The sequence below is a fragment of the Macaca fascicularis genome, chromosome 12 (assembly GCF_037993035.2).
Source record: "Macaca fascicularis isolate 582-1 chromosome 12, T2T-MFA8v1.1".
In the NCBI taxonomy this organism is placed as follows: Eukaryota; Metazoa; Chordata; class Mammalia; order Primates; family Cercopithecidae; genus Macaca; species Macaca fascicularis.
In genome coordinates, this window is record NC_088386.1 from 8,880,635 (window position 1) to 9,024,813 (window position 144,179).

A 144,179-nucleotide genomic window follows, 5' to 3' on the forward strand; every position below is an offset into this window, starting at 1 on the left:
TAACAACATAGGAATTATCTTGATAAAACATAAAATCTTGCTTCTTAGGCCTGTTATCAAAAAGACCAAGGAAAACCACCTGCAGAGTGAAGTGTGATTGCTTCTTCTTATGGGAAGCCCATTTAGAGAACCTTAAAGTCAACCCTGATGAAAAGGGCACTTGAATTAATCCAATACAGCAGAAAAACTGTGTCCAGGATTACGGCTATAAACTATATTATAGAGGAAACACAAAACTACAAAACTAGTAATGCATGACTCCTAGTGACACCTTGAGAAGATTTCTTGTTACTTGGAAAAATCCAGACATATCAAGAAAAGCCAAGTATACAGAATCAAATTATTCTAAAGGAAAACAGAGCTTTTCTAGAGCTTTAAGATAAATATTTTATTGTCAGGCCATAGCAGTAAAGTTAAAAACAGAGACAGGATGTTACAGGAGCTGGCAATAAAATAAAGGTAAAGAAGAGAGTTTTCATCTCTGGCCTTCTCAAAGGGAGAAAAAAGGTGAAAGCAATGAGAAACAGCAAACGTTGAACTTCTGAGATATAAATCTGAGTTTTCAAAATGAAACAGGTGACACAATTAAAAAGTAAACCTCTTGTAATTTTATTAGGAGTAAATTCATACCTTAAGGAAATCTTGTTTTATCAGAGGAGAACCAATCTTTAGAAAAACTATTATTAATAATATTTTCAATTATAGTCAACTTAATCAATTACTAAATTTCTTTCATAAATTCTCTTTCATGAGTCTTATTACACCTTATACAGGCCATCTATGATAAGTCTGGACTTTCATTTTTGTCTTAAATTTTCCCTTTTTCTAAATAACTAGTCATTTTATTTTAGAACAGAAATGTATCACACAAGATATTTTTTCATATAAAAGCATTATCTTTCTTTTTATAACCCTCTTTATGAAAAATGTATTTTTATATTTAAAATTGTTTTTACAACTTTCTCCCCTGCTTACTGGCCTTTTAACCTTGTTTCATAATCTTTTCAAGTTCATAATTTGAATCATTCTTCAGATAACTTCTGAGTTAGACAAAATTATCTTTTTCTTAATAAAAACCCAACTTTATATCTTTTTAATTTTTTTCTCATGAGAAACACATCTTTTTTTGACACGTTTTACACGCAGAACTATAAATTTACTAGAAATCTTATTTCAGGTAACCTTAAGTTTTAGTGAAAACCTAGGAAGCAAGAAATCCTGAACTGTTTGTTAGATGTTAGTATTTTATAGTTGAAATGATTTCACAATGTTTAGAAACTTGTTTCCCTATGTCATAACCATTTCTTAACTGAAAATTACCCAGATATCTAACAAGCATTCAAAATAATTTTAAGATTTTAAACTAACAAAAAGTTTACCTTTAAGTACTTAGCCCATTCATGTTTACTCATTTATTTTTAACAGTTTATCTAGACTAGTTATGAAAACTGAGATATTTGACAAAGCTAGTCATCATTTAAAGTTATTTCTGTTTGACATTTTTATAGCCTGTGTTAGTTCACCTAAGTAAGAAACTTAAACTTATGAGTATTTTTGCTGATAACTTAGACCATTTAGCTGTTTTCATTGAACAAAAATCATTAAATTACTCCTATTTGTCAAAAAATTACACCAACAAATACTGTTCAGTTTTTGGATGGATTTATAGTCTTATAACCTTTGTGCTAAAATCTGATACCTTAAAATATCTAGAAGAGGCACATATAAAATAATCGGTAAGCCCAGACAAAAATATATGCTGACAATTCTGTAGACATTTCTACTTTTATTTTATCAATAGTTTTAAAGCCAGCTTTTTAATTAAAGATTTAAGTCACATGAACTTGAAAAATATTTGAATTTTATTTATGAGTGTTCTTTTAATTATAAGCCAATTTAGTACCATATGGACATGATACATAACACAATACATGTGCATACATATACATTTATCTAAATGTACATGCAGACACATACAAAGATGCTATAGGTTTTACTTTGAAATTCTGGTCATAAGATAGCAATACAAACTCAGTGGTTTATCAAAGATACAAAGCAGGCACAAAAGAAAATAAAGAGACAGAGAACTCTTAATTCTATATTTTCAGATAAACTCATTTGAGCTCTGAATTTTACTTCACTGTAATTTGTCCATCAGTTTCGAATTTGCATGAGACTGAGCCACGGTATACAACCAACTGGAATCCTAGAAATCTTGGCATGCCTTTGCACTTTCCCATGGTTTTTTCACAGGAGTTCTTGCCCTTAGTGGGTAAGTTACCCATTGCACTACCTAATAACGATCTCTCTTGTCTTCCCAGTTTTGCAAGATAGAGCCCAGTGGGCTGCTTGGAGAAACCAAATCAACATTTTTTATTCTGGTCTAAATAATGCATGCACAACACAATGTACACACTAGTCACTCTACTTAGTGCCCAAGGGTGACCTAGCAATGCTCACATTTGCCTCGGCTAGCTATTGGCATCTTTGACCTACTCAAGGTAAGGGGACTTCAAACCAGGAGTTCAGCAGGTGGTCTTGTGGCAAGGTGGAAAAGTGGATGGTAACCCTGAGTTAGGCCTGCTGAGCTTTCACTACCAATTCTTTCAGGGATCCCTTTCACAAACAAACATATATAATAAGACAAAGACAAACAAAAGGACTTTCAAACTCAAGTTCCAAATTTCAGAAATCAAGAGTATTTCTCCCAAGCAGTGACCTTTTTAATCCTTTTAATTTAAGAGAAATTCCATCAAACAAGGTCCTTCCTATTACTAAAGAGGGTCGTCAAAAACCCAGGAGAATCCACAAGACCTCCAAGGAGGCCACAAGACATCAGAAGAGACCCAAGACATCCGAGGGATTCACAAGACCTCAGGAGAGGACACAAGACATCCAAGGAGGCCAGGAAATAGGGAGAAGATAAAGGGGGTGCCAGTTGCACAAATAAAACTTACCAACAATGTTTTTCAAAACCAGAAACTGTTTCTATGCACAAGTGACTTATGTGCCAAAGGTTGGCACTGCCCCATTGACAGGCAAGGCAGCAGAGACAGTCTTTAGTTCACTGGAGCTAAGTGGCCATTGGACTTGTCCCTGGGTCCATCCCAATAATGAGAGAACACTGAGCCTTAGGCAAATGCCCACAAACTGCTCCTGACTAGGTTTGCCATAATTAGCTATAGGATCAACAAGTTCATATGTCTGCTATGCAGTAACAATTATCATTTTGGAAATGCCAATTTTTTGAAATATGATTATGGTACCATAGTTACAAGAATAACAGGCCACCTGATTTTAAAGCTCTAAAGTCAGTTTTCCCTAACTCTCTCCCAGATATGATATAGAAACAACAGGAAAAATGAAAGCAACAGTGGAAAGCCACTTTTTCATAAAACTAGAAAACACTAGGTATGTAATTCAGTGAAGAGCAAGATGAAAGTGCTGTCACGGCCACCCAGGTGGTCCAGAGTCTGTAGGAAGCACATCTTTGTAGAAGACAAAGTCAATGGACCATGTTCAGGAGCCACACTTAAAAAGCTCATTTTGAAAGAATGAGAATAAAAGTGAAAGCTTCCAGGGAACCTGTTTGGTACCAACAATAAGCACAGGAGGTGGGGGCATAGGAGGCAGCGTACACTCAACTTGGACTTAACAGCAAACTGCCATTGGGTAAGGTGCGGGGGGAGTGAGAACACAGTGTATGTGATGAGCCTACAGCCATATTACTCAGTTAACTAAGGACTCCCTTGCATAGAGACAATAAAAATCTGTTAGCCTGTAGCATCATCTGATTCAAAATGAAAAAAAAAATTATCACTGGATCCATAAAAATATATTGTAACTTACACACACACACTTCCCCCCAAAAATGATCCCATTGAATACATAAAAACTGTTTCCATTACCATAAAATAAAAGGAAAACATTAATAGAGTAATCTCCTAAAAAAAACAATGAGTCAAAGCCAACAAACAACATTTAAGGAGGGAAATGGTGAAGCAGAAGAAGGACTTGAAATATGAGTGGCAGAACCAAAAAAAAGTGAAATAAAAATAAGATCAATACAAAATGCAAGAATAAAGGTAACCTTGGAAACAATATGAGGGAGAATAAACATTACGGAAAAACAGAGGATGCCGTATGGAGCACAGGATTAAGAAAAGTAAGCAAAGATGGCTCATGCCTGTAGTCCTAGTACTTTCAAAGGCCAAGGTGAGAGGATCACTTGATCCCAGGAAGTTGGGGCTGCAGTGGACTATGATCACGCCCCTGAACTCCAGCCTGGGTGATAAAATGAGACCTTGTTTCTAAAAAAAAAAAGAAGAAGAAAATAAGTGGTCTGCTGCAGTGGCTCATGCCTGTAATCCCAGCATTTTGGGAGGCGGAGATGGGTGGATCACCTGAGGCCAGGAGTTCAAGACCAGCCTGCCCAACATAACAAAATCCCATCTCAACTAAAAACACAAAATATTAGCCGGGTGTGGTGGCACACACCTGTAATCCCAGTTGTTCGGGAGGCTGAGGCATGAGAATCACTTGAACTGGGGAGGCAGAAGTTGCAGTGAGCCAAAATTGAGCCACTGCACTCCAGCCTGGTTGACAGAGCAAGACTTTGCCAAAGAAAGAAAAAATTAATTAATTAATTAATAAAAGAAAATAAGCAAAATGAAAAATACGTTTAAAAAGACCTGAAGAGATAATATGATCTGACCTGAAAGTATAACTTGTTTTTGAAGGAAAATAGTTATTTTTGAAGAGGAGAAAAGAAACAAAGGAAATTAAGGTGTAATTCAATGTTTTTCTCAGATATATTAAAAAAAACTTGTTTTTAGATATCACTAAGCATATTGAGACCTGGAAAAAATGACACATAATGATTAACCCTGAAATATATCCTCATAAAGTTACTGAACATTAAATTAAATAAGGAATATTTTAATCTAACTTTTCAGCACTGCTAGAAAACACTAGAGCAATGCCTAAATTCCTTAGTGAGCAGAAGTGTCCCAAGAATTTTATATAAGGCATATAGTAGTTTAAGAATGAAAATGACAGACACATATTGTTTACAATTTCCAAGAACAGAGAAAATATTTTTAATTATGCCTTCTTAAGGAAACAATGATGGAATAAACTTGAACAAAAAAAAGAGAGAGAGATGGCTGGAGAAAGTATCATGAAGGGCTAGTGCTGAGGGTTGATGCCATTTAACTCAAGAATAAAAGCTAAAACAAATGCAGTGTTACGTCTTCAATATAAATGTGAAAATTATAAACTCTGATGTGTTAAAAATTTTATAACTAATGGGAGTATGATGGGAAAGAGAAGGTGTAAGCTTTTATGAGATTTCCCCATATTTTATAGCCAGGGGTCAAAAAATTTACTTTAAAGAGACAAAGTAATTGAGTACATAAGGGCATAAGCTGAAACATACAGAAAAAATACAATCATCTAAACTTCAGAGATGAAGAGTTTCAAAGGTAGAAGCAGGCAAAGTGGCAACATGTGTTTTTCTATTATCTCTGGCAAGTATACATTAGAAAATGTGTAAAGAAAGAGAAACAAATGTGATACATACAAACTCATTGTCATAAAGGTAATAATTAGCTCAGTATATGCAAACTTCCCTGGCAAAACCATCACAGAGAGCACAGTAAAAGATAAAGCAAAATAAATGCTCCAAAATCAGAAAGAATAGCTTTAATTAATATAATGGTATCACACTCAAAACTATCTGCAAACCAGAGACGAAAATGTGCTAATCAGTGACAATTAATAGTTTAAATAAAAAGGTTGGGTCACAAAATCAAAACTCAAATATTATTTTTAAAAATACAAGCAAAATGTTTAAGATGGAAAGGAACATGATAGAAAATCTTTTCATTTCTAAAGGGAAACAAAAAAAGAAAGAAAGGGCATTTCAGTATTAAAAAGTCAGATTTTTTTTTATTTGCATGTTGATATCCAGTTTCCCCAACACTGCATATTAGTGGCAGCCTTGTCAAAGATCAGTTGGCCATATATATGTGGGTTTATTTCTGTAACTTTCTGTTCTCTTCCATTGATCTAGATGTCTGTCCTAATGCCAGTATTATATTATTTTAATCACTGCAGCTTTGTAATATATTCTGAAATTAGGAAGTGTAATGTCTCCAGCTTTATTCGTTTTCCCAAAGATTGTTTTGGCTATTCTGGGACTTTTGTGGTTCCTTATAAATTTTAAAATTATGTTTCCTTTTGCTATAGAAAAAGCATTTGAGATTGGTGGAGATAGAATTGAATATCTAGACAATTTAGAGTAGTATGGGCATTTTAACAATATTAAGTCTTCCAATCCATTAATAGAAAATTGTTTCTCCATTTGTTTGTGTTTCCTCTAATCTCTTTCATCAGTGTTCTCTATTTTTTAGTATAGAGGTCTTTTACATCTTTGCTTTACTTTTAAGAATTTGACTCTATTTTATGCTTCTGTAAGTGGGATTGTTTTCCCAATTTATTTTTCAGATGGCTTGTTGTTAGTGTATAGTAATGTCACTAATTCTTAAATGTTTGCTGTGTATCCCAAAACTTAAATGAATTTATGTATTTATGTATTTTTGTCTATGTGTGGTGTTTTTAGTTTTCTGGTGATAGAATCATGACATCTGCAAACAGGTATAATTTTATTTCTTTATTTTCTATTTGGATTCCTTTTATTATTTTTTGGTAAATTGTATACTTTAAATATGTACAGTTCTTTGTATATTAATTATATCTCAATAAAGGTGTTTTGAAAATATTTCAGGACATAAAACGTTAAATGAGACAAAGAAAGGCAATATATAAAGCAAACAAGGATAATCCAAGTAGAATATTAAACTTAAAAAAAAATCGGTAACTACACTAACATAACCTAAGAAAGGAATGAGTAACATGGCAAGAAAACCAAGTAGAGATAGAACTATTTTAGTAGAGGGGGACTTCAATTCATCCTTCACAGTTTGTGAGTGATTTAGTATAGAATAAAACAAAACAAAAAAAAAACCTAATTAATAAAACACTTGAGATAGTTACAATTAAACTAATTATTAAGGCACATTTAACTATGTACATAGCAACCACTAAGACTGAAATCATAGAATATATATTCTTTTCATGCACGTCTGAAACATTTGCAAAAGTAAAACCTCTGTAAGCAAAAAAATAAAATTAAAAGCAGAAATAATATAGAAAGCATTATCTGACTTATCTGCTGTGAGACATAAATTAATAAAAAATTATTTATAATTTGAATATTAGACAAACTAACCAATCAATAAATGAAAACTCTTTCATAAACAACTTTTGATCAAAGAGAAAATTAAAACTAAAATTACAGAAAATGCAAAAATCAATTAGTATAAAATAGTATGTAACCAAATTCAGTGGTTCACTGAAAAATATTCAGAGAAACATGACTAGTCTTGTACTTAGTAAATAGAAAAGAATGCAAATAACTGGTTTCCATACCATCCCACCCAAAAAAAATCAGGAAAAGAAAAAACAAAATGTATAAATTATAATGAAGGAGATAATATTGATAAATTAAAAATAAAATAAAAAATACATAAAACTCTGGGAAAATAAACCATTACTTAATTTAACCAAAGTTAATGAAAAAAAAAAGCAAAGTGAAATAAAACAATACAAATTTATGGGAGGAAGGTAATGAAGATACAGATGAAAATATTGGATTCACGAGACATCACTTCATTCAGCTCCATAGAAATAAACTGAAAAGAATATAATATATGCTCATTGTGGAATATATAAACGATTAAAACTAACTCCAGATGAGGCAGGGAACCTAAAGAGGTAGAAACCTAAACTGTCAATTAAAGCTAGTAAAATAATTAAAACCATTAAGTGTGTCAAAAGCTTAACCAAACAATAAAATAAGACAAAAAACAATAAGCAGGCCAGAATGTTTCACAGGGGATTTTCACTAACTCTTTAAGGAAGATATTGATTTTCTAAATACTTAGGGAGTCAAATATTTTATGTGTGTGTGTGTGTGTGTGTATATATATATATATATCCAATTTATTTATACTCTTGCATGGTATTCTTTTTCTATTTAGGAAAAGATTCTAATAATTTCTGTGAAGTTAGTGAAATGTTCCTACTAAAACTCAACTGAAAAAAAACTAAGATCAATTTTTTGTTTCAATATTGATTTTTAAATTTTGTAAACGAAATAGTTGCAAACTCTGGCAGCTGATTAAATGTACCTACAAGACGAGCTAATTCCATGAAAGCAAACGAATTAACACTAGAAAATATGCCAGACCAATTCATTTGACTGATAGATCAAAAGTGAAAAAACCTCAGCATAATCTTTTGATAAAAATCAGCATCAGTTCTTGACAAAATGCCTTCATAATGCAGTATATTAATGGCTTACATTTATTGAGCCCTTACTATGTTCCAGGAACCATTTCAAATGTCTTGCATGTATTAACTCACCCATTTATGGCTGCGGTTTTACAGAGTAAACAGCGGGATACCTCTTGCATATGAACATAGAAATTCATCATTGTAAAGAGTTTCCTATGAGGTAGGCACTGTTCTAAGTGCTTTCTATACATTATGTCTCTTAATCTTCCCAACACCCCATGAGGTAGATATTATTGCCCCTTCTTTATCTACACATGCATGTGTGTGAATAAACACATTTAATATGTCAAACTTGAATGCTCCCCTCAGGCTTTACAAGGAGGAATTAAAATTATTCTCATTAGAAGCAGGAAGAAGACAAGAGTTTTCATTATCACCACTATTATTTCACCTGCTTCTGCAGTTGCAAGTAAATGCTATCACACAAGACAGAAATACAAAAATTAGAAAACAATGGCAAAATAATCATCATTTGCAGAGATATAATCTTAAACATGAAACACCTGCTAGATTCAATTCAGCAAATTTATTCAAATGATCAAAAAAACTCAAGACAGTTGCTATATATGAAACATACAGAAATTAATAACTTTCTTATTAAATGGTTAGAAGAAATAATGGAGAAAAGGCAACATTCACATCATGAGTATCAATGAGAAGAAAGTAGTGGGAAACATAAATTATCTACGAGGTCTGCATTGAAACAGGGTTGGTATTGAAACTGATATTGATGATCATAGACGCACAAAAACAAAGACATCATCAAATGCGAAGTCTTATTGTATTTAAAGAAGAAAACGATTTAAACGATCTCTGTTAACATACAAATTTTATGCTTCTTCATACATTTCCAATATGTTTCGAAGTAAAATTTGTTTTCAAAATGCTTACAAAATCCTTACTCAAACCCTACAAGAATGGCTTGAAAAATTCTGAAAAATAAGGGGAATGAGGGAAGATTAATCCTAGGTGATATTAAACACAATATAAACTTTCAAAATTGAAAAGAGTGCTGTTCTTGCATGAAGAGACAGATTAATGAGAGATGCTGACAAGAAATAAAAAATTGCTATCCATATCCAGGTAGCAAAGGGCAGCTCACTTATACCCTCTGTATCTTATTTTCTTTGTTTAGAGAATAAAGTTAACAATAGCAACCTCCAGGGCACTGTGAATAAGCATTGGAAGGAAATAAAAGAAATCTGTATGCAGAGAAAGCTTTTATTCCAGAAAGGACAAAATGCTGCCCTTTCAGTAATGTGAGTAGTCCAATGTAAGTAACCTGCCACGAAGTAGCTAACATCTCACTGTGGGGAATGGTGCCATACCAGGGACTTAGTGTAGGTCTCTGCCACTGGCAGGTTGGACACTTGGCAACAGCTGGAGTCAGGTTGGCCTTGGTAAGTAGAAGTGCCTGTAGCCAAACTCATGTGTAACCTTCATTTCTGCCACCATGGCCACTTTTTTCATGAGGTTTTTGGGTAAGGACGGGGGTGGATTGGTTTAATGCCAAGGAAAAGAGGCTGACTGGTATCCACAGAATGAGTCACTCTATCCATTTGATAATAAAAATACTCCTCTCCTGAGGTCACCCTTTGATGAGTATTCACACTGGACCCAAATATCTTCATGTTTTTGCCCATTCAGAGAGGTATATTCATATACTTCTTTTCCAAATTTCTCTATCACCTATTTTTCAATCATGTTCCCTCCAAATCCTCTACCATGCAGTCAAGCCATTGGTCATGACCATGCATCAATATATGATCACATGTCTGGCCATTTCTCCTTCCAAGTAAAATTCACAACCAGGTATATTGCTCCAAGTTCTACCTTCTCAGAGGATTTTCCTTCACCATTGCCCTTCAGGGATATTTCAGAAGAGGACTACAGTGTTATAGCTGTCCAATTCCAGATGGTGCCTGCATATTGTGCAGAACCATCTGTAAACAAGGCATGAGTTCTCACTTCCTCTGTCACCTAAGTTTAGGGAGCTCCCCCTGAAGCCATGGGTGCTGGCTAGGAGAGAGAAGGGGCAGCATAGCAGGATTAGAAACCATGGGTATTTGGTCCATTTCTTCATGTAAGTTGCGTGTGCTTTCAGGGCTTGCTTGAGTCCCGTCTGGTCTATACCACTTCAATGTGATGATGGAGTGCAGTTGTGCATGCCCAACTTTAAGGTTTGGTGGCTCAGAAAACATCCATTTCATGATGGGAAGCTCAGGTCACATGGGAACTTGGTTGCCCATAGTTAGCATCCAGTTTCAACTAAGCTCCAATTACAGGGTAAAGCTGTTTCTCAACAGGAGAGTGGTTATCTGCAGAGGATGGCAGAGCTTTGCTATAAAACTTACATATAGGGGCCTGTAAATGACACCAAATGGCATTCCTATATGCTACTGTTACTTCAAACACCACTGGATCTACTGCATCACATGACCCAAAGGCAAAGCAGCTTGCATGGCAACCTAAATCTATTGTGTAAACTTCTCTTCTTCTGGGACCCACTTAAAAGTACCAGATTTTCAGGTCACTCAGTTAAGACCCTAGAGCATCACACCCAGATGAGAAATATATTGCCTCCAAAATTCAAAGAGGCCCACTAGGCATTATTATCGGCCTCTTTGAATTTTGAAGTCATTATATTACTCATCTCGGGGGGATACTCTAGGGTCTTAACTGAGTGACACAACAACTTAACCTTCACCTTAGAAAGGATCTCTTAACATACTCCATACTATTAAAGTCCTAGAAATTTCACTGATTTGGAAAGGCCTCTGAATTTATTTACAACCCTCTAACATGTGAACATCTTACCAGTACAGGCATACTTTATCTTATTGTGCTGTACTTTAGTGCACTTTGAAAAATATTGTGCTTTTTACAAATATAAGAGTTGTGGCAACCTTGCATCAAGCAAGTCCATCAATGTCATTTCTCCAAAAGCATATGCTCACTTTGTGTCTTTGGTTCAGCACGTTTTAGAAATGAAATATTTTTTCATTAGGTATGTATGTTTTTTAGACATAATGCTTTTGCACACTTAATAGATGACAATAAAGGGTAAATATAATTTTTATATGCACTGGGAAACCTCAAAATTTATGTGACTCCTTTTATTGAAATATTTGCGGCTGGGCATGGTGGCTCACGCCTGAAATCCCAGCACTTTGGGAGGCTGAGGTGGGCGGATCACAAGGTCAGGAGATCGAGACCACGGTGAAACCCTGTCTCTACTAAAAATACAAAAAACTAGCTGGGCGAGGTGGCGGCGCCTGTAGTCCCAGCTACTCAGGAGGCTAAGGCAGGAGAATGGCATGATCCCGGGAGGCGGAGCTTGCAGTGAGCTGAGATCGCGCCACCACACTCCAGCCAGGGAGACAGAGTGAGACTGTCTCAAAAAAAAAAAAGTAAAATAAAAATAAAGAAATATTTGCTTTTTTGTGTTGGTCTAGAACTGAACCCACAATGTCACCAAGTACCAAGTAATGCCAGTATGTCTAGTGTAGCTGCTACTTCTTGGTCATGAGGTCCAGTCAGCCTAATGTCATCAATGTAATGAACCGGTGTGATGTATTCTGAAAGAGGAAGGTGACCAAGATCCCTGCTAACCCTACAATGACATAGAGCTGGAGAGTTGATCCCTGCTGTCCGTTACAGCAACGATGCCCACCTTTTGTTGGCTGAGTGCTGCCACTTGACCCCTGCCACTCCTAGATGCAATTACTCTCACTGCATTTAGGCTTCCCAAATCAGTGACATGAGTTACCACTGTTAGTTCCAATCAGCAGAGGAGAGCGATCACAGAGCTGTTCAAGGAGGCTAAGGCTCCCTCACTAATGTATTTCTCACAGTATTGATAAAGGCTATGTCTACTGGACCCTCTCAATGTGGGTGAGTATGTTGTAAGTGAAAAAAGTAACATTCCCATCTCCCTAAGCCTTCACTCTCTTCCTCTGCAGAACACCAAAGCAGGTCCAGCATTTCCAGTCATGTTTCTTCCAAGTACTAAACCATGCAGGCAAACCCTCGGTCATGGCCATGAATCGATATATAATACATGTCTGGCTATTTCTCCTCCCATGTGAAATGAACAATCGGGAATACAACATGATTCATTCACAGTGGACCACCTTTTGAGCTATAATTTAGTTTACCAGTTCAACTAACTGTTAGAGCCCCCTTCTAATTCTGCAAACTGCAACACTTAAACTAGAATGTCATTCTAGTTTATTCACGGTGGACCACCTTTTGGGCTATAATTTAGTTTACCAGTTCGACGAACTATTAGAGCCCCCTTCTAATTCTCCAAACTGCGACATTTAAATGAAAATCTCTAATTAGTGGACCCATGTCAATAAAAGTTTGTTTCATCCCAATTTATGTTTCTTATGCCGTTATTACATAAATGTTCATTCCCACATATATTCCTGATATTTCTGTCTATATATATTGAAAAAAATCAAGGTTTTTGTTTGTCTCTTTGTTGTTTGTTTGTTTGTTTTTGGAGTATAGCACACCTCCTCATGAGTCACATTCTGCACCTCACCTTTAGGGGCCTGCTGGAACTTTAGTATATTTATAGGTCTAGAATTTGCAAAGCAACTGCCTCAGGGGAAGCCATTGCAGTTTCCTTAGGCAAAGTCAGGTTGATCTACTCAGATGGGGGTGGAATAACAGCTTTTGATGGCAAGGAAGACTTACCAGAATTGAGGAAATCAATGTCCCCAGTCTCATCAGGGCCTTCTCTTATGTCTTCATTCCAACTCTCAGGATCCCATTCCTTGCCAATCAGTGTCCTAGTTTAACAATAAACACCCTGTGAGGTTGGAAATTCAACTTGTATTGTCATTCAGCCTCTCACAGGATGAGATTCTGGGCTTGATTTTTGAGCAATCTCAGATCTGCAGCTACAGAAGATAAAGATTTCCTGTAAGGAAGACACAGAAATGTTCAAGTCATTTACATAGTTCTTGAGTTGGGAATTTGAATCCCTGAGCTCTTCTCTTCCTTTCCCTAGCAAACTTAGGCGCAACTAGTCAATCTCATTACACTTGTCAGTTTGACAAAAAGGTTAGAAAGTATTATATATATGGTCACCCAGAACCTTGCCTCTCATAGCTATTTGATTAGGAGTAGTCAATGGTGATGCTTTGTCCATCTCTATTGTTGTATCACATTATAGACTATCAGTGCTCTCTTCACTACTGGAAATAGAGTCATTGGTGCCTTTAAATCTAATTAGTTTAGAGAGTCAATTCCAGAGACTCCAGAACCAATTCAAAACACTCATCCTTAAGATTATGTTCCTCTTAGTTATGTTATTTTTCATAATTAAGTGATCTTTTCTCATATATGTAATTCAAGCTAGTTTTATTTAGGTGGTAAATAAAATTTTTTTCTCATGTTTTTATTGCTTACTATTATGTTGTAAGATATTTTATATTGTTATACAGAAGTAATAACTATAATGTGTAAGGCTATGTAATATTCCATCTAGTGGATTTACCACAGTTTTTTTTATCTTCTCTTCAGCATTTAATATGTTTTCAATGTTCACTGTTATAAACTATGCCACGAATGTTGAATTAGAGCCTGAAATGCTTTTTATTTTCATTCCTATTATTCTTTGTACTACATTTACAACTTCTCAAATACATACACATATTTTGTTCTCTTCTGAGTGCAATTTATAATTTCAAATATAAAGCCAAAATTGAAGACATGCCTTGGACTTCACCCCAATATCATGTCTTCTCAATAGGACAGTCAAGATGCTTATTTCATCCAGAACTGGTATGGATCTATGCACATCAATTTTCTGTAAAAAAAACAGTTAAGTGACCTTTCTACGAATCTTTGCTTTCAGGAAAAAGAAAACATTTTACAGGCACTTGAGAACATTTTCGAATTTCATATAGCACTTCCTAGTCTTCAAATAAAAACTCTGAGCGCACCTGGTGCAGGTGAGTAGTCAGAGAGGAGCTGAGGCATGAATGTGCAATGGCTCATCTAAATATATCAGTAGGGTAACTTGGTAACGTGAACAGTAATTTGGTAAAAATCAGCTTTGTAAAGGCTCACCTATTCCATATATTATTTTATCTTCTGACTTACAGCTTGAAATGCTCACAAGTCTCTTAAAATAGACTTTTAAAAATCTCAAAGATTATCTTTTCCAGGAGTTAAGGGTGTAAGTTAGAATTCCCTAGAGACTGGTTTAAAAATGTGCATGTCAGATTCCACACCAACACTGTCCTTGATATTCTGTCATTACTTGGGGGTTAGAGGATTGGGGAATGCAGGTATAAAATGCTGAAAAAGCATTCCCTGGTGATTTTGAGTGCTGTGTGGCTGATTTGGCTTGCAGAAACATTCAGCTGAGACCACAGATCTTGACAAATTCTGAAATTGTACAAAAACAACTTATTGTTGCTTGTGATATTGTTGCTTGTGATTCTGAAATTGTACAAAAACAACTTTTGTTGCTTGTGCAGGTCACTTGACTCATTCGGATACTCTTTTCAAGCCACTCTTCTTAAAGGAATTATGTTCAACTCACTTGAAACTGAAAATACATAGCATCAGTTGATACACATTTCAGTAAAATGTTAATAAGAACTGCTTTCCTATATATTCAAAGATGGAAGTGAAGGTATTTAACATACTCAAACACACTATTGGAAAATAATGAGCATTGGGAATATTTACCTTAGGGATCAAATCCCAACATCACCACTTACCTGCTCTGGGAATTTATATAAATTACTTAAGTTTTATGTTTCTTTGCTTCTTTGGGGGGACTATTGGGGATAACAATACCTATCACATAGTGCTGTTAATGTAATTAAATAACATCATTTATAGAAATAATTTCTCATGTAGCAATAGCAGAAATGATAGTAGTCATAATAGTGGTAGTTGTAATCAGTAATTTCTAACTTCTCTTTTTATCTTCCCTTACTTTGGGAGTAGCGTTGGAGTAGGTGGAAAACATTTGTTCAGTGGTAATAACAGAAGACATAAAGAAAAAATTTATTTTGAAGGCAATGAAAAGAACATCCACGCTTCATATTTGAGCAAGCACATTCCTATAGTTCTTGAAAATTGCTACAGAAAACGGCCTTGAGGAGAGAGCACAATTCCAGGATATGGTGTAGTACAGACAGCTTGTGTACGAGCTTCTGGAACAATCTTACCATGGGACCTTGGACAAGTAATTTGTTGTATTTTGACCTGCTTTCCCAACTGTAAAGCAGTGAGACACAATCATCCCAAAGGTCACCTTTTCTCTACCATGATATGTGCATCTAAAATTATGGCGTCTCCACGCAAGGATTCTTGTTGTAACCACAGTTGATCTGACGATTTTTACTCTTGTGAGGCCCATCTAATTGGCAACTATTGGGTAAGTGCAGTAAAAACAGTAGGAAGAAGATAGTAAGGCAAGTTTCTCACAGGCAATGGTGATCACACAGCATTCCTCCCCACGGCTCAGGTCATACACACATCTGGATTACCCTGTGGTCCTCTGTGTTTATGTAGCCTGGAAAGGATGCAAATCAACAGGCTCACACAAAGAAAGACGAGGAGTCTTTGGATTCCGGTTGAACTCGAAGAAATTATAACTTTGTATCTTGGCGTAATTACTGTAGGAGAGAAGGAATGATAGACGAACTGTTCCTTGTCCCCCATCTGCCCCCTTTCTGAAAAGAATGTCTGTCGCGGGAGATTTGAGGTTCTTTTTCACCATCTCCTCCAACCCAGTGAACAACGTAAGAAAACCAGTCCCAGATATTTGTTTAGATCAGTGCTGTCCAATAAATTGCCACTGGCCCCATGTAACTTTTTCCATTTAAATTTGAATTAGGCAGTTATGCCCGTTAAGGAATTTAGCTAGAATTGGGATAATGATTGGACAAGTAAAGGAGAGTATCTTGGGAGTCTTGGCACCCTGTGCTACTTTCATTCACACCACGTAGGAGGATGGTGGTGACAGACTTTGGATGGAGCGAGGGCATGGCAACACACAGGAGTGAGTGCAAAGCATTTGACCTGGGGATCCCAGGACACCACTGTGCATGTTACCTACAGTAGCACTTTTTTTTTTTCCAAAATGTTTTATAGAACACAAAATTTTCTTTCTTCCTGGATTCAAATCTGGGTTGCATCCACCGTAGGTCAAAAATAATAAGAATAATGATCACCTTCTTCTACAGAGAGAAAGGAACTGTTTTATTTTTTGCTCATCATAAGCCTGATTGAATTCGTAACACATGGAGGAAGAACGTTAGATTCTTCAGGAAACGCTCATTCTCTCTTTCACACCAGCACTCATTTTGCCGCAGGTTAATACTTCCCTTGCATTTGCTGAGGATTGACACCTGAAAGAAATCACTGCTCACCTCAGGACTGGTCAAGGTCATGTTTAGCTTCAAGCTTCACAGTTTTATGTTCTATTGGACAAACCTTTAAAAGGAGAAGGAGAGAAAAGAGCAGTTTTAGTGGAATGTGACAATTTACAATCTTGAGGCCCTTAATAGAACACTAATATTTACTCCAAGAAGTGCCATTTGTTTACCGCTACCATTTCTGTTTTCAAAGGCTTTGGGGTCTGCTGGTACATGCCATGGTCATTTATTTTCACCTTATTCTCCTGAAGTATTTTCTAACACAATCTTACAATAGTACCCTACAACAGCTGCAACTCTTCAAAGTCTAATTGTATCAATGACTAACCATTACTAGGGAAGATCATCTTCACTGGTCATCATATTCATTTCTTACCACTCCTATAGCGACTGAGCCCAAACGTAGTCACTAAAACAACGTAAATTTATTATTTTACAACTCTGGAGGTCAGAAGTCCCAAAATCAGGGTATCAGTGGAGTTGCCTTCTTCCCGGAGGCTCTAGGGAAAAACCTGTTCCCTTGTCTTTTCAAGAGGCTGCTCGTATTAGCTTGCAAACCCTTCTTCCAATTTCAAAGCCAGCAGCATGACATCTGAAACGTCTATCTCTCTAATTCTCTGATCTTGGCCTCTGTCATCACCTATCCCTTTCTCAGGATCTGACTCTTCTGCTTTCCTCTTATAACGACTCTTGTAATTGCATTGGGCTCATCCACCTAATCTAGAATTTTCTCCCCACCTCAAGATCTTTAACTTAATCACATCTGCAAAACCTCTTTTGCCATGTCAGGTAAGATGCTCACAGGTTTTTAGTACTCAAACATGGACAACTGTGGAGGGGCTATTATTGAGCCTATCACAGCTACATTGACTCTGGAGCTCAGCCTTTCTTTCCTCGTTTTTACTGTTCTTCCTAAGTAAGGTAAGAGTAATCCTTACCAGCTCATAGGTGAGTAACGCACTTCAACTGAACCCAGAAAACAACGCTCACGCTCAATCAATTGTCTTTTAAACTTAGTTTGGCCACAGGTCTAGATGCTTGTGAATCTTCTTTTAGAATATTAAAGCTGTTAACAAAAGACGGTGAGATCTACAGAGGCAGAAAGGGGCTATATTTTCTGAAGGTGACCTATAGATTGGAGAGAGGTAGCCTTTGGGATAAAGTGAAGGTGCGCTCCCAAGGAAGGGTTGGAGAGTTAGAGTTTATAAAGGTAAAAAGCGAAAGGCTGGGGAAGGGACCGGGGGGAGTGAGGCACAGAGCCTTGAATGGACGACCTGTAAGTATAAAGCCACAGGTCTCTCTTTGTTGGCTGACTCTTGGCGGACGACTGTTGGTCCGTTTGGGAATTTCCAGCTGTAGCCTATTTCAGTTTGGCTTGATTGCAGGAAGGGATGTCTTGTGACATTTTTGCAACATTTTCTGAGCGCACAGAGTGCATGACAACCCCCTCATCCTGCTATGGCTACCTGGTTCTGCTTTACCTTGAGCATCTCAACCACAGAGAGTCCACTTTGTCTACAGGTTGGAGGGTAATTTGAAAAATCAAATATAGAGACTTGAGAATTAAGACTTAACTGAATAACATGAAAGAAAGCAATGGGAAAGGGTGGCACATTTTCATGTCCCAGAAATCATTCTCCATTGCTTTTAGAATGTGGCTACACCTCAATTTAGAACTTTTATTAAAATTCATCATTGGATTCACAACACATAAGAGGCATAATCACAGTTGGCCTGCCCTTTGAATTGCAAATGAGGCCATGTTTTCATGCATATAATGATCTGGATCCTTTTTTGAGCTTGTATGAGGGAAATTTCCTAAGTATCAGAAGAGGATAAGAGATCCACAGGATGAGAGAGAGGACAAACAAGGAGAAGTTCTGGGAACAGAGGATGGATTTTACAGCTTTGCCTAAGGCCATCCCTGAAGAACATTTTGTTGTGTGAGACCAAAGTGATTTAATGGGAGAGAGGAAGAAGACCTGAAAAAAGACAAGCTTTTGCCATACTCAAAGAAAAATACTCAGCCACTTCCAGTATTTGATGCTTGCACTACAAAACAATAAGTAAAAAATGCAAACAGAGAAGTTGGCTACATGGTCTGCTCCCCTCCTTCCTTCATCACTCACTCCAGAGACAGAGCTATGTTGAAACCTGGTTATCTAGATCTTCATAGGAACTCTCCAGGCTTTGATTCTGTGGGCCCATAGCTAGGCAGCTGGCATGAAACTATAGAGAAAAACACTAGAGACCTTGGTACAAGGACAGGCTCTGAAACTAAAATATGATGTCAGACAATGCAATTCACCTTTTGGAGGACAAATGATAGCGTGGAAATAACATGGGACTCAATATTTCTGTAGTTAATTCTGAACCTAGAAAATACCGCCTCTAGAAAATTGTTAAGGCCCTTTTAGTCTCTCTTCCTTTACTTATAAGAAAGAGAAGAAATTTTTATCTGAGCAATGTGAAAAGGGGCATTAAGATGTGACAGCAGTGAGGTCTCATTCCCCACCTTGAGCTAAGTCATCACCTTGTGAAGCCACTGGCTGGGTGGGCTCTGGATTACTTGATGACAAGTAGCCGTAAATTAACCTAACAATGCCATACGCCAGACACCATAACTCATACCCCATAGCTCTACAATGTATAGCCAATCACTAATCAATGCTATTTCTGTAAACCATTGAAGATTCCTGACAACTTTGCATCAGCACACTCCTTATTCCTTTTAATTTCTAAAAACCTGCTCATAGCAAAGGCTGAATGAAGCCATTTCTAAGTATTTCCCAGGTTTCAATCCTCAACCTTGGCCTACAATAATTTTTATATTAATTTTGCCTCTGTATCCTTATTTAGATTGATGCCGATAAAGAACAGATTTGATATGAGAAAGGAGTGAAATAATGCATGCAAATTCCTGATAAAAATGTTGAATCTTAGTTTCTTAACTGGACATGAAGCAGGCATTGTTAAATTCTCAGAAATTTCACGGTCATTTCTTCCCTCCTTCCATCACCTGTTAATGACTGTCCTGCCTATTAATAAGATAATGCCCGTGGAAGGTCTCAAGTTTAACAGGAATTTAATGGAGAAGAGCTAAACCTGCAGCTCATCTGCTTTAATCATGGTCAATGAGGCTCATTCCCTCCATGGCCTCTCAGATGTTGATATAATTCCAACTGACACTCTCTGATTTCCTCGCTGCTGAGGCCAGGCCCCCAAGGGCACTCTGAAGATGAATGAGTTATGGGGGCATTCCCAAGCTTACGCTCCAGCATCTCCCATCCTGGTGTAGGCTGCCTGTAATTACCTGGTTGCACACCGATTGGCTTCAAAGTTCAAATATACCTTATATTTCTCTGCCCTAATGGGAAATTTATGTAATCTGCTCTCTCTCCCAGATTTTATGTGCCTTCTCTGTGTTTCTCCAGACACACCTGTTGTGGCTTGTAACTTATCTATTCAGTGCCATTTTAAATGTAATTATGCATAATGGCTGAGACTAAATGTAAAATAAATATATATTTAGTGGTTCTTTGAATGCACAGTTAAACTGCCCTCATTAAGTCACATTACTCAGGGTCAGATTCTATTCAATGATAGAGAGGAGGGAACAATTTAAGCAAGGGAATTACTAAGCATTCTTGTCTAAAGACAGGAAACCATTGGGCTGCACCTGTGCTTGGAATTAGAGCCAGACCCTGCTCTGCTCCCATAACCCTTTCTCGACTAGGTAATCAGGAACCTACTGAACAATTTCCCAGAAACACAAGTGCCAAAGGCATCAGTTAAAAATGATTCTAGGCTGGGCATGTCGGCTTACGCCTGTGATCCCAGCACTTTGGGAGGCTGAGGTGGGCAGATCACCTGAGGTCAGGAGTTCGAGATCAACCTGGCCAACATGGTGAAACTCTGTCTCTACTAAAAATACAAAAATTAGCCGGGCGTGGCGGCACGCACCTGTAATCCCAGCTACTCAGGAAGCTGAGGCAGTAGAATTGCTTGAACGCGGGAGGCAGAGATTGCAGTGAGCCGGGATTGCACGACTGTACTCCAGGCTGGGTGATAGAGCGAGATTCCGTCCCAACAACAGCAAAAAAGATTTTAATGGATACACTCTGCCACAGTCTCTCTACCTTATATAACCTTTGGAAATTTTACCAAGAATTTCACCACCTCTCACTACACCTATGCTACCACTCCCATCAAAACCACCATGATCTCTTCTATGGATTGCTGAGTAACTTATTTCCTTCCATTTGGGATACCCCTATGCTCCCACCAACCACTCCCAGCCTAGCATTTGCCTAAAACCTTAATCATATCATGTCATGCTTCTGCTCCAAACCCTCCCAGAATTTCCCATCTTCAAGGAATAAAACCCTGAGTCTTCCAAATTACCAATGTTACCTCAATCTGTATAGGCCCTCACCTTCGGCTACCAGTCCCTCCCTTCCTGATGCTTCTTCATGATATTCATTCCTGCTTTCCTCGGCCTTCTGGCAGCTCCTCAACACATAGGGCCTGCTCCCACCAAGCCTGGGAATCTACTGACTCCCTCCCTCACCTGCTTCGTGACTTCCCCCAGACATCACCAAGGCCTTTTCTATCAGCCCTGCTTGGTAATGAACACCCCACTCGCAGCATTCTTTTTCCAACATTTTTATTATTTTTCTCAGAGATTTTAACATAAAATAATCTCTCTCTCTCTCTCTCTCTCTCATATATATATATATTTGTGTAAAAAGATATATATATATATATTTTTTTTTTTTTTAATTTATCCCATTCAAAAGAAAGCCCATGAGGACAGAAGTATTTGTTAATTGTGTTGCTGCTCTATCCCAAGCACATTGCCTGGAACAAAAAGACACTCATTACATATTTGTTAAAAGAATGGATCTATAGGCATTATGTTCAAATTTTTAGCAAGATTTTGTGCAAACACTTTTTCAAAATATATCTTATATGAAAGCTGAAGGTATAAAACAGGTAAAGAAGAGTCCTTCTGTTTAAAGAGTGATTAGCACCATAAAATTAGCTAACACTTACATAGAATGTATTCTACACCAGGACTTGTTCCAAAAACATTACATATATTTAAATAATTTCTCTCCACAACAACCTAGTGATATAGTTACTAGTATTTTCCCAACGGCACACATGTGGAAACTGAGGCACAGAGAGATTTGGACCCTTACCCAATGTCACACAGTTAATATGATGAGAGGCCTGGATTTTTTCTGCTCATCACCTCTCTTTGCTGGTCTTGCAAGTGCTGGGCCTCACAGGGTTATGTTTGCAACACTGGCAGAACCTCTGGAGTTCCCAGGAACCCATTTTAACAGCTACACATCTGTAGACTGGAGGTGAAGACAGTGATTGAAGCCTACAAGTGTCCACATGGTCTGGGCGGACCAGTCTTCTCACACTTGAACATCCATGGATTTGTGAATATTATTTCTTTTTTGGAATGTCTGTCTCATTCTCCTCTGCCTGGCAAATCATTAGTCATTTTCATGGTCAGTTTATTATAAAACTCTGCAGAGTTAATTTGCCCCTTAATAAATTGTATACATTTATTATTGTAGTTTTCACATTGATTTACTATTACTTGTTTGTAAACTTTAATTCTCCTACAAGACCATTAGCTCCTCGAGAGTAAAGACTGTTTTTGTTGCCTCTTCATGTAGAACAAAGCATCATGCAACAATCCTAGGATACTTTTAACAAATGCTTATTGATATGTAAAAAACTGATTTGCCAAAAGTCACAAACCTGGGGAAGGGAAAAGCTGGAGTTAGAACCTATTCTATTTTATTATGGGACAGTGACACTTAAAATGGTCTTGCTTCTCTCTACATCTTTCACGTTAGATACTCAACAAAGCAGTTGCAACTCATCTACTCTGAGTCTTATTTTTGAGTATCCATACATTCAATTAAATGATAGCAAATTTTAGGGTTTTGTGAAGATTAGGGGATGGTCTTGTTAGGGTATTTGGAAGGTGCTGAGCCACAATATATAAGTAGTTGCTATTAATGAGAACTTGTCCTCAACAGTTACTAGGAGATACTGACAGATATTCCGACTTACACATGCCCTGCCATCAAGAAGGTTTAAAATTAGAGGAGGAGATGGTTTTCTTCCACCCTCAGGAATAAAATATAAACTCCTTCACATGTTACCCAAGGCATTGAGCAACCTCGTCCCAAGCCAGCTCTCTGTCCTCAGCTCCTGCCTCGCCCCCTGTCCTCAGGGTTACATTTCAGTCTCACCGCCCTGCATGAGGCTGGGTCTGCTCCCCTCAGACAAGTGCTCCTCCTCTGCACCAGGCTCTTGCCTCTGTGCACAGTTCTCAGTGTAATTAGGCATATAATGAATACTTATGTTGAGCACGATAGTGCTATTTTCTAAAAGGAATAATGAATATATGAAATAAGTTGTTGAACAAAGAAAATCTACTGGGGCATGTGAAATTAAAATGTTGCCAGAAGGTCAAAACTAATTTTGGAAACATTGGTGGAACAGAGAGTTTTACAAAGAGAAAACTGAGAAAATAAAACCTGCATGAATTCAATGACTAAAAAGGGTAAAACATCTATCCAGGGGTCTTTTGCCTTTACCGGAATTCATTAACTTTTATTTTGGCTTCAACTCTTTGAAAAAGTTCTGCCTAGAGGAATTCCTTAATTTGAACTTAATGTGGCCTGTGGAGGCAAAGTGAGGTTTGGAGGGGCTTCGAGGCTGAGCAGATGCTGGTGAGAGTCCAAGACCACCCAGGGTTGTCCAAAATCGATGAACTGCTGGGGGCAGAGCAAGGAGGCTTTTTGATGTAGGACACTGTGGTAATGACTGCCCGCAAGCCAGAATCAATCTTTCCAGCAAAGACAGATGCTCTTAAAGAACACAGCACCCAGTGAGTTTAATACTTCTCTTCTCTGCCTTTGTCTCCTGGCAATTGACATCTCACCATTACAACTGCTTCCCAACTGCAGAATCAGGATTCAGGTTTCAGTTTTCCCCGTGTTATTTTGACCTCTTCCCACCATCATTTAATAGTCTCTGAAGTGATGGATATGTTAATTAGCTTGAGACGATCATTCCACTTTGTATACATACATCTTAGCATCATAGGTATAAGTGTACATAACATATACAATAAATTATAATGTATATATTTGTACCTCATAAATATATACAATTATAATTTATTAATAGCCAATTTAATTTTTTAAATTAACACATTATTTACATTAAAGAAGTAAAATTTCAATGTTTTTCCATGTACAAACACATGATCTTTAAATTAAATTTATCCAAAAAAGGGAAACAGAAGCAAAGTCTTTAAAACCCACCATACAAGCACACTATTTTATAGTACACTACATTTTGTTTACCATTTTATTATATATGCACAGTTCAGTGACCTATATACAAACTCTCATTTATTCTCTTTAATTTTTTATTTGTAGAAATTCTCATAACCTATGTTATAACAGGATTATATAGTATAACATAGTGGTTAGAGGTACCTTTTCTGAAACCAGGATGCTTAACTGAATAGTGGCTTCACTATCTCCCTGCAATATCGTCCTGGGCAAACAGAGATAATGATAATTCCCTGTTAGTAAGTGCTTCATAAACTCTCTCACAGTAATAATCAGTATTATTGTGATTATTTACAAAATATATTAACATATATTTGAGGATTCTGAGACAAGGAAAAGTCACGTTCCTGTTAAAGCCTTACATCCCCCCCAAAAAAATTATTATTACTAGAATTTGAATGGCAACGTGTTTCCCCTCATGACGTAGAAGGTGCTGGCAGACCTCAACATTCTGTGCATACCAACGCCAAGACTTCTACTGAAAACAACTTCAACTTCTAACCTAGGTTTTACTATGGCCTTCAGAATATGCATATTCTGTACCAGATGGGCCATAAATGCTCTAGGGGTTAATGCTCTTGAGAGCAACCTTCAACCAATGGCAGAGTTGGAGAACAAATAAATCCCCCAGCTTCCTGGTCCCTTGAATGGAAAAACTGTGAAGCATAGTTGTGTGCAGTCTACAAGACGTCTCCAGGAGGAGTGAGTCCCAGTTGTCCATTGAACAGTTTCTGATAAGTTTAGGCATATGTCCACCATATGTCCTGGCAATACTATTCCTAGTCATTTACTCAAGAGAAAAGAAGACTTATGTCCATATGAATGTTTATAGCAGCTGTGTTCATAATCACCAAGAATTGGAAACAACCTAACTGTCCTTCATTTAATGAATGACAACTGATGTGGTCGTGCATTCATACAAAGGAATATTGCTCAACAACTTAAAAATTAAAAAAGAAAACGTGATTCATGCGACAACATTGTTCAATATTAAATGCATTTTGTGAAGTGAAGCAGTCAGACTCAAAAGGCTACTGTATAATTCCATTTATATGTCTTTCTGGAAAAGGCAAGAATAGAGGGACAAAGAACAGATTAGTGGTCTCCAGGGAGTGGCGGATTGACTATCAGGAGCAAGAATGGGGGACATTTGGAGAAGTGATGAAAATATCCTGCATCTTGATTGTGGTTATGTGACTGTGTGTATGGAACTGTATGCTAAAAGCCTTAATTTTACCCTGTGTGTTATATGTCAATAAATATGACATATTTTTGGGAAAAAAAGAGAGCCTTTTGGGGGTTTTGCTTCATTTTTTGGGTTTTTTTTTTTTTTTAAACCATTGTTTAGTGGCATCTTTCCCTTGTTTGTCTCACTTCTTTGCCTCTCTTCCTGTGCTTGTTACTATTGCTTCTCAAATAAACAACTTGCACAAATTCTTGTCTCAGGGTCTTCTAGGGACACTCAATGTAAGATACACATAGTTGAGAGTGAACGTAATTTTTCCTTTTTTTTTTTTTATTTTTTCCATAAATTATTGGGGTATGGGTGGTATTTGGTTACATAAGTAAGTTCTTTAGTGGTGATTTGTGAGATTTTGGTGCACCCATCACACAAGCCGTATACACTGCACCATATTTGTAGTCTTTTATCCCTTGCCCCCCTCCCACTCTTGCCCCCAAATCCCCAAAGTCCATTATCATTCTTATGCCTTTGCGTCCTCATAGCATAGCTCCCATATATCAGTGAGAACATACAGTGTTTGCTTTTCCTTTCCTGAGTTACTTCACTTAGAATAATAGTCTCCAATCTCATCCAGGTCACTGCAACTGCAATGCTGTTAATTCATTCCTTTTTATGAGTGAGTAGTATGCCATGAGAGGTATATATATATGTATATATATGTGTGTGTATATATATGTGTGTATATATGTATATATGTGTGTATATATATCACAGTTTATATATATCACAGTTCATATATATCATATATACTTATATATGTAAGTATATATATGATATATGTATATCACAGTTTTCTTTATCCACTCGATTGGTGGGCATTTGGGTTGGATTCACAATTTTGCAACTATGAATTGTGCATGCATGTTCAAGTATCTTTTTCGCATAAAGACTTATTTTCCTCTGGGTAGATACCTAGTAGTGGGATTGCTGGATCAAATGGTTGTTCTACTTTTAATTCTTTAAGAAGTCTCCACACTGTTTTCCATAGTGTCTGTACTAGTTTACATTTCCACCAGCAGTGTAGAAGCATTCCCTGATCACTGCATCTATGCCAACATTTACTGTTGTTTGATTTATTGATTATGGTCATTCTTGCAGGAGTAAGGTGGTATCACATTGTGGTTTTCATTTTCATTTCCCTGATCATTGGTGACGTTGAGCATTTTTTCATATGTTTGTTGGCCACTTGTATATCTTCTTTTGAGAATTGTCTGTTCATGTCCTCAGCCCACTTTTTGATGGGATTGTTTTTTTTCTTACTAATTTGTTTGAGTTCATTGTAGATTCTGGATATTAGTCCTTTGTCAGATGTATAGATTATGAAGATTTTCTGCCACTCTGTGGGTTGTCTGTTTACTTTGCTGACTGTTTCTTTTGCTGTGCAAAAGCTCTTTAGTGTAATTAGGTCCCAGCTATTTATCTTTGTTTTTATTGCATTTGCTTTTGGGTTCTTGGTCATGAAATCCTTGCCTAAACCAATGTCTAAAGGGTTTGGTTTTTAATTTTTATAGTTTCAGGTCTTAGATTTAAGTCCTTAATCCATCTTGAGTTGCTTTTTGCATAAGGTGAGAGATGAGAATCCAGGTTGATTCTCCTACCTGTGGCTTGCCAATTATCCCAGCACCATTTGTTGAAAAGGGTATCCTTTCCCTACTTTACGTTTTTGTTTGCTTTGTCAAAATTCAGTTGGCTGTAAGTATTTGGGTTTATTTCTGGGTTCTCTATTCTGTTCCATTGGTCTATGTGCCTATTTTTATACCAGTACCATACTGTTTTGGTGACGATGGCCTTATAGTATTGTTTGAAATCAGGTAGTGTGATGCCTCCAGATTTGTGCTTTTTGCTTAATCTTGCTTTGACTATTTGGGCTCTTTTTTGGTTTCATATGAATTTTAGAATTGTTTGTTTTCATTCTGTGAAGAATGGTGGTGGTATTTTGATGGGCATTGCATTGAATTTGTAGATTGCTTTTGGCAGTATGGTCATTTTCAAAATACTGCTTCTACCAATCTATGAGCACAGGATGTGTTTCTATTTGTTTATGTCATCTACAATTTCTTTCAGCAGTGTTTTGTAGTTTTATGTGTGGAGGTCTTTAGGCTCTTTGGTTAGGTATACTCTTAAGTACTTTATTTTTGTTTTTGCAGGTATTATAAATGGGGTTGAGTTACTGATTTGACTTTCTGCTTGGTTGCTCTTGGTGTATAGAAGAGCTACTGATTTATGTACATTAATCTTATATCCAGAAACTTTGCTGAATTCTTTTATCAGTTCTAGGAGTGTTCTGGAGGAGTCTTTAGGATTTTCAAGGTAAACAATCATATCATCAGAAAACAGTGACAGCTTGACTTCTTGTTTACCAATTTTGACGCCCTTTGTTTCTTTCTCTTGTCTGATTGCTCTGGCTAGCAATTCCAGCACTATGTTTAAGAGGAGTGGTGACAGTAGGCATCCTTGTCTTGCTCTGGTTCTCAGAGGGAATGCTTTCAACTTTTCCACATTCGGTATTATGTTGGCTGTGGGTTTGTCATAGATGACTTTTTTTTTTTTTGAGACAGAGTCTCGCTCTGTTGTCCAGGCTGGAGTGCAGTGGCGCGATCTCGGCTCACTGCAAGCTCTGCCTCCTGGGTTCATGCCATTCTCCTGCCTCAACCTCCTGAGTAGTTGGGACTACAGGCACCCACTGCCACGCCCGGCTAATTTTTTGTATTTTTAGTAGAGGCAGGGTTTCACCATGTTCACCAGGATGGTCTCAATCTCCTGAACTTGTGATCCACCTACCTCGGCCTCCCAAAGTGCTGGGATTACAGGCATGAGCCACCATGCCTGGCCATAGATGGCTTTTATTACATTAAGATACGTCCCTGGTATGTCAGTTTTGCTAAGAGCTGTTTTATTTGTGTGTTTGTCTGTTTGTTTTGTTTTTTGACAAAGTCTAGCTTTTGTCACCCAGGCTGGAGTACAATGGTGCGATCTCAGCTCACTGCAACCTCCGCTTCCTGGGTTCAAATGATTCTCCTGTCTCAGCCTCCCGAGTAGCTGGGAGAGAGTTTTAATATTAAAAGGATGCTGGATTTTGTTGAATGCTTTTTCTGCGTCTATTGAGATGATCACGTGATTTTTGTATTTAATTCTGTTTATGTAGTGCATCACATTTATTGACTTGCATATGTTAAACCATCCCTACATCCCTGGTATAAAACCCACTTGATCATGGTGAATTATCTTTTTGACATGTTGCTGGGTTCAGTTAGCTAGCATTTTGTTAAGGATTTTAGCATATATGTTCATCAAGGATATTGGTCTGTTTTCTTTTTTGATTATGTCCTTTCCTGGTTTTGGTATTAGGGTGATCCTGGCTTCATAGAAAGAATTAGGGAGGGTTCCTTCTTTCTGTATTTTCGACAGTAGTGTCAAAATAATCGGTACCAATTCTTCTTTGAATACCTGCTAGAGTTTTGCTGTGAATCCATCTGGTCCTGGACTTTTTGTTGTTGGTGGTGGTATTTTTTAAATTACTATTTCAATCTTGCTGATTGTTATTGGTCTGTTAAGGATATCTAGTTCTTCCTGATTTAAGCTAGGAAGGTTGTATTTTTCCAGAAATTTATCCATCTCTTCTAGGTTTTCTAGTTTATGTGCATAAAGGGCTTCATAGCAGCCTTGAATGATATTCTGTATTTCAGCGGTGTTAGTTGTAATGTCTCCTCTTTGGTTTCTTATTGAGGTTATTTGTACTTTCTGCCTTCGTTTCTTGGTTAATCTTGCTAATGATCTATCAATTTTATTTATCTTTTCAAAGAACTAGCTTTTTGTTTCATTTAACTTTTGTATTTTTTATGTGTCTGTGTCCATTTCATTTACTTCTGCTCTGATCCTGGTTATTTCCTTTCTTCTGCTGGGTTTAGGTTTAATTTATTATTATTTCTCTAATTTCTTGAGGTGTGACCTTAGATTGTCTGTTTGTCCTCTTTCAGACTTTTTTTTTTTTTTAATCTTGTTGCCCAGGCTGGAGTACAATGGCACAATCTTAGCTCACCGCAACCTCCGCCTCCTGGGTTCAAGAGATTCTCCTGCCTCAGCCTCCCAAGTAGTTGGATTACAGGCATGTGCCACCAGGCCTGGCTAATTTTTTGTATATTTAGTAGAGATGCAGTTTCTCAATGTTGGTCAGGCTGGTCTTGAACTCCCAACCTCAGGTGATCCACCCACCTTGGCCTCCCAAAGTGCTGCGATTACAGGCATGAGCCACCGCGCCTGGCCCTCTTATGGACCTTTTGATTTAGGATTTTTAGGGTTATAAACTTCCCTCTTAGCACTGCCATTTCTGTATCCCAGAGGTTTCGATAGATTGTGTCATTATTGCCATTCAGTTTGAAGACTTTTTAAATTTCCATCTTGATTTTGTTTTTGACTCAGTGCTCAATCAGGAGAAGGTTGTTTAATTTCCATGTATTTGAGTGGTTTTGAAAGTTCCTTTTAGAGTTGATTCCCAATTTTATTCCATTGTAGTCCAAGAGAGTGCTTGATATAATTTCAATTTTCTTACATTTATTGAGGTTTGTTTTATGGCCTGTCATATGGTGCATCTAGATAATGTTCCATGTGCTATTGAATAGAATGTGTATTCTGTGGTTGTTGGATGAAATGTTCTGTACATGTCTGTTAAGTCCATTTGTTCCAAAGCATAGTTTAAATCCATTGTTTCTTTTTTGACTTCCTGTCTTGATGATTTGTCTAGTGTTGTCATTGGAGTATTGAAATCCTCCACTATTGGTGTCTATGTTGCTGTGTATCTCGCTTCTTAGGTCTATTAGTAATTGTTTTATAAATTTGAAAGCTCCAGTGTTGGGTGCATATATGTTTAGGATTGTGATATTTTCCTGTTGGACAAGGCCTTTTACCATTATATAATGTCCCTCTTTGTCTCTTTTAACTGCTCTTGCTTTAAAGTCTGATTTGTCTGATATAAGAATAGCTACCCCTGTTGGTTTTTGGTGTTCATTTGCATGAAATATCTTTTTCCACTCCTTTGCTTAGGTTTATGTGAGTCCTTATGTGTTAGGTGAGTCTCTCGAAGGCAGCAGATGATTGGTTGGTAAGTTATTTTCCACTCTGCCTTTATATATCTAACTGGAACATTTATGCCATATACATTCAATGTTAGTATTGAAATGCGAGGTACTATTGCATTCATCATGCTCTTTGTTGCCTGTGTATTTTGTTTTTGTTTTTATTTTTGCTTTTTAGCTAGTATTTTTGTAATAGATCCTGTGTGATTTATTCCTTAAAAATGTTCTGTTTTGATGTATTTCCAGGATTTGTTTCAAGATTTAGCGTTCCTTTTAGCAGTTATTGTAGTGGTGGCTTGGTAATGGTGAATTATCTCAGCATTTGTCTGAAAAAGACTGTATCTTTCCTTCATATGTGATGTATAGTTTCACTGGATACAAAATTCTTGGCTGAATAGTGTTTTGTTTGAGGAGGCTGAAGATACGGCTCCAATCCCTTCTAGCTTGCAGGGTTTCTGCTGAAAAATCTGCTGTTAATCTGATAGGTTTTCATTTATAGGTTACCTGGTGCTCCTGCCTCACAGCTCTTAAGATTCTTTCCTTAGTCTTAACTTTGGATAACATGATGACAGTGTACCTAGGCAATGATCTTTTTGCGACGAATTTCCAAGGTGTTCTTTGTGCTTCTTGTATTTGGATGTCTAGGTCTCTAGCAAGGCTGGGGAAATTTTCCTCAATTTTCCCCCAAATATGTTTTCCAAACTTTTAGAATTTCCTTCTTTCTCAGGAACACCACTTATTCTTCTTATTCTTAGGTTTGGTCATTTGACATAATCCCAGACTTCTTGGAGGCTTTGTTCATATTTTCTTCTTATTTTTTCTTTGTCTTTCTTGGATTGGGTTAATTTGAAGACCTTCTTTTTGAGCTATGAATTTCTTTCTTCTACTTGTTCAGTTCTATTTCTGAGATTTTCCAGAGCATTTCACATTTCTGAAAGTGTGTCTAAAGCATCCTGAATTTTTTATTGTTTTTTCTTTAAGCTATCTATTTCCTTGAATATTTCTCCCTTCACTTTTATATTATTTTTTTGATTTTCTTGCATTGAGCTTTGCCCTTCTCTGATGCCTCCCTGGTTAGCTTAATGACTAACCTCCTAAATTCTTTTTCAGGTTAATCAGGGATTTCTTCCTGGTTTGGATCCATTGCTGGTGAATTGGGGTGATTTGGGGGCGTGTTAAAGAGGTAATTTTCTCTTATTTTCAGGGTTGGTTTTCTAGTTCCTTCTCATTTGGGTAAGTTCTATCAGAGGGAAGGTCTAGGGCTGAAGGCTGTTGCTCAGTTTCTTTTGTCCCATAGGGTGTTTACTTGATATAGTACTCTCCCCCTTTTCCCATAAATGTCACTTCCTATGAGCTACATTGCAGTGTTTGTTGTCTCTTTTCTGGGTCTAGCCACCTAGTGAGTCTACCCAGGTCTAGGCTGGCACTGAGGGTTGTCTGCACAGAGTACTATGATGTGAACCGTCTATTGGTCTCTCAGCCATGGATACCAGTTCCTGTTCCAGTGGAGGTGGTGGGGAGTGCAACGGACTCCATGAGGATTCTTAGTCTTAACGCTTTATTTTTGTGATGGTTGGCCTCCTGCCAGGAGGTGCTTTCCAGAGAGCATCAGCTGTAGCATTATGTATAGGGACCAGTGGTCAGGTGGTGGGGCGGGGGAGTCCTAGAACTCCTAAGGTTATATGCCCTTTGTCTTCCGCTACCAGGGTGGATAGGGAGGGGCCATTAGTTGGGGGCGGGGCTAGGCATGTCTGAGCTCTAACTCCCCTTGTGTGGGTCTTTCGGTGGCTGTTGTGGGGGATAGGGGTGAGATGCCCAGGTTAATGGAGTTGTGTACATAGAGGATTATGGCTGCCTCTGCTGAGGCATGCGGGTTGTAGGGAAGTGGGGGAAAACTGGCAGTCACAGGCCTCACCCAGCTCCCATGCAAACCGAAGAGCAGTTCTCACGGAGCCTGTTTCTAGGCAGTGAGCGAGATGGGCTTGAAAACTTGCCAACTGTGGGGAAAAAAAGGGCTTGGTTTTTCCCCTGCGTGTGAAGTCTACACAACAGATCTGTGCTCTCCCATGAGTTCTGGCCAGGAGGCTTATCACCCTGTTCAAATTGTTACAAAGTTCACTTAGAGATTTCTTTCCTCCTGTGGAGTTTCAACACCTGCTCCTCTGGCCACCCTCCTGATGGATCCCTGTAGTGCCAGGCAGGAATGACTTGTTTGGGCACCCAGTGAGCTCCCAGGACCTTTCTGCTGCTTCCTCTAACCTTGTATTTTGCTCAGCTCTCTAAATGGACTCAGCTCCAGATAAGGTTGGAAACTTCCCCCACAAACAGACTTTCAGTTTCTCCAGTGGGGGTGTGTGTTCCAGAGAGGAGGGTCTCCCTTCACCACTTCTGGTGTTGGGGCACTGACAGTATTTGCGGTGTCTCTTGGGTCCTGCAGGAATAGTTCGCTTCCTTCAGAGAGTCTGTGGGTCCTCTCAGGAATGCTGGCTTGTTCTTGCGGTCAACTTGGAGCTAAAATTCACAATGTGAGCCTCGGCACACTGCTCTGTGCAGAGCTGTAATCTAGTCCTACTTCCCATCCACTTGATCAACAGAGCATTTTTGTCAATGACTGGCTGGACATCTTCTTCATTGTGTGGAAACGTTCTCATCTCTTTCTCCTCCACCTTCAATGGCTTCCAATGTCACTCAGAGTAAAAGCCCGGGACTCTCCTATTTTATTATATTCCTTGGAAACATGAATTATAATGACCACATAGTATTCAATTGAGGATAATATCACAATTTAATTTACTAATCCTTTGAGGTTGGGCATTATATTGTTTCCAAATCTCAGTGTTAAAAATATTTCCCGAATGAATATCTTTCTGTAAAAAGGTTCTACAAATCCTGTATGATTTCCAAAGTTAGATTCTTAAATAAGGAATTACTGATCAAAAAAAAAATAATAAGATCTTAAATTTGTCTTAAATGCATATTGTTAAACTTATTTCCAATAAATATCACTATTTATTGTTTACTATTACTGTTAGCAAAGTGTAATTCTCGCATTCTTCCTGTCATTGTTTTTCAATAACTCTTATTTTACTTAACCTGTGCTCATTTCAAAGAATAAATTCATGTCCCGCTACCAATTTTAATCTAGGAGGCAGAATAGAATGATGGTTAAGAGCCCTAATCTGGGAGCCAATTAGTACATTAGAGTGCTGTCTCTTAGTTTAGTTTGACATTTATTTAGTTTAACCCAAGACCCTTCTAGAAAAGTCTATTGGAAAATTGCCAGTCATATCTTCTCAGAAATCATCACTCCCTTTTCCATGCTCCCACAACAGAAAGTCTATGGTTCTAGGGATCATTTATAACACAGAGCCTACTACATAGGATAAAAATCATGATTATTTACATATAGCAGGTTGCTTCCATAATGAATGCCTAGAATAGAGTAAGAATTGAACATATTAATATATTTAAGAAAATGAGAATATTCAGATGAGTCACAGTCAGGAATAAAAATAATTATAGTGGTATTCCTAAAAACAAATAATTGGTTGATCACCTATTAGCTACCAAACATTTTACAGAAAAGTTATTCAGTCACAATAAGTCTATAAGTTAAGATCTGCCAGCTCAATCTAAGAGTGTAATGGATTGAATAGTGGTCCCCCAAAATACATGTTCACTCAGAACCTGAGAATGTGACCTTATTTGGAAATAGGGTCTTTGCAAATTTAATTAGTTAAATACCTTGAGATGAAATCACTCTAGATTTAGGGTGGCCCCTAAATTTAATAAATGGAGTCCTTATAAGAAGAGGAGTGGACACACAGGCACGGGAAAGAGGAACACGTTGAAAATGGAGACTGAGACTGGAGTGAGGCTGTCACAGCCGAGGAATGTCAGGAGCCACCCAAAGTTGAGAAGAGCAAGCAAAGATTCTCCCCTAGAGCCTTCGGAGGGAGTGTGACTCTGATGACACCTTGATTTTGGACCTCTAGCCTCAAAAACCATAAGACAATGCATTGCTTTTATTTTAAGCCACCAAGTTTGTGGCAACTTTTTATGGCAAGTCCAGAGAATAGATACAATTGGTAAGAAAACTGATGCTCTGAGGACTTTAATTCACTTTTCTGAGCTTCAGTTTTTATGCTGGTGTGTGTGGCAGTTTGTTTTTCTGGATTTCTAGCACAAACACATTTTGTGCAAACCTGCCCAGGCTATGGGACATGGACGGCCACAGTTTTTCAGCACATACAGAGAATGGGGTCACCACAAACTACCTGTGACTAAATATAGTCTAAATTTAGTCTAAATTAGTTTGATTTAGAGATGTTTCCTTAATTTTAGTGACAGTTCATGTGGCATCTTCCCAGGCCAAGGCTGAAAAATATGCTCCTTTTACAGGGGCACTGCTATGACAAACAATACAATTAGTTGGCCTTGAAACTTTTATTTTTATGGCCTAACAAAAGCAATACTGAATTCACCAGACAACCAGTCATCTATCCTCCTTGTGGATCCCACTGTATAAGAGAAGCACATGCTCTGGTTACATTAACACCTCTGACCTCTCCCCATCAGATATGTCCAATAAGCAAGAACTGTTTTCCACAGCCTCACTCACAAAATAACGGTGCATTCATTTTACTATCTTTGAGAAAGGTATTGCTAAACATGTATAGGGTTAATAATGTAATTAAATTTAAAATTTCCTTAGAATGATGTCTTTCATTTCACGTAATAGAATGACCCCTTTGATTATTTTTCCCCCTAGAGTGTGGCTATAGCAGGGAGACTGGAAAGAAATTTAAGGTGTGACCCACCCCTTTCCCATCATGAAGGAAATATTTGGTTTTGTACAATTTGAGTTTTCAAATGTCATTTTCTACAGAATTATCATGAAATATTTGACTCATGGTCCATTTATCGTACTTCGCTCTGAACATTAATCCTATCGTTTCAGTTTTCCAGAATTGTCCAGAACTTACTAATTTATCTTATTCTATTACTTCACCTCCCTCTCTTTCCTTTCATTAGACTATCAAGTAGTTAGGAGGGAAAGTCAATGAGATGTCTCAGGCGTGACTCAGCTATGGAAACAATCACAATCAGAGGACATTTGGAGATGAAGAAAAAAGAGAAGCAGACTTCAATACAATGAGAAATATACCAGTACATGTGTGACACTGAGGCAACATAATTATCTTAAGGCTAATTTACTGCAGGGAGACTTACCAGTTGGTAATAGGAAAACGAGGAAGATGGTGTGTCTTGATTTCTATTCTCTCAACATTATTTGAACCATGTCATACTGGAGAGTAGAGCCAGGAGGAGGAGTACAGCAGTTTTCTGAAGACAGTCGTTATACAGTATTTATTTTGAGAATAAAAACTGATTTTTCTAGAAAAACACAGAAGATATCCTGATGATACTGAGTGTCAGTTTCGGCTTATATTACACTTTTCTAGGAAGCTACTCAGGATGGCTCTGTGATCTTCCTCAGCAGCACAACACCCAGCTGAGGGATTCATCCTGAATTTTCACTGCAGCGGGCATTATGTTGTCATTAGAAATATCTTTAACATTTGCTACAAATGAAGCTTGTCAGTATCTTAATGTACTAAGTCATGAGTAGGTAGCCATTATTACACCCATTTTACTGATGAAGAAGCTAATGCTTAGAGGTGCGAAGTGACTTACTGAAGCTTATAAAGCTTGGAAGTAGGATAGTCAAGATTTGCAGCAGAACACTGGCTTCGACCTCATTATTTTAACAACTACATACAAAAGTCAGAAACACAAAGGTTAGAACTAAAGGAAAAGCAGACAGAAGAGTCAACTGAGATAGCAATGTTCTAACCAAGAAGGGAGATGTGTATCCTAAATGCTTTCAGAGACTAGGGCCAACCTACCTCCAGTGCTCAGAGCCCAGAGAGTCTGTCACAACTTGTTATCTTTTGGTTTTCTCATTTGTTTTTTTCCTACAAGTGGAAAAAGTACTGCTTAGACCTGAGCTGGGGGTTCAGTCTCCCCAGAGGCCTCAAGCAAATGTTGCATCTGCCCCTCCTGGTCCAGCTATTCCAACAACTTTCTTTCCTTGTCAATCTGCCCTTTTCATTTTCTCTCTCATTAAACCAAGCATAAATCAAGGTAGTTTTATGTAACCAATTTTTTTAAAAAAAGAATGAAATGCTCTTAGAAATTGGAACCAAGCGCACAAGTTGAGAGTGGTGACATGTTTACATCATGTCAGAAATGATCAAGACTGTTTTCCAAATAATCTCCTCTCAAAGTACATTCGAGAGAGTGTATTATTCACTAAAACTGTGGCTGCAGCTCATTTTTTAAAATAGGCCTGATTTCGGCACTGGCTATAACAGGAAAAACAAATCATTTTCCTATTTAGAGATATCAAGACAATTTTATCAAACCCATTTCACCTTTATATATGAATAGTAAAAGCTGTGTTAAATGGAAACTTTGAGGTGTTAACAATATGCATTGAACTGATTTTATTTTAATTGGTAGGTAAATATTGGCCTTGAGTCTACAACAGCCTAGCTGTCGGTCCTTAGGTAGTTTACTAAAACGTCCTCTAAAATTGCAGATCATATACGTATTACCTGGGTTTAACAACATCTACCATATTTCATTCAAACTCAGAATGAAATACTCCTAAATGTGGTGTAATGCAAAGAAGCTTAGATGGCTTTTGCTTGTGGATTTTAATCCCATCTCTGCCCTGTAGTTGTGAAGCCATGGGACATTAATTTTGTCCTATTTGATACTCAGTTTCTTGCTCTGTAACACTTAATTTGCTTTTTTTTTTTTGGACAGTCTCACTCTGTCGCCCAGGGTGGACTGCAGTGGCACAATCTCAGCTCACCACAACCTCCACCTCCTGGGTTTAAGAGATTCTTCTGCCTCAGTCTTCCAAGTAGCTGGGATTACAGGCATATGCTACCAGGCCTGGCTAATTTTTATATTTTTAGTAGAGATGGGGTTTCACCATGTTGGCCAGGCTGATCTCAAACAACTGACCTTGTGATCCACCCACCTCGGCCTCCCAAAGTGCTTGGATTACAGGCATGAATCACAGCGCCCAGCCCGCATGATTGTTTTAATGAATAAATAAGATGACACATGTGAAAGGAAATACCAAGAGAATAGGAAACAGTGAGGACACCTGGTTGTTATTAAGTGTTCTTTTCTTCCTTTCCATAGCATCTTATAGTCCTGTCTTTGAGTTTATTTAAAAAATAGGTTTCGAAAATATTTAGTACTTTAAAATAGTAATGTAAGTGCAAGGTTTGTAAGCGAAGAATGTGATAATGTATAGGTAAAGTGTCATAGGAGATCTTGTCCACCAGGGCAGTCTTTGGCTTGAGAGTTATGCTGTATTTGGAGGAAATATTATAAATATAATCAAAGATGCTCATTTTCTGGAAACAGGGCTCAAATTGACAAATTCACATATTGTCATGAAATTAAAAAAAAAAAACTTTCCAATTGGAAAGTGAAAAAGGATCATTTCTAATGAGTTCTTAAGACAAAAATATTATATTACATCAAACACAGTTGTCCCTGGAACAACACTGGAGTTGGACATTAACTTGCCACACCCTTAAATACCAATAATTTCAACAGTAAATTAACACATAAGTTTTATGTTATGTATATTACACACTGTTTTCTTAGAATAGTGTAAATAAAATGTTATTAAGAAAATCATAAGGAAGAGAAAATATATTTACTATTTATTAAGTGGAGGTGCACCATCATAAAAGTCATCATCCTCTTCACACTGAGTAAGTCGAGGGGAAGGAGAAAGAGGAGGGGTTGGTACTGCTGTCTCAAGGTGGCAGAGGTGGAAGAAAATCTTAGTGTAAGTTGACCTGCACCGTTCAAATCTATGTTATTCCAGGGTCTACTGTATTCACCCTTGACATGGCAACTTCAAAATGATAGTTACAGTCAAATGTCATATATCTCAAGACATTATTATATGCTTAAGCTTAATATTTGTGTCTTGAATTAGTAAGAGCTAAATGATAATAGCTTGGGTGCTTACTATGCACCAGATAATGTACTAAATGATTTATATTCATTAACTCATTTGATTCTCAAAATATTCTTATAAGTACTACTATTTTCCTAATTTGATATATGGTACTGAGTCACTGAGAGTCTAAGCAATGCTGTAAGATCAAACCAGCTAGTATATGAAGGATCAGTCTCCAATTCACATCCACTTGCTTTGGGTCCTTAAGAATTGCTTTGTGCTGCCTGCATATACTGCTTCTGCCTGAAAATTTATGAAATGCACTTCTCCTTAAAAAAATTCTCCATCTTCTACTTGAAAGCCTGAGCTTCAGTCAAGTTGTTTACTTGGCCCTGACTCGTTCCAAGGCCCCTTCAGTGAAGCACATTGCAGCCTCTGCCCCACCACTCTCCAGCCTCAATCTTCACTCATTACAGCTCATGTCATAATGGTAGCACCGTGTCTAGGGAGTCATCACAAACAGATTTTAATACTAGTTCCATAATCTATAGATATGTTATTTAATCCTATCGAAGTTCAGTTTCTTTATAATACGAAAACAAAATCTTACATCAAACAGTTTGCCTGTATCAAATGAGAAAATATATCTAAAATATACATCATAGCATGTAGCAAGACTGGCTTAAGGATTATAAAGCCTCTGACAGTTAATGCAAAATGGCATTTGAAGAGCTCTTTCTGAGCAGGGGACTCTTAAGTGATAGCTTTCCAGTGATAATATGCTGGAAAGTAGCTGTCCAACGTGCATGTCACCAGGGATGAGGGTGAGCTTTTCCACCCTCATGAGGATCCCAGGACTGCAAATGTCTGGGTGAGAGCCCAGTGATGAGAAAGATTGGGCGATTGCTAGAAATGGCAATAATAAGATAAAATTTCACTAATAAACAGATACAATTATAATTGCACATAATACGTATTGAAGATTGCCATGTTACTCATATTGTGCTAAAGCAATTTAACTGCTTTTCTAATTTAATTCTTGTAACAAATGTCTCTAAACTGCCCCAATTTTACTGAGGAGAAGCCTGACTCTGAGATGCCGGGTGAATCTCCCAAGATGACAAAGATAACAAAGCTAGCAAGTAGCTGACCAGTCTATGATTTCTGCCCTCATGGACTTGACTACCGTAGTGAGTACCTTAGGGGGATCTTAAGGTCCAAACTAGGAAGTTAAACTATTCCGTGAAATCTGAGGAGCAACCTCAGGACCAACAAAAAACAAAATCAAGGCTAAAAACCAAATAAATGTCGAAGAGAGCCAAGCTCTAAGTAACAACTGTGTCTTTGCATTGATCTAAAACTTCTGTAATGGTCAAATCCATGTTTATTTGCTCTGAGAAGTATCTGTAGAGATGAGCAGGTTAAGTAGAGCTCAGGGTCAGAGTGGTCCAGACACATAGTAATGAGCTGACCTTCTGAGTGTCTGCTGGAGGCATCAATCTACAAGGGGTGCTGAAATATCAATCAAATAAATAAGAAATATGGTGTGAGCTAATGTAGGTTTCTGCACACAACTCAAACAAATGGCAAATTATAAACTGTCTTGCCTCACGCTGAGTAGACATAGTAAATCTCTTATTTTGAATATTAGCATGAGACAGGAAGAAAATATTTGTCACTTGTTATAACCCACTGTCTTCAGAGGAGGGAGAATCCTGGCAACAAGATCATGTTTCCTTTAGTGAGCACGAAAAAAACCCAAAATCTTCATCCTCAAAAACAAAAACATTTGCCACTTCAGAAAACAGTTTTAAGGAATAGATGTGGAATGCAAAATAAAGAAGCTGGGGTAGAGTGAAATATCTTTATCAGAAAAATTGGGACACCTGTGGAGAGGAAGAAATTAAAAGAGGTGTCAGAAAAAAGTAGTCGAGAGCCGGGAAACCTGAGCACATGGAAGGAAAGAGAGAGAATGGGAACTTGGCGCCTGCAATGCTGAGAGGGATGCTTCATTGAAGGGAGGCTGCTGTTTCAAAGCTCAGTGCCAGGTCATGAGAACTCATCCTTTCTCCCGCATCTGCATTGTTCTCTAGTGCTCCTAGCTATACAAGTGCAGTTTTGTTTCGGGGAATCTTAAAAAAGCATAAAAGAAAACCTCCTATATATGAGTAATAAATACACGAACAGGGATTCATTTCAGATTCATTGAAGACCTGGTTTCTTTGTTTTCTATTTTGTAGAAGTTTGCCTTGAAGGGGAGGGAAGATTATGGCCCTGGCAAGGGCGTCCTAATGGTCTGTTGGGCCTCAGGTGGACACAACTTAGTTTACTTACTGCGGGTCTATCCAAAGGGTGTCACTGTCAGTGCTTTTGGGATACTAATTAAAAGACACCTATACATTGTGTTCAACTAAGACAGAATAGCATGGGCCTAATTAAAAGAGCACCGCCCAAGGCAGTGCTGCATTTCACCTCATAAAATGGAATCCCATCAGTTTATACAGGATTCTGTTGACTCTGGGTTTCCCTATAGGGTAATTAATTAATGAGGGAATTGAACAGTAGATATTGTGATGTGGAGTCTAAAGGGAGATGTGGCCAGGATATGCAGCAACATGACACTGCCCTGCTGAAATACCTGCTTGACTGCCCCACAGGAACCTGGTGGAATGCAAGCCCCAGGAAACAGGCTGTATTCTGCACTTTGAACGTTATTTTTCTCAGCACGAGGAAGACCAACAGCTCTTTGTGAAACAGGAAGCAAGATCTTGAAGAAGGTATGGAGCTATATTTAAAACCATAAAATGATTGTAAAGGAGCTCCAATTGGAAATCTATGTAGGAGGAAGTTACAGTATTTATGGCCCAATATGCCACCATCCAGAAAGCATCCATTATACAATGGTCATAAAGGAGAAAAACAGAGTACTACCAGCTCAGTGTGAATCAAGGAGCTACTGTTCCTGCTGATAATAATAATAGCTACTGTATTAGGATGTGGAATGAAACTTTTTTTAGCTGCCTTGTAATTGTCAATTAAGGCCTGTATTCAGAAGAGAGTCATCAACAAATGGGGTCAGATACAGGTCCCAGGGCACTGGATAACTTGTCATCCTGGAATATAGTATGGATGGCTGAGGAACGAAAGAGGGGAAATAGGTAATTTTTCAAACATCTTCTGTCTTTTAGGGAATAGAATACTCATAGTGCAAAATACTTTCCCTATGATCTTGCTCTATGATTCCTCTCCATCACCATCACACCCCTGAAGATAAGGAATGGTGGGAATGAGAGCTTTAAGCAAGTCAGGTGGATATTCCTGCAAGAAACAGAGCTTGGATTTTGGCTTACCAGGTCATATTCATTGCATTACAAAACTGCTGGGCTACACTCTTATTGCTTCCACAGGAGCACTGCATGGTGAGAGAGTTCCTGGGGAACTTGGTGCCTGTGCCCCATGGAATATAATTAAAGAGGTCTGCCTGTTTCTGCCACATGTTATCTGAATATGGCAGAATTCCAAGAGTAGCCCTAACCAGTAGGCAAAAATGCATCTCCCCACTCCACATCCCTAAAGCCCCCAGAAGGTATGGAGGGAAGAATACCTCAGTAGCCTCAGTGTCGGCAACTAAAAAGAGGTTGGAGGTATGGATTTTTGGTGGGGACAACCAATGAAGAAACACATTTCCCTCTAAAAGCGGGTCATCAGTAAGAGGCATGATCTGGAAATCTGGACACCTCTCCAAGAAAAGCATACATGCCACACAGAAACCAACATATCTGTAGATTGCCTCACACATCAGGGAACATCAGGAACAGGCCAGAAGCACTTCTGCATCACAGAAGCAGCCCGAGAGGCATATGAACATTACCATCTCATGATAGCTCTTCACTTGTCCCAACCTTGAAGCAGCAAGATACAAAAGTGGGAAGAAAAAGAAGTGAAAGAATAAGCCATGCACAAACTCCGTTCCAAGTCTCTGCACCCTCAGTTTCAGAAAATAAAGAAGGAGACAAAGATTTTAAAATTGATATGGGATTGAATTTATAAACTACTTGGACTGGTTTTAGTAACTATAAATTACCAGAAAGTTGTGGAATTTGAAAACATATTCATCAGATGGAAAAATGAGTTTCTACTCAGCACGTTGAAAGAAAAGTAAATGAAGAAAAAAAATCATTACAAATATTAGACTACATTTTCTGAGAAACTCTATGTTTCATGTGTTTCACACATCCCCCAAACTCAAAGAAGTGATGTTATTAAATTCATTCGACAGATAAGGAAATTGAAGGCAAGAGTAGCTTTCCCGAAGTGATAGAGACGATATCACCTAGATGCAAATCCAGTTCTGACACACTCAAATTTTGTGCTGTTTTTTCTACAAAACATTGTTTTTGTTGGGTCCTTGACCTGAATCATATCAATTTCTTTAAGATAAAGTAATGTTGTATGTATTAAAGTAACACAAATTCCTATCTAGTCAACAAGAAGATATTTTAGGCTTGATTTGATATATTTGAAATATATCCCCTGCCACTCCCACACCCTCAGCCACTTAAATAAAATGCTGACAAAGGAAATCATCTCAACCTCCTTGCTAAGTTTTCAGACCATTATCCCATTGATCCACAGGTAAGGCTCCATGATGGTTAACTTTATGTGTCAACTTGCCTAGACTGTGATACTAAGTTGTATGATCAAACACTGGTGTATATGTTGCTGTACAGGTATTGTTGGATGTGATTAATACTACGGTCAGCTGAGTTTTAATAGGCCAGATTACCCTGCAACATCTTCTGCAGGGTGGGCCTTATCCAATCAACTGAAGGCCTTAAAACTGAGGTTTCATGAAAAATAAGAAATTCTGCTTCAAGACTGTAACATAGAAATCTCGCTTGAGTTTCCAACCTGCTGGCCTCCCCTACAAATTTCACACTAAAAACTCGGACATCAATATCAACTCTTATCTGAATTTTCAGGCTGCCAGTTTGATCTATAAATTTCAGACTTGTCAGCCTCTGTAATCTTTTCAACCAATTCCTTAAAATCTCTCTTGCTCATCTATCTATCTATCTATCTATCTATCTATCTATCTATCTATCTATCTATCATCTATCTGTCATCTATCATCTATCTATCATCTATCTATCATCTATCTATCTATCTATCTATCTATCTATCTATCTATCTATCTATCTATCTGCTGTTTATGTGGAGAACCGTAACAAATACAGTATCCTTAATTTCATTTCAGAGATAAAGTTTAGAAAAATAAGTTACTTTCCCAAAGTCAAATAGCTGGTAAATGATGGGTCCATTAGTTGCAGCTGGACTTTTAAAACACTATTTCTTCTGTAGGATGTCAACTAATGCCTCAAATCATATCTACCTGAGAGATGACACACTTATATTCTTACTTGCTCATATCTTCCCCCAAATACCTTATAAGCCAAACAATACTGTGTATCAAAGGGATAAAACTCATGGGCACATGATCCTTCTCTCCTCCCATCTTCTGAAGTATCAAGGTTGTGTTTTTGGGTAAAATTTCCATTGATGAGATTGAAGGTCCATTGATGATTTCTCCAAAGAGAAACACAATGAGCTCTTCAAAACCTCATGCTCCGAGGAGCACAAAAACTAGTTATAGTTAGCAATGCTTATTTCAATCAGAACCATAGAATCTTTCTCTGCTTAACCTATTTTCTTACCACAATATTATTTTTTGCTTCTCATATATATTTGACCCTAGATTAACCTATCTCCATTTTTTTATAGTTCCCAAATAATCCTCCTATTTAATGGCTTAAATTCTAGGCCTTCACCAGGAACTGTACAACCTGAGGCAACTCACGGCAGAGCATTGGTGACAGCAAGTTCCCTTCTAGGAAGTCTCAACGCTGTACATACTGTATTTACATCTCTTTGTTAGGGCACATTTCTGCCCATCGTACCAGGCAGCATTAATGAAAACTCTGTATATCAGGGAAGTCAGGGTCGTTTTCTGCCTTTGGCAAATGAAGACAGTGACATCTAAAAAGTTTAACGACTGGACAGAATCTGAACTGGCCCAGGTCCCTTGAGTCCTCACCTGATAATTTACTTTCATTGATGGGCTTCACCTGTTTGTCTTGATGGGAAATGTGTTATCCAATTTGGGTTTCTATTTACAACCTCTGAAAGGGAGGCTAACATTGACTTTGGATTTGGTGTAATCAGTAAGATAAGGTCACGTCCTAGAATTGAACAATTTTCTAATTCTTTTCTTGGTATTTAGAAAAATGTAGAACAAAACAAAAGTATTGTAGTGAGTACCTAAAATATAGCTAAAACCATTACTAATTACTTATTTCATAAAACATTGTCAAGCAACTATACAGTTGTCAACACATAGACTCTTTAGAAAATGTTGACCTCTTTCACTGTTCAAAAGGGTCATGGACAGGAGCAAGAGGAGTGCATGAGAACACTAAGGATTTCTTTTCAGATAATTTCAAACCAAAGTTTATCATAAAAGCCAAAGTAGATATTTTATTTGTAAGCTTATTTACTGAAAGAAAAATCTAAAATTGTTTCTCTAATATTTTTACTTTTTTATTGAGCAACTACAGTACAGAAGGCACTATTTTAGAAATGGTCTATGCATGATGTAAACTGATTTCACAAAAACCCTCTGTGCATTTTAAAGAGGAGGAAATAGAGCCCAGACAGGTTAAAGTGCCACAGTGACTCATGTGTAGATCTGTGGTTTTATTTGGGGCTAAATATCTCTAAAACCTACAGTATTTATATTCCACTTGCTTGGAAATGATAGGTTATCTTGTGAATGAGAATCACTTTTATGATTTTGCATGTATCTTCCACCTTTCCACTTCCTTATTACTTGACGAAAATGAGAATATCAGAAAAGAAGGACATTTATATTTTCCTCCTAGAGTGTTTGTCCCAGGTATGTCATTCCAGGCTTTATAGAAAAAGAAGATCATGCCATGCAACATCGTTCATCAGGAAAAGGACCAAGAGTCTTCAGTGATGGCCAGGATGCTAATGTTTGGGGTGCTGATGACGCGGCTCATGCAAATAACTGCTGCAAACATGCTCTTTACTTGGATGAAAATTATTAAAAGAATCAGATACTACAATTAAGATACAGTCTTGATTCTTTTACGTCTCAGTTGAAACAGGCTGCCCAGTATTCATAAACTGTTATGCTGGCAGAACTGCCAGGAGCTGAACTCCTTATGCTATAAAAACAAAGGATGTTGCTTTCTTTTTTTTTTTTTTAACCCTTTTATGAGGTGAAAACCTGCAGGGTACATATAACTTACAATGACAGGAAAGGGATTTGTAAGAAGATTCTGAAGGAAGCATAAAGATTTGAAGTTTGAGATGTAGTTGAATATAAACTGATGCTGAAGTATAGGAAGTGTAACTGCAGAATATGAAATAAAAAGTAACCAAAAATATATATGGGAAAGAAAGTTCAATAGCAACATATCCTCTATGTTCTTATCAGAGCAGGGTAAAAAACTCATATCAAATATACTGTCCTTACTTTGCAAGAAAATGATATGTTTCCTTTATAAACTTTTTGTTGTTAGCATACCAGAAGATAAAAAAAAATACTTTAAATCATGCCTGCTACAGTTGATAATATAATGAGGACTCATACTGGCAATTGCACATTATGTATACACATACACAAAACTTTGTGTTGTGTTGTATTGAACATGAAAACCCTGAGAACAAGACTCTACCTGTTTATTTTCTCTAACATCTAAAAAGAGTTCTGCTTACATTGTACAAGTCAAGAAACATATACTGATTGAAAGTCTGGAAGGAGTTCGTATTTTACACTTACAGATCAAGGTTCTGCAATATATATTACAAGCTTTCAAAATAATCTTTCTTTTTATTACTGAAAATAGTCATTAAACCCACTTTGATAGGTTTATCCCAAGAAAATAATCAGGAATATACATTAAGATTTATGTGTAATGATAGTCAACTCAGTATTATTTATAATAGAAAAAAATAAAACAATATAAATATAAAAAAATAGAGAAGTAGGATAAATAATTTACAGTATATCTCCGGTATGGAAAATTATGCAATCATCAAAAGCTATACTCTGAAAATGATTTTATAACCTAAAACATTTTAAAAAGTTAAATAAAACAATGCATAAGGTTTTATATGCAGAGTAATCTCAATTTTGCAAATGTATCTATATAAATAAAGATATCCTGTGGATATCATCATTTACTGGCCTTGGAAGTCCTGATTTTCTTTATGCCAAATTACAATTGCCCAAGTGTTCATCAACTGTTACTGAAAAAATCCTTGTTTTTGACCATGTTAATTTCCTCAGTCGCCCCCAGGTTGCCTAGTAAATGCTTCCATATCTTAAATTTATCCCAGATTACAATTGTCTACCTACTTCTTTCTGAGGCAGAAGTTTTGCAAAGCTCAAGTGTTTTCTGCTTTTCTTTGTACCGTTTCAAGCAAAACATGGGATGATCCTTCACCCTTGAATAGTACAGTAGTCAGCTGCTTCCATTATTTAATGAGAGGGTACGACAGAACTATTGGAATGAAAGTGCAATGCAGAAAATGACTCAAAAACTCTGCCTTTGATTGGGTTCTCTGGAAACAAATTCTGAGACTGAGAATTAGATGCAGAAAATGTACTAGTAAGTGTTCTTCTGAAATAAAAAGTGAGGAAGGCAAGATTGGGCAGAAGGAGAAGTTGATCTATTAATACACTTGCAAATGCAAGCTCTGCTGATTTTACAGGGAGCTCTACACCTGGGATACTGTTTAGCATTGTTCCAATTTGCAGCAAAGGCCGGGGTCTTTGATATTCTTGGCTGTAAGCCACACCCTGAGAAAAGACACATTCTTGTAAAAGATAATTTTCTGTGGCTGTATTAGTCCTTTATCACACTACTGACAAAGACATACCTGAGACTGGGTAATTTATGAGAAAAAAAAAGAGGTTTAATGAACTTACAGTTCCACATGTCTGGGGGAGCCTCACAATAATGGCAGAAGGCAAAGAGGAGCAAGTCACATCTTACATGGATGGCAGCAGACAAAGAGAGACAGCTTGTGCAGGAAAACTCCCATTTTTAAAACCACCGGATATTGTGAGACTCATTCCCTATCACAAGAACAATGTAGGAAAAACCCACCCCCATAATTCGATCACCTTCCACTGGGTTCCTTCTATGACACATGGGAACTGTAGAAATTACACTTCAAGAGGATATTTGGGTGAGGACACAGCCAAACCATATTATTCCACCCCAGGCCCCTCTCAAATCTCATGCCCTCACATTTCAAAACTAATCATGCCTTCCCAACAGTCCCCCAAAGTCTTAACTCATTTCAGCACTAACTCAAAAGTCCACAGTTCAACCTCTCATCTGAGACAAGGCAAGGCCCTTCTGCCTATGAGCCTGTAAAATCAAAAGCAAGTCGTTACTTCCTAGATACAATGGGGGTAAACGTATTGAGTAAATACACCCATTTCAAATGGGAGAAATTGGCCAAAACAAAGGGGCTACGGACCTGATGCAAGTCCAAAATCCAGCAGGGCAGTCAAACCTTAAAGCTCCAAAATTATCTCCTTTGATTCCAAGTCTCACATCCAGGTCATGCTCATGCAAGAGGTGGGTTCCCATGGTCTTGGGCAGCTCCACCCCTGTAGCTTAGCATGGTACAACCTGCCTTCTGGCTGCTTTCACAGGCTGGCATTGAGGGTCTATGGCTTTTCCAGGTGCATGGTGCAAGCTGTCAGTTGATCTGCCATTCTGGGGACTGGTGGACAGTGGCTCTCTTCTCACAGCTCCATTAGGGGATGCCCAGTAGGGACTCTGTGTGGGGGTGCCAATCTCACATTTCCCTTCTGCACTGTCCTATCAGAGGTTCTGCATGAGAGCCCCACCCATGCAGCAAATTTCTTCCTGGACAGCCAGGCATTTCCATACGTCATCTGAAATCTAAGCAGAGGTTCCCAAACCTCAGTTCTTAACTTCTGTGCATCTTCAGGCTCAACACCACACGGAAGCTGCCAAGTTTCAGGACTTGCACCCTCTGAAAGCATGGGCTGAGATGTACCTTGGCATCTTTGAGCAACAGCTGGAGTGGCTGGGATGCAGGGTACCAAGTCCCTAGACTACACACAGCATAGGGACCCTGGCCTGCTCTGTTTTTTCCTCCTAAGCTTTTGGGCCTGTAATGGGAGGGGCTGCAGCAAAGGTCTCTGATGTGCCCTGTGGACATTTTCCCCATGGTCTTGGAGATTAACATTCCACTCCTTGTTACTTATGAAAATTTCTGCAGCCAGCTTAAATTTCTCCTCAGAAAATGGGTTTTTCTTTTTTACTACATCATCAGGCTGTACATTTTCCAAACTTTGATGCTCTGTTTTCCTTTTAAAATGGAATGCTTTTAACAGCACTCAAGTCACCTCTTGAATGCTTTGCTGCTTAGAAATTTCTTCCTCCAGATACCCTAAATCATCTCTATCAAGTTCAAAGTTTCACAAATCTCTAGGGCAGGTGCAAAATACTGCCAGTCTCTTTGCTAAAACATAGCCAGAGTCACCTTTACTCCAGTTCCCAACAAGTTTCTCTTCTCCATCTGAGATCACCTCCGCCTGGACCTTGTTGTTCATATGGCTATCAGCATTTTTGTCAAAGCCATTTAACAAGTCTCTAGGAAGTTCCAAACTTTCCTGCAGTTTCCTGTCTTCTACTGAGCCCTCCAAACTGTTCCTACCTCTGCCTGTTACCCAGTTCTAAAGTCACTTCCACATTTTAGAGTATCTTTTAGCAGCACCCCACTCTACTGGTACCAATATACTGTATTAGTGCATTTTCACCCTGCTGATAAAGACATACCCAAGACTGGGCAATTTACAAAAGAACAAGGTTTAATGGACTTACAGTTCCACATGGCTGGGGAAGCCTCACAATCATGGTGGAAGGCAAGGAGGAGCAAGTCATGTCTTACACGGACGGTAGCAGGCAAAAAGAGAGCCTGTACAGGAAAATTCCCATTTTTAAAACCATCAGAACATGTGCAGGAAAGACTTGCCCCCATAATTCAATCACCTCCCACTGAGTTTCTCCCAGGACATGTGGGAGTTACAATTCAAGATGAGATTTGGGTGGGGACACAGCCAAACCATATCAGTGACAGAAGGTAATATCCTGTGAGATGCTGTGAGCCTAAAGCAGCAGCACTATTCTCTGTAGCTATGAGTAGGTTGGAGCTGAAGCAGAGACCTGAGTAGATCCCCATTGTATCAGTCAGCTCAGGCTGCCATAACAAAATACCCAGACGAGGTGGCTTAAACAAGAGAAATAGATCCATTCAGAGTTCTGGATGCTAGAAGCTGAAGAACCAGGCTCTGGACAATTCATTTTCTGGTGAGGCTCTTTTCCTGGTTTGTAGATGGCCCCCTTCTTGTTGTGTCCTCTCATGGCCTTGCCTCAGTGCATGTTCATGAAGAGAGAGAGAATGAACTCTCTGATGTCCCTTTTTATCCTATTGAATAAAAGTCCCCTCTCATATGGCCTCGTTGAACCTTAATTACTTCCTTAGAGGCCCCATCTCAAAATACAGCCGACTGGGGGTTTAGGCTTCCACATAAGAATTACAGGAACACAAACAGTCCATAGCACCAGTATTATCCATCACACACTGACAGGCTTAACACCCTCCTGAAGTCTCCCTCTCTGCTGCCCTTTCTGCTTTGCTTCCACCAGATCATAGTTCTTTCTTTCTATCTCACAAGCTGAGAGGCACTTCATGTCTCCACAACTCATATTCTGGTTCTTGAGAAGCAAGGAAGATTACTTCTAAATCAAATCCTGTAAACACAGTTGCTACCAAGGGACTCCAACTACCGTTTTAACAGTAACATATTGGTTAGCAATTGCCACAATAAAGTATGTAACAAACCACTCCAAAACTCAGTGGCTTGAATCAAAAAGCATGTGTCTTGGGGTTGGCTGACCTAGACTTATTGAGACTCTCAGACAATTACATGCAAAAAATTGATTGGGATAAACCTGAGAAGACAAAAATAGACCAAGTGAGAAGCTGATCTAGGCTGGTCTGCTCGGCTTGACGCCAAGCTCTGGATGATATCCAAGTGTGTCCCACGCATCTCTCATCCTCTTTGGAATAGCAGACTACTGAGGGCCCATTCCCCTCATGGAGATAGTAGATGTATGAGGAAGTATGACTATATCTGTCCAATGTGGATAGAACTACTCTAACAATCTGGTCCAATCCCTGCAGTAGATTCCCAGGGCAATATTTTCTTCTGAATTTATGTTCACTCTTCCTTTAGTTTATTCTTCCTTTTCACCTCTAAATCTTAGAGATTTATCATACCTTCTTGTGAAGCCAATGATGCATTTAAAGTCATGGTTGTAATTATTGATCCAGTACATATAGTTTTTCTACTGGCAGAGAATCATTTAGAATTGCTAGTTCATCCTATTCCTGAAATATTAATCTCTTTTTACTAACTTTTCACTTTACATGTTTCTGTTAGAGATGTCATGGAGTAAACAAAGTGTAATAACCAGGTCTTGATCCACATTTCTTGGAATCTCAGAGACAGAAACAGCAACAGACATGTAATTGCCCTAATGACCTGCATGTGGCACAGCATCGAGGCCAGCAGAAGACAACAACAAGCTCCAGAGGATGGGGCTGGGAAATGGACTGGGATTTTGGCAGTATGGTGCACCAGTTCTCTGGCCTCAGTCTGTACTGTCAGCTCAGTATGCACCTCCCCAGGTGTGATTAGAGGTGGCGTGCCAGCCATGTGGTGCAATTACATGAAAGAAAGAACTGATTGGCTATCTGAGCTCCCTACCAAGACCCATTGCTGACAGCAGGTGTTTCTGGAATTCTATGGGAGATTAGTCCTCCTCTGGAACCCTTCTGCCTGGTCCTGTTTTCTTTTTCTCTCTGTCATTTATGTTTATTATAACTGATAATATTATTTTAATTTACCATTTTAATCTTTGTTTACTCTTTTGTACTTTGTTATAGTTTTTCTTTCCCCTCCTTTCTTATATTACAATGTGAATATCAAATTTTCTTCTACTGCTTTGAAAATAAACTTTCATTTTCATTTAACTATGGGTTATATTAATTAAATCCAGGCTTTATTATTTCTTTCATACTTATATTGATATCTATGTTATTTATGTCTTCTCTTTCCCAATAATTTGTTCTCCCTCTCGACTTCTCCACCGAATTCTACTGCTGCATGGTCTTCATCCTCAATTTTGGCTTAGATGTTTGTGGCCACACATTTTTGACAGATTTATTGAGGTGTCATTGACATACATAAATTGCACACATTTAAAGTATACCAAATGACATTTTATGTATACACACCCTGAAATCATTTTCCTTTAAAATTATATATACTAAAATTTTAATAAATTATTTATCACCTCAGTTTTGTTTTCCTTTAGATTTTTCCTTCTTTTCTTAATTGATGCATAATAATTGTACATATTATTATGTACACTGTGGGTACACTGTGATATTTTAATACATATAATATTTAATAATTAAATCAAGGCTATTATCATACCTATGACCTCAAATACTTAACCTTTGTTTATGATGCAAACATTCAAAATTCTTTCTTCTAGCTATTTGAAAATATATAGTAAATTACTGTTAACTATAGTCATCCTACTGTGCTGTAGAACACTAGAACTTATTTCTCCTGTCTAACTGTAATATTTTACCCATTACCCAACCTCTCCTTATTTCCCCCATCTCTCCTGTCCATCTTACCCTCTGGTAACCACTATTCTACACTCTATTATAATATTAATTTTTTAGTTCCTACATATGAGTGGGAAAATGTGGTATTTGTCTTTCTGTTTGTCTTACTTTACCTAATATAATGTCTTCCATGCTCATTTACATTGTCGCAAATTTCAGGATTTCATTCTTTTTATGACTGAATAATATTCAGTTATGTATATATACCACATTTTGCATCATTCATCTTTTGATGGACACTTGTGGTGATTCCATATTTTTGCTCTTGTGAATAGTGCTGCAGTACACACGAAGGTGCAAGTAACCCTTTGATCTACTGTTTTCTTTTCCTTTAGATATGTACCCTGTAGTAGGATTGCTGGATCACATAGTGTGTCTATCTGTAGTTTTTTGAGGAACTCCTATACTGTTCTCCATAATAGCTATACTCATTTACCCTCCCACCAACAGCATATTGGAGGTCCCTTTTTCCACATATTTGCCCATATTTGCTATTTTTTTCTTTATGAAAATAGCCATTTTTAACTCAAGTGAGATATCATCCATTGTCTTGGATTTCTCAACTAAATGCTCTCTACAAGAAGCTCATTTCATCTGTGAAGACACACATAGACTAAAATTGAAGGAATGGAAAAAGACAATCCACACGAATGTAATTCAAAGGTGAGCCCACATAGCTATACTTACATGAGATAAAATAGACTTTAAGTTCAAAACTATAAAAAGAGACAAAAAAGAACATTATATAATGATAAAGAGATCTATTCAGTAAGAGAGTGTAACAATATTACTTTATATGCACCCAATAACAAGACACCCAGATACATAAGGCAAATATTACTAGATATAAAAGCAGAGATAGGTTCCAATAAAATAATAGCTTGGGACTTAAATAGCTTACTTTTAGCACTGGACAGATCATCTATCGAAACAAAAAATCAACAAAGAAACATTGGATTTAAAGTGTACCATAGACCAAATTGACCCATCAGACATTTACAGCACATTGCACCCAACAGCTGTAGAACACACAGTCTTTTCATTACCACACAGAACGTTCTCCAGGACTGATCACATGTTAGGCCACACAACAAGTCTCAAAAATATTTTAAAAATCAAAATTATATTAAGTGTCTTTTTTGACCACAATGGAATAACACTAGAAATCAATAAGATGAACATACAGAACTATACAAATACATGGAGGTTTTATTATTTTTCTTCTAGTTCTACTTCCTTTGCAGAGCTTTCAAAGTAAATTTTTTTGTGGTAAATTTTCTGAAATATCTATGGTTTAATTTATCTGCACCTTTAAATAATAATTTGGCATGAATTAAAATTATCAATGTGAAGTTCTTGTCCTGACTCTTTGAAAGTATTAATCTGTTGGGGTTTTGGTTTGTTTGTTTGGTTTTTTTTGCATACAGTAATGTTTTTGAGTACTCTATTAAGTTCATCTAAATATTATTCCTTATAGATAATCTGTGTCCATGCACAGGACATATTAGAATTGTTTGTTAGTATTCAATCTTTTAAAATTTAAATATAATGGGTTGCATGTGACTATTAATTCATTCTTACTTGTTTAGTTCTTTAATCTCTGTCAAATGAGGTCCTATTTTTAAAAAATATTCTGAAATTCTCAGTGATTATGTGTTTGAAGTAATTCCTCCCCTGTATATAATTTTCAGAAAAGTCTGTCTTACAGATGTTGATATTTTTAATTCCATACTCATCTCAATATTTCTGTCTTTCTTTCCATCTCTTTACCCTTTCTTGATGTCTTCAGGGGATTTCTGTCATATAATATTGAGGCTTACTACTCACTGCTTGGATTTATTCATATGGTCTTCCACCCAAAAATGAGTTCATTATCTCAACCACCAAGTTTCCAAATCTAGTGGCACAATTATTTAGTTTCTATGCCATCATTACGTGCTGTTCTTTTAGTGAGGGGGAAGGTGACTGGTTAAAGAAAGTGGCTAAGCTTTTGAGTTCCTGGGTCTCCAAATCTAGACAATCTGAACACAATGTTGATCCCAAATTCCTTGGCTTCAAGCCTGATGCCACAGTTGGATAAGACATTGATGTGGTTTATGGAAGGAGTGAGGGTAGTTTGCATGTAAAAATAACATAAATAATTTGGGATTTATTTGTGGACAGATATAGTAAATTAAAACGGTTTCCTCAATTTGTTACTTCTTCCTTTAAAATAAGGTTTCTTGATTCCAAACCTTTGGTTGGTTCAACATAGTGCTCACGGGAGCTGCAGCTCCAAAGAAGACCTAGAGAGATGCAAAGAAAACCTAAAGGCACCCAAGACTGGGAAGAAATTCCAGTTAAAACACAGATAGATAAGCAATAAAAATTAAAAGTTGTTTTAAAAATCCACTGAGTTAGGAAGCTGTTTGTAACAACACCATTATAGGTGATAGCTGTGCCGAGACAGCTCGGTCAGGGAGACCCTAACCCAGCAGTGCTAGAGGAATTAAAGGCACACACACAGAAATATGGAGGTGTGAAGTGGGAAATCAGGGGTCTCACAGCCTTCAGGGAGGAGAGACTCGAACAGAGATTTACCCACGTATTTATTAACAACAAGCCAGTCATTAGCATTGTTTCTATCGATATTAAATTAACTAAAAGTATCCCTTATGGGAAACGAAGGGATGGGCTGAATTAAAGGAATAGGTTGGGATAGTTAACTGCAGCAGGAGCATATCCTTAAGGCACAGATTGCTCATGCTATTGTTTGTGGCTTAAGAATGCCTTTAAGTGGTTTTCCGTCCTGGCTGGGCCAGGTGTTCCTTGCCCTCATTCCGGTAAACCCACAACCTTCCAGCGTGGGCGTTATGGCCATCATGCACATGTCACAGTGCTGCAGAGATTTTGTTTATGGCCAGTTTATGGCCAGATTTTTGGGGGCTTGTTCCCAACAAGTTGAATAGTCCACACAGTGTGCCCGAATGGTTATTTATTAGGGTTGTATGTTCATGTTTAAAGCGAATAATATCCTTGCTTATTTGCTAAGGACATTCATTTGGTTCACTTAATATCGTTATGCTAACTGTTATTCATAGCCCTAAGGATACCTTCCAGTGCCTAGAGACAGGCTGCACTTTTTCAAGAGCTACTTCCCTTGTTTGTAATTATTCAGCTTCTAGGGTGGCAAGATGAGACATTGCTCTGAGACACATGGTAGACTGCACTAACTGGGAGTCATTCCGATGGCCTTGAAAACTGGATTCTGCCCTGATATTCTCCCCTGTCTCTGTTAAAAGTGGCTATATAAGAGTTTCTCTAAGCAAATAGTTAAGAAGGTCACTGCAGATCTGCTTAAAGAGAGAAACAAAAAGCAAATTTAGAAGGTTCTCTAGAGTCCTATTCCTTCGGAGAATTTTTGTCTCTACGCTGCCCACACATGCTAGGACACAGCTGTGCTTGATATTTTTTTCAGGTAAAACACTTCTCCCTATTCCTTTTCTCTTTGTGTGTGGCAAGTTTGTATAATAAGGAATAAAATATGTTTTCTATTCTGATTCTTTGTGTACTTGTCTTTATGCAATGAAAGCTAAATTTGAAAGTTATTATGTGTTTCTCAAACATTTGGAAATATCAATAATAAGTGAGTAGTTACAAAATTTACAGAAGTTACAAATGTTAGCTCCAACCAATTCCTTTTTAGTTACTTCTACTTTAATTTATGTGTAGGGTCTAGACCTAGGAGTCCAATTTGCTTTCCAGAAATATTAATACTTTCATTTAATCATCTAAATATCCTTTACACATATCCTGAGTTATTTGCAATGAGGGTCTCTTATTGTTCTCTTCCATGTAGACCTTCAAATAAACACCATCAGCTCCTTCTTTTGTGATGCTGTTACCTATTGGGTTTTATTGTACAGTCAATGGAACACATTTATCTGGCTACCTTTTTTTGTATGTTTGAAATTTTAAAATTTCTTTGAAATATGTTAATAAATAAGAAATGGAAATCTAACCCATAAACTAATGTAATGAAAATTGTTATAATCAAAATGTAAGATAGAAACATAATAGCTGTAGCATAGTGCCAATAACTATCTTTGAAGAATTTCTTTTTCTGGTTTCTTAAATTTGGAGTGAAACACAGTCTAATGCTCAAGTTGGTGAGGGCTTCAAGTGTCTCTTCCGACTCTGAACTCATGGTCATTACACCTCGCATGAGCTCTTTGTAACTCCCTTTTTCTTACAGCTCCTCTAGCCCTAAAGATGTTAGCAGCTTTGTGCAATTACTGATTTCTGAGTAATAGCATCAACCACCCTTCTTATAATTTGTGTTGAAGAATCTTCTGCATTAATTTTTTTTTTTCTTAAACATCTGGAGGAATTTCTGGACATTAACTGAAGCAATCTATATTTGTCAGTATTCAGATAATCTGGATATTCACAGGATTTGATATTGTGACAGCCAACATTTTACTTGATAAAATTCTACTCATCTTTCAAGACCCTGTTCAAATATTGTCTCCTCAGATGTATGATAGATCATGTTTATATTCTTTTTATCTAAATATTCCTTATATTCAATAACAAAAGATAGAAATAATAACATAAGAAAATAAATGTGTGTGTATTAGCTCCTATCCAAAGCCTCTAAATACATATAAAAACATTATGATACTCAAAATATTTAATCATGACAATCTTAGCATGGGCACATACATACACAAATAATTTTAAAAATTTTGGAATTCAGAAAAGGTAATTAGTTGGTGGAAAAAACCAAACTCAGAACACCAGCTACAGAATGAGAAGACATTTGGGGGTAAACAAGGCCAAGAGGCTTAGAAGGGTTAGACTATGAAAAGAATCCAGGAGGATTGAGGAGATGCATTCAAATCGGTTGCCTAACCAGAACTAGTATCTTCTGTGATCAGAGCTTTATTTTTAAAAAGAAAGAATATATATAGATCCAAGCACAGAATTTTGATTTCTTCAAAAACTACCCAAGGAGAACAAATACAATGAAAAAAAGAAAAGAAAAATATAGTAAAATGTAGTTCAAAGAGAAAAGAGGAGAGTTTCCTAAAATAATTATATTAAATGATCTCAGAATAGAGAGAACATGCTAACCAAAACAGACAAAAACAACAGCAACAAAGGTTGCTGGTTTTTATACCATAGAAATTATACCATATTTACCAATTATATACCATATATACCAATTATACCAGGTTTTTATACCATAAGAAATTAAAGAATTCAGAAATTTAAAATGTGAAATTAAATAATCTTTAAAGAAACCCAGAAACTAGGTAACAGATTTAACATGACTTGGTTAGTGTGCTAAACAACTTCCCTCTTTCTGTAAAATAGATCCTGGGCATCAAGGGTCATGAAGAGTAGAAGCATAGGTGGAGCAACATTTCTGTAATACATCACACTTCAAACCAAGAGAAAAGAGAGAAAAAAAGAGGAGAAGGAAACCAGAGAAATAATGACAAAAATTCCCCAGAGCAGAATAATATTAAAATTCAAGGCAGAATCAATGAAAAGAAAATACCACAGCAAGGCATAATATGAGGAAACTATAAAACTGAAAGAGTAAAGGAAAGTTATCAAAAATTGCAGAAAGAAAAATTGGGAGCAAGCAAAGGTTATTTAAAACAAAAAAAAGAAAAATAATTGCACCTAATTGTTGATTAATAACACTAACTTTTGAGCATTTACTTAGAGCAATTAACTGATTGTTTTTGAAATTTTAAGCAGCAAAAAAGAACAAAATAATATTTGCAGGCATATACAAATTCGGAAATGTTGCCACTGCAGAAGTTTTTCTAAAAAATATATTAAAGTTAAGTATATTTAAGAGGAAGTTATATAATAAAGAATAATGAAAAACAATTATCATTAATTAGTAGTACTAAGTCAAAATAATTGTTGATAAATCATATAAAAGATAAAAATAATAGGAATTTGAAATTAAAAATCACAGCTATTCTTTACCTTACAGATTCTGGGAAAGGAGTAATAGGAAAGATTCTAATGGGTTGTTTTGCTGAAGATAGTATTAAGATTTTTTTTAAAGAGAAGAAAATGTTTAAAAATATAAATTAATAACTTAGTTGTGATCACAGAAGATCATAAATGTGATGTATAATTTTTAAATAATTGAAAAAAATTTATAAACCAAAATGAAACATAATATTATCATTCTAATAAACAGGAAAAGAAAACACATGAAAATTAAATTCTATTGACAGTTGGAGAAAATGGAAGACAAGAGACAGGACGAATGTACAGCTCCTCCTAGGACAGACAGAACAGCATGTGGAGACTCACATCGTGAAATTTTGCTCCAAGAACCACCACAGGAACATACCAGGATAACCAAAAGAATTCACAGATGCTTCAAAAGAAGCAACTTGCTGCCGCAAATTTGGTGAAACATCTGAAAAACTGAGTCCCCAAAGCGTGAGGGGGAAAAGTCTGTCTTCGAACACACATCTCCACTGGGGAACCTGAAAATCCAGAGCACAGGAGAAGGATTTAACCTTACCTAGAGCTAAAATGGATTTAGGGAGCCAAGCAAAATATAGAAGTAGAAGAAGCAGTGGGAAGATCCCTGTAGTTAATCCCAGTCCCCAGCTCAAGTCCCAGGAGGCTATCCCTGACTTTATCTCACAGGGTTCCTTGGGAGAGGCAGACAGTAGAATTAGAGAGAGGCCACAGGGTAAAAGAAGCTTCTAGCTGAACTTTGTAATAATTTCAACTGAGCAAGAATTTTCCTGAGAAGAATCCGAGGGACTAATGGCAAGTGCAGATACAAGCACAGAAGCTGCAGCTGATGGTGTGGGGAGGGGGGTTGGGGAGGCCTGAAAGCCCTGCTTGCTTTCTTAGCAGGGAGGCATGTAGCCTGGGGCAAGATCTCAGCCCCCACACCTGCTGCCTGGATATAATATCAGTGCTGTTGTTGGGACATTGTGGGGGTGAGACTGGCCCTGTTGGCTGCAGGGGAGCTGGGTGAGTCCTGTCACTGCCAGCTTTCCCCCACTTCCCTGGGGACCTGTATGATGCAGCAAAGGCAACCATTATTCCCTTTGGAACATAACTCTCTTGCCCTGAGAACCATGCCCCATTCCTTGCAGTGGTCACAGCAAGCCCCACCCATGGAGAGTCTGAACTTGGAGCTGCCTAATCCTACCCCAACATGATGGTTTTTCTCTACCCACCCTGGTAGCTGAAGACAAAAGACATAAACTCTTGGGAACTGTAAGGCCCTGCCCATAGCCTGAGAAACCTGAATACTTACCCTTGCTGACTTAGGACAAGCTTCTGTTCCACTACTAACAAAGTTTGTGGTCTCTTGAAAGTGCAACTTCCTGGCTGGAGGCCAACTAACTCAAGCCATTACAGCAACTTAGAACAACACTGCTTCAAAGAAAAAGAAAACAACAGCTAATTTCACTGCACGCAACATACTGGCTAACCAGAGGTACTGAGTTTGTCCAAGTGACAACTTCACTGCTAGCATAACCAGCATTCAAGAAAACCAGTGCACAAAACAAAAACTACAACCAAGGACTCTCACAGAGACTGCTTCACCCCCCTGCCACCTCCACTGGATCACTGGATAAGGTCCTGGTATCCACAGCTAGAGGACCCAAAGAAAGACCACATCATGGGACTCTTTGCAGACATTACCCAGCACCAGGCCAAAGCCTGGTAGCCCCGCTTGGTGGACAATAGCAATCACTGATGTCTGGCTCTCAGGACGCTCCTTCCCTAGGAGAAGGGGGAGATCACCACATGTAAGGATCATCTTATAAGTCAAAATAATCTGAACAGCAGCCACTGAGTTTCAGTTCTTTGCCCTGAAATAGCATACCCAAATGAAAAGGGACCAGAAAAGTCGTTCTGGTAATATGGCAAATCAAACTTCCATAACATCCCCAAAAGATCACACTAGCTCTTCAGCAATGGATCCAAACCAAGAAGGAATCTCTGAATTGCCAGATAAAGAATTCAGAAGGTTTATTATTAAGGTACTCAAGGAGGTACCAAAGAAAGGTAAAACCCAACTTAAAGAAATTTTAAAAATATACAGTGTACAGATGAAAAAAATCTCCAGATAAATAGATATCATAAACAAACAAAAAATCACAACTTATGGAAATTAAAGGCACACTTAGAGAAATAAAAAATACACTGGAAAATTTTAACAATACACTAGAACAAATAGAAGAAACTTCAGGTCTCAAAGACAAGGCTTTTGAATTTACCCATCTGACAAAGACAAAAAAAAAAGAACTTAAAAAATGAACAAAGACTCCAAGAAATTTGGAATTACATTAAATGAGCAAACATAAGAATAATTGATGTGCCTGAGGAAGAAGAGAAATCTAAAAGTTTAAAAAACTTATTTGAGGGAATAATTAAGGAACATTTCCCTGGCCTTTCTAGAGATCTAGACATCCAAATTCAAGAAGCTCAAACAACACCTGGGAAATTCATTGCAAAAAGATCATCAACTAGGCACACAGTCATCAGGTTATCTAAAGTCAAGATGAAGAAAAGAATCTTAAGAGCTGTGAAGCAAAAGCATCAGGTAACCTACAAAGGAAAACTTATCAGATTAACAGCAGATTTCTCAGCAGTAACCCTATCAGCCAGAAGGGACTGAAGTCCTGTTTTTAGCCTCCTTAAAAAAAATAATTATCAGCCAATATTTTTGTAGCCAGTGAAACTAAGCATATAAATGAAGAAGAGATAAAATCTTTTTCAGACAAATACTGAGAGAATTCATCACTACCAAACCAGCACTACAAGAACTGCTAAAAGAAGTTCTAAATCTTAAAATAAAACCTCAAAATACACCAAAATAGAACTTCCTTAAAGTATAAATCTCACAGGGCATAGAAAACAATAACACAATGAAAAAAGAAAAAAAGTTATTCAGGCAACAAATAGCACAATTAATAGAACAGTACCTCACATCTCAATACCAACAATGAATGTAAATGGCCTAAATGCTCCATTTAAAAGATACAGAATGGCAGAATGGATTAAAGAAAGTCCACCAACCAAGTATTTGCTATCTTCAAGAGACTCACCTAACTCATAAGGACTCACATGCACTTAAGGAGTGGAAAAAGAAATTCCATGAAAATGGACACTAAAAGCAAACAGGAGTAACTATTCTTATATCAGATAAAACAGACTTTAAAGAAACAACGTTAAAAAAAAAAAAAAGACAAAGGGACACTATATAATGATAAAAGGATTAGTCCAACAGTAAAATATCACAGTCCTACATATGTATGTACCTAACACTGGAGCTTTCAAATTTATAAAACAATTACTACTAGACCTAAAAAAATGAGATAGATGGCAACACAATAATAGTGGGAGTGTCAGTACTCCACTGACAGAACAAGACAAGTAGCCATCAAGACAGAAAGTCAACAAAGAAACAATGGATTTTAAGTGTACCCTAGAACAAATGGACTTAACAGATATTTACAGAACATTCTACCCAACAATTGCAGAATATACATTATTTTTATCAGCACATGGAACATTCTCCAAGATAGACTATATGGTAGGCCACAAAACAAGTCTCAGTAAAATTAAGAAAATCAAAATGATATCAAGTACTCTCTCAGACCACAGTGGAATAATACTGGAAGTTAACTACAAAGGAATCCCAGCCAGGTGTGGTGGCTCACACCCATAATCCCAGCACTTTGGGAAGCTGAGGTGGGAGGATTACTTGAGGTCAAGAGTTCTAGACCAGCCTGGCCAAGATGGGGAAACCCCATCTCTACTAGAAATGCAAAAAGTTAGCTTGGCATTCATGGTGGGTGCCTGTAATTCCAGCTACTCAGGAGGCTGAAGCAGGAGAATCGCTTCAACCTGGGAAAAGAGGTGCAGGTTGCAGTAATCCAAGATTGCACCCCTTCACTTCACCCTGAGCTACAGGGTGAGACTCCATCTCACACACACACACACACACACACACACACACACACCAAAAAAGAAATCCTCAAAACTATACAAATACATATGAATGGAAATTAAATAATCTGCTCCTGAATGATCTTTGAGTCAATAATGAAATCAAGGTGGAAATAAAAACAATTCTTTAAACTGAATGATAAATAGGGGCTCAACCTATCAATACCTCTGGGATAGAGCAAAAGCAGTGCTAGAAGGAAAGCTCATAACATTAAATGCCTACATCAAAAAGTCTGAAAGAGCACAAGTAGACAATCTAACGTCACACCTCAAGGAAAAGAACAAACCAAACAAGAACAAACCAAAGGAAACAGGAACAAAGCAAACCCAAACCCAGCATAGGAAAAGAAATAACAAAGATCAGAGCAGAACTAAATGAAATTGATACAAAAAGAGAACAATACAAAGGACAAATGAAATAAAAAGCTGGTTCTTTGAAGAGATAAAATTGATAGACCATTAGCGAGTTTAACCAAGAAAAGAAGAGAGAAGATCCAAATAAGCTCAATTAGAAATGAAACAGGAGATATTGCAGCTGATATCACAGAAATACAAAATATCATTAAAGGCTACTATGAACTCCTTTATGCACACAAACTAGAAAACCTAGAGAGGATGGATAAAGTCCTGGAAATAGACAACCCTCCTAGATTAAACCAGGAAGAAATAGAAACTCTGAGAATATCAATAACAAGTAGCAAGATTGAAATGGTAATAAAAATACTGCCAACAACAAAAGTCCAGGACCACAGCTGGATTCAGAGCTGAATTCTATTAGACATTCAGAGAAAAATTGGTATCAATCCTACTGAAACTATACCAAAAGATAGAGAAAGAAGGAATCCTCTCAAATCATTCTATGAGGCCAGTATTACCCTAAAACCAAAACCAGGAAAGAACACAACAACAACAAAAAAAACATACGGACTAATATCCTTTATGAACATAGATGCAAAAATCCTCCACAAAATACTAGCTAACTGAATCCAACAGCATATCAAAAAGATAATCCACCATGATCAAGTGCATTTCATGCCAAGGATGCAGGAATGGTTTAATATCTGCAAGTCAATAAATGTGATTCACCACATGAACAGAATTAAAAACAAAAATCATATCATTTTCTCAATAGATGCAGAAAAGTCATTTGACAAAATCAATCATCCCCTTATGATTAAAACCTTCAGCAAAATCAGCATAAAATGAACATACCTTAAGGTATTAAAAGCCATCTATGACAAACCCACAGACAATATTATACTGAATGGGGAAAAGTTGAAAGCATTGCCCCCGAGAACTGGAACAAGACAAGGACGCCCACTTTCACCACTTCTCTTCAACATAGAACTTGAAGTCCTAGCCAGAACATTCAGACAAGAGAAAGAAATAAAGGGCATCCAAATCAGTAAAGAGGAAGTCAAACTGTCACTGTTCACTGATGATATTATCTTATATCTAGAAAGCCTTAGATTCATCCTAAAAGCTTCTAGATCTGATAAATGAATTCAGTAAAGTTTCAGGGTACAAAATCAATGTACACAGATCAATACCACTATAGCAACCAAGCTGAGAATCAAATCAATAACTCAACTCCTTTTACAATAGCGGTAAAAATAATTAAAATACTTAGAAATACCCCTAATCAAGGAGGTGAAAGATCTCTACAGGGAAAATTGCAAAACACTACTGAAGGAAATAATAGATGACACAAACAAATGGAAACATATTTAATGCTCATGGATGGGTGGAATCAATGTTGTGAAAATGACCATACTGCCAAAAGCAATCTACATATTCAATACAACTCCCATCAAAAATAGCATCATCATTCTTCACAGAACTAGAAAGAAAAATCCTAAAATTCATATGGAATCAAAAAAGAGCCTGCATAGCCAAAGCAAGACTAAGCCAAAAGAGCAAATCTAGAAGTGTGGCATTACTTGACTTCAAACTACACTACAAAGCTATAATTACCAAAACAGCATGGAAAAATAGTCATGAACACTAACAGAACAGAGTAGAGAACCCAGAAATAAACCCAAATACTTAAAGCCAACCAATCTTTGACAAAGCAAGCAAAAACATAAAGTGGATAAAGGAGAGCCTTTTCAACAAATGGTGCTGGCACAATTGTCAAGCCACATGTAGAAGAATGAAACTGGGTCTTCATCTCTCACCCTTTAAAAAAATCTACTTAAGATAGATCAAGGTCTCAAATCTAAGATCTGAAATCACAAACATTCTAGAAGACAACATGAGAAAACTCTTCTAGACACTGGCTTAGACAAAGAATTCCTGACCAAGAACTCTAAAGAAAGAAAATGAAACATAAACAAAGATAAATAGGTAGCACTTAATTAAACCAAAAATCTTCTGCACAGCAAAAGAAATAAACAGCAGAGTAAACAGGAAACCACAGAATGGAAGAAAATCTTTGTAAACTATGCATCTAATAAAGTACTAATATCCAGAATCAACAAGGAACTCAAACAGTTAGCAAGAAAAAAAGCAAATAATCCCATCAAAAAGTGGGCCAAGGTCATGAATAGACAATTCACAAAAGAAAATATACAAATGGCCAACAAATATGTGAAAAAATGCTCAGCATCACTAAATATAAGGGAAATGCAGATCAAAACCACAGTGCAATACCACTTTTCTCCTCCAAGAATGGCCATTAGCAAAAACAAAACAAAAAACAAAAACAAAAACAAAAAACAAAAAATAATAGATGTTGGCATGGATATGTTGAAAAGGATCACTTTTACACTGTTGGTGGGGAATGTAAATTAGTGCAACCACTATGGAAATCACTATGGAGACTCTTTAAAGAACTAAAAATAGAACTACCCTTTGATCCAGCAATCCCACTACTGGTTATCTATCCAGAGGAAAAAAGTCATTATATGAAAAGGACATTTGCACACACATGTTTATAGCAGCAAAATTTACAATTGCAAAAATATGAAACCAGCCTAACTTCCAGTCAATCATCAAGTGGATAAATAAAATTTTGTATAAATATATATACAATGAAATACTACTCAGGCATAAAAAGGAACAAAATAATGGCATTTGCAGCAACTTGGATGGAGTTGGAGACCATTATTCAAAGTGAGGTAACTCAGGAATGGAAAACCAAACATTGTATATTCTCACTTAAAATTGGGAGCTAAGCTATAAGGATACAAAGGCATACGAATGATATAATGGACTCTGGGGAGTCAGTGGTTAGGGTGGGAGGGGAATGAGGAATAAAAGACTATACATTTGGTACAGTGTACATTGCTCAGATGATGGGTGTACCAAAATCTCAGAAATCACCACTGAAGAACTTATCCATGTAACCAAACATAACCTGCTCCCCCAAAACAACTGAAATAATAATTTTACAAAAATCAAACTTAAGTAAATATCCAACTCTTAGGAACTCAAAATTATCAATCTCTACTCATTTATTGATAGAATATGTGTTACCTTTTATTTTGACATTAAGAGAAAACATCACAGAGTGATAACTTTTAGTTTTTTTAATAAAATTATTTTGATCAAATAAAGTAAAGCCTATTGCATATGTATAATAAGATAAGGTACCTAGAGTAAATCCAAATATACTATAAGCATAATAAAAGTGATTGGAAGAAACCATTGTCTTCCTCTGTACAGTACAGAAACTGTCAGATTTTATAGTAGAAAACAGAATCAGGAACATATTATTTAGAAGAAACACACCTAAAACTTGCTTTTTCAAGAAGATTGAAAATAGCTACATGAATAGTAGACATGGTATTATTTATTATTTTATTTTATTTTGAGACAGGGTTTGTTCTGTCACCCAAGCTGTAGTAAAATTCCACAATCATAGCTCACTGAAGCCTTAAATCTGAGGCCCAAGTGATCTGCCTGCCTCAGCCTCCTAAGTAGCTTGAACCATAGGTGTGAGATACCATGCCCGGCTCACCTTTTTTTTCTTTTTTTTTTTTTTGTAGTGACAGGGTCTTCCTGTGTTGCCCAGGCTGATCTTGAATTCCTTCACTCAAGCTGTCCTCCTGCCTCAGCCTCCCAAAAGGCTGGGATTACCAGCATGAGCCACTGTTCCCAACCTAATTTATAATTTTTAATACCACTTATAATTTAGTAATTCAAATAAGAAAGATGAAAATTGGATTATCTAACCATTTCCTTAAGAGTCTAGAAAAACAATAGCATATCAAATTAAACAGTACAAAAATAATAGATGTTTAACATTTTTTTAAAAAATTATACATCAAAATAAAAAAACTCAAATCAACAACTTTACAATTTATGAAGCTAGAAAAAGAATAATATAACTTAAAAAAACTAGAAAAAGAACAAGCTAAATACAAAGCTATCAGAAGGAATGAAATAAGGATTACAACAGAGATAAACAAAATAGATAATGAAAAATCATAAAGAAAAGCAATTAAACAAAAATTTTGTTGTTAGAAAGGTATAAAAAATTAACAAGCTTATAGCTAAATTGATCAAGAAAAAAGATAAAAGATTCAAATTATTAAAATTAGAAATAAAAGGGAAGGTATCACTATTGATTCTACAGAAATAAAAAGGCTTATAAGGGAGTATTAGGCACAATTGTACACACACACAAAATGAATTACCTAGATGAAATAGACAAACACCCAAATACACAAAATCTACCAAGACTCAATCACAAAGAAATGTATTTTGGATAGACCCATAATTAGCAAAGATATTTAATCAGTAACTAAAATCTCACCCAAAAAGAAAAGCTGTGGACTCAGTGGATTCACTGGTGATTTCTACCAACCACTAAAACAAACAAACAAAAACTAAGAGCAAGCCTTCTTAAACTCTTTCAAAAATTTGAAGAGGAGAAAACACTTCCAAATTCATTTTACAAGGCCAGAATTACTCTGCCACCAAAAACACCACATGAGAAGAAAAATATAAATCAGTATCCCTTCATGCAAAAATCCTCAACAAAATACTACCAAACTAAGTTCAGCAGCATATTAAAAGAATCATACACCATAAGTAGGTGAAATTTATTCTTGAAATGCAAAGGTAGTCTACCAGATGTAAATACATCAGTGTAATAAACCGCATTAACAGAATCAAGGGAAACAATATGACCATCTCAATCAATCATAAAAAGCATTGAACAAAATTTAACATCTTTTAATAACACAAACAATTTTAAAAACTAGTGAGAAAATGAAACTACCTCAATATAATAAAACCTATATATGAAAAATCCACAGTTAACCTTATACTAACTGGTAAAACCCTGAAAGCTTTTCCTCTAAAATCAGGAAGAAAACAAGTATACCACTTTTATCACTTCCTTTCAAGATATAAGAAATTCTAGCTGGGGTAACTAGACAAGAAAAAAAATCATTCAAATTAGAAATAAAGAATTAAAATGATCTCTTATCATAGATTACATCATCTTATGTGTAGAAAACCCTAAAAGTCACACGCAAACATGCACACATACACACACACACACACACACACAGAGCACATAAACAAATACAGCAAAGTAGCAGGATGTGACACCAACATGCAAAAATCTGCTGTGTTTCTACAAATGAACAATGAACAATCCCAAGAGAATTAATAAAAATATAATGTATAATAGCATTACAGAGAATAAAATACTTCAGAATAAATTTAACCAAGAAGGTTAAAGATGTGTAAACAATTGATCGAAAAAAATTAAAGACATGAATAAATGGAAAGACATCATACGTTTTTGGATTGGAAGATTTAATCTTAAAATTTTAACACTGCACAATGTAATCTATAAATTCACTGTAAATCATTAAATTCATAAAATACCGATGATATTTTATTACGGAAATAGAAAAGACCATTCTACAATTCATACAGAATCTCTAGGGATACCAAATAGTGGAAACAATCTTGAAATAGAAGATCAAAGCTGGAAGACACAATCTTCTTCATTTTAAAGGTTAATACTAATCAAAAGAGTGGTACCGACAAAAAAAACAAAAACAAAAAACAAAAAACAAACAAACAAACAGACAAATAGACCAATGAAATGCATTAGAAAGCCATGCCTTTACTGAATGATTTCAGATGAGTTGATCTGTGCTCCCCTTCCTGTCCATGTAAACAGGTTTACTGTCCCCATTTCACTCTGTAGAAGTTCTTCCTTTACATGCTTTAGTGGTCAGCATTCATCATTTATTTATTGTTTGTATTTGTAGTGGTTTTTATTAATTTTTCAATAACTTTTTATTTAATTAATGAGATTGATAAAATTTAACTAAAAAGAGTAAAAACACCAATGCTTAAGAAACGTTGGTGACTGGTTGACTTCTGCATTCATGTATTCTTTCAAACCGAGTCTCTACAAGTGGCTAAGTCAAGGCACAATGATGCTAAGAGTTGTGCAGTGCACACAGGTGAGCAAGGGGTGCTCTTAATTCTAAGGTACCACTCTGGTCTACTGTAAAAATAAGCTCCCATATGAGAATTTCTTGAAATATAAATTTTTATTCCAACTTTATAGGAGGCCCACTGTGACTTTGGTAAAACTCCTTATTGCTTTTCCTTGTATTTTCCACATCAATGAATTAGCAAACTCTTCTATTTCTCTATGTTCTCAGGATCATCATACGAATGAAGGCTTAAACTTTCATAAATAACTTATAAATTCAAAGCATGATGAAAAAGCAATGAATTATAATGGAAAACAGCATGAGGGAAAAATTACTTAGAATTTTAGAATTCTGTCTCTATTCTTAAGAGCTTTATACAAGTTTTTAAACCACTTTTAGTTTCAGTTTCATAATCTGTAAAATAATAGCTATCTCAAGAAAGTTTTATGCATGACTCTAAAGTAAATGTAACTCTAAGCGCCTGGCATACATAATTAAGCCAACAAAAAAAAGTTAGCTATTATTTGTAGTGGTCTTATTTCAGGGCATTAAACTCATATGGTTTTTAAATCCCTTCTTTATATGCAGTACACTCCTTGATATTTGATAGCTGATAAATAAATATTTCTTAAACTTAAAATAACCAGCCATCTAGTACACAATAAATTATGAAAACTTAATTAAGAATTTATATTTAATTAATGTTTATTCAAATTGGGAGATGTTTAAGACATGTGAGTCAAATCTGTTTACATTTTGTAAAGGGTCTGATTAGTCAACTTTCTTTCATTCCTATTTCTGAAAATATTCTTATTATAGACACAGCATTTAATATAGTTTAAATTAGATAGAGAGTCATGGGTCGAGTATCTTTTTTTCCCTTCAGAACTTTGAGGCTGATGTTTCAACGTCTCTTATGCACTGTCGCTGAAAAAATGTGAGTCACATTTTCTTCTTCCTTTTATGTATGGTGTTTTCTTTTGAGAAGCTTTTAAGAGGTCTTTCATTGCTTTTCAAGTTCTGTACCATCATTTGATAGCCAAGGTGTGTAATTAGCCTCTCAGGACACAGAGACTTCCGGCTATATGAGTCCGCAATTTTAGAAAACTTGAAAGCATTTTGTTTTCAACTGTTGTTTCCTCATTATTGATAATAGTATGTTCCCGGAAGCCCTACTTTATGCATGATGGTCATTTTCTACGTATCTTTCCCATCTCTTAAATTCTTATCAGTATCTTTCATCCCTAAATATTCCTCTGTGTTAATTCTGGGTGATTGCCTCAGATCTCTCTTCAAATCTACTAATTCTTTCTTAGATATTAATACATCCACTGAGATTTTTTTAAATTTGAGTGATTATATTTTTAATGTCTATAATTTTATTTACATTTATTTGAAAAAGAAATTTCTTTTTCTGGTTGACTTTTTTCACACTGTTCTTTTCTTGCTTCGTAATTTCACATCCGTCCACTGTATCATGGAGCATTTTAAACACACTTACTTAAAGTTGCCTAAGGGGTTTTATCTTCAGTAGTTATAAGGTACAATTTTTATTGAATATTTTTAAAAGGTGTTATAATGTTTTGTGTTTTCCTTTGATTTACGATTTTATCCCTGTGAGTTCCCCCAATGAGGTTCCTTGATGTGCCTGGCCTGTAGTGGGCATGCTTGCTGTTGTTCCAAAAATGATTCAGAATTCTGATTTCCCAGTTGCAGAATAATTTTAATTTAATTTTAGGAGGAAAGAGGAAGATTAAGAAGCAATGTGAGCAAACAGATGTGGACATTAATTATCTTGATATTCATTTACCATGACAATAGTATAAATTTACCTTATAAGTATGGAAGCTGTAGGCCTGGGCTCCTGGCATTTTGTGTGTGATACATTTTCCAGCAATGGTTCCTGGGAGCTGGACAGTATTCCTGGGACTTCTAGTGCTGTTTGGTAGAGTATTTTTCTCAGAACTTGTTTCACAGATGAGGTAGAACTTTGTGACTTCTAACCTTATGAATGTAACTCAGTTATAGCTACCCAAAGGCATGGAACCTATAGTCAAGTGTCCTCTACCTCTAGGTAGGTATCAAAGCCATCATCAGGTTCCAATTCCCCTTGGATCCATGTGTCTTTCACCACTTTGGCTAATTCCCTCCCTCCCTTCCTTTTTGTTTATCCTCACTTCTGTATTGATAACAGGGGATGAGTACCGTACATCCAGTCAATTAACTACGTTGAACAGAAGAACCCTTCATTTATTAATAGTAAATGCAAGTAAAATGTAGTTAGTCATATGACTCCAAAGAAAGGAAATTTTTTTTTGTACATCATTAGTGTGATAGTGCTAATTTTATCTTTGTACAAATTCAGGAGGATTAACTTGCACTCGGGATTTTGAATGGAATTTTCTAAGTATTTTCGTGTACAATTGCATCATTGAACTTGCTTCAGGTGTTTTAAGCGTACTACTATTCAGTATGGATTGTAAGTGTTAACATAAACATTACAATAAGATATTAAGAAAATTTCGAAGGGAAATAATTATATAAATTAACTAAGGAGTCTTTGAGACTGCATTCAACTTTCAACTGGTTGGAGTATGTTTTTAAGTCATTTTTTAAAAGGTAGAAGAATGTATGGCTTAGGCAATAGCTAGGTATATTTTTGAAGAGGTCATTAAATTATTTTAGTAATAAATAAGTGTCATATTAAAATTTTCAGTAAAAATCTTGTCTTGTAAACACCTTTACAAATTGCTTTTCTGTCTTATAACATTTTGTGCTTCAGGAAAGTCTGAAACTAGACATATTTTTGTTCTTTTAAAGGACATTGAAGTCTTAAAGAGAAATGTTTTAATTCTGTGTATGTATCTATCTATATGTACAGCTATCTCTTCTATAAATAACTCCTAGATATTTAATAGCTCTGTTTCTACCACAAATGTACCTTCTTAAGAAATAAATTCAAATTGGTTTCTGATCAGGCTTTAAAACATATGCTGCTTTTTACATTTTTATTCTTATATTTTGGCCATGTTGCTGAAACCGATTATTAATTTTAATAACATGAAAATTCTCCTAGATTTGTTTGAATAGGCATTCAAATCATCTGCAAATAATTTTTCCTATCTTCTTCAATATTATTTCATATTATTTATGTATTTATTTATTTATTTATTTATTTTTGAGATGGAGTCTCACTCTGTCACCCAGGCTGGAGTGCAGTGGCCGGATCTCAGCTCACTGCAAGCTCCACCTCCTGGGTTCACGCCATTCTCCTGCCTCAGCCTCCCAAGTAGCTGGGACTATAGGTGCCCACCACCTCACCCGGCTAGTTTTTTGTATTTTTTAGTAGAGACGGGGTTTCACCATGTTAGCCAGGATGGTCTCGATCTCCTGACCTCGGGATCCGCCCGTCTCGGCCTCCCAAAGTGCTGGGATTACAGGCTTGAGCCACCGTGCCCGGCCTATTTCATATTCTTATTTCTAAATAGGATGCTACTCTTGTTAAGTCATTAAAAATGATACATGATAAACAAGCGTTGCAATTAGAGAATGATATTTTTCATTCATACTTAAAAATATAACAGTGAGTATTTTTTGTTTTTTGTTTTCTTATTTTTAATTTTTTTTATTTTACTTTAAGTTGTGGGATACTTGTGCTGAATGTGCAGGTTTGTTACATACGTATACCTGTGTCATGGTGGTTTGCTGCATCTATCAACCCATCATCTAGGTTTTAAGCCCCTCATACATTAGATATTTGTCCTAATGCTCTCCATCCCTTTGCTCCTCACCCCCGAGAGACTCCAGTGTGTGATGTTCCCCTCCCTGTGTCCTTGTGTTCTCATTAATCAACTCCAACTTATGAGTGAGAACATGTGGTTTTCTGTTCCTATGTTAGTTTGCTGTGGATGATGGTTTCCCACTTCATCCATGTTCCTGCAAAGGACATGAACTCAGTTTTTTATGGCTGAATAGTATTCCATGGTGTATAGTGCCACATTTTCTTTATCCAGTCTATCATTGATGGGCATTTTGTTGGTTTCAAGTCTTTGCTATTGTAAATAGTGCTGCAGTAAACACATGAGTGTGTGTGTCTTTATAGTAGAATGGTTTATAATCCTTTGGTATATACCCCATAATGGGATTGCTGGTCAAATGGTATTTCTGCTTCTAGATCCTTGCAGAATTGCAACACTGTCTCTCACAATGATTGAAGTAATTTACACTCCCACCAACAGTGTAAAAGCATTCCTATTTCTCTTCATCCTCACCAGTATCTGTTGTTTCCAGACTTTTTAATGATTGTCATTTTAACTGATGTGAGATGGTATCTCTCTGTGGATTTGATTTGCATTTCTCTAATGACCAGTGATGATGAGGTTTTTTTCATGTTTGCTTGGCCATATAAATGTCTTCCTTTGAGAAGTGTCTGTTCATATACTTTGCTCACTTTTTGATGGGGTTGTTTGTTTTCTCGTAAATTTGTTTCAGCTCCTTGTAGATTCTGGATATTAGACCTTTATCAGTTGGATAGATTGCAAAAATTGTCTCCCATTCTGTAGATTGCCTGTTCACTCTGATCATAGTTTCTTTTGCTGAGCAAAACTCTTTAATTTAATTAAGTCACATTTGCCAATTTTGGCTTTTGTTGCAATTGCTTTTGGTGTTTTGTTCATGAAGTCTTTGCCCATGCCTATGCCCTGAATGGTATTGCCTAAGTTTTCTTCTAGGGTTTTTATAGTTTTAGGTTTTACATTTAAGTGTTTAATCCATCTTGAGTTAATTTTTGTATAAGGTATAAGGAAAGGGTTCAGTTTCTCTTTTCTGCATATGGCTAGCCAGTTTTCCTAGAACCATTTATTAAATAGAGAATCCTTTCCCTATTGCTTGTTTTTGTCAGGTTTGTCGAAGAGCAGATGATTGTAGATGTCTGGTGTTATTTCTGAGGCCTCTGTTCTGTTCCATTGGTCTATATAGCTGTGTTGGTACCAGTATCATGCTGATTTGGTTACTGTAACCTTGTAGTATAGTTTAAAATCAGGTAGTGTGATGCCTCCAGCTTGTTATTTTTGCTTAGGATTGTCTTGGCTATATGGGCCTTTTGTCAAGGTTCTTAGCTTCCTTGCGTTGGGTTAGAACATGCTCCTTTAACTCAGAGGAGTTTGTTTTTACCCACATTCTGAAGCCTAGTTCTGTCAATTAATCAAACTCATTCTTTTTCAGTTTTGTGCCCTTGCTGGAGAGGATTTGCAATCATTTGGAGGAAAACAGGCATTGTGGTTTTTCGAATTTTCAGCATTCTTCCACTGGTTTTTCCTCATCTTCATGGATTTATCTATTTTTGATCTTTGAGGCTGAAGACCATTGGATAGGGTTTCTTTTGGGGGGTTCTTTTTGTTGATATTGATGTTATTGCTTTCTGTTTGTTTGTTTTTCTTCTAACAGTCAGACCCTTCTTCTGCAGGTCTGCTGCAGTTTGCTGGAGGTCCGCTGCAGTTTGCTGGAGGTCTGCTCCAGACCCTATTTGCCTGGATATCACCAGTGGAGGCTGCAGAACAGCAAAGACTGCTGCCTGCTCCTTCCTCTGGGAGCTTAGTCCCAAAGGCTGATGCCAGCCAGAGCTCTCCTGTATGAAGTCTCTGACAACACCTGTTGGGAGGTCTCTTCCAGTCAGGAGGTTCAGCGGTCAGGGACCCACTTGAAGAGGCAGTCTGTCCCTTAGTAGAGCTCAACCGCTGTACTGAGAAAACCCTCCTTGTCAGGATCTGCTGCTCTCTTCAGAGCCAGCAGGCAGGAACATTTAAGTCCACTGAAGTTATGCCCACAGCCGCGCCTTCCCCCAGGTGTTCTGTCCCAGGGAGATGGGAGTAATATCTATAGGACCCTGATTGAAGCTGTTGCCTTTCTTTCAGAAATGCCTTGCCAAATGAAGAGGAATCTAGGCAGGCAGTCTGGCCATAGCCACTCTGCTCTACCATGTTGAATTCTGCCCAGTCTGAGCTTCCGGGCCTTTTTAGTGCTGTCAGGGAAAAACCACCTACTCAAGCCTCCATAATGACAGATGCCCCTCCCTCCCCCACCCCGCCACCAAGCTCAGTCTTCCCAGGTCAACTTCAGACTGCTGTGCTTGCAGTGAGAATTTCAAGCTAGTGGTTCTTAGCTTGCTGGGCTTTTTGGGAATGGGACCCAGTGAGTGAGACCACTTGGTTCCCTGGCTTCAGCCCCCTTTCCAGGGGAATAAACTGTTCTGTCATGCTGAGGTTCCAGGTACCACTGGGTTATGAAAAAAATAAAAATAAAAATAATAACTCCTGCAGCTAGCTCAGTGTCAGCCCAAATAGTTGTCCAGTCTGTGCTTGAAACCCAGGGCCCCGGTGGTGTAGGCATGTGAGGGAATCTACTGGTCTGTGGAATGCAAACACTATGGGAAGAGCATAATATCTGGGCTGAATAGCACAGTCCCTCACAGCTTCCCTTGGCTGGAGTGAGAGGTGACAATGTGCTAGCAGTCCTCACTCTCAGCGCCTCCTTGGCCTCTGGCCTCGGCTTCCACTCTGGTGGTGCTTGAGGAGCCCTTCAGCCCACCATGGCACCATGGGAGCCCCTCTCTGGGTTGGCTGAGGCCGGAGACACCTCCTTTTGCTTGCTGGAGAGGTGTGGAGGGAGTGGCGCTGGCATGGGCTCCGTGGGCCCCACACATGGAGTGGCCCACCGGCACCGCGGGCCCAGGGCAGTGAGGAGCTTAGCACCTGGGCCAGCAGCTGCGGGGGTTGTGCCAGGTCCCCTGGCAGTGCTGGTCCACAGGGACAGCACTCAAATTCTTGCTGCCTCCCTGCAGGGCAGGGCTCTGGCAGCCCACCATGTCTGAGCTCCTCCCCCTGTGGTGGCCTCCCGTGTGGCCTGAGCCTCCCCAATGGGCACCACGCCTGCTCCCTGGTGTCGGGTCCCATGGACAGCCCAAGGGGCTGAGGAGTGCAGGCACTGCTGGGGACTGGCTGGCAGCTCTGCCTGCAGCCCTGGTGCAGGATCCACTGGGTGAAGCCAGCTGGGCTCCTGAACCGGATAGGGACTTGGGGAATTTTTATATCTAGCCTGAGGATCCTCTGCGCACCAATCAGCACTCTGTGTCTAGCTCAGGGTTTGTAAATACACAGATCAGTACTCTGTGTCTAGCTCAAGATTTGTGAATACACTCTGTATCTAGCTAACCTAGTGGGGACCTGGAGGACTAACATTCTGTGACTCTGTGTCTAGCTCAAGGATTTTAAACTCACCAATCAGCACTCTGTGTCTAGCTCAGGGTTTGCAAATACACCAACTGGTACTCTGTATCTAGCTAACTCTGTATCTAGCTAACTAAGCACTCTGTGACTCTGTCTCTAGCTCAAGGATTGTTAACGCACCAATCGGCACGCTGTCAAAACGGACCAATCAGCTCTCTGTAAAATGGACCAATCAGCAGGATGTGAGTGGGGCCAAATAAGGGAATAAAAGCAAACTGCCCAAGCTAACCAGCGGCAACCCCCTGGGGTTCCCTTTCACACTGTGGAAACTTTGTTGTTTTGCTCTTTGCAATGAATATTGCTGCTGCTCACTCTTTGGGTCTATGCTGCCCTTATGAGCTGTAACACTCACTGCGGAGGTCTGCAGCTTCACTCCTGCAGCCAGCAAGACCAACAACCCACCAGGAAGAATGAACAACTCCAGACGCGCTGCTTCACTCCTGGCAACGAGACCACGAACCCACCAGAAGGAAGAAGCTCCAGACACAGCTGAATGTCTGAAGAAACAAACTCCGGACACACTATCTCTAAGAACTGTAACACTCACCACGAGGGTCCGTGGCTTCATTCTTGAAATCAGTGAGACCAAGAACCCACCAATTCCGGACACAGGAGGAGGGAAGATTTCCTCTCTTTGCGCTTCCTAGATGAGGCAATGCCCCATCCTGCTTCTGCTTGCCTTCAGTGGGCTGCACCCACTGCCTGACAAGTTCCAATGAGATGAACAGGTTACCTCAGTTGGAAATGCAGAAATAACCTGCCATCTGCATTGGTCTGGCTGGAGCTACAAGAACTGTTCCTTTTCTGCCATCTTGCCAGCAGTCTCTTTTTGGTTTTTATATTTTAATGAGAATTAATTAATAATAGCTTGGGTGTGTCTTGATATTATCATATAATTTCTTTATTATAGTCCTTTAAAATAAATTAACCTCACAGTTACATTTTGTGTGCTACTTTTGTTCATTTTTTAATAAAAATGTGAGACCTGTAAACTGAGCTAGAAAATATGTTTAATGAAAAAGTATTTTTAGGTTTGTAAAATGTTTTATAATAAGAACTTATTTGTGTGCTGAAAGGATTTTTGTCAATATATTTGCTTTCATTGCTTTAAATTTTTAATTTACTCACAAACTTATGCAGGTTTTTTCTTTACTTAGTGGTATTTACTACATATTCAATTCTCTTAAGCATATTAGCCTACTCAGAACTTTCATACATTCTTAAGTGAATTTTAATCATTTTAAAAAATCTATTTCATCTCTATTTTCAAATGTGGTAATAAGTCATTTTGTATGATAATCTTCCATGTTTTAAAAATTCCACTGTATTTAAATTTATATCTTGTTTCTTATATAATAAAGGTACTATTTGTATCTTTTTCCCCCAATGAGACATGAAAAAAAATGGACAATTTTGGTTTTAAAAAAATATGTATTTTGTACAACTTGTGGTAAAATGTACATAATATAAAATTTACTATTTTTGCCATTTCACCAGCATTAAGTACATTCACATTGCTGTGCAACCATTACCATCATAAATCCGTAGAACATTTTAGTCTTGCAAAACTTAAACTACTCACATTAACTCTCTGTTTCTCCCTATCACCCAGCTCCTGGCAAATACCATTCTACTTTTCTTTATATAAATTTGACTACATTGAGTATCACATACGGGTTGGAATCACAGAGCATTTGTCCTTTTGTGACTGGTTTGTTTCATTTAGCATAATGTTTATCAACATTGTAGCATGTGTCTGAATTTCTTTCCTTTTAAAGCTGGATATTAGTCCATCTATATTTCTGTAGCACAATATGTTTACCCACTAATCTATTAGTAGACATATGGGCTACTTCCAACTTTTGGCTATTGTAAACAATGAACATAGATATATGAATATCTGTTGAGGTCTTCATTTTAGGCTGAGCACTGTGCTGAAGACAGGCAGGCCTGGTGAGGTCCAGAATGAAAAATTCTGTCCTGTAATAATTGAGTTGGCCTATGGAATACTTGCTATTTCTCTCCTCTATGAAGTGACTTATTGGAGAGAATTAGGATCAGACTCAGATCTAGGAAAGAAATAACCAAGAGAATGTGCTGCTGGACGGGGAAAAGGGTGCTCAGATATGGTGTCTGGAATGCATAGTGCCCTTGCCCTTAGGTAAGAGGTGATTGAAACTAGAGCCTGCCACCCAGAAGTCGAATTTCTGGATCATATGGTTGCAATAGTTTTTTTTTTTTTTTAATTGCCATACTGTTTTTCACAGCGGCTATGCCATTTTACATTCCCACCAGCAATGTACAAGAATTTCAATTTCTCCACATCCTTGCTAACACTTGTTACTTCTGTTTTGCTTTTGTTTTTGTAATAGTCATCTGTATTAGTTCATTCTTACATTGCTAGAAAGAACTACCTAGACTGGGTAATTTATAGAGGAAAGAGGTTCAATCAGCTTACAGTTCTGTGGGCTGAACAGGTTTCTGCTTCTGGGGAGGACTCAGGAAACTTACAATCATGGCAGAAGGTAAAGAGGCAGCCAGCACATCTTTATGTGGCCAGCAGGGCAGGGGTGGCAGGAGGTGTGACACATTCTAGAAAAAACATCTTGTGAGAACTCTATCATGAGAACAGCAAGGGGGAAGTTCACTCCCATGATTCAATCACTTCTCACCAGGCCCCACCTCTAACACTAGAAATTACATTCAACACGAGATTTAGGTGGCGACACAGAGCCAACCCACACCATCATTCTAATGGTAGTGAAGTGGTATCTCACTGTGGTTTTGATATGTATTTTCCTAATGATTAATGATGTTGAGCATCTTTTCACGGGCTTATTGTCTATTTGTAATTTTTTTGTATGCTTTTTTAAATAGATGTCTATTCAAGTTCTTTATTTTATTTTTATTTTCTGAACTGGGTTGTTTGTTTTTTGTTGTTGCATTATAGAAGTTCCTTATATATTCCAGATATATATCTCTTATCAAACATATTATTTGCTTATATTTTCTTCCATTCTATAGGTTGTGTCTTCACTCTGTTGATTGTTTTATTTGCTATGCAGAAGCTTTTTAGTTTGAAAAAAACCCACATAGCCACAACAACCTTGAGCAAAAAGAACAAAGCTGAAGGAATCACACTATCTGACTTAAAAACATAGTACAAAGCTATAGTAACCAAAACAGCATAATACTGGCAAAAAACAAATACATAGACCAGTGGAGCAAAATAAAGAACCCAGAAATAAATCCAGGCATTTACCACCAACTATCAACAAAAGCACCAAGAATATCTACTGGAGAAAAAGCAGTCTCCTCAATAAATGGTGCTGGGAAAACTTGATATTCACATGACACTTGGATCTCACTTGGTGTGAGGTGCTATTCTAATTGTGGTTTTGATTTGCATTTCTCTGATTAGTGATGTTGAGCATTTTTTATATGTCTCTTGGCCACTTTTATGTCTTCTTTTGAGAATAGTCTTTATACTTTTTGCCCACTTTTTAATGACATAATTTCTTTTTCTCTTGCTGGTTTGTTTAAGTTCTTTATAGATTCTGCATATTAGACCTTTATAAATTCACAGTTTGCAAACATGTTGTCCCATTCTGTAGGGTGCCTTTTTACTCTGTTGATAGTTTCTTTTGCTGTTAAGAAGCTCTTTAGTTTAATTAAGTCCCAATTATCAGTTTTTCTTTTGGTTGCTATTGCTTTTGAGGACTTAGTCATAAACTCTTTGCCTATGCTGATATTTGAAAGAGTATTTTGTAGGTGTTCTTCAAGAATTGTTATAGTTTGAGGTCTTATATTTAAGTCTTTAATATATTTTGAGTTATTTTTTGTATATAGTGAGAGGGAGTGGTCTAGTTTCATTCTTCCACAAATGGTTAGTCGGTTTTCCCAGCACCATTTATTGAATAGGGAGTCTTTTCCTCATTGCTTATCTTTGTCCATTTTGTCACAGGTCAGTTGGTTCTAGGCGTGCAGCTTTATTTCTGAATTCTCTATTCTGTTTCATTGGTCTAGGTGTCTAGTTTATTACCAGTACCATGCTGTTTTGATTACTATAATCTTATAGTACAGTTTGAAGTTGGGCAATGTGATGCCTTCAGCTTTGTTTTTCTTGCTAAGAATTGCTTTGCCTATTCAGGCTCTTTTGGGAATCCGTATAAATTTTAGAATACTTTCTTCTAATTCTTTTTTTTTAAAAAAATTGGTAATTTGGTACATATAGCACTGGATGTATAGATTGGGCAGTGTAGACATTTTAATGATACTGTCATCTGTGATTTCCTTCAGCAGTGTTTTGTGGCTCTCTTTGAGATGTCTCACCTCCTTGACTAGATAGGCTCCTAGATATTTTATTTTTTTCTGGCTATTGTAAATGTGATTGCATTATTGATTTGACTTTCAGCTTGAACCTTACTAGTGTATGCAAATGCTACTAATTTTTGTACATTAATTTTGTAGCCTTAAACTTCACTGAGATAGTTCATCAAGTCTAGGAGCATTTTGGTGAAGTCTTTAGGGTTTTTTAGGTATAGAATCATATCATTAGCAATAATATTAGCTATTATTGATAATAGCAAAAAAAGTATATATATATATAGGTAAATGTTCAAGTAAATTACAAAATATTCACATAGTTGAATTCATAAAACTTCTGAAGTAATTCTATGAGTAGTTTATAATTTTATGGTGAATGCTTAGAATATAATGTTAAATAAATCTTGTTCATGCAGGATAATAGCAACATTATAAAAAGCATGCAAAAATATTGAAAGGGAAGATACTAAAACAGAGAATAATTATGGGTTGTTCTGTCTAAATGTTTATGCACTACAAATGATACAATGTCTCCAATTTATGACAATAAAAAGTGTTTTAAAAGTCTGAAGTTTTGAAAAGGGTTATATCAGCAAGATAGTAGATTAAGAACCCCAGACTCATTATCCAACAGAGATCCAAATTTAGCAATAATATATATTCCAAAAGCCTTTATGAGAACTCTGGAAATAATTAAGAAGTCACAATACCCCAAAGCAAACAATAGCTGTATTGAAAAGAGTAGGAAAGCCTGTTGCATTTCACTAATAGCCCTCCCACCAAGCCAGCACAATTAGTGCAATCAGGAGAACATGGCCAACTCACAACTTTTTCCTTGAGAAGGAAATAGAAGAGTAGAGTGTACATAAAATTTTCTGGCTTTTCAGTGAAGCTGTCTATGGAACTAGTTTCTGTTTCACCTGGTGAAGGGCATTGATGATATGCTGCAATACATTGGATGCCTAAGAGCCACTGAGAGCAAAGTAGCTTGTTGCAACACCAGAAAACCAGCAGCAGCACTGACAGACAGTAGAAGGCACAAGAAATTATGAGATTTTCTTAAAATCCTGTGTACCATTGTAATTAGGAAATTACATAAACAAGCACAGAGAAGACCCATTTTTAGAAAAGATTTGAGAGGCCCACAGAATCTCTGACTGGAATAATTAGTAAAGATCTTCCCCCGCATGAAGCCAGTCCTTATGGCCTGAGAATTTGAGATCTTTTTTTTCCAAATAAGTAAATCCTGGCCAAAAAAAAAAAAAAAAAAAAAAAAAAAAAAAGGCATATGAAGAAACAGGGAAATAAGGCTCAATCAAAAGAAAAAAACATCTCTAGAAATTGATCTTTAAAGAATGAGAGCTCTGTGAATTTTCTGAAAAAAATATTTCAAAATATCTTAAAGAATCTTAATGAGCTGCTTCACCCAGGAGAGAGAAGAGATTGGTTTGTGTGTTCAGCTCTCCACTTTTCCAAAGGGGCTTTCAGCAAAGTGGTTTCTGAATACCAATATTGGGACTGTGATGGGTCTGGCACAGTCCAACGTTCACCCAGGGGAGAATGTTGGCAACAGTTTAGCCTGGTAGATGCCAGTGATTACACTCCCTGCTTTGCACATAGCAAGTAGGTTTTAAAAACCAAGCTGAAAGCTTCCCCACGGGAAGGGAAAGAATTTGTCCATGTGTCCAGCACCCTAACTTTTCTCCACGGATGCCAAAATAACTAACATTTCTAACCAGTTTTGACTTAAACAAGCCCAGCACAGTCAAGCTGCTCAGAGAATATGAAAATGGTGTTTTGGGCTTGTAGACCATAGCTACCCTCTCTCTGGCTCACCACGGAATACATGGACAAAAATACAACTGCCTAATTCCTTCTCAGGAGGGAAAGAATTGTTGCAGGCCACCATTATTTTTGGCTGGATTTGTTGGTGAAAGTGTTGTCTTTTATAAAACCAATCCATGAAGACTGGGAGAGGTGCTTGCTTTATTAATATACAGAAACCAACATAGAGGGTCAAGATAAAATGAAGAATCAGGTAAAGATGTTCCAAACAAAGGAACAAGATAAACATACAGAAACCAACCTTACATGATTTATCCAATAGATAATTAACAATAATTATAAGATGCTCATCAAGGACATAAAAACATAGTGAGAATTTCAACAACGAGTTGGGAAATCTTAAAAAGTACCAAACAGAAATCATGGGCTGAAGAACATATACTGAAAAATTTACTAGAGAGGCTCAACAGCAGACTAGATCAAGCAAAAGAAAGGATTAGCAAATCCAATGACAGATCACTGGAAAAAATTTAGAGGAGCATAAAGACAAAAAGACTACAAAAGAGTGAAGAAAGCTTTAGGAATTATGGGACACCATCAAGTTGACCAACACACATATTCTGAAGTCCCAGAAAAAGAAGAAACAAAGAACCATAAAAATCACTTAATGTAGTAATGACTAAAATTTATCAAATCTGTAGAAGTAAGTTCCAGGTCCCAGAAACCCAGAGACACCAAATAAGATGAATAGATGCACATTGAAACACATTATAATCAAATTGTCAGATGTAAAAGACAAAGAATTCTGAAAGCGGCAAGAGAAAAAACGTGACTTGTCATATACAAAGGAACTTCCATGAAACTATAAATAGATATTTCAGCAGAAACTTTTTGGGTTGGAAGGAGTAAGATAATATATTCAAAGTGCTGAAAGAAAAAAATAAAACTGATAATCAAGAATACAGTATCTGGAAAAACTCTTCTTTAAAACAAAAAGGGAAGATAAAGACTGTCACAGAAAAACAAAAGCTGAAGGAGTTCATCATCACTAAACCTGCCTTAAAAGAAATGCAAAAGAGAATCCTTAAGGTTGAAATGAAAGGATACAAAATAGCAAGACAATAGTATAAGAAAATGTAAAACTCATTGGCAAAGGTAAATATGTAGACAAGTATATAATACTGTTACTGTAATCATTGTAAATTGCTGTAATACTTGTATAAAAGTTAAAAGAAAAATGTACTAAAATAAATATAGCTAAAAATATGTTGAAAGGTATATAATATGAATACATATAAATCATGATAAAAATAGCATAAAGTGTATGGGAGAAAATTGAAGTGTAGTCTTAGTACATGATTGAAGTTTCTATTGGCTTTAAATAGACTGTAATACTATAAGATATTTGTGTAAGCTCCAGGGTAACCACATACACAAAAAAAACTATAGAATTATTTTAAAATTAAAAATAACAAAGTATGTAAGTTTTGTAAAGGTTTTGTTTTTCTTTTTGTGACAGGAACTTGCACTGTCACCCACAACTGGATTGCAGTGGCATGATCATAGCTCACTGGAACATCAAACTCCTAGGCTCAAGGGATTCTTCTACCTCAGCCTCCTGAGAAGATTAGGTATACATCAGCATGCCTCCCAAGGTACATGCAAGCATATCTCGTTAATTTTTACATTAATTAATTACTTAATTAATTTAGTGGGGTTTTTTTTGTTTTTTTGTTTGTTTTTTGTAGAGATGAGTCTTACTATGTTGCTCAGTCTGGTCTTGAACTCATAGGCTCTGGCAATCCTCCTACCTCAGTCTCCAAAGTGCTGGGATTACAGGTGTTAGCCACTCTACTTAATTTCTAAATATCTTTGAAAATAAACAAAAAATGAAGAAGATGGCAAGAATAGAAATAGAGGTAAAAGAACTACCAGACTTAAGTGAAAGCAATTAACAAAATATGGTAGTGACAAATTCTTTCCCATCAAAAATTATTCCAAATGTAATAGATTAAACTCTCTAATCAAAAGCTATAGAGTGGCTGATTAAAAGAAATACAAGACACAACCATACGCTGTATGCAAGAAACTAACTTTAACAATAGACACGGGCTGAGAGAGAAGAGAAAGGGGAAGTTATTCCATGCAAATCACAACCAAAAAAGAGCAGATGTAGCCAGGCATCGTGGTTCATGCCTGTAATTCCAGTGCTTTGCCAGGCCCAAGGTGGGAGGACTGCTTGAAGTAAGGAATTTCTTACCAGCCTGGGAAAATATAGCAAGACTCTCTCTCTAGAGACAATTTTAAAAAATAGCCAAATGTGGTGGCATGTGCCTGTAGTCATAGCTACTCAGGAGGCTGAGGCTAGACAATCACTTAAGCCCAGAAGTTTAAGGCCATGGTGAGCTACAATTACACCACTGTACTCCAGCCTGGGCAAGAGCATAAAACCTTATCTCAAAAAAGAAGAAGAAGGAAGAAAAAGAAAAAAGAAGAAAAAGGATGATGATGATGATGATGATGATGGAAGAAGAAAAAAAAGAAGAAAAAGAAGAAGAGGAGGAGGAAGAGGATGAAGGAGGAGGAAGGGAAGAAGAAGAGAAGGAGGAGAGAAGGAAGAGAGAAGGAGGAGAAGGAAGATAGATATGGCTATATTTATATCAGACAAAATATACTTTAATGAAAACCTGTGAAAAAAAGACAAAGAAGAGCATTTTATAATGATAAAAGGGTCAATCATGCTGGAAAGAATACAAATATAAATGTATATGTATTCAATATCAGAGCACCTAAACATATAAAACAAACATTGACAAAACTAAAGGAAGAAATTATGAACAGAAAATCAACACAGAATATCAATAAGCAAACAGAGGACTTGAATAAAATCATAAACCATATTGACCTAACAAACATACACAGAACATTCCACCCCAAAGTAGCAGAATAAACATTTTTCTCAAGTGTACCAGGAACTTTCTCCAAAAAGATTACTTGTTAGGACACAAAATAACAAATCTTAACAAATTTAAGATTAAAATTTATACCAAGTATATTTTTTTACCACAATGGAGTGAAACTAGAAATCAATAGCAGGAGGATAACTGAAAAATTCACAAATATGTGGATATTAAATAATACACTATTGAGCAACTATTGGGTAAAAGCAGCAATCAAAAAAATTTAAAACTTCATTGGGACAAATGAAAAATACAATATACTAAAACTTGTGGGATGCAGTAAAAGCAGTACTAAGAAGGGGAGGCCATAGCAATAAACACCTACTTTAAAAAAAGAAGAATGATCTCAAATAAACAACCTAAATTTACACCTCAAGAAACTAAATAAAGAAGAACAAACTAAGCCCCAAATTAGCAGAAGATGAAAATAACAAAGATTAGAACAGAAACACATGAAATAGAAAAAAAATTTAATAATGCTGAATTGGTTTTTTGAAAAGATTAACAAAATTTACAAGACCTTTGAGTGACCAAGAAAAGCGGACAGATTAATAAAATCAGAAACAAAAAGGGATATTATAATTGTTGTCACAGCAATAAAAAAGGATCATAAGATACTACTGCATTATATTTCCAAAAAACTGGGTAACCTAGAAGAAATCGAAAATTTTCTAGAAACATACAACTGACCAAGAGTAAATTATGAAGAAATAGAAGGTCTGAACATTCATACTGAATCAGTCGTCAAAAACCTGTCAACAACAACAAAACCCTAGGACTAGATGGCTTAACTGGTTAATTCTGATAAATACATAAAGAACTATTAATGTTAATCCTTCTCAAACTTTTGCAAAGGAATTAAAGGAGAGAGAACACTTGCAAACACATTTCATGAGGACAGCATTACCCTGATACCAAAGCCAGACAAAGAAAAGAAAACTACAGGTCAATGTTCCTGATGAATAAAGGTGTAAAACTACTTAACAAAATACTAGTGAACTAAATTCAATGGTATAGCACACTAAAAGGATCCTCCTATATCATGACCAAGCGAGATTCATCACTGGGCTATAAGGATGGTTCAATATATAAAAAATCAATTAATGTGATATATCATATAAACTAAAACAAAGGGTAAAAATTAAATGTTTCAATAGATACAGAAAAAGAATTTTACAAAATGCAATACACTTTCTTAGTAAAATCTCTTAACAAGTAAAAATAAAAGGAAGGTACCTCAATATAATAAGGACCATATATAAAAAGCGTACAGGTAACATACTCAATGGTGAAACACTGAATGCTTTTCCTCTAAGATCAGAAAGAAGGCAAGAGTGTTCATTCTTTCTACTTCTATTCCACATAGTACCAGAGCTCTAGCCAAAGCAATTAGGGAAGAAAGGAAATAAAATATATTGAAATAGGAGGATAATTAAAATTGTTTCTGTTTGCATATGGCATGATCTTATGTATAGAAAACTCTAAAGACTCAATTTAAAAATTTATGTATAGAAAACTCTAAAGACTCAATTTAAAAAGTCACAGGTAATAAGCAAATTTAGTAAAGTTGCAACATATGAAATAAACATAAAAATCAGCTGCATTTCTATAGACTAAAAACAAACTATTCAAAAATGGAAAGAAAGAAATTAGGAAAACAATCCCATTTACAATAGCTCCAAAATCAATAAATGCCTAAGAATAAACTTCACTATGAGGTGAACATCTTGTATACTGAAAACTATAAAACAATGATGAAAGAAATTAAACAAGACACAAACAAATGGAAAGACTACCCCATGTTCATGGACTGGAAAACTTAATATTGTTAAGATATTCATGCTATCCAATATGATCTACAGATTAAATTCAATCACTATAAAAATCCCAATTATTTTTACAGAAGGAGAGAAAACAATTTTAAAATTCATATGGAGCCACAAAAAAACTACAATTAGCAAATCAACCTTGAGGAACACGAACTAAACTGAAGGCATCATACTTCCTGATTTCAAAATATATTACAAAGCTGCAGTGATCAAAACAATATGTTACTGCTACAGTGACAGACATACAAACCAATGGAACAAAATAGAAAACCCAGAAATAGACCCCACACAATTGACTTTTGAGGAGTGCAAAGGATATACAATTGGAAAAGATAGTCACTTCAATAGACAGTGTTGGGAAAATTGAATATTAATGTATGAAAGAATAAAATTGAATGTTTATTTTACATCAGAGTAAAAAAATAGTTAAAAATGGATTAAACATGTAAATGTAGTACTCGCAACTGTAACACTTCTAGTAAAAAATGTAGGAGGAAAGGTTCATAATATTAGTTTTGGCAATTATTTAGTGGGTACAATACCAAAAGTACAGGTGACAAAAACAAATAAACAAATGTGGCTACATCAAACTAAAAAGCATCTTCAGAGCCAAAAAAACAAGTAACAATGTAAAAAGGCAACCTATGGCATGTGATACAACATTTACAAACCATATATCTGATACAGGGTTAATCTTCAAAATATACACAAATCTTCTAACTGAATAGTTTCTCAAAAACATTTTAAAATGGGCAAAATATTTGAATAGACATTTCTCCATAAAGACGTGCAAATGGTGAAGAAATATGTAAAAAGGTGGTCAATGTTATTAATCACCAGGGAAATGCTACTAAAACTATGAGATACCACTTCACACTTGTCTGGATGACTATTTTCAGAAATAAAAGACAAAGAGTGTGTTAGCAAGGATATGTTAGCAAGGATGTGGAGAAACTGGAACATTTGTATGCTGTTGTAGGAATGCAAAATGGTACAGCTGCTATAAAAAAATCGTATGGTGGTTTTCCAAAAATTGAAAATAGAACTACCAAATGATCCAGCAATCCCACTTCTGGGTCTTTATCCAAGATAGTTGAAAACAAAGTCTCAAAGAGATATTTACATACCATCTTCATGGAAACATTATTCACACTAGCCAAGAGGTGGATGCAACCTAAATGTTCATAGGTGGATGAATAGGTAAGCAAACTGTGGTATATGTTATATACAAGTAATTAAATATTTTTTTACATTTGAAAAAGAAGGAAATCCTGTCATATGCTATGATGTGGATGAATATTGAAGACATCAGGCTAAGTGAAATAAGCCAATCACTAAAAGACAAATGCTGCAGAATCCTACTTATATGAGATATCTAAATATCTAAAGTAGTCAAGCTCTAAAAAGCAGAAAATAGAATGATTGTTGCCAGAGGACAGTAAAGGGTGAAAAGGAAATTTGATGCTCAGTGGGCATAGAATTTTAGTGTTTGTATTAGTCTGTTTTCATGCTGCTGATAAAGACATACCTGAGACTGGGCAATTTACAAAAGAAAGAGGTTTATTGGACTTACAGTTCCACATGACTTGGGAGGCCTCATAATGATGGTGGAAAGTGAAAGTCACGTCTCACATTGGCAGCAGGCAAGAAAAGACGGCTTGTGCAGAGAGACTCCTATTTTTAAAACCATCAGGTCTCATCAGACGTATTCACTCTCATGAGAACAGCATGGGAAAGACCTGCCCCCATGATTCAATTACCTCACACCAGTTTCCCCCCACAACACATGGGAATTCAAGATAAGATTTGGGTGGGGACCCAGCCAGATCATATCAGTGTTGCAAGATGGAACACTTTATAGATTTGTTGCACAACAATGTGCATATAGTTAATAATACTGTACTGTGCACTTACAAATGGCTAAGATGGTAAATTTGACATTATGTGTTTTTACCAAAACCAAAACAAAAACACAAAACAAGCAGCAAAACCTCAAGAAGCAGCCTGGCTTTTGCATAGGGAAGCGATGAAATGGAGGCTGGGGAGGGAGGGAAGGTAGGCCCCCACAGAACCTCCTGGAGAAGTTTACCAAGTGCATATCTGATCCCATGAGCACTGGGGAGCAATTGAGTATTTTAAGCAAGTAGTAGGAAAGTCAACTTCCCTTTCCCTCCTCCTGAGCAAAATGTGTTGCAACTCTCCTTACGGAAAAGTCTGTGTTGCTAAGAACAGTGCCCGAATGTGCAGAATGGAGGGAGAGTGAGATAAGCACTCCGAGTGTGTGCATTGGCCTCCTTCTGAGCCAGGTGAAGTAGGTGCTGGGCAAAAGGAGACGTCTTCATGATGTGGGGAAAGTCAAAGGCTCCTAACTTCAAAGAAAGGTGTGGACCTCCTCAGTCAGTTGCTCTACCAAAGCTGGTGCTAGGTCTTGTTAAAAAGAAATAAAAAAGAAGGGGGTGAAAAAGATTATTATTGAAGGGAAAATTAATTCAATTTCTTAGAAATCAAGAAGGTTGATTTGTTCTGGTTGCTATTATTGTTGTTTTCTTATCTTTGAGGAAAAAAGTAAATTTTATTAAGTAGTAAAAGACATCTTCTCCCAAAATATCTCCTTGTAGCTAAGTAATTTTATCTTATTTCAAAATAAGAATTATAGACATGTCCTTTTGGTTTCTTACTCTCTTAAAAGAAAACATTTTTGTTGTTCATGAATGCTTACAGGAAGCTACAAGAATGTTAAAGGACCAATGTTAACAACTAATGAATATAAATACTCCTGCCACTATGACAACAATTGGTTTAAAATAACACTTTTTTTTTTCTAAAAAGTATCCTTTTTTGATATCCTGAATAACAAATATTCAGATCCAGAGGTCTTATTCTGATGCCCTGAAGCCTCATTATCATGCAACTTTGTCTTATTCTTCTTTTCTAACACTCTGCCTACCTCCTAGAGCATTAAGTGAATCTGGAAAATTCTTTTTTAAAAAAAAGCCAAGATAAAGCAGTAGATGGTTCACAGTTTCATTCTAAAATATACAGAACCCAGCTTTCCTATCCTTATATTCCACAAGACTTCCCCATTGAACTCCAAGTTGGCACCAACATCAGTAATGGACAGAAACATGGAGAAGAAACACTTGGACGCAAGTTCTGATTTCAATTCTAAGATTTGCTGCTTCTATGATTTGGAACAATCTGTAAGCTCCCTGATATTTAGTGCTTCATTGGCAAATGGTTATATTAATTCTTGTCCTTCCTTCTTTACTAATCTGAGGATTCCAGGTAGTAACATGTTGTTATAGATTGAATGTCTGCGTCTCCCCAAAAGTCATATGGGGAAGCCCTAACCACCAGTGTGGCTGTATTTGGAAATGGAGACCACAAGAGAGTAATTAAGTGTTCTAATCAGAATAGAAACCAGAGAACTAACTCTCTGTCTCTCTCACCCTCTCTCTTTTCTGTGTGTGCACAGAGAAAAGGACATCAGAGGACACAGTGAGAAGGTGACCATCTGCAAGCCAAGAAGAGGGCCTTTACCAGACCCTTACCACTCTGGCACGCTAATCTTGGACATACAGCCTCCAGAACTGTGAGAAAATAAATTCTGTTGTTTAATCCACACAGTCTGAAGTGTTTTGTTACAGAAGCCTGAACTGACCAATGCACTGGTGATAATGGATTTTGTAACATATGAAGTCCTTTTTAAATAAAAGCTATCGTTACTTGTCCTAGAATTTCTTTGTTTGTGATTAAGCAGCCATCAGTCGACCGAAGGCTATAGGCAGTCTGAGTCCAGCTCCCTACATGGGAAAGCAGAGAAGGGCTCAGCTTCATTTGAGGCAAATACGAAGCTGATCATTTGAACCACACAGTTCCAGTTTATAAAAGTTTTTGAGACTATTCTCTGCCCTTCCCGTCATTTTCTAGTGCATTAGAAGAACACTTTGGTTAAGAATATTTATTTCCTTCCCAGTCATCAAGTAATTTTTTCTTTCAATTGCTGAAAACGGATTACTGTCAAGTTCCCAGATTTCAAAAAATGTCAAAACTTAAAAAAAAAAAAAAAAAATGGGACCAGGCGTGGTGGCGCACGCCTGTAATTGAGCACTTTGAAAGGTCAAGATCACTTGAGGTCAGGAATTCGAGACCAGCCTGGCCAATATGGTGAAACCCCATCCTACTCCAAGTACAAAAATTAGCCTGGTGTGGTGGCACGTGTCTGTAATCCCAGCGACTAGGGAAGTTGAGGCAGGAGAATCACTTGAGCCTGGGAGGTGGAAGTTGCAGTGAGCCGAGATCGCAGAACTGCACTACAGCCTGGGTGACAGAGCAAGACTCCATCTCAAAAAAAAAAAAAAAAAAAGAAAAAGAAAAATGATAGGAACTCTGCAGCACATTCTGTAAAATAGGGAAAATAGGTCACTCATGTTTGCTCTTCACATGAATTCACAATCTCATTACAAAGATAAAGTACACAGAGAAAATGGTGGGTCCAATGTATAAGACGTCACTAAGGCTAGGGCAGATAAGATTATCAGAAGGCAAGATCTTTGCAGTTATGTGAATTCTTCCTGAACTTCTCCTCCCAATCTCCTAATTTCCCATTCTACAAAATTGTTAATCATTCCTCTCTGAATTTCACCTATTCTCTCCAGACACGTCTACTTTTTACACATGTAAGACTATTTTATGTTTGCTTAATACATTTAATATAGTATTAATAATTATAGGCTTATACATTTTATATGTATATTACATGTAAAGGCTATGTTAATACATTAGTTATATTGAAAATGTGCTTAGCCAATTAGAATACTAATTGTATACATGTATAAGGCTATATTATTGTTTGTATAATATATTAGTTTGCATTGAAAGTGTTTTACCCATTAGAATACTATAAATTCCTTAAAATGGAAATTAATGTTTTTAATCTTACAACTTTTGCACGCTGAACATCATGTATTAAAAAGTAAAAGCATAATATAAATAAAATAGGAGGAGATCTTGAGGAGTAAGTAAACTTAGGCAATCAGGTAGAGGTCATTTCAGGGATTAGGTAATGGTTTGACGAATGTATAAAAGTGTGAGGGAGTGTGGGAAGTAAGACAGCTTCTACAGAAGACGTGTGAAATAGGATCTGGATAAGTTGAACAGAATCAAATTAAGGAGAGTCTCCTAAATGATAGCAAAGTAAAGTTTATCAAATACAGTTCTTTCAGTTAAGCACAGTAGGATGAAAAGATTGAGGTATCTCTTTTCCTTTCTTTTATTTTCTATTTTTATTTTTTTCCCTAAATCTAAGGCACCATATGACCAGGATATGACTTTTTGTTTATTTGATACATGTTAAACCAAAAGGAAAAATAACATAATCAGATTTAAATTATTAAATGTACCATATCAAACCACTTTGGACTTACAATCATTTCTATTAACTGCCCATTCTCTCAATCTACAATTGAGGACAAAGAAGTCTTCAGTGGAGCAGGATCTCAATTATTTGATAACATTTGACAGCATAAGAATGGGTACTCTCTTAGTCAGTTCAGGCTGCCGTGACAAGTTACCATAGACTGGGTAGCTTAAACAACAGAAATGTATCTGTCACAGTTCTAGATGCTGAAGGTCCAAGATTTGGTTGCCAATATGGTCAGGTTCCCAGTGAGGGCGCCCTTCCTGGTTTGCAGATGGCTATGTTTATGCTGTGTACTCACATGGCAGAGAGTACAGAGAAAGAAGAAGCATCCTCTCTTGTTTCTTTGCTTACAAGAGCACTAATTCTACCATAAACAGTCACCCTCATGATTTAATTACCTCCCAAAGGTCTGATTTCCAAATAGCATCACGTTGGTGATTATAGGTTCAACATATAAATTTGATGCCGGGGTTGGGGGGATGGTGATGCAAACATTCAGTCAATAGCAAGTGTCTTTCCCAGAAATCAGACATTGTGAATGAGAGAAGGTTATTTTGCCTGATGATGGGAATAGTAACATATAAGTTCAAGAATTATTATAGGGCCAGGTGTGGTAGCTCATGCCTGTAATCCTAGCATGCGGAAAGGCCAAGGTGGGTGGACAACTTGAAGTCAGGAGTTCAAGAACAGCCTGGCCAACATGAGGAAACCCAGCCTCCACTAAAAATTCGAAAATTTGCCAAGTCTGGTGGTGCACACCTGTAGTCCCAGCTACTCGGGAGGTTGAGTCATGAAAATCACTTGAACCCAGGAGCCAGAGGTTGCAGTGAGCTGAGATAGCACCACTGTACTGCAGTCTGGTCAACAGAGTGAGACTACATCTCAAAAAAAAAAAAAAAGAGAGAATAAAAGAAAGAATCATTGTAGGTCAGGCTCTACCTCACAAACCAGTGAATCACAGAAAGACAGAAGGAGACATAAGAGAAGAATGAAGCAGATTTGTGGGATAAAGCAAAGATGAGTCAATTCAAAGAAAATTACTTGGTACATAGTTCTTGCTTCAGGTTCTTTTTTGAGGCTAGGCTATATGCCTTCCTGTGGCTATCCAAGATGGTTCTGATTCTGTATCCCATTGTAAGTTCTCTCTCTCTCTCTTTTTTTATCTTTGCCAGTTCAGGTTGTATTGCATTATTTGGAATTAAATAGTCATGCACAAATTATAGAGATTGTGTGGTGTGGTTTTCACTTCAAACACAGAAATATCAAGAAACATGGGACCTAAGGTTTTTATACACATGTAATTTTGACCAAATAGTGTTTACAATAATTCATTAAACTGGGAAATGAGATACACTATGTCACAGTATGCCACTACACAAGATTAACTTGGGGGGTGAATACAGCATCATTTTTACATTTGCTTATTTGTTGCAGAATAATTTATAATAGAATATGTGCTATTAATGTTACACGACTTTTTTTTCCACCACATTTGCTGTTTTTTTTTTTTTTAAGTTGGTAAGGCTGTGTGAGTAAGTACTTTCAGTTAATAACATGCCCATGTACATGTGCCTACAAGGATTTGGGGATTAGGTTAAGGCCAACACATTTGGGAAGTAATAGTGCTGCCACAATTTAATAATAGGCAGCTTTGAGGCACAAAGTGTCAAATAAAACATTGATTCTCATAATAGTAAGCCATAACGGCCAGTCTGATCTTTAACTGTAAAGCATAATAGCTAGTGTTAGCTGAGTAAAGATTGATTATAAAAAGGAAACTCACACTGTAACCAATTTCAGAGAAAAAGAAAGAAGAAATAATGTCGAAACCAAACCGTGTGTGTGTGTGTGTGTGTGTGTGTGTGTGTGTGTGTGTGAGTTAGGTATAGGTATATGTCTATTAATGATAGTGCTTTCAGAATTTACTGATAGATTGTGTGGGGGTCCCTATTAGGCATCTAAGTTGATATGTTGAGTAGTTTTTGAGAATTAAGTGGCGGAATTCAAGCTAGAGATGTAAATTAAAGTTAATAAAATATAGGATACATTTATGGCCCCGAGACTGGATGAGAACTCCCAAATGTGTGAAGACAGTAACAGAGCTTACATGCTAAGGCTTGTGAGAGTTTCGAATTTTATAGATTGAGAAAATAATAAGTAAAAATTAAATTCTAAAAAACTACAATGAAAAATATGAGTAAGAGCTCCTAAGCGTGTTTTACCTTCTTTCAGGTCTCACTGTGTAACAATGATAGAAATATCATTCAAAAAGAAAAAAATCCCTTTTTGAATTTCCGACAGCCATGACTTTGTTGAAATTATGATGTAGAAAGAGGATGACACTAGGATTTACCTAGTTGACCTAGTCAATGACTACATGGCCCTAAACATTACACGAATGTTTTCTAAGATGTATAATAGTCTCCTAATATTCTCTATCTTTGCTGACTTTAATTTCCACAGGCTACCAGAAGAACTTTTCTAAAATGAAACTATTTCTGTGTTTAAAATGCTTCAGTGGTCCTCTCTTGACCTCAGGAGCAGGTCAAACTCTTCATCATAGTACACAACGTTCTTCATCCCATTCCTTTCACCCACCTCCTCCAGCGGTATCTCACCACTTCCCTGCTGGTACTCTGAATTACTTAATATTTCTCCTGATGTTTCATTATCATTTATCAGCAGGCTTCCATATGTGATGTATCTCAACCTAGAAAACTCTTTCTCAACCATATGCATTGACATTTCTGACATCCTTTAGGGGGCCCTCTCTGAACTCTTTATTCTGGGTTAGATACTTTCTCAGTACTCTTCCTGACATCTTTTTCTACTGTAAAATTAAATAATTCAAACTTGAAATTGTTGGAACTTTAAGGCATTTTGAGTTCAGAGAGGATTCTGGCTATGTGGCCTGAGTCACATGGTATGCAGCTAGAACTTCTGTTCTTTCCTATAAATGATTAGGAAAGGCCTTGTGGCAACAGAGATAAGACCCGCCTCGGATCATCATCCCTCCTCATGGAATGTCAAGGCAATCTTCCTTTTATTGTGGCAATCTCTAGCTTATCAAATTGCTATAACCTATGCACTGACCTTGTATGGAAAATGTTGCAACTCCCCCTATATAAATGCAACCTCAACTTATCCACCTAGGAACGATGACCCATTCTTTTAGAGTATGTGTTTTCCAGGTGGTCATCCTCCAGCTTTGCACTCAGATAAACACTATACTTCACATAGTTTCTGAATCTCATTATTTATGTTTGAGACTACTCTGTATTGCAATTACCAGTGTAATGAGATAGAGATTATATCCAGAAAAGTGGTTCTCAACTATTTGTCCCCCAGGGCACATTTGACAATGTCTAGGGACATTTTTGGTTGTCACAGTTGGGGAGATCCTACTGACATCTAACTGCTAGAGGCCAAAGATGCTGGTACACATCCTACAATGCACAAGATTTCCCCTACAACAAAGAATTATTCAGCTCAAATTGGTAATCATGCCAAGATTGAGAAATATTACACTGGAATGAAGAGAGAATCACATGAGCCTTGTTGAGGTTGAAGGTGTGGAGGGGCTGTCCATGGCAGGGAGTAGCTCAGAACCTGAGGGCAGGGAGAGTTAGATAAGGAAGGAAGAGAAGTGTGATAATAAGAGGCCTGGATGGGTGAGAATATAAAGAGAGTGTATCGGCTATGTTGGGGAAGGGAAATGGTGTTTAAAGAAGACATTTAGAGATGTGTTATAGGTGAGCCGCTGTGGGAAGCCCTCTCCCATCTACTCTTGTCTTCTATCTATTGGAACATCCCCTCTCCAGGACTTGTTACACCCTCACCATCCCACAGACTTGTCCAACCTGCCTTATTTTATTGTTATTGTTGTTTTGTTTTAAGCTTTTGGCAGCCTGAGCCTTGGATTTTAGTTTCTGTCTCTAGAGAAAAGCAGACAAGGGATGAGGAAGGTATTTCACTGGCCCAACCAGAAACAGAACTCAGAATCTATGACTCTATTCTCTCCCTTGGACACCCCAAAAGGGAAATGGTTATAAATGCTTTAGATCTATTCAATCATTCTAATCTTAGTGGCATAATACACGTTTTCTATAAATTCTAAAATTTTATTTTGAAAGTAGGACCTTTGGAGATTGCAATGCCTGAAAACAAGTGAATAAATCACCAACGTTGAAACACCAGGCACTGTTGAAGTATACAAGGGAAATATTTGGAAAGTAGAAAGACATTGCAACTTGCAACTATATCCTTCAAATTAATTCTTACTGGGGACTTCCTACCAAGCTGCCGGCAAAACTATGTTATTAAAGGCAGTAATTTATAATCCAATATTATAGGTGGTCTGGAAATAACCCTGATACAATGCATGTTTTTCTGTGTGTCTGTGTGTACACGTGCACACATGTATAGTGGGTTGGAGGCTGACTTATCTGTGTTATAGTTTACATGGTATATATTTATACATAAACACACAGAGACATACACATTCACATGCATATTTTCTCTAACAGCTTGCTTCTAAATTCATGTTTTACTGTGGCTTTTGAACTCAATTGAAACAGCCCAGACTTTTCAGTTACAATAATGGATATTCCATTTTCTCGATGATATCTAAAAAACATACTTAGCATGCTCTAACTTAGCCTTCTTTATCTCTAAAATAGGGCTAAGTCTTTACATTCCATTTAGCCTTTGAAAGGATTAGCTGCTTCAAACCATCACACAGTGACAGGCAAGAAAGGCAACCACACCTACCGCCCTTTTGGTGAGTGTGATTAGGTACAAGTGGGGGCAAAAGTGTGAACTAAAAAATAGAGGAAAAGGATGAGATTTAGTAATATTGATGTCTGTTGCAACTGAGAATTCCCATTTCTAAATAAGAACTCTAAATGGGAACTTCCATAGCCTCCACAAAGAGATAAAAATATTGATATTTATTGCAACATTTTGTAATATAGAAAACTGGGAATAATATTAAATTTCCATTGCTAGAGGAATGGGTATGGAAATTGTAATACATTCATACATAAATGTTCAGACAGCATTTAAAGGAAATGACCTAGATCTAAATATTTAATGTTCAGTAAAATGACATTTTTTTGCAAAGGGAAGAAGTGAAAGAAGTAAGACTGAGATGGTAACGCAAAACAGACTTTAACTGTAGCCCTTTTATTCCTTTAAAAATATAGAGCACGTATTATAAAATATTAAAGTTTCTTATATCTGAATAGCATATTTATTGATCTTGGTATTTTTCCCTGTGATTAGAATCTGCTGGTGTGTGTGCATGCATGTGAGTAAGAAAGAGAGAGAGAGGATTTCCTTGATTTGAGGGAGAACTTCTGAGTTTTGCTAATAATTTTTTCAGACAAAACTTGCTGTTTCCTGAACCTTACTCTAACTTAGAAAAATAAATAGGGTGTTTAAGTCAAGAAACTTGTTATTTGTTTCTTCAATCAATGACTTGAATCAGTCATTAACTGAATTCAATTTACTTCTTCCTTATTATTTGCCTAAATTATAACCTTTTTCTTTAAGTTACTAATAAAAGCAGTATTTATTCTTAAAAAATTAAGCTGTAGATGCACAGTTTTATAGATACGTTTTTTTTTCCATTTCTTCATTTTTAAATATTGTCCTGGGTTTCTGTTTCTGTACATTTGTAGAAGGTTGACTTTAATACTTAGAAATTATAATTATTATCTCATTTCCTTGGGTCTGGAATTAGAATTGCTTGCATTGGTCTTCAGTCTCTGTCTTTTTCTGTGTTTTCTTCAAGATTGCCACTGCTTTAGACCTATTGTGGACTCATTAAGCTTCTTTTCAACAGGCCTAGGATAGTTCCCACACATCTGAGCTTTTAACATCCCCAGGAAGTATTTCTCTTGATGCTCAGCCTTAAGAAACACTGACTGACAGGGTAATTTCCTGTAACTTTTTTTAAAGCACACTTTTTAAAAAAACCATGTTGAATCTTGCTTCTTTCTCTCTAGTTCTCTCCAGTACTTCCTCTGGTAATTTATCCACATAATGCATAAATGCACGTGCCCTTCAAGTGTTAGTGTTAATAATCCCCTTCCCAAAGAAGCCTTCCCTGAACTACCCATTTGAATTAGATTCCTCTATCGTTCACCTGTCCTCATCCTTATGCTCGGTTGACAGCCTTATTTAACACTGACTTTCCTGAGGAAAAAACTATATCTCTATCTGTATATCTCTATCAAGATAGATGATAGAGACAGATAGATAGATGCCAGCTAGCTAAATAGGTAGCTAATAGATAGATAGCGTAGACAGATGAATAATGAATAGAGATGATAGATGACAGATAGATAGATAGACATAGATAGATAGATAGATAGATAGATAGATAGATAGATAGATAGATAGATAGAGATAGATAAATAGTTGGGTAGATGGTTATAGATAGATAAATGAATAGATAGATGATAGATAGATAGATAGATAGATAATAGATAGACAAATAGAAGATAAGTAAATAGATAATCTTTAACCAAATAGTGCTGAATACAGGGTTTGATGCAGAATAAATATTCAACGAACATTGATGTAAAAAAATTGACTCAATGAAAAACAACTCATTAGACTTACTAAAGTACAAGTGTCCTCCAGGGTAGTCAGTATTAGTAGGACAAGTTTGCTCTTATTTCCTGCAAGAGTTACACTTAAAATTCTCAGACTGACATTTCAGCATATTTGGCTAACCCTCATCAATTTGACTTCATGCATAATTACAGACCATGCATATAGTCTAAGAAGGAAAAAATAAAACACCGCTTAGCAAAGTGAAAGGAAACCAACTCTCATTGTTTAACTTTCAGGAAACACTTTTTGGAATAACGGATAATTAAAATAATATTTAGGACCATAGAATCCTATTCACTGATCCTACTTCAAACTTCTGACACTCTCACAAATCTACGTAATTAAAGCTGGGTTTAGAGGAGTTGTCCTCACAAAGACCATGCCCCACATTGTGAAGAGAGTGTTCCATTTGGCTCCCACCCAATCTGTGGACTTTAAAATTGTACCGTACCATTTATTATTCCCGTACCATTTATTACTACTGTACCATGTATTATTTGTTAGCATGCATTTATTCTGGTGCCAGAGACACCTTAAAATTACGACTTTCTGTAGTAAGTTTACATTGCCTATAATAAAAAAGAAAGGAAAATTGACCAACTGAGAAATATTTGCAACATGAATAGCATGCAGGTCTAATTAGGAATAAGAAGTCAAGGAAATTAACAAGAGAGCTTGACAAATGGTCAATAAATACTTAAAAAAATGCAACCTCATTTATGTAAAAATTAAATCAAATAATAAATATTAAATATTATCTATTATTCATTGTTAAAATAACACATGATAGACAACATGGATGAGTTATTTATTATTGGATAAATTATTTATTAATAAATGATAATTAATAATATTTCTTATAATTTGGATAGATAAATTATTTGTTATTGGATGGATGGATTATTTATGAGTATAACAAATCATAAATAAATAATAATAATTAAATATTTCTTATAATTTTGCCAAACTTTAAAGGAAAGTAGAAATTTCATATAATCAATAGAAAGACGTTCTTGTTTATCATTGGGCTAGGTACATTGTTACAAACTTTCTAAAAGACAATTTGTAAATCTCATCCCCTTAAAATGCCCATTCCCTGCTTTCTGTACACATAGAGATATTCAGAAAGTTTACCAAAACAATTATAAGACATTAAGCCTATGAAATGTAATAGTTAACAAAATAATTATTGGATAAATGGCAGAAGGATGCTGTCATAAATAGACAATTCTGTAATAAATTAACTAATTTATAAAAGGTGTGTTTATTATTTGAGGAGAAAATATTTATGACACATATTTTCAAGAAAGAATAGACTTTTTAAGTTGATAACACACATTCAATGTTAACAGTCACTTGCTGCAAAATAATAATAATAATTTTGTATGATGGTTTTATAATTAGTATTTAGCCCAACATCAGAATATGATATCTGGACTTCTTCATTCAGTATAAAGTTCTTTCTAGGGCATCAAAGTGATCCCCTTACATCTGGGTTCAGTGACATGTCTAATTAAACGATTCAAATTTTCTATCTTCATCATTTAAAAGAAAAACATAATTCTACTGTGATCTATCAATTACTTAAAAATGATCAGATATGTTTCTTCTTCCCAGAATTTTAAAATTTTTACATTTTCATCAGAGATTGAATTAAAACAAAGGAAAGTCGTGTTTATAAAACTGTATTTGCATGAAAGGACATTTTATAATTTTCTCCAAAGGCATTCATTGTACTAATCCCATTTATATTACAACTGTGCTCTGATAACTGATGAAAGGATATTATTTACTTATCTGGCTTGATAAAATAATAATATTGAGATGAAAGTGCAATTAAACTAAAATTCAGTAAGACTATCTACTGTGTACCTTTTAAAAATTCATATAAGAAACAAGATATATTTCATTCCCTTTCTGAATTATAACTTTGAGATATGGTAAAATAGCTAAATAACACCTAATCAAGAAATTTGACCTTCATCCTCTCCCTGCTAACATGTATAATCCATAATAAACTTGCTTTCTTTTTAATTCTGTCAAAAATGGACAACCTGAAACTCTAATAAGCTCTTGACCTGTGTTGGCCCTTCCTGCATTTTCATGGAAGGATGATGTAATTCATTATTTCCACTGATATGTTCAGAACTCTTAGCCAGCATCTTTGCTTTTCATTTATTCAATCTATTGTAATCTTTGCTTAATAGAGTGCTGGAGCATGTCAAGATGAACAATTAAATATGATTGTTGTCATTGACAACCAGCAGTTATTGCTAAAAATGTTCCAGGCAGGAATGTGAGCACTGAGGTGTTTAAGTAAAGGAGAAGTTTAAATGAAGTATCTCTTCTAGATAATGACAACTAAACGCTATCATTCAAATAGCACATTTCTCCTTCCACCTATAGAAATCATAACAGAGTTTCTTTTTTGCTTTCCATACTCCCAGCCACAGGGAATTAATTCTTTAACTGGTCAGACTTTTGACTAAGAGTGTGATCTCTAATTATATGGCTTGTTTGTTGGAGCAAGATGGAGTTCAGGTAGGGGCAATCATCCCTGAATAGGGCAAAATGGATTATTTTAATTCAAGACATGCTCTTGAAATGGATTAAAATAACAAAAGATGATCCCTATGTAAGCACAGAGAGAAAGACAATAATTTAATAATTTGAATAATGAGAAAATAAAATGAGATTGTTAGAATTTCCACAACAAAAAGAAAAATATCTCCCAGAAATGTTCCCTTTTGCCTCAATGATGTATCTAAAATGGGTGTGATATTATCAGATCTCACAGTCAACACCCACTGTGTGTATGTGTTTGTGTGCACATAGAAAGGGTCAAAGGAGATGGTATCCGGTGAACAAACAGTTGGTATAACTAAGTAAATAAATGCCCTTTGGTGAAGTCATTGAAGCTGCTGAAACGTGTAGTTGTGCTTTCCCTAATCCCTACAATAGGAGTACTAATTAAATTTCCCCATATGGAGATAGACATGTTTCAAGATGGAAATTTCTCAAGGATAACTCAAGAGCAATATCCTGGAGGAATTTGCATGGGGTGGATATAAGTATCTAACTGTTTTCAGAAAAGAAAAAAAGAGTGGCCACACAGAGGGTCTGGTGAGTTTTCACTGATACTGCAGAGATGGCCATGCAAGGGGCAGGCCACAAACTGGACTGGCCACAAAAGTGCATTGAGGCCCAAAGAGTGAACAGAGAGAATAAGGCTGAGCAAGGAAAGGGAGAGAGAATGTGTCTCCTCATCCCCACTGTCCCAAATCCTTGATGAGATGGGATGTCACACTCAGGAGATAAATGTCAAATCTCTGATTGGGTCATGTAAGAGGTCACCCTCCAGCATTAGCTAACTGAGTTTTTAGTATTTTTATCTGGTGATCACATGGCAAGTCCAGCCCTTTTGCTTATCTTTTTTTCTTTCTCTCTTCCTCCCCCTCCTCCTCTCTGGTAAAAGCTCTTTCAAATATGACAGTTTGGCAGAGGGCTCATCATAAGTTAATAAGAGTGAACATGAAGGTGAAAGGCGGCCCAGCAAGTTTTGGGACTCCCGTGTGCTGTAGCTCAATGTAGCAGAGATCAGTATGATCATCTCGTTTGGCTCCATTTGCTTCATGTGTCTTTCTTTGGTAGCTGTCTCACCCGGAAAAGAGGTGGTTACCGTTTGGTACAGGATTCTGGCCTCTCTGAGTTCTCTGCTGTAATGCCCTGAAATGGTAGCACATATGCTACGCTTCTTCTAACACTTGTCGTTCCTCTTCAGAAGTCTCTTTTAGCCTCTCCCAACCAACACAAAAAGGCAGAAAGACTCAGAGATGATATTTTTCCTGGATATGTGTCATGATGCATCTTCCCACCAGTACACTCTGTTAAAGATTGAGGAAAAGCATTGCTTGCGCTCCATTATACAGTTGAATGGTTAGAGGAGTGCCTGAGCCACTCTTACTTCCTTAATCCCTTCTAGGTCTCTTATCCAGGATTTTTCCTAGATAGTTCTTCAAATTAATTGTATTTCAGCCTACCTAAGCGTACCAGTAGTTGAATTATCAACAACCTATTAGTAACTGCCTAGTAACTGAATAGGTATACTAGAATTTTATTTTCTTGGCTGTGCAATATTTCTTTGAAACTTTAAACCCCATCCCAACCCACCAAACCTTGTGAGCAAATCCTAGAAACTGGTGAATAGACTTGCATTCACACTTCTCGCACGTTTCGTCTTTGCATGCTCAAGGAAGAGATGGAGGCGTTTTCAATCTATCTTCAAAGAACAAAGTAGTAGCATACTTTACACTCCCTTCCACACACACATACTCATACACACACACAATCCCTTATTCAATTAATCCACATTTATCACATCTTTTTTTGAGGATCAGATCAATGACTAGAACTGTACACAGTCATTCATTTGCACAGGTCTCATGGTTCCTGTCAGTGATAATCGATCTGTGGCTGAGTCCAGAAACCCCAGTTCCCACTACCAGGAAGAGGCTTCATTCTGCTTGGAACTCTTATTTGCCACTATCATTGCACTTCCTTAAGAAGTACCTTTCTTGGAGGCCGGGCGTGGTGGCTGACGCCTGTAATCCCAGCACTTTGGGAAGCCGAGTCAGGCAGATCACCTGAGGTCAGCAGTTCGAGACCAACCTGGAAAATATGGTGAAACCCTGTCTCTAATAAAAGCACAAAAATTAGACAGTCGTGGTGGTGGGCACCCGTAGTCCAAGCTACTTCAAGAGGCTGAGGCAGGAGAATTGCTTGAACCTGGCAGGCAGAGGTTGCAGTGAGCTGAGGTTGCACCACTGCACTCCAGCCTGGGTGAAAGAGAGAGACTCTGTCCCCATCCACCAAAAAGAGTACCTTTCTCTTCTTCTGAAATAAATTATAAAGACTTTTAGGGCAGGGAAAATATTTTGTTTTTAATACTACCCTTAAAATGCTTTGTCTATAGGAGCTGTGGAAAATATTTGTTGAATAAATGATTGACAGATGACAAAGTATGTAAGTATAGGCAGCTATCAATTACCTCAAGGCTGATTATCCCACACTTAGAATTTCTATTGGCATTTTTATATACTTTCATTCCAAAGTTTATTTTTATTATTTCGTGTACAGAATAGTAATTTATATGTGGAAGAAAACCCATAAAGAGTTTTAATTGGTTGTTTACTAGTTTTCTTCAAAAATGTATTCTCTCATGTATTCTATGGAATGCTACTTGACTGGCAAGGGAAAATCTTTTAAAGTAAAATAATAAATTAAATCACGGAACTAATGGGCCAGAAAAACTAAAACTAAATAAATACATAAATGAATAAAATAAGATGAAATAGTTAAAATAGTAGAAATAAAATTGAGAGAGAGGAGAGCTCTACTTTGACATGAGCTTTGCATTAATCTTTGAGAAAGCTTGCCATTTCTAAAATAAAATAATTCCAACAAGTGAAGTTGAGGAAGCAGAAGGAAGTTTTATATAATGAAGTTAAGTTTCAACTTAGACTCCTTTAAAAATTAAATGTTTGAAATTCTCAGGATCTCTCACACGCTTGTTAATTAATAAATGCCAAACATATCCCTCAATCCAAAATAAAGAATTAATTCCCCTTCTGAATACCAGGACTGCCCGCTAGCCGGACTGTAGAAACAAAACTGTGTACTTTCTCCACTGTCAGTGGTCTTTCCTGAATCACTGGCTTGCCTGGAAAGGCTCAGCAGAGGATAAGTGAGAAGATCAGGACTCCCAAACAAGACAAGAGACTCCACACCAGAGAGAGGGCCTAGAGTTACCCACATAAGAAGAAGCTCTTGCTAAGAAAAGCACCTGTGTGCATACGTAGGCTCATCTCTTAAGCGCAGGAAGGACTTGTGTGCTGCAGAAATTATTTTGGTGGCAGCTTTTAAGTTACAGTATTCCAGTGCACATTTGCATTTTAGTTTCAGCGTGTTTGCTTATCTCTAACCACGAGCTTATGCACTATAATTGTATGCAAGAACACGAGGTGAAATAGGCTTTTAAAATTAGATACACAAATGTGTATCGGTCAGGACCCCAGTCTAAAACACATGGCACGCTCAGTTAGTTGGGATTTTTCTTTCTTTTTTTTTTAATTTAAAATTTTATTGTGAATTAAATTTAGACCTACAGAAAAGTTGCAAAAATGTTATGTAGAGTGTCCATACTTCACTCACCTTCCCCTTATGTTAACACCTTACAATGTACATTTGTTGATACCAGGAGATAAGCATTCTTAGAATACCATTAACTAAATTACAGACTTTATTCAAATCTTACCAGGTTTTAAACCAAATTTTCACCATGAATCTATTTCTGTTTCAGGATCCAAATCAGGATCCCACACTGCATTCAGTAGTCACGTCTCCTCAGTCTCTTCCTATTTGTAAGTCCCTCAATCTCCCTTTAACTTTCATGACCTTGACACTTTTATTTCCTTTGAGACAGAGTCTCACTCTGTTGCCCAGGCTGGAGTGCAGTGGCGCAATCTCGGCTCACTGCAACCTCTGCCTCCCAGGTTCAAGTGATTCTCCTGTCTCAGCCTCCTGAGTAGCTGGGACTTCAGGCATGTGTCACTATGCCCGGACAATTTTCTTTTTTTTTTTGTATTTTTAGTAGAGACAGGGCTCCATTGTGTTAGCCAGGATGTGGGCAAGGGATTTTTCAAAGAAGCTTCTTAATGAGGGGAGCGTTTACCAAGGTGTGGGAAGAGGTAGCAACCTACAAGGGATATGTAGACACCTAGCGGCCAGCAAGAGTGAAGAGCCTTTTCCACTCCTAGGCCTGATGGAACAAATGGACGCAATGGTGTTACCGGAGCTTAGTTAAGAGCTTAGTTAAGAGCATGGAATAAGGTGGCCCTCAGGGCTGTAGTGCCAGTGCTGTAGACACTGTCAGACCTGAACTCAAGCCGGGGTAGGGTGGGAGGATTAAATGCCCTGATCTTTCTATTTCTCATCCTCTGATCTCTCTCTGATGCTTTATACCAGCAAAATTGAAAGTGGGGAGGGAATGCAGTTGATGCCCCCCATGGAAATCAGCCTTCTGGACACAGAAGAGAATATGCTGGAGAATAAAAATGCAAGGCAAATGCTGAGTTACCAACACCACAGGAAGGGAGGCATTTATCTCATTAAATATTGTACAGAAAACCGAAGTTACATTCGCTGTATACTTTCAGCATTTTCCTCCTGAAAGATAAGTTGAGACCAGAATTCAAGTTTTGAATCTGCTGAGTTTGTTAAAAGCCGTTGAAATTGTCCTTTCAATCTTCTATCCCTTAATCCACAATAATATTTTTACTTACCTTTTTCTATGTAAAACAGTTTGTTTAGATATACATGATAATAGTTTCAATAAACTGTGCCTTCTTCAGGGTAGGACACAGTGTGCATTCAGGACTTCCTAATGGTCTTTTGAATATGTGGTGAGTCTTACAGTAATAAGAAACTACAATGGAAACTTTGTATATTTTTGGCCTATGAACTTCAGGAACTTAAGTTTAAACCTTACTCTGGGAAACTTCCTTGTTGAAGAGTGAAACTCTGTGTTTGGAGTTTAAGAAGTTGGGTTCTATTTTCAACACATCCATTAATGGGCCCTTTTGAAGTTCTATAGATTTCCAAATAGTGTTTTAAAAGGTAATTTGGGTTGAAGTTATGAGTAGGCAAACACAGTAGAGTGTTCTCTTTCATGTAGTTTTCTATTCATCTACAAATGGCTTTGGTCTGCAATTTGCCTTTGGAAAATGCATGCAATTTGCTTTGATAAACTTACAATTTCAGCTTCATGCTGCTCTTTTGGGGGAAATCATAAGACTCCTATAAGAGCTGGTAAACAGAGCTGCAACTTGTCAAAAGTACTAGCATTTGAAAAATTAGAATTACAGTAATTGGATACATCTATTTTTAAAGGCGCCTGTGAAAATAATCTCCTAACACTATTTAACTCAAAAGGTTTTAATGTCTCAGTTCTGGTGCTCCTGGTCTACCATGCAGAGCCAAATATATATCCAAGACAGAGAAACAGGGAACTCCTGGAGAAAATCTGAAGAGAATAATCAGCAGCCTGCACCTGGGGGTTGTGGAGGGTGATTCACAGTAAAGGAGTCACACGGTGCCTAAACGCCACCTTGACATTCCTAAAATAGTGAGAATAAGACATGATGAACATAGCAATGGGGTGATCATTTTCCTTCCCATGTCTAACTTTGTTTGTTTCATATTTCTTTCATTTGGAGCTTCCTCTTAAAAATACACAGATTTTAAATATATTTTACTACTTAATGGTAGATTATAAAATACTAAAAATCTTTTCACATCGTCCCTTGATGTAGTTTTCTTGATTATTCTTGTCTATATAGTTTTTTTTTTTATATTAGTAGTGCTGAAGCAAGGTATAGCACACCCAAAAATTAAAACAAGACAGAAAATTTCAAGAGACACTTGATTGTATTAAATCTGAGTACCAGAATCTTCACAGGTAGGAGACTTCTGGCTCAAGCACATTGAATAAAGCCATTTTTTTTGACTTCTCATTCCATAAAACTTGCTAAAATCTATAAAAGCAACAAGAAAATATCAAGAAGAAAGCCCCACCTTCATCACTAACAAGAGTATGCCCCAACTCCAAATTTCACACTTGGAAGAATATTTGCCAAATACAGTTATATTGAGGACAAATGAGGTAGGAGGCTGAAAGATAGGTAGTCTTAACTCAGACCTTAGGTAGGATTTAGATCTCCCTGAAAGTGAAGCTCATGGTGCTCAAATAGCCATGTAACGCTGCAAGGAGGGGTGAGGGGTACCAAGGAAAAGTGGGGAATGTCCACATACAAGACTCCTTTTCAAAACAGATGGAGATGAAGGAGGAAGCACTCTCACTCGTCCTTGTCTTATTACCAGCCAACCTTCTGGCTGAGAAACTGTTGTAAATGAAGTTGGGAAGAGGAAAAATGAGAAAGTAGATGTCATAAGATCCTAACAGAGAGAACTAGTGACTTAAAGAACATTATTGTGAAACACACGGATCCCCTGGGTGTGCCATCTAAAGAGACTCGTTTCAGGCGTACGTGATACCCCTTCCAACTCCAGTCTTCAGACACCTCTAGTTAGTTATCTATCTTTCTGCCAATCTGCCTCCAGGTCTATCTCTGCATCCACAGGTCCATCTACATGTGTATCAAATACTAACCATGACTAATTCCCCTTCATTAGACTGGGATTCATTTTTGCTTTCTAAGTTTTTCTTTCCTTGCATCCTCTATATTGCTTAAATTTATAAGTACAAATAAATCACTTTATAAAATAAAATGTCAAATAAGGAATGAAGCAAACCAGGTTTTTATAAAAGAAAATTCATGTAGGCCAGCTGCGATGGCTCTTGCCTGTAATCCCAACATTTTGGGAGGCTGAGGCGGGTGCATCACCTGAGGTCAGGAGTTCAAGGCCAGCCTGGCTAACATGGTGAAACCCCATCTCTACTAAAAACACAAAAATTAGCTGAGCATGGTAGCAGACTCCTGTAGTCAAAGCTACTCAGGAGGCTGAGACAGGAAAATCGCTTGAACTGGGAGACCGAGATTCCAATGAGCCGAGATCATGCCATTGCCCTCCAGCCTGGGCTGTCTCAAAAAAACAGAGTGAGATTCTGTCTCAAAAAAAAAAAAAAGTCATTCATTAATGACTTAACAAAAAATTGTTGATGACTGAAGTCACAATTTTATCATAATTTCATAATTTTTAAATATACTAAATATATGTTATATATACATATATATATATGTGTGTGTGTGTGTATATACATATACATATACACACACACACACAAACATTTATAGATACAGAGAGAGGTTCCTCTTCCCAGGGTGCTGAAGTCATGATTTCTGTGCTCATTTAGCCCAGATTCTCCTCATGCTTCAAATTCTGATCCATCACACTGTGATGTTTCCAGTTGGATCCAGAGTCCTGACTGGTAAAGCTTTCCTAGTGTTTGGTGTGCTGTGTCTCTTGTACTTCCCATGGGGTAGGATACAACTACAAAATGGGTCTCCAGATTTATTAGGTTAAACATGTATTCCCTCAATGGTACTGTAACCATTCCACTTCAAAAGTAAACTTTATCTTCATTGTTTAGTATCACTCAAGCCCAGTACTGAGGAAATAACATTACAACTGAATCTGTGCCTGCGCCACAAATTTCCATCAGTAATTTCCCCTTAACTCATAGAATAGTAGATTGTGTGAGTGTAAAGGGAAAGGTGAGAGGAATGGGCTAACACTATTAAGCAGTCTTTTAAACACTTTTCATGTCACCTTTTACTTAATAATAAAAATAGCCTTTTTGATATAGGTATTATTGCCCGAATTTAATAGATTAAAAATATTAAAACTTAAATAATCAAATAACTTGCACAAGAAGCCCTAGATACGCAGAGTGAGCCTAAGATTATAATAGAGACCAAAGACCCCGAAATCTTACTGCCTTCACCACACTGTGCTACACCAGCCAAGAATATTTTGTTTAACTCTTCATCTAACCCATCAGGAAGCCAAGACCTAGAGGGGATAAGGGCCTTACCCAAGTTCACATGACCAATTAGGGCTGGCACTGAACTGGGCCTCTGGAATCTTGTCTCAGTGATTTTCCGTGCCCAAGGTTGCCTATTCCCCAGAGAAGGCATAGCTAGTGCAGCCTGAAGCATTCCCCACCACAGATCAAGTGCTTTTACTGAGCCAGAAGGCTTCCCTGTTGCTGGTGTCTCACTCACTCCCTTTGGACCACTGCTCTGTCTTTTTTGTCCGTAGGTCATTCTTGTTCTTCTCTATCCATACAGTTCCTGAGTACTGTAGTCACACGCAGCTACTAGATTTCTTTTGAGAATCTCACCAGTGCTGCCCAGTAATTGAAGACAGGTGAGAATTAACAATCTTTCATTATTTAGCTTCCAGGAAATTATACAATTAAGCCCAAGACTGAATTATGCTACACATGTACACAATTTAGGAGTAAGCATGCAGCCTTAATAAAATCGCACTATTCTGTTTTGAGGTTCTGAAAACGCGTTGCATGGAAAGTTCTTTGAAAACAATTGTTACAATATTCTCCTTATGTATTTCAGCAAATCATCTCTTGGAATACTGTGACCAATAATCTTCTAAAGCAACATCACAGCACAAGATTATTTATGCATTGAACCTCCCATGTTATCTCTAAGGGTATATAGTGAAATAGACACTAGATTTTAATGTTTGTTCCTTTAAAATCAGAGTGTTTTCAAAATGTTTTACCTAATCCACACACATTGCATATCAAAAATGCACAAAAATGTAAGCACATTTCTAATGTTCATTATTGCTAATCAACAACCTTTCTAATATCTGTCAACCTTTATGCTTAATTAGTATAGCTTCTGATAGTATTTAGTAAGAAAGGAAGTGAAACAACTTGTAGTAGCCAGCCCTGGAGTATGGATTTTCTGATTAAAAGCTAGCAGATCTGTGCTCACTTCAGCAACACATATACAAAAAAAAAAAGGAAAAGAAAAATGGAGCAGATCTCCTTGACATGCGATTGAAAAATGGAGCAGATCTCCTTGATGTGCAATATATGTATGTACACAATATGGCCTAGGATGAAGTAGTTAAAGTAAATTTCTACTGACAGACTATGGACTCACCATTTCCCTTGACTTGTGATCACTTTGTTCACTTACCTGCCTCTTGTCTGACTTGTTTCTGGGATCATCCTTCATTCTGATCTGTAATACAGGTGCTTTCCCAGGACTCTGATCTCAACACTGTACATGCCCCTAATTTGTCCTGACTACCACCAGCTGGGCCTAGGGCTACGGCCCTGGAGAATTGCTGGATTTGCTTGGCCCTGCTTCTTCCCAGCCTCTGTTGTTCACTTTCAGCTATGGCAAGCACTTTGCATCCCAAGGGTCTGCATTTTTCTGTCTATTCAGGGCAATAAAGCACCAGACATCAGCCAGGTCTCTAATATCTGCACTTCTCTCTGTTCAGGTGCAAAACCAGCTTCTAAGGGGAGATCAAGAGTACAAGTTCGTTCAGCTCTTCTTATAATGTGGGCTTCAGTGGAAGTTCCCCTCTCTGACTTTATCATCACCCCCAAACCTCACATCACCACCTCCTTTGCTCTCTTTTGTGAAAGTGAAATTGGGAGCAGTCAATGCTCTGATCTAGTCGTCACCTCTGAATGTAAAAACATAATTCTCAAGATGCAGAATGAAAGATGTAAGGTGGCACTCAGACTGAGTGAAAATGTGCACCAAATAGCAATGATTCAGTTTTCAAGAAGGAAAGTTTAAGCATCAGCAAATAAAGACAGACCACTCTTCAGGACCAACAAGCTCCTGCAGCTGAGCTGAGAGATCAGCCAGACAAGTGAGTGAGCAGGGAGAAGAAGCCCCACCTTTCTAAGCAGCAGCCTCAACACAGCGCATCGTGACTGTGACTGTGAAGCCTACTCGGCCGCACCTTTTGGTTTTTCAGAAGACGCACGTCATCAAAGCTTTCGATGTGAATCTCATTACTATACAGTCATTTTTAAACAATTTCAATTACAAAAAAAGTTGTGCAAACAAAAGATTGCTGTTGGTCTGTATTCCCTGGCATAGCTGGATTTTTGGAATTCTTGGAGAATCTTAGGTCAGTGACAAGGGTTGAGACATCCTAACCATGGGGGCAGAGCTATAAGCCTCTCTAATTAGGCAACACAAAATTTCTCATAAGATGTGGAACTAAAACTGTTTTATATAAAATCTTTTAAGAATAGTTAGCTTTTTCTAAAAAAAAAAAAAAACTACTCTATGAAAGACAAAATAGAAGGCACTTCATTTATGATATCTAATTAAAACCACATAGCAACCTAACAGATAGACTTTAGTATTTCTGTTTTACAGATAAACTGAGAAACCCTGAGAGGTAAGTGTCAGGAGTTTTCTCACACCAACAACAAATTCCCCAGGGCTCTGACACCAACTGAGTACCCAAAAATTCAATTTAATTCTGATGCTGTCTACCTGGACTAAGCATCAGATGCCACAAATTAAAGGGCTCTGTCCCATAGGACTGTCCCCACTTCCAACACCAGTTGCAGTCCTGGGCCACCTAATACTTCTATAAATATATTTATATATTTTATAAATATAATACTGACTATAAATCTGGGGTTCCTATGATTCTCTCCTGTTTATTTAGTTCCATGTACTGGTTTATTGTAAAGGGTACAACTCAGAAACAGCCAAATGGAATAGATTCATAAGGCAAGCCATAGCACAGTGGGTGACACAGAGCTCCCATGCCCTCTCTAGGTAGGACATCTCTAAATGTGCCACCTCTGAACAAATTGACCTGCTCACGAACCCCAAAATGTTTCCAAATCTCATTGCTCAAGACTTTTTATAGAGCGTAATCTCCAGCTGTCTCATCCTATTTTCTGGAGGTCAGTGGCCACACAGGGCTGGAAGTTCCAATCTCCTAAATACTTAGTCTTTCTGATACCCACTCCCATCCAGAGGTTATCTAAAGGCTCCACCTGAAGTCACATATCAGCATAAACTCAGGTGTGATGGAAACAGCTTCATTATGAATAACAAAAGATATTTCTATCACTCAGGAAATTCCAAAGGTTCTAGGAATTGTGTGCCAGGAATTCAGAACAAAGACCAAATATATCTGTGTCTTATACCACAGTAAATGACTTTTCCGACATGATACAAATATGCTGTACTATAATTTCAACAAAGATGAATTTGGGTTTATGGTCTCAACCCAAAGATTGACTCACTAACCTAGTTATTAAAGTAATATTTGCCATTGATATTTTCTCAATCAATCCTTACTACCATGCTCCAACATCTGCCCATTTCACTATGATTCCACAGAGGTCTTTAGATATTCCAATCAGGCCTGAACTGGAAGGAAGGAATATGATGATAAAACCATTGTTTTGATTACCCCGGCTGAATCTACACATATGAAAAGTTGGGAGAGGTCATTTCCATTTTGTCCCTTTGATAGGAATCTTTCTTTTTCTCACTGGGACCTAGTGTGAAATGGTGTCTGGTTTATTTACTTACTTTAATGTGAGCCTATCCAAATGTCGGAGTGTTCCCGAAGGCGGGAAGGATTCCTAAGGGCTCAGTCACTTGAATGAATTCAAGAATCTTTGTGTTAAAGTGTTGATGAAGTGACCAGCATTTCTGTCTCACAGAAATAGACAACTTTGAAAAGAGAGGAAAAAGTCAACATTGAAACCAGAGTACTGAATTTTCAATGGTGCTGTTTCAGTCACCCTTGGGAAACATGTTTTAGGGAGGCCACACTTTACCTGGACATCCAAATCATTTCAGTGGGGCTGGGGTAGGGGTGTCCTTCTTGCGTCCAGTGATGCTGCTACCTCACCTAGTAGAAAAGAGGAAGCAAAGGGAGTGTAAGAGAACATTCTGAGCACAAGATGGGGACTCTGGTGTTTTTAAAGAGAACTGAGTATGCCGTGTGATTTCCTAGAAAGATAATTTGAATATGAGTCACAGGAACTGGGTTCCAGCTCAAGTTCTTCTCATGAGCTACTATATGATCTTTCATAAGTATGCAGTTTCTCTCTATTCAGTGACATAATTATAATAGCTACATTGATTGAAATAACAACAACAATTTTCCTATCACTTTGCATGTGTTATCTTATTAATCTTAATGATAACCATGAAAATTCTCCTTCTCTCTATTTTATGAGGAATACTGCCCTAGAATTAAACAAATGCTAACTACAAATCCATAATCTTTCCAAACATTCAGCTGCCCATTAAGTGTAGTCCAATTCTTCAGGTTATTCTGTCAACAAAAAGAGTCAAACTGTAAAATATTTGAAGAGATTTATTCTGAGTCAAATATGAGTGACTATGGCCCATGACACAGCAGCCCTCAGGAGGTTCTGAGAACACGTCCAAGGTGGTCAGGGTACAGCTTGGTTTCATACATTTTAGAGAGGCATGAGATATAAATCAAATACATTTAAAAAATACATTTGTTTTTTCTAGAAAGGCAGGACAGCTCAAAGCAGGGTAGGGGAGTCGGGGGAGGCTTCCCAGCTATAGGTGAATTCAAACATTTTCTGGTTGACAATTGGTTGAGTTTGTCTAAAGACTTGGGATCCATAGGAAGGGAATGTTCAGGTTAAGATAAAAGACTGTGGAGGCAAAAGTTTTTTTGAAGTCTTATAGTAGCTGCCTTTAGAGACAATAGATGACAAATTGCTTCCTATTCAAATCATAGTTAATCTTAAAGAGGTTTCTTTAGGATTGGAAGCATCCAGAAGAAAAAGATCTAGCTATGTTAATAGAGATTCTTTACAGATGAAAAATTTTCCTCCACAAAGAACAGGTTTGCAGGGCCATTTCAAAATATGGCAAAGAAGTAAGTTTTGTGGTAAAATATTTTGATTTTTCTTCCTTGTCTTGTAATTTATGCCAGGTTGGAAAGTAAGTCACAATATATAGAGTTAAATAAAACCCGTAGGATGAGAACTTACGATTTGTAGGGCATGACTCCCCAGGCCACTTAAATAGGAATTTGGGCAAGATTTTTAAAAATCAGAGCGTAGTCCTTAATTCTCTTTCCTCCTTCATCTTCACAAAGTTCATTTTGTTAGTAGCAGCGAATCTGGCGGATCTGCAGCAACTTGATTCTTGCTTCATCGGGAAAGAATTCAGCTGAGGGGCATAGGGCAGAGGGAAAGACTGAGTCAAGTTTTAGATAGGAACGAAAGGAAGCATACTTGGAAGGGGGCCAAGTGGGTGATGAGGAGATCCAAGTGTGCTGTTTGGCCCTTGACTTGGGGTTTTATACATTGGCTAGGTTCCAGAGTTTGCATTTCTCCTCCCTTGATTTTTCCTTGGGAGGGGCTGTCGGCATGTTCAGTGGCCTGCCAGCATGTGGGAGGGGCCACATGCACAGTGATTTACTGACTTTGTGTGCATGCTCACTTGAGGCATTCTTCCTTTACCAGCTGAGTGTTGCTAGAGGAAGGTCATATACCAGTTAAACTCCGCCATTTTGCCTCTTAGTGCACGTGCCTGAGCATACTTGCCCAACTCCTGAGATCTTATCAGGAAGCAGCTGATCACCAGCTTCAAGTGCTTTCTGTCTATTGGGAGACGGACTTTCTTTAGCACTGACTGTGACCAATTTTTATTTTAGAGAGACAGTTTAACAACTGCCTGAACATCACCTGATGGTCACTTGACGTTCCTGGGCTGGAAGGCAGCTCTCCTGCCCTGCTCATGTCTGTCTAACTATCTAACAATTTCATTTCCACTATTTTTTTTTCCCCTGAGAGTTATTATGATGTTATGAAATGAATGAATAAGAGCAGTTTGATAAAACACATAGTAAATATCTACTATTTTCATTGACCACTATGAAGTAATTATCTTTAAGTAAACTCTAAGTTCCACAATGCCAAGGACTGTCTATCTATCTACCTATAATAAATTCTTACATCTAAACATGTCTTTGTTTAGCCCAGGGTTAAAAACAGAGTAAGCGCCTCTCAAAATTTTTTGTTTAATTTTGATTTTCCGATACAACTCAAATATTTTGTCCGATTCAGTGGCAAAAACTCTCCAGTGCTTCCTTAATTCTCCACTGTGCTTCTCATTCTTCGTACTTCCCCACTGGCCTATTCCCAGGCTTACTGTGCTCCTTCCTGTAGTTTTTCTAGAACTTAATGGGTGCCAGTGACCCCAGAGCTTGGGACAGATATGTGCAAGAACAGGGCATCACACCCAGCAGGCTGGACAGGTACACCTTCCTGCAGCTTTTAGCACAGACTAGAATACCTGCAGTAAAATGTCCCAAATGGAAATAAATTACCTAAATAATCAATGAACAAGGGCAGGTATTAATAACTTCACATGATATAAGGGCCATTTGTGGTCTACAGCTTAAGTCTCTTTCTTAGCTCATTTATTCTGTAGGAGATGTCATAGCAATGTTAAAATATGCTTCCATTCAAAGTAATTAAGCCAACACACACAGGCACTTAAGGAATAACGAGACTTAAACAGTAATGTTCATATTTTTTCCTGGTGATTTCAACAGCCATCAACCATACATATTGATGTTACTAAGAGGCATTTGGAGGCAGCCTTGGAATGTCTACTTCATTCTTCATTCATTTGCTCATTAGAAAATAAGGGCGGAGACAGAGAGAGAGAGACTGAGAAAAGAGAGCCTAGAGCCTATGCCTTGTGCATGCCTTGTGGAGTGCAGTAGATGCAAAGATGAATAACAGAATTGAGCCTCTGTCTCCAATCCACATCCCCTCAACTCCCACCCCCTCCCCACATACTCTCTTTTCCCACCACAACAAATGCTTCCAATTCCCTGTGCTTTCACTAGCCACAAAGACATTGCACTGCTGTTGCAGCCTCATTCCTCGGTGCATACGTGGTTATTGCTCCTAACCCCCACCCCTTTCTATCCCTGGCCTGCTCCCTCTAGAGAGTAACTGCAAACCTTTCAGGGCACCAGGTAAAGTGATCTGCTAGAGTCTGAGTCTCCTCACTTGTCATGCAGATAAACCGCATCTCGTCCAGGGATTCACAGGCATTAGCTGATTCTTGAACCATCGCAGCAGTGTGAGTGTTCACTCACCTGGGTTTTCCATTACATTGGGAGTCACTTGAGGGCAGCGACCATGTTTTATTCTTTTGTTTGTTTTGATCCTTTTTACTCTGGGACCTTGCCATGACTCTTAGCACATGGGGCATGCTCAACAATATATATTGAATGAATAAAGGGTGGAATAATTAAGAAACTCCTAGTGTAATGCTGTAGAGACAGAGGCAAACCAATACACAGAATACAGTATCACGAGCTCATGGGCACCCATGGCACTGGGATGCACCCACAGTGTTAGGGAGGGCTTCACTCTCCGTGTCTTCACTCTCATCTCACCCAGGCAAGCTACTCAACCCCAGCTCTCAGGAGCAGGCTCAATATTGGTTTCTGCTGCAACAGAAAGTACAACGTGAAACAAAATGCGGGAGCAGAGGGTCACTTCACAGAGGGAAGCTTGTGTAGCTTGAGGAGAGTAAGGAGAGGCTGCACAGGGGATGTTTCGGCTACCTGGCCTGGGGCAACACACACTACAGCAAAATGTGGGGATAGGATGGAAAAGAAAGGCGCAGTACATCGGAGAGGAAAGCAGAGGAATGCTGGAGTATGGCAGAGGGGCAGCAGAATATACCTCCCTGGAATATGAAGGGTTGTTGAGCTGAAGGCAAGTTGAAGCAGATACAGGAAAGCTCTCTGTCCTCCCTGTATTTGTCTGGAAACAAGACATAGATTTACAAAGGTAAAGGGTATCTTGACTTCCGTTGGGAAGAACAAAGGTTAATTACTGAAGACAGCTGTAGATTCTTACCATCTGGAGAGGAATCTTTGTTAACAACCTTTGCTAACCAGACTTTATCTGCCAGTTATTTCCCTTCCCACAAGTTGCCAGGCCCACAAGTTGCCCTGGCTAGAAACTCAAAGTCCTTTTCCTTTTTCTTGTCACTTCTCTATAAATCTACTCCTCATCAACAAAGAACACTTTGTTGAAGATGCTCTATAAGCTGACATTCAAAGCCACCTGTTTGAGACTTTTTCATTCTCTGGATGTCTTCCCAGAGAATGGGAATATATGAAATAATATGCTAATGAATAATATATGAAATAATATGCTAATGAATGTCTGTTATTCTCTTACTAATCAGTATGTGTAACAGAGGTCCTTTCCAACTTAATGCCTATGATGCTTGAAAAAAACTCCACAGTAGGGGAAACTAGACAGAACTTAAGTCACACATGTGTGTCCTAAGACAGAGGATAAGGAAGGTCCTTAATAGCCACGGAGATTTTCCCTGGATTAATTAAAGCTAAGGAGGTTTCCGAGAAACTACCTAGGATTTTTTCCTGCATAAATCAACCAAGCCCCATGCCTCTATACCTGAAACAGTTGGCACCTGGAATAAAAGGTTAATGTTAAGAATCTAAGGCCGTGGCTTTGGACAAGAAACCTACCACTCACTCCTTTCCAGTTTTATAGAAAGGAGATTGTACTCGCACAGACGTTACCTATGCCTGGACACGAGCATAACAGCTAAAGAGAAACTGGAAAATAGAAACAAAAACAAAAACAAAAATGAAACCCTACTTTCTCTTAGTACTTGGGCCAGACCTTGATTACAACACCCTGGCCATCTGGAGCAGATGTCTTCCCAACAGTACTCAAGGCTGAGGTTGAGGAATCAATGTAAAACTTTCTACTTGTCACTCCCTTGAAGCTAGAAGAGCGATAAGTTTGTGTGAAAGTCATTGCGGTTTTTGCCATTTAAAGTAATGCCATTACTACATCATGGTTTTGCCGTCAATTTAAATGTCAAAAACCGCAATTACTTTTGCACCAACCTGGTAGGTGTACAAACTGTTTCCTAGACAAAGGGCCAGTGGACATGTTGGTCAGGGACCTTGTCCCAGCAGGTCTGGAATCTGGAGCAGAGAGTGCCCATTTGGCTGCACTCTGCACGGATGCGGCCCCCATTCTGGCTTTTCTCGTGAAACCCAGCAGCGCAGGAAGCCTGGGGAGAGACACACACAGGAAGTGAACATGGAGGTCGGGCACCTGCTTTGTCTGCAGCCTAGTGAAACATCACCCAGAATCTTAGGCTCTGTCCACACAGATTAGGACTCCTTACTCTTTTTGGGAGCTATAACCGCCAGAACAGTTAAAAGGCCAGAGAGCGCTTCTTCATGTTTCTTTCCCTAAGGATGGAGATAGGAATACGGGGCAAAGATGAAAGACGTCTTTTTTGCCAAAACTTGAGAGTATCCTTTGGGCAAGTACATGGTTTTCCAATACTTATTTCCCTGAAATGTAAAATGGGGAAAATAAACAAAATTTTCTTACACATTGGTTGAGAAGATTAGAGTAGAGAAGGTACCGAAGAATTATAATATGAAATTAATAAACATTAACTTTGTGCTAACATAAAGCTATACCTCAAGTCGGTGCCTCAAACTGGCATTGGTCCTTCTCTCTGACTGCCAGGGGATGATATTTTGTGAGCAAGTATTAAAATCTGGTCTTTTGGTTCCCTAACTTCTGCAGTGTCCATCCCAGGGTCCTGCATAGACCCTTTTCCCACCGTGTTTTCTGTGCCATAGAAACCATGCCAGCTTCGTTCTGATGCCACACGTGATTCAGGAGTGCTGGGGTGGGGAAAATTAGTAGAGAGAGGAAATGAACTTTCAAGTTTTATAATCAGTTAACATTTATAAAGCATAACTTGGGTGAAGAAAATGGGTGAAAAAAAAAAAACATGGAATTCTTACCTATGAAGTCAAGTACAAGCTTGCAGTGCTGGAGAACACACACTCAGAATATAAATGGACATCAAGAAATGGTAACAAAGAGGCAGAAGATCTGCATAACACGGCAATGCCCACATTCGCTGAAATGAAGTCAAAGCACTTACATGATTATGATAGGATTATAATCTCTGAAATGGCAAATCCCCTGTCTTCTGTTTGTGGCTAGTTAAACCAGTAGCACCGTGCCCTGCCTTGGGAGCACCATGGCTAACCAACAGCGTGGTCATGAGCAGCCATCACAGTGCAAGGTCCAGGAAGCTGGGCTATGTGAGAACCCAGGGCCACCTAGCCCAGTAAAGGAGCCTCTGAGGGAACCCAGGTTATGCTCTTCAACCACAGAGTGCCATATAGATGAGAGACCCTACGCTTTCCCCGTTTCAATAGGGGCAGAGCTGGAGTCAATGGCTAGATTCATAGGGAAAAAAAATGTAGCTCACGTGTTAGAAAGAACATATTAATAGCTTTGACAGTCCAATAATGGAACGGCTAACTTATAAAATTATATTCTTCACACCATAAAAAAAAGGGCATGTAGCCATATTGGGGGGCACATTTCCATAATTCTTAACCGTTGAATGTTACATGTTCCCTAAGAGACGAAAAATACCTGAAAATGGCTCTAATAGAGAAGAGGAGGGAGCTTGAGTGAAAGGAACAGGAACGCACAAGGGAGGAACCCATTAAGGCTCCATATGTTTTTATAAAAAAATGGAGAAAAACGGTAGGAAAAGAAAAGGTTAATTTACTGCCATTTGTTATCCCTCAAATATACCAGGAATCTATTATGTACAAACACACATTTATTTGGACACTGTGGGAAATACATTAAATAAATTAGCCAGAATGCAGTTTTCATAAAACTAACAACCCAATAGAAGAAAGCATATTCATAAATAACATAAATAACGATGTTATCATGTAGAAAGTGACTTAAATATGGTGCACAGAAAGCCTTCTGAGAATTAGGCTTTACATAAAAATGGACAAATCAGCCTATGTTTTCCTTGTAATTAAGAAATGAGATAAAAACTAAGGGATTTGAAATCAATTGCTTCTTATTCATTAAAAAAGTAGGTCCAAAAAGTTTGAATCAGAGAAATGAGAAAGAAAAATTTTAGAAAAAATATTTTTTGCTCTATTTCTCCCATTTTATAAGCATTATTGAATCTCAGGTTTGGATTAGACACCCAAGAACATATTTGTGCAATATTCCAAATGTTTCCCCATCAAGGTCATTTTCTTAAAAAAAAAAAAAAAAAATCAATAAACCAGGGCTTGGCTCTTTCACTCAGGCTGGAGTGCAGTGGCATCACCTTGGCTCACTGTTCAACCTCTACCTCCTAGGCTCAAGCAATCCTCTTACTTCAGCCCCCTGAGTAGCTTGGACTACCGGCTTGGACCACCACGCTCAGCTAATTTTTATATTTTTCGTAGAGATGGGGTTTCGCCATGTTGCCCAAGCTGGTCTCAAACTCCGGAACTCCAGTAATTCGCCCACCTTGGCCTACCAAAGTGCTGAGATCAAAGGGTCATTTTCATTTAACCTAAGTAAGATTGGCTTATTAGAGAAATATTAGAAAAAATTAAATAAGCAAAAGAAAAATGTGTGAACTATAATTACATTAAGTTTATGTTAAAATATAACCTTTTCAATGTCTATAAATATAAATTGATATGCATTTACATATAGACATAACATAAATAATATACAATGTAAAATATTAAGCACATTTTTACAACATGATTCACACACAGAGAAATACATTTCTCCATTGATAAAATGCTTTCTGATATCATCTTCAATAGCTCATTTCTTTGTTAGGTGCACTATAACACATGTTGTATTGTGATAAAATATACCTAACAAAATTTGCCATTTTAACGATTTTTAAGTGCACAGTTCAATGGCATTAAGTACATTGTTGTGCAATTATAATACATTTTTTAAAATCTTAGTTGGACGTTTACTTTTCTTCTAATTTGATATTACATATAATGCCACAATAAACATACCAGTAGTTGTTCATATTTTAAATTATTTTGCTATAAATTTACTTAGGTACCAAAGTATATATGAATGTCAATTTCCATATACTCTTGGAAACAATAAGTATTCATATTACATTTTCTTTATGTATCAGACAGGAAAAACAGCTGTATTTTAATACTGTATTAATTTTTCTTTATTTATTTTCAAGTAATAATATTTGACATATATGTATTTGTAATGAATTACAAGGTGTTGGCCGGGCGCGGTGGCTCACGCCTGTAATCCCAGCACTTTGGGAGGCCGAGGCGGGCGGATCACAAGGTCAGGAGATCGAGACCATCCTGGCTAACACAGAGAAACCCCGTCTCTACTAAAAATACAAAAAATTAGCCGGGCGAGGTGGCGGGCGCCTGTAATCCCAGCACTTTGGGAGGCCGAGGCGGGCAGATCACGAGGTCAGGAGATCGAGACCATCCTGGCTAACACGGTGAAACCCCGTCTCTACTAAAAACACCAAAAAAAAAAAAAAAAAGTTAGCCGGGCGCAATGGCAGGCGCCTGTAGTCCCAGCTACTCGTGAGGCTGAGGCAGGAGAATGGCGTGAACCCGGGAGGCGGAGCTTGCAGTGAGCCGAGATCGCGCCCCTGCACTCCAGCCTGGGCGACAGAGCGAGACTCCGTCTCAAAAAAAAAAAAAAGGAATTACAAGGTGTTTGTCTTAGGAATTGACACCACCTGAGGAAGCCAGAAAGTCATACTGTGAACATTTTTAAACTCTGTCCCTTACACTGATGGGAGTCATTAATTTGTCACAGCATAATTTTTTATGTTGCATTGTTTTTCTGTTGGTGTTATACGTGAACTCCGGTGGGTCCCCGTTGAGGGCTGCCCCCAGGAGGTGTCAATTCATTGGTGTACGGGCACATCCGCAGAGAGGCTTTCCAAAGCCCTCAGGCACAAAGATGCTGACACTGGTGGCTGCTGGAAATTGCGAAGCACAGGGAAGAGTTGGGGAGGGCTATGGGGATGATGGTACTGGTGGTTTCTGTTACAACCAAGGCCAATCTTCTCACCACAGTGAAAAATCATTACTAATGTGTTTCATATTTTCTTTCAAACGGATTTTTACTACAAATATATATGAGGAATATTGTTGTTTTGGCATTGTTTCCACTCATATATTGTTAGCAGTCACCATCTTGTTAAAACTGTTTCCATCATTCTAATGACCACATAGTTCTCTTCTGGATTGCTTTACTATAGCTCACTTAATGCAGTGTTTACCCACTGATACATCACAGTAAAATGGAGTGGTAGGAACGCTTAAGTGATGCCAATATGTGGTCGATTCTTGTTATAAGTGTGTGTATTTTTATGAAAACTGAGGATCATGCTCTGATAGCAGCATCTGCTAGAAAGAACGTGGAGATGAAGACGGGAAAGAGAAAAAACCCTCCTACGCATTCAGTACTAACAAAAGATCATATATTTATTAAGGCACTTGAAGATTTTGCCCAAAGAATACAAAAGAAATTCACAGCAAGGATTAAGCTCTTCTTCTTAAGGAGGAACTGAGATAAAAAGTAATCAAACAAAAAGCAAATGAATACGGTATTAACCAATCCCTTCAAAATTTCAATTTTCTGAACTGCAGAGAAACACAAATATGTTGAGCACTGTTAACTTAAACAATTCCTTGCTGCTGCACACTTTTTTGTTTCTATTTGGCCTCAGCTATGGAGTTTAATTAAGTATAACTTCCAGTTTATGGCACATAATTATCATTAGTTCGTGGAAGACCTCATTCTCCTTTATTTTCTTTTTGCTTTTCCTGACCCCCAATCCTGTTCTACGTTCCCACACAGACACCCAATCTAATGTGTTTGTTCCATGTCTTTGGATTTGCCTATAACCTTATAAAAAGAGTGTTGGGTTTTTGTACGTGTTTTAGGATGTGTAAATGACATTGTGCCATGGAGCCTATTTGTGTGTGTGTGTAATGTGGTAGCTTTAAGTAATGTTCATGTGATCACAGGTGCACCTAATTCACTGCTCCTAAGTGCTTGCTGCACTGAATACATCAATCATATTTTATGTATTTAGAGATAAACACATAAAATGGCTACAACCAGTAGCTATCACAAACAGCGATAAAAAGAATGAGCTTCACACATGATTTTTCATTAACTTCTTGGGAATATACACCCAGGAATGGGCTTGCTGGTAACAGCATGTACACATATGCAATGTAACTTCTGTCGGCTGCTCTCCAGATCAACCTTACCAGTTGCATCCACCCTGGTCACTGCCACACACACCACTCCATCCATAACAATGCTTGGTATAATTCAAACCTCTATTCTTTCCCTGAAATGCATCTCCCAATACGTATAAAACAATATCTCAGTTTACTATTGGTGAGGATGAGTATCTTGTCATATAATTCTAGATATTTAGGTTTGTTCTCTATATTTCCCTGTGTTCTTATTGATTTGTAGAATTTCTTCCATATTTAACATATTAGTTTATAATTGATTTTAGTTGTTGCAGATCTCTCCTTTCAATCTGCCCTGTGTTTGTTAACATCACCTATACTTTCCTTCTTTAATGAAATATTTAATCTTTCTTTAATAGAACCCACTAACTCGTTTTTTAATAGTCTTTTGTTTAAGAATCTGGTATACTATCTTTTTCCCCCATCCTTATGTCAGGGCTCAATGATATTCTACATTTTGTTACTTTAGCTCGATAGTGTTTAGGGTTTTTAAGCACTCTGGAGTTCACATTTATATATTGAATGAAATAAATTGAACATAACTTTTTTCCTTTTAGTGGCCTTTATCCTTTACATATTCCCTACTAATTGGGCATTCCAGTTCTATCACTTAGCATATCTGCTACAAATACATGATTATATTTCTGAGCTTTCTTTACTAATCCCTCAGTTAATTTTGAATAAGCAGCATATTGGCCACATACCCTTAAGAATGGCTTTTTAGAAACCTTATGTATATTGGAATAAAGATTACCCTTGCTTCATAAAATGAGCTGGGAAAGCTTTATTTATTTATTTATTTTTTGTCCTGGAACAACTTTTTTAAGTTAGTAAAGAGCTATTCTGTGAAAGTTTGTAGAACTTATATGTTACTCTTCTGATGACCACTTCCATTACTTTAACACTTTTATGCTCTTTACTTCATTAACAATTTTTGAAATGTCATGTTTCTATAGGAATTTATCATTTCAGTTAAGTTTTCAAATATGTTAGCATATAACAGCTCATAAATTCTAATACTTTTCAAAAGCTCTTTGATTTCTTACTTAATTGTCTAAAATAAAAAATTTGAGGTGGCTCTTTTATCACTGATTTCCAATTGTATTGCATTCTGGTCAAAGAACTTAGTCTACAAGATTTCGAGTCTTGACACCTGTGAAGCTTCATTTGTGCCCTATATGTTGTAATTGTTGTATTACCTATAAACACAAAGTGTTTTTTTTTTTGACAGTAACCATCTATCTATTTATGAATAAATGAATAAATAATGTATTAATTGGTTATTGAAAAGTTGTGCTCTCAGAAATACGTCTTTGGTCTTTATCCCTGGTTCCCACCACAGAGCTTCTAACACTCTTGCAAATTCCTGAGTTATAGGAATAAGAGGAATACCTTTTTTTAAATAATATTTGTTTTCCCCCATTCCTGAAATAGCTTCAAAATTATAAAGTTTAAAGGAGGGTCTTTTGCTATTCATAACAAGCCCAATTCGATCACACTTGAGTTTATGTTAATAAGGTGACGTTTGGAAAATCTCCAAGGATGAAGGGGCTGGTGGCCAGGGGAACCACGTGCTCAGAGAATCGGTACTTTCAGTCCCACCCTCCAACCTCAGGAAAGGACAAAGAGGCTGGAAATTAACTTGATTACCAGTGGCCAATCATTTAATCAATCGTGGCTACATAATGAAGCTGCCATAAAAACCAGAACCAAAGAGTAATCCTCTAGCTCTTGGAGTTACGTTTTGTGCAGGTAAGGTAATTTTTAGAGACGAGCTGTCCTGCATACCTTCATTGAGACTTATTTTCCACCAGCCAGTCTCAAGAGCTGCTCTGCTGTTACCACCACCATTCTTGAGCAGCATGTGAACAGTGCTCCTGTTCCAGAGAACAACCATGTTGGGTCGAGGGAGAAATGGCTTATTATGGGAAATTTGGGGGAGAAAAAAGTCACAATGAAAAGTGTCTCCTAACACATGCTCTGGCCATCTGTTAGGATCTTTTTTGCTCAAGACAGATACTTTCCCCTCAACGGGACTCAATCATTTTCTGTCTCCACAATATTTTCTTCCAGATTTTATATTCATTACTCTCATCTCTCTTTTTCTATCTCCTCTTTGTGCTTTAAACAAAAATGTATCTCAGACAAGTGTCCATCAATTTTGAAAGTTTATTTTGCCAAAGTTGAGGAGATGCCCACACCATAGCCTCAGGAGGTCCTGAGAACATGTGCTCAAGGAGGTAAGGTCACAGCTTGATTTTATACATTAAGGGGTAGGGGGCAGAAGTTACAGGCAGATAGCAATCAATCCATGCAATGTGTACATTGGTTTGGTTTAGAAAGGTGAGACATCTTAAAGGAGGCAGGTTGGCTTCCAAGTCATAGGTGGATTCAAAGTTTTTCCGACTGGCAATTGGTTGAAAGAGTTAAGTTTTGCTCGAAGAGTTGAAGTCAGCAGGAAGAAATGCTTGGGGTTAAAATAAGGAGGGTTGTGGAAACCAAGGCTCTTGTTACGCAGGTGAAGCCTGGAGGGAGAAGACTTCAGAGGCAATGGATGGTAAATGGTAAATGTGTTTTTATCAGATCTTAAAAGGTGCCTGACTTTCCTGAAAAGACTTAGTAAGATATATTTTGGGGTGAAATATTTTTATTTGTTTCAGGGCCTGCTATCTGTCATGTGATACTACTAGAGTTAGGTTGGAATTGTGTATCTTATTGCTACAAATAGTCTGTTTTGTTAGTCTTAAGATCTCTGTTTTAATGCTGATACTGGTCAGCTGTGTTTGAATTCCAAAGGATGGAGGGTGTAAGGGGTATCTGATTCCCCCTTCACATTATGACATTAACTGATTTTTCAGGTTAATTTTGGAATGCTCTTGACTGAGAGAAAAGGTCCAATCAGTTGGTTGTCAGGCTTAGAATTTTGTGTTGTATACACTACCATGCTTCTCAAGTTTTAGGTTAGTGGGCCACATTTTCTGGAAGCAGAAATTTGGGGAAAATATTTTTAATTTCACTTTATATATGAGAAAATTTAGGTTCAGAGAATTTAAATAATTTACCCTGTATTATCCAGCCAGTAAACAGCAGAGAGAGAAGAAAGGTTGTTATGCCTGACTGTAATTCCCATGGTCTTTCCCTGGAATTTGTGTCATATGATAAGTAATATACAGACATCATTTTTAAGAATATCATTTGCTCAGTCAATAAGAAGAAAACCATTTTGTTTTTACCAACTCTGGAGCTGGAGGATCATTTCAAATTTGCCCAACAAAATCAAACACACAGGAGATATTTTGAGACCCGAAAGCTCATTTTCACTTGCTGGAGATGAGAAAAGGCTGTGGAATAAGTGCAAGGATAATTTTCAATTCCATTTACAAAGACGATTTCTGTAGAAATTGCATACATAAACCCCATAAATGGACAGTGAGTATTTACAGTTTAGGACCTCTCCAGTGATATGCACAGAGCAAATGGAAATCACTCTGCTCTCCACCGCTAACAGAACATTAGTTCTCCTTTCAGGTAAGTGCTTTCCAATGCAATCCTCTGAACAGCAGCTCTTCAAACAAGGCAAAACATTTAATTTTTAATCACCACATAGTTGCTTGTTATGAGAGTAGACACACAAGTGCCAAGTACTAAAACATAAGTTAGTCAAATAGAAAATAGCACCTGGGTTTTCATTTCCCTGAATTGCTCATGGCAAAGTTGAAATAATGGCCTGGAGTGTTTGTTAAATTTTGTGGAGCTTTACATTTTCTTTCTGTGTGTTTTAATTTTTGGAGGAAATGTGTATTTGAAGACAAGAGGGATTATTTTGAATAATATTTTGAACCTTGTAATGTATAAGATATTGGGCCTTCTCTTCAGGAGGCAGTGTAATAGGTGTTTGGACGCACAGACTCTTCATTGGTCTGTAGAACAATCAGGAAGTCAGCAAAGCCCCAAACCCAAAGCTCCATTCCTTCCCCATCCTGGATAATCTATTCTGCGTGACCAACACACCACAACTTTAGCCAAGTTATGCCACCAATCAGATAAAACAGTGTCTACCTGTTCTAAAGTAGAAATTGCAGCTGAACGTGGGAGCCAAAGTGGAGACCACTAATCTATTTACTTTCTTATTCAGATGAAAATTCCACTGTAAAAGACTGAGAAGGAAAATACCACATATTGCATCCTGTGTGCTAAATATTTTGCCTATCATTTACATTTGTAGCTCAACCAGGTTGGTGCAAGTCTACGATGCTGTTAGCAGAAACTAACTTTCTCCTCAAAGTGTCCCTACATTTTTTCTGAAATTCTGGAGGGAATAATCTAACAGTGCTCCAGAAGTAGAGTACCTAGTGCTTTCACCCCAGCTCCTCAGCCCTGCTGTCATGACACTGGCCCTCCGGAAGGTGACAATGCTCTGCTGAGAAGAATTATCCTCTGTTTGGAAACACTTGGTTACTGCAATTCTTATATTGGGAAGGGATATCACATTCTCCATGTCCCTCTTTACCCTAAATATAAATATGGCTTTTACCTATGAAACCCACTTGATCATGGTGGTTTATCTTTTTGATACGTTGTTGGATTTGGTTGGCTAGTATTAGGTTAAGGATTTAAGCATCTATGTTTATCAAGGATATTGGTCTGTAGTTTTCCTTTTCAGTTATGTCCTTTCCTGGTTTTGGTATTAGGGTAATGTCATAGAATGAGTTAGGGAGGGTTCTTCCTTTCTCTATCTTGTGGAATAGTTTCAAAAGGATGGTACCGATTTTTATTTGAATGTCTGCTAGAATTCTGCTAGAATTCTGCTCTGAATCCATCTGGTCCTGGACTTTTTTTTGTTGGTAATTTTTTATTTACCATAATTTTTTCATTACCATTTTAATCTCAATGCTTGTTATTGGTCTGTTCAGGATATCTAATTGTTCCTGATTTAAGCCAGGAGGTTTGTGTCTTTCCAGGAATTTATTCATCACTTTTAGGTCTTCTAGTTTATGTTCATAGTATTTCAGGGGTGTCACTCCCTTGTAATATCTCTCATTTTGTTTCTTGATGAGGTTATTTGTGTTGTCTCTCTTCTTTTCTTGGTTAATCCTGGTAATGTCCTTTCAATTTTATTCATCTTTTAAAAGAACCAGCTTTGTGTGTGTGTGTGTGTGTGTGTGTGTGTTGGTTCTCTGTTTCAATTTCATTTAGTTCTGCTCTGATCTGAGTTATTTCCTTTCTTCTGCTGAGTTTTGATTTAGTTTGTTCTTGTTTCTCTAATTCCTTGAGGTGTGACGTTGGACTGTCAGTTTGTGTTCTTTCAGTCTTTCTGATGTAGGCGTTTAGGGTGATGAACTTTCCTCGTAGCACCGCCTTTGCAGTATCCCAGAGATTTTGATTGGCTGCATCACTCTTGTTGTTCAGTTTGAAGAATTTTTTAATTTTCATCTTGATTTTGTTTTTGACCTAATGTTCTTTCAGTAGCAGGTTATTTATTTGAACATATTGGCATGGTTTTAAAGGTTCCTTTTAGAGTTGGTTTTCAGTTTTATTCCACTGTGGTCTGAAAGAGTGCTTAATATAATTTCACTTTTCTTAAATTCACTGAGGCTTGTTTTATGGCCTATCAATGGTCTGTCTTAAAGAAAGTTCCACGTGCTGTTGAATAGAATGTGTATTCTGCGGTTGTTGGATGGAATATTCTGTATCTATCTGTTAAGTCCATTTGTTCCAAGGAATAGTTTAAATCCATTGTTTCTTTGTTAACTTTCTGTCTTGATGACCTGTTTAGTGCTGTCAGTGGAGTACTGAGTACCCCACTATTATTGTGTTGCTGTCAATCTTATTTCTTGTCTATTAGTAATTGTTTTATAAATTTGGGAGCTTCAGAGTTAGGTGCATATATGTTTAGGATTGTGATATCTTCCTGTTGGGCAAGGCCTTTTACCATTGTATAATGTCCCTCTTTGTCTCTTTAACTGCTGTTGCTTTAAAGTTTGTTTTGTGTGATATAAGAATAGCTACCCCTGATTGCTTTTGGTGTCCATTTGCATGTAAAGCCTTTAGATAATCTGATGACAATGTGCCTAGGCAATAATGTTTTCGCAATGAATTTCCAACATGTCCTTTGTGCTTCTTGTGTTTGGATGTCTAGGTCTCTAGCAAGGCTGGGGAAGTTTTCCTCGATGATTCCCCCAAATATGTTTTCCAAGCTTTAGAAATTCTGTTCTTCCTCAGGAATATCAATTATTCTTAAGACTGGTCATTTAACATAATCCTACACTTCTTGGAAGCTTTGTTCATGTTTTCTTAATCTTTTTTCTTTGTCTTTGTTGGATTGGGTTAATTTGAAGATCTTGTCTTTAAGCTCTGAATTTATTTCTTCTACTTGTTGAATTCCATTGCCGAGACTTTCCAGAGCATTTTGCAATTTCTGTAAGTCTACTGTTTCCAGAAGTTTTGATTGTTTTTTCTTTATGTTATTTATTTCCGTGAATATTTCTCCCTTCGCTTCTTCTATCGGTTTTTGGATTTCCTTTAATTGGGCTTAGCCTTTCTCTGGTGCCTCCCTGATTAGCTTAATGACTATCCTCCTGAATTCTTTTTCAGATAAATCAGGGATTTCTTCTTGGTTTGGATCCATTGCTGGTGAACTAGTATAATTTTGAAGGGTGTTAAAGAGCCTTGTTTTGTCATATTTCCAGAGTTCATTCTCTGGTTCCTTCTCATTTGGGTAGTCTCTGTCAGAGGGAAGGTCTAGGGATGGAGGCTATTGTTCAGATTCTTTTGTCCCACAGGGTGTTCCCTTGATGTTGTACTCGCCCCGTTTTCCTATTAATGTCTCTTCCTATGAGCTGAGCTCCAGTGATTGTTATCTGTCTTTTGGGTCTAGTCACTCAGCAAGTCTGCCCGGCTCCGAACTGGTACTGGGGGTTGTCTGCGCAGAGCCCTGTAATGTGAACCATCTATGGATCTCTTAGTCATGGTTACCAGCACCTGTTCCACTGGAGGTGCCAGTGGGGTGAAATGGACTCTGTGAAGGTTCTCAGCTTTGGTGATTTAATGCTCTATTTTTGTGCTGGTTGGTCTCCTACCAGGAGGTAGTGCTTTCTGGGGAGCATCAGTTGTGGTAGTATGGAGAGGAAGCAGCAATAGGCAAGGCCCTAAAACTCCCAAGACTATGCCCTTTGTCCTCCTTTACCAGAGTGACTGGGGAAGGACCATCAGGTGAGGGTGGGGCTAGGCATGCCTGTGCTCAGACTCTCCTTGGGCAGGTCTTGCTGTGTCTGCTGTGGAGGATGGGGGTGAAATTCCCAGGCTAATAGAGTCATGTACCTGGGAGGATTATGGCTGCCTCCGTTGAGTCATGCAGGTTGTCAGGGAAGTGGGGGAAAGCCAGCAGTCACGGGTCTCACCCAGCTCCCACGCAACCTGAAAGGGCAGTCTTACTCCCACCATACACCCGAACGGCCCCAAGTCTGTTTCCAGGCAGCTGGAGAGCAGGGCTTGAGAACTTGCCACAGGCCACCCACCTCCCAGCTGTGAAAGGAAAGTCTTGGTTCTTCCCCTGCCTATGGAGTCTGCACACCAGATTTACACCCTCCCTGGAGTTCTGGCCAAGAAGCCTCTTGCCCAGCTAGAACTGTTTCAAAGTTCAGCTAGAGACTTCCTTCTTCCTGTGGCATTTTCCCCTGCTCCTCTGGCCACCCTCCCAAAAGATCCCTGTGGTGCCAAGCAGGAATGGACTGCCTGGGAACCTAGCGAGCTCCCAGGGCCTTTCCTGCTGCTTCATTTCCCCCCGTACTTCACTGAACTCTCTAGATGGACTCAGCTCCAGGTAAGGTCAGAAACTTCTCCAGCAAGCAAACCTTCAGTTTCCCCAGTGGGAGGGCGTGTATTGGGGAGAGGATGATGTCATTTCCCCACTTCTGCAGTTGGGACACTCACAGTATTTGAGATGTCTCCTGGGTGCTGCAAAAGCAGTTTGCTTCCTTCAGAGGGTCTGTAGGTCCTCTCTGGATTTCTAGTTCATTCTTGCAATCAATCTGGAGCTAAAAGTCATGATGTGGGCCTCCGCCCATGTCTCCGTCCATCCGAGTTGGAGCTACAATCTATCCTGCCTCCCATCTGCCATGATCTCTTGTTATTTTTGAATGTTGTAAATACGTTATTTTGTTTGGGTAATAACTAGCATCTATTGGTAGTAGGTTCTTACATAATCCGGCTTTAGTCTCCTTCTCCTACCTCATTTTACGCTACTCGTCTTTCACTCATTTTAATCCTATCTTCATCGGCCTCTTCGTTATCAGCCATGATCTCTTGTTATTTTTGAATGCTGAAAATACCTTTACTTTGCTTGGGCAATGACTGGCATCTATTGGTAGCAGGTTCTTACATAATCTGGCTTTAGTCTCCTTCTCCTACCTCATTTTACACTACTCATCTTTCACTCATTTTAATTATATCTGCATCCGCCTCCTTGTTATCCTTATGAAGGTTGAGCTTATTACAGCTTTGGGCTTTTACAGAGGTACTGGAAGCGATTTCTGGTTTGCTCCTTCACCTCTTTAAGGTTTAGGCTCTGATATTATTTCCTCAGAGAGGCCTTCTACCAATAGCTCATCTAAAATACTTCCCACTATATTATCATTTTCTGTACCCAGGTTTCCCTTCATAGCACTTATCATTGAGTGTGTGTGTGTGTGTGTATATATATATATATATACACTCAATTGTGTATAAGTACTCAATTATATATACACATATATATAATTGAGATAAATTTGTAAGTAACTTTAAAACATGTACTCTTTTAGACTCTATATTCCTATACTCCTCTTATTCACTAAAGACTAACCTCTGAATTTCTTGAATGTTATCACCTTGTTCAGCACCGTGTCTTTCATGAATAGAATCATGCTCATCAAATATAATGTGGACAACAAACATTTGGTGAATGATAGGGTAAAAGAAAGTCCTCCAAAATCTTTCTGTATAGTTCACCTATAGTTTCAATTTGGGGAAATTTCAGAAGCAGTGCTGACTTCTACTCTAATGGGAACCCACCTTTGACTCAGAAGGTGTGCTAGCAAAATTCTAAAGACCCCATAATTCCTGGCACCTGCTCTACACACACCTTCTCCCAGTTCTTCAGTCAAACACTAATCTAGGTGGTGTTGTGAAGGGATTTTGAAGATATAATTAGACCACAAATGAGTTATTCTTTTTTAAAAACTTTTATTTTAGGTTCAGGGGTACATGTGAAGGTTTGTTATGGAGGTAAACTCATGTTACAGGCGTTTGTTTTACAGATTATTTAATCATCCAGGTATTAAGCCCAGTACCCAGTACTTATCTTTGCCGCTCCTCTCCATGCTCCTAGCCTCCACCCTCAAGTAGACCCTAGTATCTGTTGTTTCATTTTTGGATTCATAGGATCTTATAATTTAGCTCCCACTTGTAAGCGATAACGTGGTATTTGGTTTTCTGTTCTTGCATTAGATTGCTAAGAATAGGTCTTCAGCTCCATCCATGTTCCTGCAAGACATGATCTTGTTTTTTATGGCTGCCTACTTATTCTGTTGTGTATATGTACCACATTTTCTTTATCCAATCTGTCATTGATGGGCATAGGTTGATTTCATATCTTTTCTATCCTGAATAGTGCTGCAATGAACATTTGCATGCATATGTCTTTACAATAGAATAATTTATATTCTTCTGAGTATATATCCAGTAATGGGATTGCTGGGTCAAATGGTAGTTCTGCCTTTTAGCTTTTAGGAATCCATACTGCTTTCCACAATCATTGAACTAATTTATACTTCCATCAACAATGTAAAATACATAATCTTATTGTTTTATATGTCTGCATAGTGTTCCATCATGTATATGTGTCGCATTTTTAAAATTCAGTCTACCATTGATGGGCATTTATGTTGATTCCGTGTCCTTGTTATTGTGAGTAGTACTGCAATAAACATATGTGTGCATGTGTTTTTATGATAGAAAAATGTATGTTCCTTTGGGTATGTACCCAGTAATGGGATTGCTGGGTCGAAAAGTATTTCTGTTTTTAGGTATTTGAGGAATTACCACACTGTTTTTCACAATGGTTGAACTAATTTATACTTCCACCAACAGTGTAAAAGTGTTCCTTTTTCTCTGCAACCTCACCAGCATCTGTTGTTTTTGACTTTTTAATAATCACCATTCTGAATAGTGTGAGATGGCATCTCATTGTGGTTTTGATTTGCATTTCTCTAACAATCAGTAATACTGAACTTTTGTTCATATGTTTGCTGGCTGTGTGTATGTCTTCTTTTGAAGTGTCTGTTCATGTCCCTTGCCCACTTTTTAATGTTTTTTTCTTTCATAAATTTGTTTATGAACATTATAGATGCTGGATATTAGACCTTTGTCAGATGCATAGTTTGCAAATATTTTCTCTCATTCTGTAAATTATCTGTTTATATTGTTGATAGTTTCTTTTGCTGTGCAGAAGTTCTTAAGCTTAATTCGATCCCACTTGTCAATTTTTGCTTTTGTTGCAATTGCTTTTGGTGTCCTTGACATGAAATCTTTGCCCATTTCTATGTCCATGATGGTGTTGGCTAGGTTGTCTTTTAGGATTTTTACAGTTTGGAGTTTTACGTTTAAGTCTTTAATCCACCTTGAGTCGATTTTTGCATATGGTTTAAGGAAGGGGTTCAGCTTCAATCTTCTCTATATGTCTAGCCAGTTATCCCAGCACCATGTATTAAATAGGGAGTCTTTTCCCCATTCCTTATTTTTGTTAGCTGTGTCAAAGATCAGATCGCCATAGGTATGTGGCCTTAATTTTGAGGCTCTCTATTCTGTTCCCTTAGTCTATGTGCCTGTTTTTGTAACAGTATCATGCTGTTTTGGTTGTTGTACCCTTATAGCATAGATTGAATTTGGGTAACATTATGCCTCCAGCTTTTTTCTTTTTGCTCAGGATTGCTTGACTGTTTGAGCTGTTTTTAAGATCTGTGGATTTCAAAATAGTTTCTTCTAAGTCTGTGAAGAATGTCATTGGTAGTCTGATAGGAATACCATTTAATCTGTAAATTGCTTTGGGCAGTATGGGCATTTCAATGATATTATTACTTCCTATCCATGAGCATGGGATGTGCTTCTATTTGTTCATGTCTTCTGATTTATTTGGGCAGTGTTTGATAATTTTTATTGTAGAGATCTTTTATCTTCTTGGTTACCTGTATTCCTAGGTATTTTATTCTTTCAGTGGCATTTGTAAATGAGATTGCCTTTCTAATTTGGTTCTTGGCTTGGCTGTTGTTGGTGTATAGGAATGATAGTGATTTTTCGTCCATTGATTTTGCATCTTGAAAGTTTGCTGAGATTGTTTATCAGCTGAAGAAGATTTTGGGCCAAGACCATGTGGTTTTCTAGATATAGAATTATGTCATCTGCAGCCAGCTAGTTTGACTTCCTCTCTTCCTATTTGAATGTTCTTTATTTCTTTCTCTTGCCTGATTGCTCTGACTAGAATTTCCAGTAATATGTTGAATAGGAATAGTGAGAGAAGGTATGCTTGTCTTGTGCTGCTTTTCAATGGAATGCTTCCAAGATTTGCCAATTTATTAGAATGTTGGGTTTGTCATATATGGCTCTTATCATTTTGAGGTATATCATTCTGTAATGGTTAATATTGAATGTCAACTTGATTGGATTGAAGGGTGCAACGTATTGTTCCTGGGTGTGGCTGTGAAGATGTTGTCAAAGGAGATTAACATTTTGAGTCAGTGTACTGGTAGAGGAAGACCTACCCTCAATCTGGGTGGGTATCATCTAATCAGATGCTAGCATGGCTAGAATAAAAAGCAGGTGAAAGAACGTGAAAGGACTAGACTTGCTGAGTCTCCTGGTTTTCATCTTCGTCCTGCACTGGATGCTTCCTGCCTTCGAACATCAAACTCCAAGTTCTTCAGCTTTCGGACCCATGAACTTACACCAGTGATTTGCCAGGGGCTCTCAGGCCTTAAGCCACAGACTGAAGGCAGCACTGTTGGCTTCCCTACCTTTTACATTTTGGGACTCAGATTGGCTTCCTTGCTTGCAGTTTGCAGACGGCCTATTGTAGGCCTTCACCTTGTGATAATGTGAGTCAATGCTCTTTAATAAACTCCCCTTCATATGTACACCTCTCTTATTAGTTCTGTACCTCTAGAGAACCCTGACTAATGCACCTTCATTTCCTAGTTTATTGAGAGTTTTTAATATGAAAAGGTTTTGAATTTTATCCAAAGCCTTTTTTGCATCTATTGACATATCATGCGGTTTTTGTCTTTAGTTCTGTTTATATGATGAATCAAATTAATTGATTTTTGTACGTTGAACCAACTATGCATTCTGGGGATGAAGCCTACTTGATCGTAGTGGATTAGCTTTTTGATGTGCTGCTGGATTTGGTTTGCAGGTCTTTTGTCGAGAATTTTTGCATCAATGTTCATTGAACATATTGGCCTGAAGTTTTCTTTTTTTGTTGTGTCTCTGCCAGGTTTTGGTATCAGAATGATGCAGCTTCGTATAATTAGTTGGGGAGGAATCCCTCCTCCTCAAATTTTTAGAATAGTTTCTGTAGAAATGATATAGCTCTTCTTTGTATATCTGGTAGAATTTTGCTATGAATATGAGTCCATCAGATTTGGACTTTTTGTTTGTTTGTTTGTTTGTTTGTTTGGTAGGCTATTTATTACTGATTCAATTTTGGAGTTCATTATTGGTCTGTTCTCTGAATCAATTTCTTCCTGGTTCAGTCTTGTGAAGGTGTACGCCTCCAGAAATTCTTCCATCTCCTCTAGGTTTTCTAGTTTGTGTGCATAGAAGTGCATGCAGTAGTTTCTAAAGGTTATTTTTATTTCTGTGAGATCAGTGGTAATATTCCCTTCATTATTTCTAATTGTGTTTATTTGCATCCTCTCCCTTTTCTTCTTTTTTTCGTCTAGCTAGCAGTCTATCTATCTTATTAATTTTTTCCCAAAAACTAACTCCTGGATTTGTTTATCTTTTGAGTGGTTTTTCATGTCTCGATTTTCTTCAGTTCAGTTCTGATTTTCGTTATTTCTTGTCTTCTGCTAGCTTTGGGGTTGATTTGCTCTTGCTTCTGTAATTCTTTCAGTTGTGGTGTTAGGTTGCTAATTTGAGATTTTTCTAACTTTTTGATGTGGGAACTTAGTGCTATAAATTTTGCTCTTAACACTGCCTTCACTGTGCCCCCAAAATTCTAGTATATTGTACACTTGTTCTATTAGTTTCAAATAATTTCTTGATTTCTGCCTTAATTTCATTATTTACCCAAAGTCATTCAGGAGAATGTTGTTTAATTTGCATGTAATTGCATGGTTTTGAGAGATTTCTTAGTCTTGACTTCTATTTTTATTTTGTTGTGGTCCAGGAATGTGTTTGGTATGATTTTGATTATTTTTCTTTTGCTGAGGATTGTTTTGTTTTCATTTTTGTGGTCAATTTTAGAGTATGTACCATGTGGCAATGAGAAGAATGTACATTCTGTTGGTTTTGGGTGGAGTTCTGTAGATGTCAATCAGGTCCATTTGATCCAGTGCTATGTTTAGGTCCTGAATATCTTGTTAATTTTCTGTGTTGATGATTTAGTACTGTTAGTGGAGTGTTAAAGCATCCCACTATTATTGTATGGAGGTTTATGTCTCTTTGTATGTCTCTAAGAACTTGTTTCATTATGAATTTGGGTGTTCCTGTGTTGGGTGTATGTATATTTAGGATAGTTAGGTCTTCTCCTTGAGTTGAACCCTTTACCATTATGTAATGCCCTTCTTTTTTGTTTGTTTGTTTGTTTTTTGGTTTGAAATCTGTTCTGTCTGAAATTCGGAGTGCCACTGCTGCTTTTTTTCTGTTTTCCAGTTGCTTAGTAGATTTTTCTCCATTCCTTTCTTTTGAGCCGATGGGTGTCACTGCATGTGAGATGGGTCTCTTGAAGACAGTGTACCATTGGGTCTTGCTTTTTTATACAGCTTGTCACTCTGTGCCTTTTAAGTGAGGGCGTTAACTTGTTTAAATTTAAGGTTACTACTGATATGTGTGGGTTTAATTGTGTAATTATGTTGTTAGCTGGTTATTGTATTGGTTTGTTTGTGTCAATGCTTTATAGTGACACTGATCTGTATGTTTAAGTGTGTTTTTGTGTTAGTTGCTAGTGGTCTTTCCTTTCTATAGTTAGTGCTCCTTTCAAGATAAGGCAGGTCTGGAGGTAATGAACTTCCTCAACATTTGCTTATCTGAAAAAGATCTTATTTCTTTTTCACATAGAAAGCTTAGTTTAGCTGTTTATAAAATTTCTGGTTGAACTGTTTTTTTGATTTTGATTTTTTGGGGGATTTTTTTTGGCCTTTTTTTTTTTTTTTTTTTTTTTTTTTTTTTTTTTAAGAACGTTTAACATAGGTTCCCAATCTCTTTTGGCTTACAAAGTTTCAGCTTATAGGTCTACGGTTAGGCTGATGGGTTTCTCTTTGTAGGTAAACTGACCTTTCTCTCTAGCTGCCTTTAACATTCTTTCTTTCATTTGACCTTGGAAAATCTGACAATTATGTATCTTGGGATGACCTTATGTAGAATCTTGCAGGCATTCTCCGTATTTCCTGAATTTGACTGTTGGACTCTCTAGCAATATTGGGGAAGTTTTCATGGATGATATCCTGAAATATGTTTTCCAAGTTGTTTACTTTCTCCCCATCCCTTTTAGGGATGCCAATGACTCATAGACTTGACCTCTTCACATAATGTCATACCTCTGAAAGGTTTTGTTTATCACATTTTATTAATTTTTTCTTTATTTTTGTCTGTTTTATTTCAGAGAGCGACTCTTCAAGTTCTGAGATTCTTTCCTCAGCTTGGTTTTTTCTGCCGTTAATACTTGATTGCATTGTAAAATTATCGTATTGTGTTATTTTCAGCTCTCACAGACCCGTTGGGTGTTGTGTTTGTTTGCTTGTTTGTTTTTCACCAGCTATTTCATCCTTTAGCTCCTGCATCACTTTATTGTGATGCTTAGTTTCCTTACATTGGCTTTTGCCATCCTTCTGAATCTCAATGAGCTTTGTTCCTATCCACATTCTGAATTCTATTTCTGTCATTTCAACCAGTTCAGCCTAGTTAAGGACTCTTGTTGGAGGAATGGTGTGGTCATTTGGAGGACATAGAACACTGGCCATTTGGGTGACCGGAGTTCTTGCATTGGTTCTTTCTCATCTCTGCATGTGTGCATTCCTTTAACTGCAGTATAGATTGAGTACAGTCAGTAGACTTTGCCAGATACTCACCGGATAAAGGCTTTGTGTGAGGTCTTTATTTGAAGCTGACTCCTTCTCTCTGGTTTCAGAGGGGGGCATGTTAGCAAGGTATTTTTGGTGTTGAAGCTTTGGGGTGTGACTCAGTAGGTGTCACTCAGGCATACTTGTCAGTTGGTAGACTCTTACTCTGTTTTCTTCAGTTGTAGCCATGTTCCCTCTCAATGCCCTGAAAGTATGGGTTCCTCTCCCCCTTGGGTGCTGCCATAGATAAAAGCTTGGCACGCCCGGGCTGTCTACTGTCGTTCTGTGGCAATCTCAGTGTTTATGCTCCTTCGCAACTTAGAGGCAGTAGAGGAAGGGAACTTAGTACTGGTTGTGGCCACGAGTCTTTTGCTTTTCTCCTGGGAACTCCACCCCAGAGAGATTGCAGGTCAGCAATCACTCAGTGCAATCAGCCCAGGATGGAACGTCTGTGCTGTGGGTCCAAGCTGGGTGTTCCCAGTCTGGTAATGAGCAGTGGGATATGTGGGGGACCCATGGGTGACGAGCTGGAGGCTCAAGCCTGGAGGATCCACCTGGTGAGAAGGTATGGGAATGGGCACCCACGTAAGAGTCTGGCCACTTTCCTATAGGGCTGCTGCAGTATGCTACAGGACAGCTCCAATCCCTAGTTGCCTTGGATTTTCCATTACCTGGAGATTACCACCAGTGAAGGCTGCAAAATGGCAAAGATGATGGCTTGCTCCTCACTCTGGAAGCTCCTTCCCAGGAAGATACAAGCCTGTTGCCAGCCCAAATGAACCTGTAGAAGGTGGCTGGAGACTACATTTGCAAGGTCGCACCCCGTGAGGAGTAACCGGATCTTGGACGTGCTTAAACAAGCAATGTGGCCACACTTTTAAGAGCCGTTGTGCTGTGTTGGGGTACCACTTCTGCCCCCTGTTGGCTTGGACTCTCCAAAGCCCAAAGGCTGGAACAGCTAAGTCTCCCAAACAGTAAAGATGGCAGCCCACTCCTGCCTCTGGGAGCTCTGTTCTAGGGAGGTATCAAATCTCTGTTGGACAGAGAACACTGGCAGAGGTTGCTGGAGGCCTCAGTTGAAAGGTCCTGCTCAGTGAGGAGGAACAAGTTCAGGAACCCACTTAAAAAAGCCATCTGCTCATGTTTTGATAGAGCAGCTGTGCTGTGCTGTGTGATCCCTTCCACCCCTAGTTGACTTGAACTCTCGAAAGCTTAAAGCCTGAAATGGCTAAGTCACCCAAATAGCAAACATGGTGGCCTGCCCCTCCTCCTGGAAGCTCTGTCTCAGGGAGGTGTAATGCTGTTACTGGTGGCTGGTTGGAATTTCAATCTAGTGGGTCTTATCCTGTGAGGTCCCATGGAAGTGGAGCCTGCAGACTGTCCATGCTCAGCCTTCTGGATTCAGCCCCTTTCTTAAGGATATGTACAGGGGTCTACCCTCCTGCTTTGCAGCTACTTTTGCCCAGAAGCCCAGAAAGCCTGAGCATCTAAGGCTCCCTGATCTTTGCATGTGCCTGAATGGCTGCTTTGCCGAGACTCCACGGCAGCTCTGTGTGTCACACTGAAGGCCCTGGTGGAGTGGGTTCACAAGGGGATCTCCTGACTGGAGGGCTGCAAAGATTCACGGAAAAAGCATGCTTCCCAGGGTCACACATCCGCTCACTGCTTCTCTGGGCAGGGAGGGTTCTTCTTGCTCCGTGTCACTCCCAGGTGGTCTATTGTCCTGCCTTGCTTTTCTCCCTTCTTTGTGGGTTGAGTTTTTCCCTTGATTACTCCCAATGCGAGAGACTGATGTTTCAGTTGAACTGCTGTATTTACTCGCCCCTTCCCGTCCTCTCTGTGAGAGCCACACACACTAACTGCTTTTAGTCAGCCATCTTGGCCTGACTTATTCTTTTTTTGTTTTTCCTTGAGACAGAGTCTCCCTCTGGCTCCCAGGCTAATGTGCAGTGGCCCGATCTCAGTTCACTGCAATCTCCACCTCCCAGGTTCAAGCGATTCTCCTGCCTCAGCCTCCTCAGCCTCCCAAGTAATTCTTAAGATAGTGAAATCCTCCTCCAGCGACCCTGACCCAATCAGGTGAGTCCTCAATATGGACAAGTTTGTCCTGTTGAGAGAGACTTTAAGCACAAGAGGAAACTAAAGTAAGGAGCATTCTCTGTTGCTGGACTTGAAGAGGGAGAAGGTCATGTGACAAAAAGTAGTTCAAGGCCAGGTGCAGTGGCTCATGCCTGTAATCCAAGAAGTTTGGGAGGCTGAGGTGGGCAGATCACCTGAGATCAGGAGTTGGAGACCAACCTGGCCAACATGGTGAAACCCATCTCTATTGAAAAAACAAAAATCAGCCAGGCATGGTGGCATGTGCCTGTAATCCCAGCTACTCGGAAGGTTGAGGCAGGAGAATAACTTGAACCCAGGTGACAGAGGTTGCAGTGAGCCAAAATCGTATCACTGCACTCCAGCCTGGGTGACACAGTTAGATTAAAAAAAAAAAAAAAAAGTAGTTCATATGCACATTAAATATTGAGAAACATTGATGTATTGAATGTATATGGGGTTAGAATTAAAGGATAAACGATGTCCTGGAAGGCTGGCCTTTCTCTGGTGATAAAAATGAGGGGGGAATGCTTGGTTGGTTGCAGGGCAGATAGTGGAGAAAACACAATCCTTTCAGGGCAGAAGAATTGGGAGGACAGAGCCCTGACAAGAACTGGAAGTTAGGGAGACCTGCCAAGAGTACAGAGATGAGGGTAGTTACTGAACTCCTCTTACGGCCTACAGGCGGACAGTCTGTCTCTGCACATGATGGCCCGTTCAACAGGTAAGAAGATTTGAATAGAGTCACATGTTCAACATGGATTTCTCTCAGAACATAAAGCTAATTTTTTAAGATGAGTAAGTTGGAAAATAATATATTGATGTAATTGCATATATATAACTTATTAAATGGAAATACAAAAAATTACGGTTATATATATATTTTTTAAAAATTAAATGTGTATAAGAAAGCAGTAAAATGCTGTGAGATCCGTTATGCATGAGGAAAGAGAGAATTAGTTGTAAGATATGAGGGAGATTTGCTCTAACTATACCTGGAATTATTTTCTTTTAAAAAAACTTATATATAAAATTATATATATATATTTTTTTTTAATGAAGCCCTTTATTCATATACATATAAATATATATAACCATAATTTTTTGTATTTCCATTTAATAAGTTATATACATGCAATTACATCAAATATATTATTTTCCAACTTGCTTATCTTTAAAAAATTAGCTTTATGTTCTGAGAGAAACAACAGCAAATTCATATATATATGAATAAAGGGCTTCATTAAAAAATTTGGGAAAAAAATATAGCATTCATTAATTGTGGGTGGCAGGTGCATGTCTATATGTCATACATATATCATTATTTAAAAATAGAAGTACTAGATTAATTTTAAACAAAAGTTGACATGTACAAAAATATCTATGAAACTTGTATACCTAGCTTCACCCATTAGCATATAAAGAACCTCTCTGACTTCCCAATTTGAGATTACAACTCCAAATCCCATCTGTGCTGATCAGATATCTGTCCATCTGTCTACTGGTATGTCATATTCCAGTAGAATCAAAAGTTAGAAGAACCTCCTTGAGATCAACAGAAGTCACAACCACTCTTAGGTCCTGCTGTTGTTCCTGCTGCTGCCCTCATATTCTAGTCAGTGTGGACATATTGTCTTTCCACTAAGCCTGATTTACCAATATAACCAGTTTCTAGCCATGTTCTGAGTCTGTATTCTTTACTGTGGACTCAAGATGGTATATACAATTCTGTAAGTCATTAGGAAGTTAGGTCTTCATTCTTAAGACTCCCACGTATACACGTTCAATAAATGTTTATGTCTCTTCTCCTATTAATCAATCTGCCTCATGCCAGTGATTTTTCAGTGAACCTTTCAGGGCCTATGTAGTCACGTAAGACCTCATGAAGATGTATTATTTGAGTTGAAAATAAAAAGATGAAGTGCAAGTCCTCCTTCAGTGTGCTGGGAAATGCACTCTTAGCAGAGGGAAAGGCAAGTGCAAATGCCCTGAGGTGAAAGGTGCTGTGTTTAAGAGGCAAACTATCCTATGACTGGAGACTTGTGCTAGAGGTTGATGATCGTGTATTATAAGGCCAAAAATCTAGTCAAGGTCAAAAATCATAAGAATTGTTAGCTTTAAATCAGAGATTCTGATTTTATTGGAAGGGCAATTGAAAGCCATTGAGAGATTTCTAGCAGAGGAATTAAATAATCTCATTTGTGTTTTAAAAAGCTCATATTGGCTGAGGAATAGATAATGGATTGGAAAAAAAAATAAACAGAAAAGTAAATCTATTACCAATCCTTGCATAATGGAATACAGAGATACTTTATCTAGATAGTATTTCTAAAAGAATATTGCGTTGGGCAGGTAGTAACTGTCAGGGGATGGATGTCAGAAAGTATTAATAGAAGCACCTTCAGGATCTAAAGGATATAAGCTGGTGGTCCCAACAAACACCATGATTTACCAGTTTGATTCCTGCAGAAACCAAACACATCCCAAAGGAAGATATTAAACTGCCACTACAAACTACAAAGTAATAGTAGCCACAATTGTAGCCACCATGCTAAATATGGAATCCTTGCAAAAGCACATTAGCACGGTCTAAGATACATATACTTGGCCATTGATTTATTGAATACACTCTTTTCTATTCTTAGCAGAAAAAGCAGTTCTGAAACAACTCACATTCACAAGGCACGAACAACAGCAAATGTTTCAAGTTTTGTCCCACAATTATGTTAACTGTCCCCAACCTCTGTTAAAATACAGTCCAAGGAAATCTAGATTATCTATGCAACTCACTCAACATCACATGATCCACTCCATCAGTGATCTCATGCTAACTGACGAATGAGTAAGAAGTAGCTAGTGTAATTGTGGCAGGCCAGGACTCCTTTAGCAACCAGGGCAGTCATCCTTCACCACCACCTTAGTGTAAATCTGATGAATGTATAACTTAAGCCTTAAAGAACTGGGGAAACTGGTGCCTTAGTACAAGAGCTAGAATGTAAAACAAGTCCATTAAGGCCCCACC

The 144,179-nt window shown here is 37.6% G+C and overlaps 1 long non-coding RNA gene across 1 annotated transcript; it reads right to left on the reverse strand.

Moving 5' to 3' along the window:
- Positions 1-16,822: 16,822 nt before the first annotated feature.
- Positions 16,823-114,738, reverse strand: LOC123567881 (uncharacterized). Its single transcript, XR_006690979.2, has 3 exons — positions 114,595-114,738; positions 113,395-113,468; positions 16,823-16,887 (listed from the first exon to the last, which is right to left on the reverse strand). It is a non-coding gene; the product is annotated as an uncharacterized lncRNA (long non-coding RNA).
- Between the last annotated feature and the right edge of the window lie 29,441 nt (positions 114,739-144,179).